Here is a 144,179-nt window from a genome sequence, read left to right on the forward strand (position 1 = left end):
AAGGATCTGGCATTGCTGTAAGCTGTTGTATAGATCACAGATGTGGCTTGGATCCCACAGTGTTGTTGCGGCTGTGGCACAGGCTGGCAGCTGTAGCTCTGATTCTACCCCTAGCCTGAGAGCTTCCATATGCCACAGGTATGGTCCTAAAAAGAAAAAGAAAGAAAAACTAAATGGAAAAAAAAAGAAGAAAGAAAAACTGTCTCACAAAAAGACACCATTCAGAAACTGAATAAAGAAGACATTACTGTTCACTAATGATTTACAGTTACCTGAAATAATACCTACTACACATAATAATAAAATCCACCTCAATGTTAGAAATTTTCTATTGCTTTCCATTCTTCCTAGAAGAAAAAAAGAAGGTGGTAAAGGAGGATAATTAAGTTAGTTCAGAATTAAAATCTCTTTTGGATCACAGCTGAGTTTATTACAGTAGACTAATGCTTCGATTGATAACAGTCTATGCACTGGATGAAGTTTAAAGAAAAAGTTAAATGAAATTATTTGAAGGCAAAGGAGAAGGACCAAAACCAGCCAATCCTTAGATAAGTGTATTGGATAAAATTTACGTTTATAACCCTTACACATCTTTTCATTTGATATTATTCCTCAATTCACACAGAGCTAGGTGGCTAGAGTTCACATAGAAAGACTTGAAGTACCAGAGGATAGAGTTTTTAGATGTAAAGGAGACTGAAACACAGTAAGGAAATCTCAGAAAGAGGGATACACACAATGGAGTACCCCAAAGTTGGCATAGATACTCTGACCAAAGTCTTGGGTGAAAACTTAACTGTGTGCATAGGAAGAACTTCAGTTTCCCTAGGAAGGACCAACATCTGACAGGTTATAAAAATTGAGTAATTTCTGTTGATGCCCCCTGCAGGAAAATGGATTTTAGAATATGGGTCTAGACCAGTTAACTCACTGCTCAAACAAAAATCAGAACTCTGCAGAGGAAAATAACAGAATCCAGAGTCTCTACAACATATCATCCATAATGTCACATATATATATTTAAAAGGTTACTAGAACTAAAAGACACTGATGAAGGAAATTGAACATGACACAAACAGATGGAAAGATATACCATGCTCTTGGTTTGGAAGAATCAATATTGTCTAAATGACTACACTACCCAAGGCAATCTACAGATTCAGTGCAATCCCTATTAAATTACCAATGTCATTTTTCACAGAATTAGAACAAATTTTTTATTTATGTATTTTTTTTAATTTTAAAATTTGTATGGATACACAAAAGACCCTGAATAGCCAAAGCAATCTTGAGAAAGAAAAACAGACTGGAGAAATCAGGCTCCTTGACTTCAGACTGTATACTACAAAGCTTCAGTCATCAAAACAGTGTGGTACTTGAGTTCCCATCATGCTTCAGTGGTAACGAACCTGATTAGCATCCATGGAGATGTGGGTTCGATCCCTGGCCTTGCTCCATGGGTTAAGGGTGTTGCTGTGAGCTGTGTTGTAGGTCACAGACATGGCTCAGATCCCACATTGCCATGGCTGTAGTATAAGCCATCAGCTACAGCTCCAATTAGACCCCTAGCCTGGGAACCTCCATATGTCAGGGGTGCAGCCCTCAAAGACAGCAAGACAAAACAAAACAGTATGGTACTGGCACAAAAACAGAAATATAGATCAGTGGAACAGGATAGGAAGCCCTGAAATAAGTCCATACACATATGGTCAACTAATCTATGAGGATGGAGGCAAGAATATAAAATGGAGAAAAGAAAGTCTCTTTAATAAGCTGGGAAAACTGGACATCTGCATATAAAAGAATGAAATTAGAACATTTACTTACACCATACACAAAAATAAACTGAAAATGGATTGAATACCTAAATGTAAGGCCAGGAACTATAAAGCTCTTAGAAGAAAACGTAGGCAGAACACTCTTTGACATAGATCATGGCAATATTTTTTGACTCACCTCCTAAAGTAATGAATATATAAACAAAAATAAACAAATGTGACTTAATTAAACTTACAAGCTTTTGCACAACAAAGGAAACCATAAACAAAACAAAAAGACATCTGACAGAATTGGAGAAAATTTTGCAAATGGAGCAATTGACAAGGGATTATTCTCCAAAATATACAAATAGCTCACACAGCTTTATGTCAAAGAATAAACAACCCAATTTAAAAATGATCAGATGATTTAAATGGACATTTCTCCAAAGAAGACAGACAGATGGCCAAAAAGTACATGAAAAGATACTCAGCATTACTAATTATTAGAGAAATGCTCATTGAAACCACAATGAGGTATCATTTCAGACCAGTCAAAATGGTCATCATCAAAAAGGCTACAAACACCAAATGCTAGAGAGGGTGTAGAGAAAAGAGAATCCTCCTATACTATTGGTAGGAACGTAAATTGGTGCAACTACTATGGAGAACAGTATGGTAATTCCTTGAAAAACTAAATATAGAACTCCCATATGATCCAGCAATCCCACTCCTGGGCAACTATTTGGAGAAAACCATAATTAGAAAAGATACATGCACCCCAGTGTTCATTACAACACCATTTACAGTAGCTAAGACATGGAAGCAACTCAAATGTCCACCAACAGAGGAATGGATATGGATTTCCTATTGTGGCTCAATAGATTAGGGACCTGACATTATCTCTGTGAGGATGTGGGTTCAATCCCTGGCCTTGCTTAGTGGGTTAAGGATCTGGCATTGCCACAAGCTGCAGCATAGGTTGCAGATGCAGCTTAGATCTGGCTTGCTGTGGCTGTGGTATAGCTGCCCCTACAATTTGACCCCTAGCCTGGGAGCTTCTATATGCTGCAGGTGTGGCTGTAAAAAGAAAAAATAAATAAATAAATAAAACAAAACAGAGGAATGGATAAAGTAAATGTGGGACATATATACAGTGGAATGTTACTCAGCCATAAAAAGAACAAAATAATGCCATTTGCAGCAACAAGGATGGACCTAGAAATTATCACACTATATGAAATAAGTCAGAGAAAGACAAATGTCATATGAGAACACTAATATGCGGAATCTAATCAAAATGATGCAAAGGAACTTATTCATAAATCAGAAACAGAATCAAAAGATTTCAAAATCAAACTTATGGTTACTAAAGTGGAATCATGAAGGGAGGAGACAACTTAGGAGTTTGGCATTAACATATACATACTACCACATATCAAATAGAAAAGTAACAAGGATTTACTGTATAACACAGGGAAATCCACTCAATACTGTGTAATAACCTATAGGGGAAAAGAATCTGAAAAGAAATTAAATATTTGTGTATATATAACTAATTCACTTTGCTGTACCCTTGAAACTAATACAACATTGTAAGTCAACTATATTCCAATAAATTTTTTTAAAAATCATCTTAAGGACTTCCCGTCATGGCTCACTGGTTAACGAATCCGACTAGAAACCATGAGGTTGCGGGTTCGATCCCTGGCCTTGCTCAGTGGGTTAGGGATCTGGCGTTGCCGTGAGCTGTGGTGTAGGTCGCAGATGTGGCTTGGATCCCTGCATTGCTGTGGCTGTGGCGTTTTAGGCCGGTGGCTACAGTTCCGATTGGACCCCTAGCCTGGGAACCATCATATGCCGTGGGAGCAGCCCAGAAATGGCGAAAAAAAAGACAAAAAATAAAATAAAAAAAAAGTCACCTTAATAAAAAAAGCCTTTTAAAAAAAAGGTTACTAGGAGTTCCCATCATGGCTCAGTGGTTAACGAATCCGACTAGGAACCATGAGGTTGCGAGTTCAATCCCTGGCCTTTCTCAATGGGTTAAGGATCCAGTGTTGCCATGAGCTGTGGTGTAGGTTGCAGACGTGGCTCAGATCCCGCGTTGCTGTGGCTCTGGCGGAGGCCAGCGGCTACAGCTCCGATTGGACCCCTAGCCTGGGAATCTCCATATGCCATGGGTGCGGCCTTAGAAAAGGCAAAAAGACAATAAATAAATAAATAAATAAAGGTTACTAGACATGCAAAGAAACAGGAATATGTGATCCACAGTGAAGACTAATGGACCCCAATATAACTCAGATGTAGGAGTGGTAAACAAGGACTTTAAAGCAGCTATTATAAAAAACATTTGAGAATTTAATGGAAAACATTCGTATGAATGAACAGATAGGAATTCCCAGCAAAGAAATGGAAGCAATTAAAAATGGCATACTGAAATTTGAGTACTATATTTGAAATGAAAATTTTAGTGGATTGGCTTGTAAACAGGTAGAATACTATAGAAGAAGATGTCAGTGAAGTGAAAGCTAGCTTAATGTTAATCATCCTTTGTGAAAAAGAGAGAAAATGAAAATCTATATACATTGAAATTTAATCAGGAGCTACTTTCACCACCCACACGGGAATTTCCACACTCTGTCATTGTGATAGTCTCTTCAAGTTTGAAGTCTTCTGGAGGATGGAGAAAGAGGGGCAGGTTTGAGGTGTGGGGAACCCAGGGATACAATGCTCTTTGGTTGGACAGATAAGGCAGTGAGGCATGAACAGGCATAATAATATTAAGAAACCTATTTTAAAGCCTCTTTCCTTTTAGGAGGTGTTTGAGATGGCTTACAATTAACAAAGTGTAGTTACAATAAACAGGGAAACAATACAAGAAGAACAAACCTAAAGGAAGAGAAAGAAAAACACTTATTCAGTCACCCAGGTAGGGTTTTTCACATGAATTTAGTCATCCAGCCACTCCATGAGAAAAAAGTTTTACCCGTATTTTTATTTACATTTGAAGTACTGGTAGGGAGGGACTTCTGTCATTTTGTTATTCGCTTTCTGTATACCTTATAACTCCCCCCCATTTTCCTGCATTACTGTCTTCTTTTGTATTTGGTTGACTTTTAAGTAGTGAATATTTGAATTCCTTTCTTATTTCCTTTTGTGTATATTCTATAGCTATTTTCTTTGGAGTTGTCATGGGGATTACATTTAACATCCTAAAATTATAAAACTTAAATTAGAATTTGTACCAGTTTAACTTCAATAAAACACCAAAACTCTGTTCCTTTACAGCTGTCTCCCCATCTCTTGTAGTTGTTGATATCACAAAATTGCATCTTTGTACATTGTGTGCCCCAAGACATAAACTAATAATTCTTTTAAATGCATTTGTCTCTAAAATTATGTAGCAAACAAAATTTGGAGTTACAAAGTTATAATGATACTGGCTTTTAGAATAGTAATTTTATTTATTTGTTTGTTTGTTTATTTATTAATTTGGTCTTTTTGTCTTTAGGGCTGCACTCATGGCATATGGAGGTTCTCAAGGCTAGGGATCCAATCGGAGCTGTAGCCACCAGCCTACACCAGAGGCACAGCAACACAGGATCCAAGCCGCATCTGTGACCTACACCACAGCTCATGGCAATGCTGGATCCTTAACCCACTGAGCGAGGCCAGGGATCAAACCTGCATCCTCATGGTTCCTAGTTGGATTTGTTTTTGCTGCACTATTATGGGAACTCCCATATTTAAATTTTTGATTTTTTTAAAAAATTATTTTTATTAAAGTATAGTTGATTTACAGTGCTGTGAAAATTTCTGCTGTACAGCAAAGTGATTCATATATATGAGACATTCATATATATATATATACACACATATATACATATACATTCATATATATACATTCTCATATATATATATATATACACATTCATTTTTCTTTAAAATATGGAACCCTTCATAAATTTGTATGTCATCCTTCACAGAGGCCATACTAATCTTTTAAATATTGTTCCCGTTTTAGTGTATGTGCTGCTGAAGTGAGCACTAAAAAATACATTAGTCTCTTTAACAGTGTAGAAAACAAAAAGTAGAGTTACAAACCATTATTACAATAGGAGCTTTTATAATCACTCATATATATACTTTTATTGAGATCTTCAAATAACCAGCTAATGTCTTTTCATTTCACCCTGAAAAACTCCCTTACAACTTCCAAAATTTCTAACAAGAAATATGCCAGTAATCTTATTGAGGATCTGGTGTATGTGATGAGTCACTTCTCTCTTGATGTTTTCAAGATTTTCCCTTTGTCCTTATACTTGTCTTCCAAAACTTCAATTATGATGTGTCTTGGTGTGGGTCTCTTTGAGTTCATTTTACCTGGAGTTCATTGAGCTTCTTGGATGTTTATAGTCATGTCTTTCATCAAACTTGAAGAGTTTTCAGGTGTTATTTCTTCAAATATTTTCTCTCTCCTCTCTTTCTGGGACTCCTCCAATGCATATATTACTCAGCCTGTTGGTGTCCCATAGGTCTCTAAGACTCTGTTCACTTTTCTTTAATTTTTTTTCTTTCTGGTCCTTGGACTTGATAATTGCCATTGTCTTATCTTCAAGTTCATGGGTTCTTTCTTCTACCTCCTCATATCTGCCTTTGAATCACTCTAGAAGAGTTTTCATTCCAGTTATTGTAATTTTAAGCTCATGAATTTCTTTTTGGTTTATTTTTAGGTATTCTCTCTCTTTGCTGACATTTCCATTTTGTTCATACATAATTTGTTTTTACTTTTCCCACATCTTCCTTTAGTTCTTTGAGCAACTTTGACAGTTATTTTTAGTCTTTTTCTTACATATCTTCCACCAGGTCTTTTTTAAGAGTAGTTGCCTTTATTTTTTCCTTTGAATAGGCCAACTTTTCTGTTTCTTTGTATGCCTTGTGATTTTATTGTTGTTGTTGAAAACTGGATATTTAATTTAACTTTTATTTGGCCAGTCCCATGGCATGCAGAAATTCCACAGCCAGGGACAGAACCTGTGCCACCACAGTGACCCAAGCCACTGCAGGGACAACACCAGATCTTTAACACATTAGGCCACCAGGGAACTCTAAAAACTGGATATTTTAATCTAATATTGTTGTAACTCTAGAAAGCAGATTACCCTCCCTCCCCTGTGGTTTATTGTCTTTTTTTGTTATTGTTGTTATTGTTTTCACTTATTATTTTTGCTTTTTTCATTGTTGTTGGCTGTCTCTGTGCCAAGAATCAATCTAACTTGTAAACTTAAGGTCTTTTGAAGTTGTTTCTGAGCCTTTCCCTGGGTATGCATGGTCACTTAGTAATTTTCCCCTTATATGTATTGTTTTTAAATGTCCTAGTCTTTATTTTATTTATTTATTTATTTTTGTCTTTTTGCCTTTTCTAGGGTTGCTCCCACAGCATATGTAGGTTCCCAGGCTAGGGGTCTAATTGGAGCTGTAGCTGCCGGCCTACACCACAGCCACAGCAATGTGGGATCCGAGCCGCATCTGCAACCTACACCACAGCTCATGGCAATGCCAGATCCTTTAATCCACTGAGAAAGGCCAGGGACCAAACCTGCAACCTCATGTTTCCTAGTCTGATTCGTTAACCACTGCGCCACTGCAGGAACTCCGATGTCCTAGTCTTTTATTTTATTTTATTTTTGTCTTTTTGCTATTTCTTTGGGCCGCTCCTGCAGCATATGGAGGTTCCCAGGCCAGGGGTCGAATCGAAGCTGTAGCCACTGGCCTACGCCAGAGCCACAGCAACGCAGGATCCGAGCCGCATCTGCAACCTATACCACAGCTCACGGCAACGCCGGATCGTTAACCCACTGAGCAAGGGCAGGGACTGAACCCGCAACCTCATGGTTCCTAGTCGGATTTGTTAACCACTGCTCCACGACGGGAACTCCCATGTCCTAGTCTTTAATATCTGGTCTCAAAAGGGGAAAAAGTAGAATGAAGGGAGTGATAATAGGTGTTAATCCTTTAAGTCCTATGGAAGTCACTTCAACTGGAGGAGGAGGGGCTTGCAATAATGGGGGAAGGTGCAACAGCAATGGATGGCTGCCTCTTTGTCTGCACCTCTGTGATAAGAAGCTGAAATGAGCAGTCAGAGTATAGATACACACTATTTGGAGGACAGGGTCATTTTTGCCCACCCTGGATTCCACAAACTATGTGTAAGTCATTCCCAGGACACATGCATAACTGTCTGCCAAATAACTGAAAGGGGGGGGAGGGGTGGCTGGTACTGTGTTAAGAGCTGAAGTGGATTGCAATTAACCTTAATTTACCATTCAAGCTTCCTCCTGGAAATTTCAAGCCTTCAGTAGACCCCAAAGTTCCAAAATATTTACATCAGATAATTCTGCCAGTGCAATTAATGTCTAGGTAAAAAGACAGATTCCTGGTACTTCCTACTCCCACCATATTACCAGAATCCTCTTCTCCTGGAAATCCCTTAAAAGTCCCAATACCCACTCATACCAATTGAATCAGAATCTCTGGGGGAAGTTCTCATTGTGGCTCAGTGGGTTAAGAACCCAACAGAGTATCTGAGGTTGTGGGTTTGGCCAGTGATGCTGTGGCTGTGGCATAGGCTCCAGCTGCCGCTCACACTCGACCCCTGGCCCAGGAACTTCCATGTGCTATAGGTGCAGCTGTAAAAAGAAAAATAAAGAATCTCTGGGGTTGAAACCAGGCATCAGTATTAGCTCTCCAGGTAATTTCAGGATGCAGCCAAGCTTGAGAACCAGTGCGTTATGTCTCCTACAACTAGAGAGAGGTATAACTCCTATATGATATTTGGATTTTGGAGGCAGTGCTCTACATATGAGGGTATCCAACTACCTCCCACTTATCTGATAAGCATAAAAGCAGTGAGATTCCAGTAGAACCCTGAACAAGAGGAAGCTCTCCAGCTGGTCCAAGTTGTGGGCAAGTTGCCCTGCCACTTGACTCTTCTGACCAATCATATCTTACATAGTTAAAAAGGTCTGAAGTAGACTGGGACGATGGATGAAGACTGTTGCTAGCTTTGGTAGAAAACAATAGCAGAGGCCAAGAGAATTCTGGAGTAAGGAAATGCCCATTGAGCAGGTGACTATAATTCCTTCCTTTTAAAGAGGAATTTCTGTAACTTTTCTCTTTTTTCCTTCTCACTCACTATTGACTCTTGTGTATATGGGTGTGAACTAAATTTATCATTTATTTCACAGATTGAAAAATAGTCAAATGGGCTTTCTAAGGAACCCAAGGAGAAATAGTTATTATCTGAAGATAGCAGACCCTGAGAAGCCTGACCCTCTGACATTATCTCTGGATTCTGGAATCTGGTATTAGCAGAGGGGGCTGAGCTAGAGAGTTGTGCATGATATTTTGCATCATGGTAGCATAGACTATTTTAGATATGTGGAAAAAATTGATTGACAGCCAGACAGCTATAAGTGAATGTAGTAAAGACTTAGAGGCAACTACCCAGCTCACAACAGTATGTCCTTCTCTGAGAACTCCCCATAGTCTAATCCTAATAAACTATCTTTTATTTTACCCCATGTCATAGCTGCTGGGAGGATGAGTGGATGCTGTGCCAATTGAATTTTCTTTTTTCAAGAATCTAGAGTTTTGAATCTGGAGATATTTGAAGCTGGGTCACATTTGCAGACCTTTAGGGAAAGTTTGCATTTTTTAGTCTTTGAAGCCCTTGAACTTCCCTTGCTCTTGCTTGTGGCCTGGTGGTAGTGATATGCTGATAAATCTTTATAAAACCACCTCTTTTTTTTTTTTGGTCTTTTTAGGGTCACACCTGCAGCATTTAGAATTTCCCAGGCTAGGGGTTGAATCAAAATTGTAGCCACTGGCCTATGCCACAGCCATGGCAATGCCAGATCCAAGCTGCTTCTGCAACCTACACTGCAGCTTGCAGCAATGAGGGATCCTTAACCCACTGAGTGAGGCCAGGGATTAAACTCACATCCTCATGAATACTAGTTGGGTTCTTCACAACGAACCACAACAAGAACTCCACAGCCACCTCCTTAAAAAGAAGGATAGAAGGGAAAGGGAAGGAAAGGGCGGCCTGATTTCTAGTGTTTTCAGATTCCCATGGTGTAAATACTCTTGCTGTGGTTGATATCAAGCTATTATAGAGAAGTCACTGAACAAAGAGTTGGCAAGCATTTTGTATAACAAGTTCTCACAAGCGGGTACGAAGCCAGCTTCAGAATACTCCTGGCTGACTGTCAACTCTCCCTTGTATTCAGTAGAACTCTCTCGTAGCCTCCCAGTAATCCCTCTTGTGGGTTTAGACAGCTCAAGAGGAATGTCTGTTCTAAGCAACCAAAATATCTTCAACCAAAATACCTAGCTATTATAACTATCTTTTATTCTGAATAGTTGCAATCAATTTACTAAAAATGTGTTCCAACTTTGGCTGGTTTTTCACACAGCCACATATATTAAATATTTACAGCTATATTCATTTACATGCAAGATTCCTATCTATTTCTACAAATGTGCAGTTTTTGCCAGGTCCAGGAAAGAGTGTTTTTAATCATAGCAGTCCCTTGAGATGTGTTAGCTTTGGAAATTCCTGCCCTCTAGTGTCCAGTGTGAGGAACTACTTTAGTCTTAGCTATGAATGTTACAAGAGGATTAAGAAGAGGTGAGTTCAAAGTCTTTGACACCCATCAGGGACAATTCTCTGGCTATAGACAGGTGGGTATTATGCAAAGGAATTTTGCACCAGGTTCTCAAACTCATCATGATTGACATTTTAAGCCAGACAATTCTTGGTTGTGAGGGCTGTCCTGTACGTTGTAGGATGTTTAACAGCATCCCTGGCCTCTATCCACTATATGTGAGTGGCAACCTCTCCACAAGTTGTGACAACCAACAATATCTTAAGGCACTGCCAAATGTCCCTGGGGACAGCACAGGGCATGGGCATGCAGTGGTGGTGATGGTGCAAAAATCATCCTGGGTGAGAACCACCTCTCTACTCTAATGGAATAAATTTGTCCCATGCATCACTGACCTTAAGTAGCACTGAACCCAGTAGGCTATAGTACCAGGTTAGAGCCTGATGTTCAGACTGAGACTCTTGAATTCCCACACTGTGTACTATAGGAGAAATAATTCCAGGTGCCAGAGAGAGAGGCATCCGCTTTGTAATAGGACAGAGTCCACAATCAAAACTTTTTTTTTTTTTCCAGATTTCCCGTTGTGGCTCAGTGGTAACGAATCTGACTAGCATCCATGAGGACACAGGTTTGATCCCTGGCCTCACTCAGTGGGTTAAGGATCCGGTGTTGCTGTGAGCTGTGGTATAGGTTGCAGATGCAGCTCAGATCTGGCGTTGCTGTGGCTGTGGTGTAGGCCGGCAGCTACAGCTCTGATTCGACCGCTAGCCTGGGAATTTCCATATGCCCTAAAAAGACCAAAAAAAAATTTTTTTTTCGTTAAAGAGAGCTCTTATGAGGCATTCCAGGAGTGGATGTGATGATTCATTCATTCATCCATCTTATAGATAATTTGTTAAGCAGCATCTCTGAGACAAGTGACATAATGGGTGCTAGAACTTATGCAAAGGCAGACTAGGTTCTGCCTTTAAGGAACTAACCATTTTAGAGGGTTCAATGGGGATGTTTTCAGTTATAAGAGAAACTCTGATTCCAAGTGACCTGATAATAGAACTTTATTGGCTCACACATTTGAAAAGCCCACAGGCAGTGCAGGCTTATTTTTGCAGCCATGGCTCAGGGTTGTCATAAGGACTGCAGTTCCTTCAGTGTCCCTGTTCCTCCCACCCTATTGTCAGTTTTGTCCTAAGGATGGCCTTCCCTGTGGTCACCAGAGGTATAAGCAACTTCTAATATTACATGCTTCTTTATTTCCAGCAAAAGACTTGAGATTCACTTTGTTTGGACTAGTTTAGGTCACCTGCCCACCCCCAAATCAATCATTGCCACCAGGGGCTGGGGAAGTGTTGACTGGCTTAGTCTGGGTCACTTGGTCCAACCATGGCACCAGTTTCAATAGGAATCACACTGACTCCATAAAGGAGACAAGGCATTGCTGGGAAGAGAGAAGGACAGCCACAGATGCTGGGCATTTTAAATGCATAGCCCTCAAACAGCCAAAGCCTTCTCCTGATTTTTGTTGCTTCTCATACAAGCTCTGCTATGAGATTTCATCCAGGCGCATGGCTTTGGCACCATTTATGTGGGTCTCCATGAAAGTCTTATCACAGTCCTCTGTGCTTTGCATCTGCTGCTCCACCCTCTGAAACCTCATGCCATCTCCACTCCTAACAGTGATCCCCTTCTCTTCTCTCAAAGCTCAATTCACCTCTGAAGACATCCTTCCCTCCTCTGTACACCCTTGGCCCTTGAACTTCCTTGGGCCTCGTATTGTTCAGGTTTCAATGGACTGCTTCTCTAGTGGGCTCTAGGATGAGTTTAGCCCCACCTTCTGCTTCTCAACAATTTTGGTCTACAAAGTTCTCTCTCTTTAATGCCTAATATAAGAATTGTGGGCTTTTGGTGGTGATGCCTTGCTGTCCTCAGATTTCAAAAGCAAGATGGTTAAGTGTGTGTGTGTGTGTGTGTGTGTGTGTGGTGCACGCACATATGTGAAAGATAGAGTAAGGGAATCAGACAGGAGCTGTGGGAAAAGCAAAGAATTTAGAATCAGACAGTCTTGGGTTTGAATCCTGCTCTGCACCTTTATAGATGTGAGGCTTTGACCAATGGATCCTCACTTAACTCTGCTTTCTGTCCTTAAAAAGTATGCATTGTATGTTAAATATTCACACTTTCACACTTGAGAGCATGCTACCATGCCTGTGTTATTCTTTACATAAGGTACATTTAATAAATACTTGTAACCGTAAGTGTTGCTGAAGCTATGGTTCCCTTATCAGTAAAACACATGATGACTTTGGCTGAGAGAGATAAAAAATGGGCAAAAGTCAGCTCTTCTAGCCTTAAAGACACTTCTCCTCCTCCAGCTCATGGGCCCCCCAGAGTATAAGGAGGAGGTGTGCCTTGTCCCTTCTACCCACCCCCTTGTCCGAATGCCCTCTGAGGCACTGCCTTGGCATAACAGCTTATGTGTGCCCATGTGGCTCAGAGCAGCCTTATGGGCACAATGTCAAATTGAGAATAATCAGTCATGTATTTATTTTTACAGGATCCATTTTAACTAATTTAATGCAGTTGGGGCAGATTTAGTGCATAAAAAGTGGGAGATGATGCAGGCTTAGGAACATGTCTAATTTTTAAAATATTCTTTTTTTTTTTGCCATTTCTAGGGCTGCTCCTGCAGCATATGGAGATTCCCAGGCTAGGGGTCTAATTGGAGCTGTAGCCACCGGCCTATGCCACAGCCACAGCAACGCGGGATCCGAGCCGCGTCTGCAACCTACATCACAGCTCATGGCAACGCCAGATCCTTAACCCACTGAGCAAGGCCAGGGATTGAACCCGCAACCTTATAGTTCCTAGTCGGATTCGTTAACCACTGTGCCACATGGGAACTCCTAAAATATTAATTCTTATGGCAAAAATTCCCCTTTATTAGATTCTTCTATGAAGCAGCATTCTCCTTGATAGGAAACCTGGCTGTCCGTATGTATGGTGTCAACACATTTATCCTCATCTGCTTCTCTGGTGTGAGCTTCCCTCAGATGCTTCCCAGGTGAGTGGCTTAACCTTTCTGGGCCTCACTTTGCTCATCTACAGAATGGGAATAATCCTCTACTATGAGGGAAGCATGCCCTGTTGTCTATCCCATGCACCACACATCAGCCTGCTCTGCTTCAAACTATTTATTACAAATACACCCGCCCTGTCTCGCTGGAAATCCAGCAAGTCTCTCCCAGGTTTCCCTTGGCCATATACATTCCCCAGAGTTCAGGACTAGTAACCAACAGATTTGGCTATGGCATTGTTTTCTCCCTCTGCCCTTGTGCCCCACCCTGACCTTCAAGCCTTATTCTACTAGTTCTTCCACTGGCAGTTAGTTACTTCAGTGCATCACTTTGGGAAGCTCTACATAAACATTTGTTGTGATAAAAGTGAGTGAATCTCAGAGTTCCTGTCCTGGTGCAAAGGGATTAGTGGAAACTCTGCAGTGCCAGGAAGCAGGTTTGATCTCCTGCCTGGTGTAAATTGGGTTAAAGGATGTGGCATTGCTGCAGCTGCAGTGGAAGTTTCAACTTCGACTTAGATCTGATCCATACTGCAGCTTGGATCTGATATCTGGCCTGGGAACTCCATATGCTGCGGGGCAGCTGGGAAAGGGGAAAAAAAGTTAGTGAATCTCAATCATGTTCTTTCTTTCTTTTCTTCTTCTTCTTCTTTTTTTTTTTTTTTTTTTTTTTTTTGGTCTTTTCATCTTTTCTAGGGCTGCACCCTTGGCATATGGAGGTTCCCAGGCTAGGGGTCGAATCGAAGCTGTAGCTGCAGGCCTACGCCAGAGCCACAGCAATGTGGGATCCGAGCCACGTCTGCGACCTACACCACAGCTCACGGCAACGCCAGATCGTTAACCCACTGAGCAAGGCCAAGGATTGAACCCGAAACCTCATGGTTCCTAGTCAGATTCGTTAACCACTGCGCCACGACGGGAAGTCCAATCATGTTCTTTCTATCTTTGTGCCAGCAGACACATTTTTAGGACATGAGAACTTTGATGGGGGGTGGGGGGTGGAGTCTAGGTATTTAAAAATTCTGTAAATGACAGTTCTGAACATCTTTGGGAGAAAAGCCACAATCCATGACCAGACCAGAATATACTGAGAAAATAATTTATTTAATTTTAAATCAGGAATTTTTATTTTTTAATATTGAACTATTAATAAGATCTTGAATTTGTCCATTTGAAATTTAAATTTAAATGATTTTTTTTTAAAAATCAAGATTCCTTCAAAAGGAAATATCAGTCCTTTTCTTTAATCTTTGAGAACGAATCATTTCTGTAGTTTGGAACTTGCACCATGAAGTCTCTGCACTCCAGAATGGATTCCATAAACTTGCGTTATAGAGAAACAAGAGTCCTAATTGACTTGTGATTTCCTTTTTCTTTTACAAGACTACTTCTCCAGGATTTTTGTTGAGTTATTTTGTTGGGTTATTTTGTTGAGTTATTTTGCTGGGTTGCAAAAATTTTTAGCAAGAATTGAAGAGTAGGAGGCCCAGGGAAACAGTAGAGAAAATGTAGGTTTCATTTTATCAAAGAAGCCCATCGTGCTGAACATCAAGTCAGTGCAATGGCTCTTCAAGTAAATCATTTGAAAATGGACACAAATGACCTAAACTGGAACACAAGCAAAAGTATATCACATACCTGCAGATGTAAATATTGCCTCCTAACTTCCTTTACACCAAACTGCTTAACTTTAAATTACATGTAAGATCTCATAGCTTTTCTTAGAGAAAGGGATTGAAAAGCTGTTTAGTCATGAGGACTGGGTCTCCCATTGCCATCCTCTCTACTTTGATATAAAATCAATTAACCACTTTATTAAACATGTCCGGCAGTTACACTTCAGTAGTGCAGCTGGGGCAGGGGAAATGAGAGGTTCCCTGATAAGCAGGCTTTTCCTCTAGTCCACTCCTTGACGGTGGCTCTCAAGTTGCCCATGATGGGCTGAGGGACTCTGAGAGTTAGAGCAGGTGGCAGCAGGGCTTGCTGATGCCTGATTGTCATGAAGCCAAGGTCTAGGAAGTCACTTCAACCCAATGTAGGCCTCTGTCCACTCTGACATCATCCACTTCCTCTGAGCAAGGATTTGTAGACACAAGTTCCAGAGTCTGGCAGACTGAATATGACTTGGCCAAAGCAAGAAGCATCTTCTAAGACAGTGCTGCTCTAGTTGTCATATGGTTGAGGAGGCTGGAGCCACTCTCATTGCCTCCCATTCAGTGCCTGGATCCAAGCTGTATGTACATGCCAACTCCATGCCCTGTGTCTCTTAGAAATGGCATTGCCCCACAGTGATCAGCCCCCTCTCTTTCCAATCTGTCTTCGCTATTTCATGGCAAACTTACTTAGAAGCTGTGTTTTTATTTCGTGCTGAGCTCCCATTGGTTCATTCGGATTCCCTGTAACTCCCAACATTCACCATTGGGAATCTTGACCAGTATCTGCGCAGAAGCCAAACAAAACCCTGATGCGAAAAGGACATGGACTTCAAATAACTTGAAGTCCTCTGCTGTTGAAATCATCTGAGGATTGCTAAGGTAGACTCTGATCTCCTGCTGCAAAGCAACTCTGTTGCTTTAGACTTAGCAGAGACAGGAAGACGCTGAAATCAAGAGGACGACCCCTCCCAATCTTATTTTGTTGCCAAACACTTCCCTTTGCATACTTTTCTCCAGTATGACATGTAGAGTGTCTCTGACTTTTTCTTTGCCTATGACAATTTTTTTTTTTGGTTCAGTTAATAGTATATACCCCCTCAACCCAGAACAGATAAGAAATCATTGGGAATTTACATCTGATTACCACAGAGTCATTCTCCCATTTGACAAGGCTCAAAGTTGCAAGGAAGAATAATATGTACTTACTGTGTTGGTATTTTGTTAGTATTTTTTTAAAAGTTAAAATTAAGTGCTACTTCTCTGAGGAAGTAGCCAGAGTAATACTCTTTCAAATTCAGAAAACTGCTGGCACAATTTAAAGTCAGATGTTATTTCTAACCAAATTATACTCTTTTTTCTGCCAAGCTATCTTGACAATCCTAATATCCACAGACATGCCTATATGATAATCCCAGCAGTATTCTGGGGATAAGATTTTAGTGGGTTTGTTGAGAAGGAAATACTTGTTTAGATGGCTTTCATCATGCCACTCGGCTTCTATGTCATTTTCCTTGTCCTGGAGGATTCCCTTGAAGCACTCCTGAGTGATGTTTAGAACCTGAGTGGGTGTTCCCCCAAAAATGGCTGCGTGGTAATAAAAATCCCCCTGGCCAAACGGAATGTAGGCTGCGGACTCCTTCCGCCTCTCGTAGGTGAACTCGTCAGGATGTGCCTTGTACCACCAGGCCTGTAGCTGAGCCACCGACTGGCCCAGGGTCTCCACCCCAAAGTTGTTTTGGAAGACCTGATCCACGTCCATGCAGAAGAGGAAGTCCACCTCGTGCTGGATGTGGGCCAGGATGTGCTCCCCGATGGTCTTCATGCGCATCATGCTGATGTCTTGCCACCTCTTCTCGGACTTGATCTCAAACACTTTAAAGGAACGCAGAGGACCCAGCTCTATCAAAGGCATCCTGGAGATATCATCCACCATGATGTAAAAGATGACTTTGTGGCCAACCATGAAGTATGTATTTGCAGATATTAAGAACTCCTCCAAGTAATGCTCAATGTATCTGAAATAAAGAAGAATGGGGTAAATGTAACCTCTGGGATTTCTAGAGGAGACAATATGCTATTATCATCTAGTCTGTATTTTGCAGTTTAGGAAAGGAATGATTTTTCCCCATCCTGGATGAGAGACGTCTGTTGCTGTAACATTCCCAGCTACTCTCCACCATTCAGTCATTCAGCTTTGGGGAGGTGGAGTGGCTTACCTGACTGGTGATTCTGGCAGGGTGGCTGGGCATGCTCAGCCCTGCTCCTTCCTCTCTCACTCTTGGAAGCCAACCAGGCAGAGAGAACATGTGTTTTCAGCTGCTCTGGGCCTTGCAGTGGTACCTTAGTGGCACAGGCCCTGCTCCCACATCCAGAGGCCTGCAGTTACTTGTGCTGTATGTGCCTGGATGCCTAAGTCTTTCTAATTCTGTGGTTCAAGATTTGGAAGCCCAGGGCCTGCAGTTATAAGCCACATACTCCAACACCAGCTTTAACTGTAATGAAGGTGATAACTCATTACCATCTGCCTTAATTAGTCTTTATCCCCTTGTCCTTATCAATCAGTTCAGATGCTAGTTCTTCCTTTTTTCCTGCATTATTCAGATATAACTGACATATATCATTGTGTAAGTTTAAGGTGTGCAAAGTGTTGATGTGATGCACTTATTTTTAATTTTTATTTTTTGTCTTTTTAGGGCCACATCCGCAGCATATGGAGGTTCCCAGACTAGGGGTCTAATTGCAGTTGCAGCTGCTGGCCCATGCCACAGCCACAGCAACACCAGATCTGAGCTTTGTCTATGACCTACACCGCAGCTGGTGGCAATGCTTGATCCTTTAACCCACTGAGCAAGGCCAGGGATCGAACCCAAATCCTCATGGTTACTAGTCAGATTCTTAACCCACTGAGTGACAACGGAAACTCCCTGGTACACTCATATATTAGAAATGATTACCACTGTGGCATTACTTGACACCTTCATCATATCACATAATTACCATTTTTTTTGTGGCAAGAAGACTTAGGACTTATTCTCTGACCAACCTTAAAGTATATATTACAGTATGATTAAAAACAATCACCATGCTGTACATTAGATCCCAGAGCTTATTCATCTTATAACTGCAAGTTTGTACCCTTTGATTACCATCAGGGGGCACTAGTTCTTAGCTCTTCCTCAAAAACCCCAGCCTATATTCCAATACTTTTACTGACCTACCAGATGCAAGCGTGATGTGCAAGGGTCATTAAGCCTAACCATCGCCACTCTCTTATCCTTCTCTGGGACCCAAACAATGGATTATGGAATATGGATATTCTTCCATCTTACTGATTTACCCTGTGAGTTTCCCGCTGGTCACCCCAAACACCAGCCCATTATCCAGACACCATCATTATAAAACCCATCCAAATATGAGAGCAAACGACCTCTGATTCAACCTTACTTTAACTGTCTCGTTTCATTTAAAAAAATAGATTTTAGTTTTTAGAACATGTTTAGGCTCACAGCAAAATTGAGCTGAAAGTGCAGAATTCCCCCCGCTCCCCCCACTCCCACTCCCAGCTTCTCCCACCATCAACATCCAGCACCAGGGTAGCACGTGTTGCAACTGATGAAACTACACTGACACATCATTATCACACCAAGCCCGTAGTTTACACTAAGGTTCACTCTTGGTGGCAGACTTTCTATGAATCTGAACAAATGTAAAATGACATTTATCTATCACTATGTATGGTACCATACAGAGTATTTTCACTGCCCTAAAAAATCCTGTGTTCTGTCTATTCATCCATTCTCCCACACCATCGCCTGGCATCTACTGATATTTTTACTGTCTCCATGGATCAGTACCTTTGACCTTTTCCAGAATGTCATATAGTTGGAACCATATAGTAGGTAGTCTTTGCAGATGGTTTCTTGGTAACGAACATTTGAGGTTCCTCCATGTCTTTTCATGGATTGATTTTTTTTTTTAAAGCACTGCTAATACTCCACTGTCTGAATGTGCTACAATTTATCAATTAATTTGCCTACTAAAGGACCTGTTACTTCCAAGTTTTGGGCAATTATGAATAAAAGTGCTATAAACGGAGTTCCTTTCGTGGCTCAGTGGTCAACAAACCCACCTAGTTGCAGGTTCAATCCCTGGCCTCGCTCAGGGGGTTAAGGATCCAGTGTGGCCATGAGCTGTGGTGTAGGTCGCAGATGTGGCTCAGATCTCGGGTTACTGTGGCTGTGGCATAGGCCGGCAGCTGTAGCTCTGATTCAACCCTTAGCCTGGGAACCTCCATATGCCGCAGGTGTGGCCCAAAAAAGACAAAAAAAGAAAAAACCAAAACCCACCCCCCCCCAAAAAAAATACCTGCTATAAACATCTGTATGCAAGTTTTTGTGTAGACATAAAGTTTCAGCTTTTGAGGGTAAATACTAAGGTGTGCCATCGCTGGATTGTATGGTAAGAGTATGTTTAGTTTTGTAAGAATCTGCCAAACTGTCTTACAAATTGGTTGTATCATTTCGCATTGCCAGCAGCAGTGAATAAGCTTTCCTATCGCTCTACATTTTCATCAGCAGCTGGTATTGTCAGTGTTTGGGATTTGGGTCATTCTAATAGATGTGTAGTGGTATTTTAGCTATTTACCTATTCATTCAAAAACCATCATGTTCAGGAAGAAAAGGAAAGGGGGGAGTTCCCATTGTGGCAGTGGCACAGTGGGTTAAAGATCCAGTGTTGCTGCAGCTATGGAGAAGGTCACAGCTGTGGCTCAGAACTTCCATACGCCACAGGTGCAGCTGAAAAAGAAAAAGAGAAAAAAAAAAACCCATCACATTCCTGTCTTCTGTAAGCCAAGATACAGGCTATTCTGTGAAGCCATGGGGATGATAGAGAAGGGAAGAAGTAGTTGGCTGGCTTAACACAACCCACGTCACCACCCAGACTCATGCCCAGTGACTGTGCACTGAATTTAATTTGTTGATCACATTATCAGCCAATGATGACATTTTGTAATAATGACTGGCACTTCCTTTTGTTTTTTGGTTGCTGCTTGGATTCCCTTTGATTACTACAAACATAAACTGTGCTTTCAATGCTGGTCTCTGGAAACCCCAGGTTTATAGTATTGATTCTTTAAACGGAGAGAATATCTCAGCAATACAAGGAGGGACTTCAACATGGCTCTGGGGCTAATGGCCAGGAAATTCTTCTGCACTCTGGAACTTTAAGAAAAAATCTATTGTGCCCTGAAGCTTGGGAGGTGATCCTAGGGGCGAGGGAGGAAACCTTTGTGAGGTTTAACATTGTTTAGAGATTAAAGAGCTGCAGTTGGTGCTGTGCATTGTCATTTGAAAATAAACCAAACATCACACCTCCTAAAAGTCCAAATCCACTCTTGGGAGGATTTATTGCTGCTGAGTACAAACAGTCCTCTCTCGCCTCAGAGCAGAGTGCGCGGGTTTCACCAGGACATGCCAAGTACAGTTTAGTTCTCTAAAGCCGCAACAAGATGGCTAGAGCCAATGTGGAGCCGTTCTTTTTGGAAACACCAAGGTTAAATCAATCTGCGGTATGGCTGGCTGGTCTCCTCTTATACCAAAGGATTAGGTGAGCTGGGAATCTTTCCCAACTCCTAACAGAACATATTCTTCTAGTCGAAAGGTCAAAACTCCAGAGTCACCCTTCTCTATTAGAGATGCCACCCAGGCCCCTGGGATCAGTACATTCAGGGACATTAGGACTTGATTAGTACAGTGACAGTGATACCTTCTGGGCTCTAGGTTGGAGAAGGTCTTAGGAGGATGCTTAAATCCTCACTCAGATCAACCTTGACCTTCACTTCTCTTTGTACAGGCAACAGGTCAACTAACTTTCTTTTCTTTTCTTTTCTTTCTTTCTTTCTTTCTTTCTTTCTTTCTTTCTTTCTTTCTTTCTTTCTTTCTTTCTTTCTTTCTTTCTCTCTCTCTCTCTCTCTCCCTCTCCCTCTCTCTCTCTCTCTCTCTCTCTCTCTCTTTCCTTCCTTCCTTTTCTTTCTTCCTTCCTTCCTTCCTTTCTTGCTTTTTTAGGGCTGCACCCTCCCAGGCTAGGGGTCCAATCGGAGCTGTGATGTTGGCCTGCGTCAGAGCCACAGCAATGCGAGATTCGAAATGCATCTGTGACCTACCCCACAGCCCACGGCAACACCAGATCCTTAACCCACTGATCAAGGCCAGGGATTGAACCTGTGTCCTCATGGATGCTAGTCAGATTCATTAACCAATGAGCTATGATGGGAACTCCCTTCCTTCCTTCCTTTTTTTCTTTTTCTTTCTTTCTCTTTCTGATTTTTTTTTAAGTTTTGTTGAAGTATAGTTGTCTTACAATGTTGTGATAATTTTTTCTGTATAACAAAGTGATTCAGTTTCTTTGTGGCTTTCAGAAAAGGTACAGATGGAAAGGCCCATGGATGTGGGGGAGGGAAGGGGCACGGAGGTGAACAGGAAAATTGAACTTTTGCTTTTGTTTTGGAAAAAAGGGGGGGGGATTCTCTAAAAAAGAAAACTGGGTTATATTTTAAATGAACATTACAGCTACTACTTTTAAGTAAGAATGATTACAGTTTGGGGAGAAAAGTTCCAAACAAGGAAACGGGGGCTGAAACAGGAACCTATCCAACCTCTGGAAGAGGAAGTTCTGAGCAGCCTAATCTCCCCGGGCCAAACCCTCCAGGAGGAATAGGCAGAAGGCACAGAGGAGTGGTCAGCCATGCGGAGGTGGAAAACCACTCCACTTAGGACACTTCTGTCTTTGGTCCTTGGTCTGGGGTCTCGAGAGCATAGGAGAAACGACACACACACAGGCCATCTAACAGCTGCCATTTTTGGAATTTCCACAGAGGGCCGTGGAGGTCAGGGCGGAGGTGGCTGTGGGTGTACTGTCGACTCTGGGTGCAGTGGGTATAGCAGATCTTCTTCCCTGCAACCCAAGCCCCTCACCCTGAGGTGGGAAAGAGTTGACCCTCTGACTAGTTTTATTCTTAGCCTTTGGGGACCTCAGCAGAAGGGAGTCTAAAATGGCCCTGTGACACCATTCTCCTCTCCACTAATTCAGACATGACATGAACAGCCTCTGTAAACCCAGGGGCCCCTCACCCATCCTCTGATAGTGGAAGGGGAAAAACTCAAGGCCAGTTTTATTAGCAACACCTACCTTCCGACAGCAAAAACCGTCAAGCCCACGGTAATTTTCTGTTTGGCATAATAATTATCTAAGACGGCTCTGTTGTAAGTGCCTTCCCATACCACTGGAGCCTTCCATCTGGTTATGGTCACGACCTCTGGGCGTTTCCTGGTGACAAAACATAGAGTCAGGATGGCTTTGCTAAGGTATGCAGTGACAGTCTGGGGGAACATGGGTCAGTCATGGCTTGTGGTGACTGGCCTTGAATCCTGACTGTATTTTAGCCCCAGTCAGCTGGTGGTGTGACATTGCAGCATCTTCTGGGGGAGGGACAGGAGGCTCTGGCCCAGGTGCCTCTGCGGGCTGCCCTGGTGGCCCCTTTGGGGATCGTACCTGTACAACGTGTATGTACCTTCCGTCCCCCTGTTCTGCTGTCCTCGTCCTCAATCTTCCTTCCAAACCCCTTCGCCTATCTCCCCAGGCCCTTCCTAAGCTGCCAGCGACATCTTTGGGTGTTGCTTATCCCAGTGGGTGCCACCTGACCCTGAGAAAGCCCTATGGCTTGACTAGCGGGATGAGAGAGTGACATTTGAGCTGAAAGAGGAAGAAGCTGTCTCAGTTTGCCTTCTGCCAGAAAGCAATTTCTGGGTAGGAACCTGGTTATCGGACAAAAAGGGCCCCAGACTAAGGGGACCTGGTGTTGTGGTTCATTTTACGAAGAAGGAGACAGTCACCCAGAAAAGAAGGGACCCGGCGGGCTAACTGTGGCCATGGGTGACACACAGGGCTCGGGCTCAGACCTCTCTCAGATCATGTCGCCTCTTGACTAGAAGCACAAAAGCGGGAGGGGAGGGGGCATGTTCTCTGCACCCAGAACACTTGAAAGGGACTTAGCAAAGCCAACACAAACACAGGAAGCCACGGAAGAGCAACGGACAAATTGTAAAGAGTAAATGCGGGAAGTCTGGGTAGCAGCTGGGGCCCCCCAGAGGCAGGAGGGAGCTGAGAAGACTTGGCTCAAACCCCATTTGCTCTGGAAGTGGCTGCACTTCCCCGTCGGAAACAGACTGAAACGTGGTCATTTAGATTCAACCCCCAACACAACATGAGAGGGCCTGGCCCCTGCTAGCTGTGTGCTTGTATTTCAGCCACTGCAGGGAGAAGGCCAGTGGTTGGGGCAACGTCTTGGGGGTCCCATCGGGCCCCTGCTGGCTGCCTGGGTATGGCCCTGGTGAGGCTGTCTAGGAGATGTTAGCCCAGCGAGAACATACCCCCACCCTCATACGCGGGTGGAGGAAGGGTTTTCACAAACCTGCCCCTCCCCCATGGGAGAAACCATGTTTCCCTGCGAGATTGGGCAAGGCTGGGTCACCCCCACTTCTTGCTCATGCCTTCTGTCCCTCGTCACCAAGTTCTGCACCCGTATTCTGGAGGCCTCTGCCCTCCCACCCCCACCCCATGCCCTGCTTCAAGCCTGCTTCCTTCCTCCCCTAAGAGTAATTCTGCAGAGATGGAGGGGACATGGCTAGGCTGCTCAAACCCCACACCCCAGCTCTGCCTTCACACCCCAGGTATGACCGCCCCTTGGGGACACCTGCTCTTGGTTTCCACCAATCATGAAAGAAGCTGTTTTGGACTCTGTACCAACTTGTGCCAGGTACTTTCACATACACTTTCTCTCATTTAGTCCTTGCAAAAGCTTGGCCATGTAGTATGCTCAATGTACAGATATGAAAATCAAGGCTCAGGAAGGCTTGTTAACTTGACCAAGGCCAAACAGCAGATGATGGTAACTAACACACACTGGCTCCTTCCTATGGGACCAGGCACAGTGCCAAGAGCTTCACCCTTTTGTGGGGGTGGGGTTGCTATATTTTGATTCCCATTTTATCTGTGAGGAAACTGTAGCACAGAGTGGTGAAATAACTTGCCTGAGGTCACACAGCTAGTAAGGAGCCAAGCTGGGATTTGAACCCAGATAGTCTGACTGTGGTCTGTGCTCTGAACCACTACCCTCTATGGCTTCTTGGCTATTTACTTGCTGTACCAATGAACTGGAGTTAAAACCCAGGTATGTCATCATTTCCACTCATTTGAGCTACTTCAGCATTTTTATCAGGGCAGAATAAAAAAAAATGATGAGCTTTTTTTTTGTTTGTTTTGTTTTGTTTTTAGAAACTTATGTGATGCTTTTCTCACATAAAAGCCCCAGCTTTGTTGAATGACTGGATTTCAAACCAAAAAAACCACACACACACACACACACACACACACACACACACGGCTTAGGCTTATCATTCTATAACCGTTTCCCATGCACTGTCACTTCATTCATTCCTGTCCTTAGTGTAGCCTGTCAAGGATTCTTAGCAGTTCAGACCCCAGCCTATCAGTTAAGCCATGCAGCTGTGTGTGAGCTGAACATCTGGCAAGCAGGCAATATTATCTTTAAGCAAAGAAAAGGAAGAGAAAGAGAAGGAGGAAGAGGAGGAAAGGAGGTATTCTTATTTACTAGTCACAAGCACTGGGGTTAAGTACCGGACTTTTATTCTCTCATTGAATCCTTACAACCACGTTCAAGAGTGGGTGCTATCATCACCTCCATTTCACAAATAAAGAAAGTCGGGGGTGAGAGAGAAGGAAACTATGTTTTTAGCCATTCAACCAATAGGAGGGGCCACACCAGGGCATCACCTCCTCGATGCACATCTGCCAAGTCCCTGCTCCATCTGCCGGGGCCCAGGGCTAAAGACGGAGATCAGACCCATCCTACCCCTTGAGAACTTCCCATCCCTGACAGGTGGTCAGCCTGCCGCACACTCCTCAGCCGCACAACCCCTCAGACTACACCTTCTAGAAAGACCGATTCAGAACACCAGTGTCCAGTTTGGTTACTTGGCTGGGAAGATTCCTTTTAAGCAGGGGGGAGAAAAAGTAGCAATATTAAAAATTAACGTCGAATTAAAAATTAAAATGCTCTATTTCCCAGCTGTTAATTATTAAATTCCACTGGCAATTCCAACATGTCAGCAACCCTGACTAGGAAGCCATATGACAGGCTGAAAACACTGGCCGTGGGCAGGAGGAGGAGGTGGGAGGATGATTGAGATCAGCTTCCTGGATGAACCTCTGCTCAAACCCCACCCCCACCCCGGCCCACAGAAAAAGAAGAAGTAACAGCAGGCAGGCCAAGTATGTGTAAGAGCAAAAGCTGCCCAACGTCATCAAGAGAGGGCTCGAAAAGGAGGGAAAAGTCCAGGAAACACTGGAAACTGCTCAGTTTTTTAAGCCGGGCACCCACTGCGTTACTTCGGCATGTGGGGTTCCACCAGTGCAAACCAAAGACTTCCACAAAATAAAAGGGTCTCCAAAATCCAAACGCACCACCTACCTAGGTAGTTGGTAGCTTTTCAATTTTATGTACTTATTTATGAGTACACTGTGGTCCTGAAGGGCTGGGCAGAGGAAGTGTTAAAATTCTATGAATCATACAGCAGGTGGAAAAAAATGAGGAATGCAACAATGTGTTACTTACTGGATTCCTTCCAGGCAGCAGGACGTACACAGTGATCCAGCAAAGAGCTAATGATGCCATGGACAAGGGTGATGGAGAGAGGGAGATGACGTGGGAAGAATGAACAGAACATGTAGATGAATTAGACTGTGGACTGGATGAAGGAAGGATGAACAGTGAATCATGGAGGTCTCCTGACTCTTGCTTGAGATGGGAAATGAGAAGAATGAGGGTGGGGTGGAATCAAAAACTCCCTCTGGGAGTTCCCGTCATGGCTCAGTGGGAACAAATCTGACTAGCATCCATGAGGATGCAGGTTCGACCCCTGGCCTTGCTCAGTGGGTTAAGGATCTGGCGTTACCGTGAGCTGTGGTGTAGGTCACAGACACGGCTTGGATCTGGTGTTGCTGTGGCTACAGTGCAGGCCGGCAGCTAGAGCTCCAATTCAACCCCTAGCCTGGGAAACTCCCTATGCCTCAGGTACGGCCTAAAAAGACAAAAAACAAAAAAACAAACAAAAAAACCCAAACTCCATCTGGGTCATGCGAGACCTGCAGTGATGTCAGGCAAGAGTTAGACACAACTGGGGCTCAGAGAAAACCTTTGGGCTAAAGATATAAATGCAGTAGTCATTGTCCCATGAATGGTATCTAATGCCACAGAAATGGATGAAGACAGTGTATAAAGAAAAGAGATGAGGATAATGGACTCAACCTCCAGAAACTCTAACACTTCCTGGCTGAGAAGAGGGAGGGGCCCCAATCAAGGAGACTGACAAGGGAGCTGGAGAAGTCGGAGGAAAACTAAGAGGATGTGGTGCTACAGAGGCTGAGAGATCTTGATGTAAAAATGTATACAGAATACACTTAATATGTTTCAGGTAGAATACAGAGGACACATTTCTATAAATATATCTATAATATATTTCTATAAATATATTAATTCAGTGGCTCATCTTTCCTGCATTTATGCAAGCAATTTACTTTGGTGCCCTGAGAAGGCTTAGATTTAGTGCTACTACATATCAATATTCTTTAAATATCTGCTCAGCATTCATTTGGAGGAGAAACTGAGCCATGCATGGGGGAAAGTGGAAAGAGTGACAGTGGGTGGCTGTGGTCTTTCACCTCTGACCCCAGTGATTCAGCCCTGGCTCCACCTCTCAAGTCCCACTCAGTAAAGCACAAGTACCACGGTCAGTGTGCCACTCTCTCTTGAAGGGAGCTTGGTGACTGTCTCTAGCTGATCTATCTGGCCCCTGGGGAGTCTCACACCTCCCCACATGCACACACATCTAAGGGGCTTATCAAAGCTCTGGTGGGAGTTCCCGTCATGGCACAGCAGACATGAATCCAACTAGTATCCATGAGGTCGCCAGTTCGATCCCTGGCCTCACTCAGTGGGTTGGGGATCCTGCGTTGCTGTGGCTGTGGTGTAGGCCAGCTGCTGCAGCTCCGATTAGACCCCTAGCCTGGGAACTTCCATATGCTGCAGGTGTGCCCCCTCAAAAGAAAAAAAAAAGGTATAGCGCTTCCACATTCTTCCACTTCCAGGAGTAGCTTAGCATTCCATAGATGGCTACCCTGTGCCCAGCTCCTCAAATAACACATGGGGAGGCCAAAATTCCCATTCTTTCACACTGACATGGACCTCCCATCCTAAAACAGTAAGAAACTTGCCAGAACATACTCAGTCCTTCCAGAGTCCAAGACCCCTCATGCTGGAATAGATGCTATTCTCCTCGGATCCTCCTCCTACCTCTACTGCTGCTCCCACTCCGTTTCAGACTTCTTTTCCTCCCTCCCCTGACCCTTTAAGTGCTGATGTCAGATAAGACTTGGCTCTACTCCTCGCCTGAACTCTGATGGCTCCTCTTCCAATGTCTCTACCACATATCTTCTGCCAGCTTAAAGGCCCTGCTGTACACTGACGATTATGTCCCCCCAAATTCGTGTGTTGAAACCCAACCTCAAGGGGTGGGGCATTGGGGTGATTAGATCCTGAGGGTGGAACCCTCAGGAATGGGATGGGTGCCCTTAGAAAAGAAGCCCTGGAGAGCTCCCTCTCCCCTTCCATGGCCTAAGAACACAATGAGAAGACGGGCATGTATAAACTAGAAAGTGGGTTCTCACCAGACACCACATCTGCTGGTGCCTTGATCTTGGACTTCCCAGCCTCCAGAACTGTACAAAATACATTTTTGTTGTTTATAAGCCACCCCGTCTATGGTATTCTGTTACAGTAGTCTGACGGTCTAAGATAGGCTCTCCATGAACTCTATCCAAATGCCCCACAGGTACCTGAATCCACCTACATCCTTAATCAAGCTCATCACCTCCCCTATTCCTAGACCTGTATCTCCTCCTCCAGTCCCTTTCCTGGTCAACGGCACCAGCATGCACCAGTCTCTCAGGCCTCCCAGTCATCCCGGACAGCCCCCACCTCCTCACTCCCTTCCACATCCTTCCAAGTCAGGTTAATCACACCGCCTTACCAATCTTGGCAAATGCTAGTTTCACATCTAGTGCCCCTATAGGACTGTAAACTTCTTGAATATAAGTGTATTGATTAATTTCTCCTGTCTGTCTCCTGTGCCTAACACAATGTCTAGTACTGTGACTCATAGTGAAATATATCCTACGTCACAAACACATGCACACACACATATGGAAGCAAAAATGCCACTAAACAATACTTATCCTTACTTCATGAGATGCCTTCTGATTTCCTATTTGGTTTCAATTTTTGACCCTTAAGCCAGTTTCTAAACACATTAATGGATCAAATGATAGTCTGACACACATGGGCTAGCATATCATAGGTGTTTTAATGAACATTGTTGTATGCTTGCTTAGAGTGTGTGCATGGCCTTGTAAGGTTTTTTAATCATCACTGCCATTTTATTTTATTTTTATTTTTTTAGGGCCACAGGTGCAGCCTATGGAAGTTCCCAGTCTAGGGGTTGAATCGGAGCTGTAATTGCCAGTCTACACCACAGCCACAGCAACACCAGATCTGAGCCTCGTCTTTGACCTACACCACAGCTTGCACCAATGCCAGATCCTTAACCCACTGAGTGGGGCTGGGGATAGAATGGATACTAGTTGGGTTTGTTTCCACTGAACCACAATGGGAACTCGCGTCATTGCCATTTTACAGAGGAGTTAACCGAACCTAAGAATTTTCTTTATCTGATTCTAGATTCTGTGGCTTTCCACAGCACCCCATGGGCTATAGGACCTCTCCTAGCCCCAGTATTTTTTTGCTTTTTAGGGCTGCACCCGCAGCATATGGAGGTTCCCAGGCTAGGGGTCAAACTGGAGCTACAGCTGCCGGCCTACCACAGCAACGCCAGATCCGAGCCACGTCTGCAACCTACACCACCGCTCATGGCAACGCGGGATCCTTAGCCCACTGAGTGAGGCCAGGGATCCAACGTGAAACCTCACGGTTCCTAGTTGGACTCATTTCCGCTGTGCCACCACGGGAACTGCTAGCCCCAGTATTTTGTGATTCATCTGTTGCCATTGGCTAATTGCTGTCAGAATCACTATGTTGTTGCGCAAACATTTGAGTCAAAACATCCAGACTCCCCACCTCCCGGGATGCCACGCCAGTCACTCACACACACACACACACACACACAATCCGGACCCTGTTTTAAGGGTCTAATAGATGCTAAAACTCTGTCTCCCCTGTCGGGAATGTTCTCATGGCCCTGTTGCCTACACAGCCCCTGCCACCTCCTGCTGAGCTGTGGATTTACTGAAATAGGGCAACGCTTCTTTTCTTACTCAGGATTAAACCAGTCCACTAGCGGAAGCTCTCCTCTGTTGTCTTCTTTTCTTTGTTCCTTTTCGTTGCCTATAGCGTCTTCTTCTTCGTGGTAACTGTGAGTCCTACGTACAAACGGAAAACAAGCTGAGGAAGGCAGGGAGGGTGACCCATGTGCCAGAATGAGAGTGAGGATCTTGTGAAAACAGATTCCAAGGCAGAGAACACGTGCGCCAAGCAAATGTCTACAGAAGGCTTGTGATACTAAACATTTATTCGTAAAGACGTCCGTCTGATGAAAAGGTTCAGTGCTCCCCTTTTTCATCATCCTTCCAGACCAGCACAGTTAGCAATGTAATGACCCAGCAATTCTCAGGTTCTGTCAGGAGCAGGGAAACCTGATAAAACAGTCCTTATCAGCGTATGTAAGCTCATGACAGCCTTTCCTGCAGCCTCAACTTCAGCCTGAGCCTCACTTACTCCCACATCAAATGGGAAAAAACAAAACCTTGAAAACCAAACTTAATGCCCATCCCCACCACGCAACAGAGTCCTTGCATGATTCCAATATGCCAGAAGGACGAGGCGACTGAGAAGGTCATGGCTGTGAAACCATTTTATTTGGACTCTACAGCCTTGAGCAGATACACAGATGGCCGTTTCCCAGTCTTACCCATTGTTAAACCAGCTCGGAAACCACCAGCCCCTCTGAGCACTGCTGCCAACTTCTGGGTTTCTAAGAAATGAAAAAGATGACAAACATTTTTTAGAAAATGAGGCAGTCCCAAACTGGGGCAGGGGGTGGGGGGTGTTCCAAACTCTTTTTATGGCAGATCACTTAAAATCATTTTTTAAAAAATCACTAATTCGTAAAATGAACAGAAATGAAGCTGCTCCAGCTGAATGACAGAGGATGGACCCGACACTCCCCAGATCTCCCCTCCCTTGGGTGGCCCCCGGCACTCAGCTGGTCCAGGGAGCCCTCGCAGGGAGAGAAGGGGAGAAGAAGAATGACAAGGGGGAGGGCACTAATCCATAAATCCAAGTCCTGGATCTGCCCCTTTCCAGTTGTGTAACCCTGATAGGACATTTTTCCTCTCTGAATCACCATTGCCTCCTCTGGAAAGTTAGAGAACAATGACAGCACCAAACCTACCATGAAGATGGATGGCTTCGAAGACTAAACAAAGTAGCCTACGTAAAAGAGCTTTATAAGCTGAAAATTACTGTAGTAAGTTGTAGTCTTAAAAAAGAAAAGCCCACATTTCCAAGAATGATCTCTTGCTAAATGAGGAGAACTGGAGTTGCTACAAAGGTCAGCAGTGACAGATTCAGGAAACCTGAGGGTTTCTAAACCCGAAGCTCAGCAAACTGTAATCAGAAGCCGTTTTTCTCCACACACATGCTCAGATGTCCACACTCACTGTGAGAGTCTCTCCAAGGCGTGGACCGTCTAGAGGAGGGACAAGAGGGGGAAAGCCAGGAGCTGCCATGCCCTTTGGTTGGACAAATGAGGTGGTGAGGCAGGAATAGGCATAGTAGTAAGAAACTTACTTTATTTTATTTATTATTTTTTTTTTTTTTGTTTTTTTAGGGCCGCACCCGTGGCATATGGAGGTTCCCAGGCTAGGGGTCTAATTGGAGCTGTAGCTGCCGGCCTATGCCACAGCCACAGCAACTTGGAATCTGAGCCGCCTCTGTGACCTACACCACAGGTCACAGCAGCACCAGATCCTTAACCCACTGAGCAAGGCCAGGGATCGAAGATGCATCCTCATGGATACTAGTCAGATTTGTTTGCACTGCACCACAACTGGAAGTCCAAGAAACTTAAAGTCCATCTACTTTCAGGAAGTGCTTGAAATGGCTTATGAAGAAAGTGTGGTTACGATAAATAGGAAAACAATACAAGAATCAAAACAAAACAAAACGAAACAGAGAAACATTTTAGTCACTCGGGTGTTTTCACATGACTTTGGTCATCCCAGCCACTCTGTGAGAACAAAATCTTTAACTTTATTTTTACTTCATAGCTAAGATATTGGCAAAATGAGTTTGAGCAAATTGCCAAGATCCCATGGCATCTAACAAAAGCCAGGATTTAACACCAGGGGATAAATCATATCAGATGAAGGCTACTATAAATCAGCTATACTTTAATAAGAAAAAATGTTTTAAAAAAAATGAAGGCCAAGGAAAATGCAAGCATTTAAGCACAATACTTTGCTCTAAGCTTCCTAGCAACCAAGTCGAAGATAGGAAAAAAAAAAAAGAAAAATGAAGGCTTAGAGTCCTTAATCACCAGTAATAGTAATAATAATAAATAATAATAATACACACACTAGTTTATCAGGACACCCAGCCTTTCTTCCTAATCCTTTGTCTTGGCAAAATTTCTGGCAAGGGTCTTTATACCACATGTAGTAGGTAGCATAATGGATAATATCTACTCTGATTCTTTTTTATGAGCAAGGCAGGAATGTTCTCCAAACAACATCACTTAAAGAGATAGATACTTGATGAGAAGCAAAGGAAAAACACAACTCATGCTCTAGAAAGGCAAGTCTAGGGGCTGGAGAAGTACAGCTCAGACCCCTGGAACCCCATCCCTCTCCTCCACCTAGGACCACAAGTGCGTCACCACCTGCCATGTTAAGAATGGACTGTAGGGCCACCAGGGTCACATGGAAGGTGACCTAGAGATATTTGGAATTCAAAGCACTTACTTTGACTGGTATATCCAGAACAAAGAACCTTCTGGGCTAAAAGCAAATGGAAATAAAAACATATCATGTTACTTGGAATGCAGAGAAAAGCTATTTTGCAATCATTATCATTGAAACCCTAGGCTGAGCTGAGAGCCTGGGTTGTGGCTACTCCCAGGTTTCCACCTTCGAGATCGAAAAAATGATATCACGGGACTCTCGTCATTTCAGAATTACTCAGATCAAACGGTGGGAGGGAGGTCTCTGGAAAATATCAAATCTTAGTTTAAAGAAAAAAAAAATAGATGGCAGCTCTTATTGTCCAAGGTGGCTTTGCTGAGGGAGAGAGGCTCCAGAGATGGGTCCCAGGAAGACCACAGCCCACCCATCCCTCACCCAGGATTTATCTTCCTCCAGAAAAACAGGTCTTGCCTCGCTGGCTCAGAGCTGTCTACAGAGTAGCCTCAAAGGGCACTTCTAGGAGTTCCTGCTGTGGCATAGTGGGTTAAGAATCTGACTGCAGGAGTTCCCATCATGGCTCAGTGGTTAACGAATCCAACTAAGAACCATGAGGTTGCGGGTTCAATCCCTGGCCTCGCTCAGCGGGTTAAGGATCCAGCGTTGCCGTGAGCTGTGGTGTAGGTCACAGACAAGGCTTGGATCCTGTGTTGCTGTGGCTGTGGTTTAGGCCGGCGTCTACAGCTCTGATTCGACACCTAGCCTGGGAACCTCCATATGCCGCACCTAGAAAAGGCAAAAAGACAAAAAAAAAAAAAAAAAAAAAAAAAAAAGAAAAGAAAGAAAGAAAGGCAGAAAAAGAATCTGACTGCCGTGGCTTGGGTCGCTGTAGATGCACAGGTATGATCCCTGGCCCAGCACAGTGGGTTAAAAGATGTGGTGTTGCCGCAACTGCAGCTCAGGTTGCACCTGTGGCTTGGATTCAATCCCTGACCCAGGAATTTCCTTCTTTCTTTCTTTCTTTCTTCCTTCCTTCGTGGAATTTCTATATGCCATGGGTGTGGCCATTAAAAAAAAAAAAAAAAAAGGTACTTCTTAAGCTAACAAAAGCAGTGAGACCATCCTACAAGACGGGATCAGTAAATATATGACGACTCTAGCAGACCGCCTCCATTCATTCAACAAATACCTGCTGAGCATGCGTTACATGTCAAGTGCCAGACATACAGTGTTGACTGAAACAGACACCATGTGTCTGTGGTGTAGAGAAGCTGGCAGGGAGGGTGGACCCTATTTTGATAAACACATCATTATAGGACTTCAAAACTCCAAGAAAGCATAGGAGCACTTAACAGGAAGACCTCGAAGGCTCCCCAGGGGAGGGGATGATGTTTTAGCTGAGTTCTGAAGGATACATAGGAGGCCCAGTGAAGAGGGATTAGCAAGAGTGTGCCTAACAGAGAGAAAAACATGCAAAGGCCCCAAGAAAGGAAGGTCGCATATTTATTTATTTATTCATTTATCTTTTGGGGTTGCACCTGCGGCATGTGGAAGTTCCCAGGCTAGGGGTTGAATTGGAGCTACAGCTGCTAGCCTACACCACAGCCACAGCAATGCCAGATCTGAGCTGTGTCTGTGACCTACACCACAACTCACGGCAATGCCGGATCCTTAACTCACTGAGTGAGTCCAGGGATGGAACCTGCATCCTCATGGATACTAGTCAGATTCGTTTCCACTGCGCCACATCGGAAACGCCTGCCCTCATCTCTTAAAACAGAAACAAAAAACCACTAACCACTAATATTTGTTTGAGATTCTGCCAAAGCCCCGATCTCCTCCCTCTGCCTTCTGCCCCAGCTGGGAGTCCACATCTCCTGGTAGGAATGAAATACATGCCTTCCTACCACCTATGGTTTCCCCTCTAAGCTCAGTACCCATGGACCCAGCTCTAAAGTCCCTTGTTTCTAAATCTGTCTATTGATCTGATAATATTCATAATAGCTAATAGTTGGCTGGGGACCTTTCTAAGCAACTGACATGTATTAGCTCATTAAATTCTAATAACAGTCAATGAAGGAGGTTCTATTCCTCCTCAGAGGGACAGAGGCAATAAATTATTTTGCCCAAGGTCATACTGCTAAGGGAAGAAACAGTATTTGAACCTGGGGAATCTGACTTCAGATCCTACAAGAGGGGGAAGGGAAAGGGGCAAGAGGAGGGGGAGGGCCCGTGCCACCCAGCACTCAGGAGCCCCACCCTCCTGCCGAGGCACTCAGGGCATCAATTTATAGATTTGGATTTGCCACCTCGTCCCATCTTTTTAGTAACCCCTCCCTCTTCCTCATCTCACCCTCCTTTCCCAGAAGCCTTCAACACCTCAGGTCACAGCAACAACCACCCTGAAGTGTACGGCATTTAACACATATTCATCCTTCAAGGCACAGCTCGGATGCCATCTCTTCTGAGCCTTCTTTGGTATGAACCTAGCACAATGCCTGGCATACAGTAGGTGCTCAATAAATATTTCTAAATGAGGGAGTTCCCGTCGTGGCGCAGTGCTTAACGAATCTGACTAGGAACCATGAGGTTGCAGGTTCGGTCCCTGCCCTTGCTCAGTGGGTTAACGATCTGGCGTTGCCGTGAGCTGTGGTGAAGGTTGCAGACGCGGCTCAGATCCTGCGTTGCTGTGGCTCTGGCATAGGCTGGTGGCTGCGGCTCCAATTAGACCCCTAGCCTGGGAACCTCCATATGCCTCGGGAGCAGCCCAAGAAGTAGCAAAAAGACCCCCCCCCAAAAAAATAAATGCAAAACATAGATCCATCTCCAAGCCAAACATAATCTTGCCCTCCCTGAACTCTCACGTTCCTTTGCTCTCTCTCTCTGACATCCTCCTTCTAGCCTGTGTTGTTGGGCTTTCATGGGTACCTCTGCCTGCTCCATCTACAGCATAACCCCTTGAGGGTAGGGATTCTCCTTGGCGCACACTGTACCCCTCGCAGCATTTGGCATGAACAACCAGCTCCAGAAGGAGCCCCAGATGATGAATCAGAAGATCTGAGTTCTAATTAGAAGTTAGACATAAGTTCACTGTTAAGGCATTTCACCTACTTGTCCATCGCCTGAACAATGGAAACCTTGACTAAAGGAAGGGTTACCCAGGTTACCCAAGTCAGACAGCCCTGGACCTAAATCTTCCTAAAAATGTGACCTTGAACGTTCACATTTAATATTGTGGAAACTCAGTATTCCTCATCTAGAAATGTGGACTAACACTGACCTTCCAGGGCTGTTTTAAAAACAGGAGGGAATGAACAGTGGAGTTCCTGGCACAAGCAAACACTCAATAACTAGTAGCCGCTAACATCAAAATCACCATCACCATCATTACTTTATTATAGCTCTTAAAGTTTCTTCCACCTCTAAAATTCTAAGCTTGTGGCTCAGTGGCTTAAGAACCCAACTAGCATCCATGAGAATGTGGGTTCAATTCCTGGCCTCACTCAGTGGATTAAGGATCCAGTGTTTGCCATGAGCTGTGGTGTAGGTCACAGACGGGGCTTGGATCTGGCGTGGCTATGGCTGTGGTGTAGGCAGCTCTGATTCCACCCCTAGCCCAGGCATTTCCATAGGCCACAGGTCTGGCCCTAAAAAGAAAAAATAAATAAATAAAATTCTAAGATTTTTTTTTTTTTTTTCATCTAGCCTTTAACCAAATGCTGTCCTGGATGACATTCTTAAACAGCTGTATGTGTTTGATGGAGTTATTTTGTAAATCTCTTTTTTTTTTTTTTCAAGGGCCTTACCTACAGCACATGGAAGTTCCCAGGCTAGGGGTCAAATCAGAGCTGAAGCTGCCAGCCTACACCACAGCCACAGCAACACCGGATACCTGACCCACTGAGCGAGGCCAGGGATCGAACCTGAATCCTCATGGATACTAGTTGGATTTGTTACCACTAAGCCACAACAGGAACTCCTGTAATCCTCTTTAGCTACAGTGCTACCCACCTGTCTAAGGTTAGTGCCCTCAGCTCACCTCAGACCAATTCACAAGGTGGCAAAGAATCTCCTGCCTTTTAAACCCCTTGCAGATGTTCAAATAGATTCCTCACATTGAAGAATGATGTGGCTGCAGTCTGGGTGCCAGACTACGGCCCTGAAGAGCAGCCAGAATCTGCTCCAGTTACTGTGAAGAGAGAGTGTGCCCAGCACTGCAAAACAACCCTCTTTATGGGAGGCCAGCACCAATATGCACTTCTGGGCCTTTGGCTTCTGTGTTTTAATTTTGTGAAGTACCCAAAATATGGAAGTATAACTCTGGCTGCAATTCAAAACAATCAAGAGTTCAGAGCTTGAAGGTTGCCTACACAAGCATCTCAACTCAGGTCAGGAACCCCATGGGGAACTTGCTCTTCTGTTAGATTCTTTCAGCCCCTAGAATTTTTTCTTTTTCTTTTTCTTTTTTCTTTGTAGGGCCAAACCTGTGGCATACGGAAATTCCCAGGCTAGGGGTAGAATCCGAGCTACAGCTGCCAGCTTACACCACAGCCATAGCAACTCCAGATCCTAGCCATGTCTGCAATCTACACCACAGCTCATGGCAACACTGGATCCTTAACCCACTGAGCGAGGCGCGGGATTGAACCCGAAACCTCCTAGTTCCTAGTTGGATTCATTTCCCCTGCACCACAACGGGAACTCCTAGAACTCTTCCTTCTATTTGCCAAAATCTCCTGTCCTATGCTGCCCTCCGGACAGATGGTGATAGTGGTGGTGGTGATGGCAGCCAGCGCTTACTAAGTACGTTGCCCTTAGTGCTTTATTCACAACTTATTTTATCCAACAACCCTATGAAGCAGGTACTACTATCATCCCCATTTTTAAAGATAGGGAAACTTGCCCAAAGTCACAGAGGAGGGAAGTGGTGGCACAGGACCAGCCCCAGGCAGCCTAGCTCCAGCCTCCACTGAGAATATCTCCTCAGTCCTCAAGTACCTAAGGGAGCCCCAGGGTCTCTGCATCCAATGCTGTCATCTTTTCTTCAGAGGAAGTACCACAGTTTCCTCAATTCGAAAGGCCTGGTTTGTAGACCATTTGTTCACTCTCTAGCTCGTCTTGTTTTTCTTAAAATGAGTTCTTCAGAATGAGAGGGAATAACTGTTCCAGAAGTGGTTAGATCTATGAAGCATCCAAAGGAATGATAGCTTCTTATTCTAGGGAATCCACCTCCTCCTTTTTTTTTTTTTTTTTTTTTTTGGCTGCACCTGCAGCATGCAGAAATTCCTGGGCCAGGGATCAAAGCCAAGCCATAGCAGTCACCTGAGCTGCTGTAGGGACAAGGCTGAATTCTTGACCCACTGAGCTAAGAGAGAACTCCCTAGAGAATCCTCCTTCTACTGATGGACCTGAAGATGCAGTTCCTTTCTAAGTGGCCAAAATGGTCCTGCTGGCTCATCAAGTCTTAGAATTTAAGAGACATTCTAACGTTAATCCAGGCCATCATCCTGAACTTGAGGGGCTACTAAAACACTACCCATCAAAATATCCATGGTGATGAGATAGCTCTCCAGGCCAAGTTGTTTTTTGGTTTTTTGTTTGTTTGTTGTCTTTTTTCCTTTTAGGGCCACACCTGTGGCATATGGAGGTTCCCAGACTAGGGGTCCAAGTGGAGCTGTAGCTGCCGGCCTACACCAAAGCCACAGCAACACCAGATCCAAGCTGCGTCTGCAATCTACACCACAGCTTACTTCAACACCCGATCCTTAAGCCACTGAGCAAGGCCAGGGATTGAACCCACAACCTCGGGGTTCCTAGTCAGATTCATTTTCCGCTGCACCACGACGGGAATGCCTTCAGGCCAAGTTGTAAGGTGGCCTTTTTGAAAGAAAGGCCAAGCGGTATCAATGCCTCTTAAGTCAAAGCCATCATGCATTTTTGTAGCTGCTTGCAGACATTTCTTTCTGTCAGAAGCGTCTCCAGCTGGAATCTCCAAGGCGTCGTAGTTTCCAAAAGCAAAGAAGCAGCTCAAATATTTGGGGTGAATCCACTGATGAATTTGAAAACTCAGAAATGTTTAATTCATTTTGCTTTCCAGAGTTAAAAAAAAAAAAGACAAAACACCCAAAAGTTTAGCCAGGCACAAATGAATCACCAGCGACTCAGTGTGTTTTGCAGCAAAAGTCAACAACTTGAGTTGTTCCTTTAAACTCTGCAAATATTTTAGGATTGCAAAAATCAGGGTGTATTTCTCATGGAATTCCTGTCTGAAAGTTCTCAAGGTAACTTCCATATCTGGTCATATAAATAATTTAATATTATATCTTGGTCTTAACATGACCTTATTATTTCTGGCTCTAGCCTACCCAGAACTGCAGAGGTATAAAAATCAGGACAATGGCAACATGGCAGGAAGGAAGATAATTAATTAGCTGGAAGGTACTTGAAGATCTAATGACTTTAAAGACGGTATTTAAGGGCTCAGGGATACAGGAAGGGTAGAATATTTTCTTTCTTTCTTTGCTTTTTAGGGCCGCAAGTGTGGGATATGGAAGTTCCCAGGCTAGGGGTCAAACTGGAGCTGAAGCCACCAGCCTACGCCACAGCCACAGCAATGCCAGATCCGAACTGCATCTGCAACCTACACCACAGGTCACGGCAATGCCGGATCCTTAAGCCAAAGAGCAAGGCCAGGGATCAAACCCACCTCCTCTTGGATCCTAATTGGGTTTGCTGCCCCTGAGCCACAACGGCAACTCTCTGGAATGCTTTCTTTACGGTGTCAGTGAATCCTACTTTTAATGCAAGCTGGTGACTTGGCTGATAACTAGGAGATTAGAGGAGACTTTCATCAACATCATTTCATCATGTTTCATAATTACCTGTTGATGTATTCCCAAAACACAACCATTACAGTTGAGACAAGCAGCATTGACAGAACCACTCTTCCTTTGACATTCATTATTTTCTCCTGGGAAAAGAAAAGGAGAAGGGAAAATTAGATTAAATACACCCAGAGTGGAATATGGTTTTTTAAGAAGTGCTTATACCAATATCTTTTCTAAAAGGAAAAGTTGATGAATAGTCAACGAGCGCTAAGGAGTGCGTTCTACCTTAATTTGCATAGGCCTACACTGGCAAATTAGCCAAGTCAATGAACTGACAGGGCCGTCTGGGTTGGGAAGGATACTAAGGCCATTTTGAGGCTCAAAGGGGAAGCATCCTGACTGATCCCAAGGTCCACCGAGATGTGGGAGAGTGACGGGTTTAGTTAATGGTCCCTAAGGGCTCCAGCCGCCCCCAACTCAGATGCCCCACCTCGCATCACAGACTAGAGGAAGCATCCGTTTCCTAGGTCTACTGTCCCTGATATACTGACTATGTACCTTATCCTCAAAGAAAAATATACCCTGGTCCTTTATTTAATTTCATTTAAATTTTAGGGCCACACTCACAGCATATAGAGATTCCCAGGCTAGGGGTCGAATCAGAGCTGTAGCCACTAGCCTATGCCACAGCCACAGCCACACTAAGTCCACGCCTTGTCTGCGAACTACACCACAACTCACGGACAGCAACGCCAGATCCTTAACCCACTGATTGAGGCCAGGGATCAAACCTTCGTCCTCATGGATGCTAGTCAGATTCATTTCAGCTGAGCCACAATGGGAACTCTCACCCTGGTCCTTTATAATCTAGGCTCTGCCACTTCCCACCCAGCTTTTCCCCAATGCACCCACACAAGTGGCAAACAGTCGGTACATTCGTATTTCTTGATCGCTGCATGAAATTGTAGTTGAAGAGGGAAGGGATGCTGGGTGGAATAACAGGTTGCGGAGTACTTTAATTTGGGTGGAGATAGAAAGATATTTATTGTAAATGGAAAGGACAAGAAAAGTGTGGCAGCTAGCCACATATCAGCAATACTCATAAACAAAGAATGTAACAAAAGATAAAGTAGGGCATTACATAATAACAAAGGGATCAATACCAGAGGAAGACATAACATTGGTTAACATATATGCACACGATATCAGAGCACCTACATCTAGAACGCAAATATTAACAGACATAAAAGGAAAACTTGACAATAACATAATACTAGTAGAGGACTGATTCCCAACATTTTGTGGGTTTTTTGTTTTTTTTTTTTTTTGGTCTTTTGTCTTTTTAGGGCCGCTCCCGCGGCATATGGAGGTTCCCAGGCTAGGGGTCGAATCGGAGCTGTAGCCACCGGCCTACACCAGAGCCACAGCAACGCGGGATCCAAGCCTCATTGGCTACCTACACCACAGCTCACGGCAACACCGGATCCTTAACCCACTGAGCAAGGGCAGGAATTGAACCTGCAACCTCATGGTTCCTAGTCGGATTCGTTTCCACTGTGCCGTGACGGGAACGCCAACATTTTGTGTTTTAGATGTCATAGTTTACATCTTCACAGCTATCCTTCAACTATATAATTTAGTCTTTTAACATCTGTACTAGTTTATTTAAGTGTTTGATGCAACACCTTCACTATATATTTGACTTTTCTAGTCTTATTATTTCCTTTCTGTATTTTCTCATATCTTGTTACAGTTTTTTCTTTTTCATTTAATGAAGACACAAACATTTCTTGCAAGTCAGTGTAGTAGTTGGAAACTCAGTTTTTCCTTCTGGGAAACTCTTTAGTCACCCTTCAATTTGGGGAGATGACTTTAGAGCTTCCCAAGGGATGAAGATAGGATGGGAAAGGATGACAAGGGCCGTGAGAAGGGATGAGAATATTTTGGAAACAGCATCTATACCAGGCAGACAAGAGAAAGAGCTGCTCGTGTTTGAAAAAAACAAAAGCAAAAAACCTGGACAAGAAAAAAATAGTGACTGACACTGTCCCCCTTGAGTGGCTGGTGCTAGGCAGTCAGAAGGGGGGCAGAGGCAGTCAGAACCTGGAAAGGTATGGAAAGTAGGGTGGGGAATCCCAAAAAGCATCTAAAGCTGGAGAATCCCCTGATCCAACTTCACCTAGAGAGACCCATCTGGGTGCTGAGTGTGGAGAATGGAGAAAAGGACAAGGGCAGACCGTTCTCATGACCATAAAGAGGAGGTGGCCTGGCTCAAAGGGTGGCTTGATTCAAAATATACTTTGGGAGTTCCCGTCGTGGCGCAGTGGTTAACGAATCCGACTAGGAACCATGAGGTTGCGGGTTCGGTCCCTGCCCTTGCTCAGTGGGTTAAGGATCCAGCGTTGCCGTGAGCTGTGGTGTAGGTTGCAGACGCGGCTCGGATCCCGCGTTGCTGTGGCTCTGGCGTAGGCCGGTGGCTACAGCTCCGATTCAACTCCTAGCCTGGGAACCTCCATATGCCGCGGGAGCGGCCCAAGTAATAGCAACAACAACAACAACAACAACAACAACAAAAAAAAGACAAAAGACAAAAAGACAAAGAAAAATAAAATATATACTTTGACAAATACCATATGATATCACTTATAACTGGAATCTAATATCCAGCACAAATGACCATCTCCACAGAAAAGAAAATCATGGACTTGGAGAATAGACTTGTGGCTGCCCGACAGGAGAGGGAGGGAGTGGGAGGGATCGGGAGCTTGGGGTTATCAGATACAACTTAGATTTACAAGGAGATCCTGCTGAGTAGCATTGAGAACTATGTCTAGATACTCATATTGCAACGGAACAAAGGGTGGGGGGAAAATATACATGTAAGAATAACTTGATCCCCATGCTGTACAGCGGGAAAAAATTAAAAAAAAATATATATATATATACTTTGGAGAGAGAATTGATAGGACGTGGTTGGTAATTTTGTTATCAGAGATGAGACAAGGAAGACCCAAGATTTCTGCTTAAGCAGGGGGGTTGTAGTATTTTCTCAGATGGGCTGGAGGAGGAACAGGCTTGGAGGATAATAATCATGAATTCCCTTTTGGACGTGTGAATGTCGGGGAGTGTGCGAATACCTAAAAGGGGACAGGGAGACAAGTGGACATTCAAGTCTAAAGTTCATCAGAGAGATGTAGGCAGACCATGCAATCGGAGAAGTTGTTCATGGACCAAGGAACGTATCGGATCTGACGTGAAGGGAACGAATTTGATTACCCAGGAGAGAATGCAGAGAGAGAAAGAGGAAGAGGAGGATGCTGGGCTGAAGCTTTAGAGGTAGGATAGAGGAGGGCCCAGAAGGAGAGGACCAGAAGGTAGCAGAGACAGAAGAGTGGACACCTGGGAGCCAATGTCACTGCCTTTGTGAAGCCACTTCCCACCCCCACCCTGACCACGGCTGAAGCCCTTTTCTCTCCTCCGGCCCCCATCCCTCTATTCCTTTGCTGTACACATCGCCCTGGGAGTCGGCTCACCGGATAAGACCTGCATTTTGCTCTGCCTCCTCTACCTGCTTGTTTGAGCTTCCTGAGGGCAGGAGGGATGACTTCTTCGTCACCCCTGAATTCCCAGTGCCCCACAGAGAGCAGAGAAGGCCGTCAATAAATAATGAGTGGTTTGAGCTTCCTGAGGGCAGGAGGGATGACTTCTTGATCACCCCTGAATTCCCAGTGCCCCACAGAGAGCAGAGAAGGCCGTCAATAAATAATGTGTGGGAGTTCCCGTTGTGGCTCTGTGGTTAACGAATCTGACTAGGAAACATGAGGTTGTGGGTTCCATCCCTGGCCTTGCTCAGTGGCTTAAGGATCCGGCGTTGCCGTGAGCTGTGGTGTAGGTTGCAGACGCGGCTCAGATCCCGTGTGGCTCTGGCTCTGGCGTAGGCCTGCAGCTACGGCTCCAATTAGACCCTTAGCCTGGGAACCTCCATATGCCGCAGGACTGGCCCAAGAAATGGCAAAAAGACAAAAAAAAAAAAAAAAAAAAAAAAAATGACGTGTGAATGAAATGAGAATGGCACTGAGATGTGTCCTTTCAGGGGACGGGTTATTCTCCAAATATTTGCAGAGAGGGTTCTGAGGTGACTCCAGGCTTAGATCTCAGGTGCTCCATCACCTCTGTTGTGAAATCCAGTTAAAGAAGAGAAAGTATGGGATTATCAGCCATGTCACTCTATTCCTTCTTGCTTGGAAAGTGAGCTCTGTTTGGAAACCTCTGATTCAATCGCCACCTTTCGGATACAATCATGATAGGTGGTGTTCCAGAGACGGTGAGAAGATGGGGAGATGGAGCTTCTTTCCTGTGAGCACCTCAGGTCCTGGCACAAACAGCCCGGGGCCCAGGGCAAAGTTACGAAATGCACGGGGCTACATGCAGCTCGGCCCAGATGCTGGAAAAAGCCACTTGACTCCTACACCAACAGCATTAGCACTGAGTGCGAGGAAAGGCCTGGGTTTGGGAGCAGACAGATCGGGGTGGAGACTGTGGCCACTGTGGCCATGCCTCTCTGCCGTTGTCTTCACTCCCAGAGAAGTGTGGGTGGTGAGAGAGCTTGGGAAGGAGGTGGGGTCTGGAGACACCCACAGACTGGGTAACCCTGAACATGGAGCAGTTTCTCAGACCCTCATCCAACTCCAAGCTCTGAAAACCAAAAGCCTGTTTATAATTCAGTTGGCATCCAGGCCCTGACACGAGGCTATTTATAATCTTTATCACTTAGTGAGACTGTTTAAACATTTCTTTGCATAAATATTGATGTACATTGTTATGTGCTGTTGCTGCACTGGAGGCGTTACATAATATAGGATAAATATTCTGCATTTGAAAAATTCTAAATTCCAACATATCTGGCCTTAGGCATTCAGGAAAGGGATGGTGGACCTCTAATTGATCACATTAGATGGGTCTCCTCATCTTTAAAATGGGAATTAAAATGGTGATGACTGCAAGAGATGGTGTCCATAAAATATTTAGCATCATGCCCAGCATCATATAAAAGCTCAAAAACTGCTAGTTTGTATTACTGGTATCCATAAAACAGGCTGTTGGGAGGATCCAGTGAAGACAGCACAGCGCCTGGTACTTAGCAAGAGCTCAAAACGTATCGGAGGGAAAGGAATAAGCATTTTGGAATAAGAATGTGTTAAACAATAAAGTACAAATTGATGCAAATTAGGGCCTCTAAAGGTTTATCCATCTGTTCTATGCTGCAGACTGACTAAAAGCTCCTGGGAAATGCCACGCAACTTTGATTTTCTTTGATCAAGCCCAGGTCATCCAAAGCCTTGTCATCCCCACCTGCTGAGGATCAAACCCTGTGTAAGAAATGCGAAAGAGAGAAACACAAACTCCTGGCAGAGAACGGATCAGGGAGAAGCTGGTATAAAATCAGACACACCTCCTAATCCTTTCTCCAAAGGCAAGTGTTTTTCTGTTTGTTTTGGTTTCAGGGTTTGTTTGGGTTTTTTTGTTTTTTGGTTTCTTTTGGTCTTTTTAAGGCCACACTGGGAGTTCCCCTCCTAGCTCAGAGGTTAACAAACCTGACTTGTATCTGTGACCATTCAGGTTCGATCCCTGGACCCGCTCAATGGGTTAAGGATCCAGTGTTGCCATGGCTGTGGTGTAGGTCGCAGATGCGGCTTGGATCCAGCATTGCTGTTGCTGTGGCGTAGGCTGGTAACTACAGCTCTGATTCAACCCCTAGCCTGGGAACCTCCATATGCCAAGCATGTGGCACTTAAAAGATTAAAAAAAAAAAAAATTAAGGCCACACCCAAGGCATATGGAAGTTCCCAGGTTAGAGGTCAAACTGGAGCTATAGCTTCTGGCCTATGCCACAGCCACAGCAACGCCAGATTCAAGCTGAGTCTGTGACCTCCACCACAACTCATCACAACATCAGATCCTTAATCCGCTGAGTAGGGCCAGGGATTGAACCCTTGTCCTCACGGATACTAGTAGGGCTCATTACCACTGAGCCACAATGGGAACTCCTTTGTTTCATTTGTTTTTGATTTTTTTTTTTTTTTTTTTTGGTCTTTTCTAGGGCCGCATCCACGGCTTATGGAGGTTCCCAGGCAACGCCGCATCCTTAACTCACTGAACGAGGCCAGGGATCAAACCCGCCACATCACGGTTCCTAGTCGGATTCGTTAACCACTGAGCCATGACAGGAACTCCTGTTTTTTTAATTTCAGAAATTAGCATCAGAGACAACTCTTGAAGCCCCCCCCCCCTTTTCTTTTCCTCTGGACCGTAAACATGGCTTGAATCTGCTTACTTTTCGCTGTGGCCAGGCATCACTCTTAGAGACTTACAGTTGGAAGCCACCCAAATGAGCCAATATTGCCTCCTTTTGAAAAGCACTGGGAAGGGGTATATGCAAGCTTTCTGGAATCTGGAACCCTAGTGTCTCAGGAAGGAAGGGTTGGCAGAGTGGCCAAAAGGTCTTTTAAAACAATTTTATTTTTCTCTCTGGATTAAAATGAGGCATTTGGCAGCCCATGTGGTCTAAAAGCCCTTCACGGATGTGTTTGTCACAGAATTTTCAAAACTCTCTAATTCTCAAGATTGGTGGTTGACTATCTTACCCACCAAATAGGAAAAGTGGGGGTTGCTTCTACATTTCTCATGGAAGAGGGAGAGCACAGGATTAGAGCCTAGAGAGCACTAGCACCCTGTCTTATAAGGGAGAGTGTAACCACCTCAGCACCACCTGGGCCCCAGCCCTCAGAGGATCAGGTGAACCCAGCGGGCCCAGTTCCACCTGAGCCCTCCCACCATCCCACAGGCCCTCCTGCCAAGGCGTTTGCCATTTCTCTCTGCTCCTGGGCCACTCCCACAACTCAGCCCCTGCAGCGGTTTCCAAAAGAAACCACTTGCACCCCCACTCCCGGGCCTCGTGCAGACTGTGCTAAAACCCAGTGCATTTCCCAAGGCAGGGCCACGCTGGAAAGCCTGTCATTTCTCCACCTTCCTCCTCCTCCTCCTCCTCCTCTTCGGCTTCTCCATCCCTGGGGTATCAGACTCTTCCCCAAGGCCCATAAATTAATCCTTCCTGACCCACCCCTAACTTGTCCCACACAGAACGGTACACACACCCCCTCCACTTCAGAGAAGCTCATGGTTTCACCGCAACTGGTCCAAGTCAAGGTTTTCCTTCCAGACAGAGTTCCACTCTGAAAGGAATTCTAGTGGCCCTGTTTTTCTCCACCTCGTGTCAGGGGGAAAGGTGAGCACCTCAGCTGAATCACAGAGCTCTCAGAAGCCCTGGAAAAGCCATTATCTTGAGAGAGCAGCGAGCAAGCAGTGACAGAGGAAACCAAAGCTTCCAGCAGACTAAAGAATCTTCCTCTCTGCCTGTGACTCTTGCCCTGCCCCTGGAACCCATCCTGCCCTGCTAGCTCCACAGGACCCTGGCAAGGGTCAAGAAAGTCAGGTAGTGATAAGTGCAGCAAATGAAACACAGTGCGGGGGAGGGAGCCAAGGTGGGGAAGCCGCAGGAACTGACTGGGTGTTACTCACCCTGGACAAAAACCTCCTATTTTTAGGCCTAACATTTAGATCCAGCATTCCAGGCAGAAATTAGGCCGGTGCTGGGACTGGAATCTGCAGCCCTACATGCACTTGCCCTGGGCAAGTCCTCTGGCTCTGAGCCTCTACTTACACAGACCAAACGGAGCTTCAAACACCCTCCTCCAGGGCTCTTGAAAGGACAAAAGGAGACCCCGTCTATGAAGCATGTTGTGCCTGATGCTCAGTAAATGCTCCACAAATGCAGCCAGAACAAGGGCGATGCTTTTTACGGGGAGAGATTCAGAAATGTGTGGCTCTGACGGCCGAGCTGTGGCTCTGTCTGAGAGGAGTCTGGGCCCTCCAGGGCAGCACCACACAGAAGGGTCCAGGGCGAGCCCCCCACGCTGTTGTGACTGTTGTTGGGGCCAGCTCAGGGTCCCCAAGCGCATCTCGTTTGCCTCTATCGCCTGGCGCGCATGTTGGGCAGGGAAGGAAAGTCAGGCTCCAGGGTCACCCCAGCACCCACACAGAGCGGGTTTGTGAACCACACGCAGCTTTCTCTGGCCTCAGTCTCCCCGTCCTTTGAAACATGTCCTGTGGGCTTAACTTCCCTGAATGAGCCAAGACCTGTATGAGAAGGCAGCCACAGAGCTGGAAGGCTCCTTTTATGAGGACAGGTTCACTGGAGCTCAACTTGCTGCAGTGGCCACAGATTCCTAGAAGTGGTGATCAAAAGATAGGATTGCCAGAGTTTCCGTCATGACGCAACGGAAATGAATCTGACTAGGAACCATGAGGTTGCGGGTTCGATCCCTGGCCTCGCTCAGTGGGTTAAGGATCCGGCATTGCCATGAGCTGTGGTGTAGGTCACAGACGCGGCTTGGATCCTGTGTTGCTGTGGCTGTGGTGTAGGCTGGCAGCTGTAGCTCCGATTTGACCCCTAGCCAGGAAACTTCTATATGCAGCGGGTACGGCCCTAAAAAGCAAAAAATAAAAAAATAAAAATAAAAAAAGAGATAGGATTGCCCACAAAATGTGTTGAGCCCTCAGGCCACTTCACCCAGAAGCCTCCGGGTCAGGCCCCCAGGCAGGCCTGGGGTGTGGAGTGGGCAAGGCCCAAATGCTTCCTCCAGGTGAGGTGCTGCCCCTGCCTGGGGGAATCGTTCCAGCCTGGGTGCCTGTCCTGGGGCTGCAGGTGGAGCCCAGGTACTGACCCTGCTCCCCGCACCTACCTGGGTCCTAGGAGCAACCTGCCCCATCCAGGTAGACCTTGCTGAGCTCCTTGGAGCCTCTCACTTTGATCCCAAGGAGAAGGAGCTGAACATGATGCTACTTGGCTCCCTGCTCACAGGTCACGATCCAGACCTCACAATCACCTGGTGGTGCACCCCCCACTCCAGCCAGGATCAAAGAGCTGAATTCTCCAGGACTCTGGCTGGACCCACCTGAGCAAGAAACTGCCAAAAGATGGGGCGTTTGAAGGACCTGGAGCACCTACACACCCCAAGCTTTCCTCATGGTTTCAGTTACAAGATCTGTGTTTGGAGACCTCCCCTTGGGGGCAGGGACCATGGAAAAGTTCCAGCTGCAAGCAGACCAGCTGGGAGTGGAAATCATCTCCTCGGGCTGCACCATCACGGCCCTGGAGGTCAAAGACAGGCAAGGCAGAGCCTCAGATGTGGTGCTTGGCTTTGCTGAATTGGAAGGGTACCTCCAAAAGCATCCCTACTTTGGAGCAGTGGTTGGCAGGGTGGCAAAGCAAATTGCCAAAGGAACATCACGTTGGATGGGAAGGAGTATAAGCTGGCCAACAGCCTGCACAGAGGAGTCAGAGGATTTGATAAGGTCCTCTGGACCCCTTGGGTGCTCTCAAATGGCATCAAGTTCTCGAGGGTCAGTCCAGATGGTGAGTTAAAAGTCTGGGTGACATACACGCTAGATGGCAGGGAGCTCATGGTCAACTCTCAAGCACAGGCCAGTCGGACCGCCCCAGTCAATCTGACCAGCCATTCTTATTTCAACCTCGTGGGCCAGGGTTCCCCGAATATATATGACCATGAAGTCACTATAGAAGCTGATGCTTTTTTGCCTGCAGATGAAAACCTAATCCCTACAGGAGAAGTTGCTCCAATGCAAGGAGCTGCATTTGATCTGAGGAAACCAGCAGAGCTTGGAAAACACCTGCAGGAGTTCCACATCAATGGCTTTGACCACACGTTCCGTCTGAAGGGATCTAAAGAAAAGCAATTTCGTGTACGGGTCCATCATGCTGGAAGCGGGAGGGTACTGGAAGTGTATACCACCCAGCCTGGGATCCAGTTTTACACGGGCAACTTCCTGGGTGGCACGCTGAAAGGCCAGACTGGAGCAGTCTGTCCCAAGCACTCTGGTTTCTGCCTCGAGACCCAGAACTGGCCCGATACAGTCAATCAGCCCCACTTCCCGTCTGTGAGTTCAAACACACCCCTTGGTTCTAGTTTTCTGTGGCCTAAGGAAATGTAAAGATATGACCTGTTCCAGGGTCAGGCTGGAAGCCCCTTCAGGAACCTGTCTCCTACGCAGAGATAAGATGAAGATTTAGAGGTTTTAAAAGTGATCCTGTGTATTACTCAGCCATTAAAAGGAAAGAAAGAACGGCATTTTTAGCAACAGGGATGGACCTAGAAATTATCATGCTAAGTGAAGTCAGTCAGACAATGAGACACCAACATCAAATGCTATCACTTACATGTGGAATCTGAAAAAAGGACACAATGAACTTCTTTGCAGAACAGATACTGACTCAGAGACTTTGAAAAACGTATGCTTTCCAAATGAGACAGGTTGAGGGGTGGGGGGATGCACTGGGGTTTTGGGATGATCATGCTATAAAATTGCATTGGGATGACTGTTGTACATCTATAAATGTAGTAAAACTCATTAAGTAATAAAGAAAAGAATGTAAAAAAATTAAGAAACAGAAAAAAAAGTGATCCTGTGAATTAAAATTACACAAATGGTAGTTGTCATGATAATCTGAATATTGATTTCTTTCACAATGACTGGCTCCAGGCCAAGTCTAATGGTCAGCTCTATTCTCTGTGTAGTGAAAAAGACCCAACCATCAATGTCATCTTCTAAGCCCTGACCCTAATCCAGAAGTGGTACCCAGATCCTTGTGTTGGCTCTGTCTCTCCACTCTGCTTCTTTTCACTCCTTCTTTCTTTGATCCTACTCATTCCTTTTTCCCTTCCTCTTCTACCTCATACCACCTTGATCTGTGCAGCACTTTGGAGTTTTCAGAGGTCACTGAGCTCATTCAACCTGGTGGTAGAGGGACCTCTCTGCCTCAGTAAAAGAATAGATGATGAAGTGAGCCACCTGAGAATTAGGGGAGGTAAATGACCCACCTAAAGGCGCACAGCCAGGAAAAATTTAGCCTGGATTCAAGATCAGGTCATGCAAATTCAAGTCCTTCTTTGCCTCCACTTCAGTCTTCCAGAGCATTCCTGGAGTCATTAATGGGAAAAGGGGGGGTCTGACCCTTACTCTGTTAAAGCCAGACCTTCTTTCCAGATATCACTTTTATAAGAAGCCCTAGTCAGAGTTTAAATGTATCTCTGAGCCTTATAAATAGTGTGACTTAAAATACAAGATCTAAATATCCAGAAAAAAAAAATCTGTGAATTTGATTCTCCGCCTTTGGGGTTACTAAGAAAGCCCAGCCTAGCCAAGACATGGGAAGGAAGCCGCTGGAGACAAGAGCTGTGTGAGTTCGAGGAGAGGGCCTTGCTGGGACTGCACGCTGCACCGAGAGCAGACTGTATTTGGTATACGAGGCGGAGTTCCCTCCTCTCCTAAACAATTGAATCACGAGTGATGGGTTTGTGTTGATGGTTTTTAAAGAAATGTTATCTTATACTCCTCTACACTAATAATCAGTTGAAATAAAACCAAAATGTGCACCCTCAGAAAAAAAAAAAAAGAATAAAAAGAAACTGCCAAAAGACTGACAGCACTAATAACAAGTTATGAAGCTGAAAGAAGCTTCTCAAAACTCCCAGGAATAAAAAGCAACCACTGATTAACCATGCTAGAGGCAGAACTGATTTGTCTTCCTTTTTGTCTCTCTTAAAAATGATACTACAGGAGTTCCCGTCATGGCACAGCGGAAACAAATCCAACTAGGAACCATGAGGTTGCGAGTTCAATCCCTAGCCTCGCTCAGTGGGTTAAGGAGCCAGGGTTGCTGTGATCTATGGTAGGTCACAGACACAGCTCAGATCTGGCGTTGCTATGGCTGTGGCGTAGGCTGGCAGCTACAGGTCTGATTAGACCCCTAGCCTGGGAACCTCCATATGCCATGGGTGTGGTCCTAAAAAGACAAAAAGAAATAAAAATGATACTACAAAAATCATCAGATAAAGAGATAGTTCAAAGTATGCAGCCAAAATATGAGAGGTACATCAGACAGCTGAGTAATACTAATTATTTTTATATTATTTTCACGTGTTATGGTTGTTTTTCTGAATTTGGTCCTATTTAGAGTATTGGTCAGTCTGTGTTAGCTGTTGGGATGGCACCTCATATTCTAAATGCAGTCAGCCTTCTGTATCCATGGGTCTTACATCCACAAATTCAACTAACCACGGATGGAAAATACTCCAAAACATCACATTCCAGAAAGTTCCAAAAAGCAAAACTTAAATTTGCTGCATACAGGCAACTATTTGCGTGGCATTTACATTGTATTAGGAATTATAAGTAATTGCAAGGTGATTTAAAGTATATGGGAGGGGAGTTCCTCCGTGGGCTAGCTGGTTAAGGATCCAGTGTTGTCACTGCTGTGGCAAGGGTTCGATCCCTGGCCCATCAACTTCTGTATGCCATGGGCACCGCCAAAAAATAAATAAATAAAATATATGGGAGGCTGTGGGTTATGTGCAAATACGATGCCCTTTTGTGTAAAGGACTTGAGCGTCCTGGGATCTGGTATCCGTGGGGTCCTGGAACCAATCCCCTGTGGATACCCAAAGACGACTGCATTCAATCCCCAGCCAAATCATGTGTCTGCAAATTTGTGTTCCCTTTTCTTAAAGCAGGCCCTCGATATTGAATAAGCTTCCTGCAGCACTTGGATGCCCCCCAGCTGAACCAGACCAGGCCTCAGGCTAAACGCTTTACCAGAGGTTTCTCAGATAAGTCTCACAACGTCCTGTGAAGTCATTCTAGTGTTATCTCCACTTTACAGACATGCAAATGGAAGCTCAGAAAGGTGAAGTGACTTGCCCAGTGTGTCACACAGCATAAAGTGATGGAGCTGATATTCAGGTCCAGAGAGCTGGCCTCAGGGCCCACCCTTTTAACTATTCTCAGTAAACATGAAGACTCACCCATGGACTAATCACCCAGGGATCTTTGGCACATCCTCTCATTTTGCCTTTCACGATGATCACTTAGCAATTGACCCAAAGCTAGCCAATCATGGGCTAGACTCAGCAGGGGCCAGCTTCTCCTCGGCCCAGCTGGCGAGCATTGGCTCAACTCCTCTGCCATTTCCAGGAGCCTCCTGCGTGCCTGGTGTGAGCCTTCCCCATGCACGCCATCCTATTCACCCCTCATCATGGTCAGTGCGGGGGCTTTTTAGCTGAGGAGACCGAGCTTTAGCAAAAGCTGAGATCGCTGGGCTCCCCCACAAGGGGGGCGCTGAGTTTGAAAAGCAGACCCTCTGCCTCCCAGGCCCAGCTCTTGGCCGGGGGATGGTGCTGGGGGGAAGGAGGGAGAGTCCTGCTTTATCTAAAACCTCTTTAAATTGGCTTGCATTACAGGGAAATGCTCCCTGTTGGAAGAAACATGGTATAATTTGGGGGGCAGGGGTGGGGGGGAGTAGTGCACGGAAGGCTGTTTCCAGTTATGTTTTTCATTATAAGGGTCAAAGCAAACACAGACGCAGGAAGCTAAGAGACAAGCCTCAGACTAAACATACGACCAGCTGTCGCTCCAGCCATCACAGACCTGTTCTCGGAGGGACATCTTGTAGGCCCCTTTCTTGAATCCCCTTCAAAAATCTGAAGCCTGGATCCAGCCAGCTTCTCCTTGCTGCCTGGCTCAGAAATCATGGTGCAAGAGTTTTTCCAAGAGAAATAGGGCGAGGTACATGAAGGATCGGTGCTGCCCTGAGAGGGCACTATGTCCGCCCCCAGCACAGGTCCCGGGCCTGAGACTCGTCCTCCTGGCCCCACAATGGCACTGTGTGGCCCACACAGAGAACCCCAGGCTGTAGCCACACCCCGTGAGGTCCTGCCGGGCAGCCAACGAAAGCAGAACCAACAGTGACTGAGCCAGCATCCTGCCAGCTCCCACTCCTAGATCCGATGCCGGGGACTGGAGGACTTTGTCTTCTTTCAGAACAACTGGGGGGAGCAGCAAGAAGTCAGGGGGAGAGGGGGGCTCCTCTCTCCACGCTGCAGCCAGCTCATGATACCCACCCCCCCGGTGACCCCAGCAAAGCGGAGGTAAATCATTTCAACGTTTCACGTACCTCATCCTCTGCTTCTCTCCCCCCAGAGTAAAAGGCGAAACAAGTTCTAGTGAGCTCTGCTCTGCAGAAGGAGGCAGGGCTGGGAGGAAGGGAAGGTGCTGCGTTCCAACTCCTGTCAAAAGAATAAACAGCGGTTTCACGAAGAGGAGCGCAGACGGATCCCACAGCAGCCAGGGGCCTTGTTCCTCCTTGCTCGCCCTGGGAAGTGGGCTGTTTATCAGGCCTGTTGACTCAGAGCTGCATGCCAAGGCAGAGACGTCTCTCTCCGGCCCAGGATCGGCCCGGCCTCCTTCACTAAGCGAAACTACAGGTCCAAACTAGGCCTGGTGGTGGAGGAGGGACAGCCACCACCCTTGGGAGAGACACACAGGCCGCCCACATCACCCACTCCTCGGCGAAAATGAGAACCATTCTGAACCCAAACCACCCCAAATGACAACTAGCAGGGACAGCCAATGGAGAATTTAAAAAGAAGGGGGCAGAAAATGGAGAGGGGTGGCTAAAGGAGAGCATCCTCAAAACTCCCGTTGAAATGCTACCTTCCGAGCCTCTTGTTCGCATCCTTTAGGCTTCAGAAGTTGTTCTGTTTGAACACTATTTTTATAGAATGTTCTGAGATCTCCTGCATGGCAAGCCAAGCTATAAGAACTTCAAAAGGTCACTGAGGCCCAACCCAACTCTTTGGCTGAATAATGCTTAACCCTCCCCACACCCACCTCCTGCTCCCAAAATAGAATTTCCTAGCTGGAAGAGACCTCACAGCAGTGGATTTGTAAATGTCGCAACAGCTAAAGCTTTAAAAAAAAAAAAAAAAAAAATGAAGTCATTCTCAGAACCCCACTATGTAAAACAGAGGACACAGGGGGCTTTGGCTGAAGGAGGGAAATGAAGTAAGTAGGGGCTCAGAGCCCCCCCACCCATTCTTCCCAAGTGGCCCCAGACACTTCCTGGGAGTAGAGCCTAGAAACCCCAGACTAAGGAGAAGGGGCCGAAACCTGACAGAAAGGAGCCAAGAACTGCCCCCTCAGCTTCCAGCGGATGGATGCCTAATTTAGCTTCTCACTCCTGTTCTGGGGAAGAAATTCACCGCCCCCTCCTCTGGGGCATGAGCTAGTTGACCACAGTCTTCAAGATCTGCTTAATAAACTACTGAAATCCTCCCTGCTGGCATCTACTAAAGCTGAACCAACCACACCTCATGTTCCAGTCATTCCGCCCCAGATTAATACCTGAAAGCAAGTGCATTTAAGTTCAAACAGAGACGTGACCTGGGACCAAAAGCTGGAAAAACCCCAAGGCCCATCATCAGCCAGATCAGGTGTGGTCCAGGTGAGGGTCACACACATCCGTGAGAAGGAACCAGCCACAGCTGCTGACATCAACAGGGTAAATCTCACACATGGTACTGAGTCAAAGCAGCCCTGGATGCTTGCATTTATTTAACGTTCAAAAATAGACAAAACCGGGAGTTCCCGTCGTGGCGCAGTGGTTAACGAATCCGACTAAGAACCATGAGGTTGCGGGTTCGGTCCCTGGCCTTGCTCAGTGGGTTAAGGGATCTGGCGTTGCCGTGAGCTGTGGTGTAGGTTGCAGACTCGGCTCGGATCCCACGTTGCTGTGGCTCTGGCGTAGGCTGGTGGCTACAGCTCCGATTCGACCCCTAGCCTGGGAACCTCCATATGCCGCAAGAGCGGCCCAAGAAATGGCAAAAAAGACAAAAAAAAAAAAAAAAAATAGACAAAACCAGGGAGTTCCCATGGTGGCTCAGCAGAAACAAATCTGACCAGTATCTACGAGAATGCAAGTTCGATCCCTGGCCTCACTCAGTGGGTTAAGGATCCAGTATTGCCACCAGCTGTGGTGTAGGTTGCAGATGCGGCTCGGATCCCATGTTGCTGTGGCTGTGGTGTAGGCCAACAGCCACAGCTCCAATTGGACCCCTAGCCTGGGAACTTCCATATGCCCCAAGTGTAGCCCTAAAAAGACAAAAAAAAAAAAAAAAAAGACAAAACCAATCTGTGGTGCCAGAAGTCAGAGTGGGAGTGGTAGAGACTGGGAAGGGGAGGCTCAGAGAGCTGCTGGGGGAGGGGGGGGGCTTGTCATGTTGTTTCTCGAGCCAGGTAGTGGTTATGCAGGTGTGTCCACCTTGGGAAAATGCCTCACAAACATTCCCTTTCAGTGTGTGTGTTAAAAACAAAGATGCACAGAAATCTTCCTGCTGGAAGCTGCCTTCTCTTGGGAATTCTGACTTCCCCTGAGTCTACAGGGTCTCAGGGCCACAGGGTCATGGATAGACCCCGTTTTTTCCTTCTCTTGGGTTCAACGCCCCAATACCAAGCACCACAGAGCACCTAAGTACGGACTCAGGGAAGATCTTTCACATTAAATGATGCAGGCAGCTGGACTGTGGTCAACTGGGAGGGAAAGTTCACAGCATTTGGAGGCTCAGGAACTGGGCTAAGATAAACTGGTCCTTTCAAGAAGCAAGCACCCAGGAGTTCCCATCGTGGCTCAGTGGTTAACAAATCTGACTAGGAACCATGAGGTTGCGGGTCCAATCCCTGGCCTCGCTCAGTGGGTTAAGGATCCAGTGTTGCCGTGAACTGCGGTGTAGGTTGCAGACGCGGCTCAGATCCCACGTTGCTGTGGCTCTGGCGTAGGCTGGCAGCTACAGCTCCAACTTGACCCCTAGCCTGCTGGGAACCTCCATATGCTGCAGGAGCGGCCCTAGAAAAGGCAAAAAGACAAAAAAACAAAACAACAACAACAAAAAAAAGCAAGCACCCATCATGGTTGCCACCTTCCAGTTTACAAAGCAGCCTCTCTCCTTTAACTCAGCAAATCCTCAGGCTCACCCGCCCCGGGTCAGGGAAGGGAGGGAGGCACTGGGAGCCTCTGTGACTTGCTCAAAGTTGCCGGCTGGTGGGTCTGATGCTGCCCTTCCTCCTGAGCTGCCTCTGGGGAACACCCTACAGGTTCGTGGAATTAGAGGCTCCAGGCTCATGAATCAGAGCACGACAGAGTATGCAAACTTGGAAGGCAGAAAATTCAACTTCCAGAGGATCCGACATGACCTTCCTCCTTCTCCGACATACCCTGATGCCCAGACTCTCAAAACAAGGAAGCATGTACTTCCGGTCATTCCTTCATGGAGAGGCAGGGAACTGTAGCAAGTGAGCCTCAGGTCTGCTGATCAAAGGAGGCCAGTGGCCATCCAGGTAGGAGTTTGGCACGTTTCCCAGCCCAGCCAGGCCGACTAATCTCATCACTCAATGTTCCCCAAGGCCCCTTCCAGCCCTAACAGTCCATAGGCCTGTCAGATGACAGCCAGCATTCAGAGCCTGTCCATCTGCCATGTCCCCTGCAGAGGAGTGCAGGGCCTTGGAGCTGCGGCTCAGCAGCTGCAGCCCAGGTGTGAAGGGTCCCGGCTTCATGCCCCAGACCCCTTCCACTGAGAAACACAAAGGTCCGGATTCCCACCCTGTGGGAGAGGGAGAATTAAGTGTTCTTGGCAAAAAGTGCTACAGATACAAAGATTGCAGCTGTCACTTTTAATCCTAAATACGTTTAGGGCAGGTATAAGACATTCTTGCTGTCACTTGTGAGTGATGGAGCAGTTTAGTTGGTTTCCTCTTCCGTGTGGTGAGGATAATTATAATCCCCACCGCTCGGGGTGGGTGAGGGGCCTAGAGCACCGTGGTTATGAATGTGGACTCTGGGCCCAGGCTGCCGGAGTTCGAGTCCCAGGCCTGCCCATGTGCGATCCTGGGCAATGTGCTTAACCTCTCTGTGTCTCTGTTTCTATGGCTGCACAATGGGAACAACAGCAGCTGGATGGTAGCTGGCACATGGTAAGTGTCTAGAGATACGTATTACCCGATATTGCAAGAATTAAGGAGACACGCCCGGAAAAGTGCTTGAGGTGCTCAATCATTGTCCGTCTCTGCTGTTCTATTAATCCGAGGCTGCAGCTCCTTGGAGTTTACATTTGTGTATCAAATAGTCATTTTGACCACGTAACCCTGCAGGTGGGGAAAGGTACGGAGGGAAGGGTTCCTGGCACGACGTTTCCGTTACTGTTAAGTACTGCCCCCCACACACGCCTGTGAGTATCAGAGCTGAAACGATCTTGGCAAAAGCCCACATAATAAATAACGGCAGTCAAGAGAGGTTGCATCTATAAGTCTATTTCCTTGAGAAGAGCTGGAAAAATGAAATCATGATGACTCTTCCAGGCCAGTACATTGCTAATCATCTTGAGATCTGCCTCTGCCCCAGGTAACTCCAGGACAGACTCCACCAAAGCCATGCTGAAGCACTCCTGCCTCTGCAAGCATCCATCCTGAGCCTCAGCCCTCCTCCTGCACACCAGGAAGTCCCTCTCTGGGGCTCATGTCAGTCCTTCAAGCTCTATAGGTCAGACTCTTCCTAGAGAAGAAAGAAGCTGGCTTTGTTGACAGCTGGGGAGATGTGAGGCGCTCCCACGGAAGGGCGAGGCCCGGGTACTGATGACACCCTGGGCTTGAGCACCAGCACAGGTGGCTGGAGGATTTCCCCACCCAAGGAAACCGCTCTATTCCTACCCTCTCTTGGTCCTTCTCACCCCTTCCTCAGGCCAAGGACCCCAGATGGAGGTGAGAAAGAAGCACCTGCTCCTTATTCACAATTGGGCAGTAGGTGCCAGGGGGTACCCTTGCCCCCGACCCCCCACAGAAGTTCTCACTCTTTCCTCAGTAGAGAGAACCTCAAAGTCAGGTAAGTCAGCTCCCTGCCTCAAAGCAGGACTGCTTTTTGAACACGTGATAAGCTCATCTTCCGTCAAGGTCACACCCACGCCCCGTTTAGAGCCCACTGCCATCCACAAAAGCCACATAACATAGAGGCTAAGTAGGAGAAATATTACAAGCCCAAGTTATAAGAAAGGGAACTGAAGATCAGGGAAGAAACTTACAGAGTCGTATGGTCTGAGTCAGCAGCCCTGGAATGGAAGACAAGTTTGGGGTCTTTCTGTGAGTCTGTCCCACCTCAGCCTCGTACACCCCTGGTGGTGGTGAAGCCAGACCAAGCTGGGGATGCTAACGGAAGCAGAACAAGAAGAGGGTCATGAACCAGATTCCACTAGAACCCAAGTTCTTTGGGGGGTGGGAGGAGCACTTGTCTTCTGTCTTGGTCACTTCTGGGCTTTCCTGGTACCTGGAACAGTATTTGACATCTATCAGACGTTCAGTAGATATTTGCTGAATTAATGCTGAGTGAAAGCCTACAGGAGCCAGGCAGGCAGCAGAAGTATGTGAATTTGACCAGGTAAGGATGGACTGTGATAAACTAGCCAAATCAGATCAAAATCAGATTTTAAAAAGAAAACAGGTTTCCCATTGTGGCTTAGCAGAAACGAATCTGACTAGTATCCATGAGGTCTTGGGTTCGATCCCTGGCCTCGCTCAGTGGGTTAAGGATCCAGTATTGCCACCAGCTGTGGTGTAGGTCACAGACACGTCTTGGATCTGGTGTTGCTGTGGCTGTGGCTGTGGTGTAGGCCGCAGCTACAGCTCCAATTCAACCCCTAGCCTGGGAACCTCCATATGCCATGGGTACGGTCCTTAAAAGACATAAATAAATAAATGAAAAAAGAAGTACCCTTCTTTGATTACAGAATGTGATATACTGGCCATAGATGACTCCTCTTTTAAGGGAAATTGTTTTGTGCCAGAAGCGAAAAGTATTGTTTGAACCCTTGCTCCCCAACCTAGGGGATGTAGGCGTGTCTGTCCCTTCTCTGTGCGTCTGTTTTCTCATCTGTGAAGTGCAAGGTCCCTCCCATTTCCACTCCATCCTGCCTGGGCCTGAGTCTGAGGGTAGAGTTGTGAACTGGGCTCCTATAGCAGTCTGACTGGGGGACTCAGAAGGCTTCATGGAGGAGGGGATGTGACCAGACCTTTCCAGATGGGCTTCCCCTGCCTCCCAGGGATCTGGCATATCAGCCTGCACAGCCACTCACCCTTCTCTTCCTTCTCACTGAAGACAGGCTGAAAAACTAACCTGCCGGGGGAGGCAGGCAGCCCCACACTTCAGAATTTATAAATCCTCCTCTGCTCAGGCTCAGGCCCAGTCCATCCTGGGAGGTGCTGGAGGTCATTTTATGAACCAACCACCTTCGGCTTTCGGGGCGTAGGGATGGGGCAGGATGCCACAGAATCACCAGCCCACTCACGAGCCCCCCTGAACCCTTCCCAGGGTGACAGAAAAGAGGAAATGGAGCACAATTCCGGCCCCAAGACAAAGAAACTCGGCCAAGCAAAGAGAAGGGAAACAGCTTCCTGAGTCAGGGGACTTGGAATCTGCTAGGGCCACAGGAACCTTCCCCCCATCATGGTGAGGCTGAGGTGTGGACTCAAGCAACTGAGAAGATAAGGACAGGTGGGTCCGCCCCCACCCAGCTCAGCCCAGAAGCATTTCTTTCCAAAGCGCCCGTGGAAAGGAGTGGTTTGCAGTGAAGAACATTTTTCAAAAAAATCGAAGTCTAATACTAATAATATAACCAGATAAAAGAAAGGCCAAGAAAGTGCCATATAAATCCAAAGACACGGTTCCACAGGCCACGTGGCCACAGGCACATTTTTCCCCTCCTGGGCCTCACGCCCCGTGTGGGCACTGACGGAGTCGAAGTGGAACATTCCCAGGACCCACCTGGGCTCGGTGGCTGTGAAGAGCCTGTTGTTACTTGCTCTGCAAACCTGGCTGATGAACATGCAGCCTTCAGAGCGCAAGGTCACCTCCTCCAAGATCTGCCTCCTGGCACAAGTGGATTCTCACAGCCCTGGTGTGGCCTGCTGGTTTCACGGCACCTAGAGCGCAGGTTCTTGGACATATGTCCATCTCACTCTCTGCACGCACATTCTCAAGGGCAGCAGGGAAGTCTGCTTTAGGTCAAGGTCCCTGGTGGTCCTCACCACAGGGTCTGGTAGAGAGGAGGTCTTGAGGATCAGTAGGCTGGTGACAGATGGACAGATGGACTTGCTGGGGCTACTGTAATAAAGCACCACAAAGTGGGTGGCTTAACACAGCAGAAGTTTATCCTCTTATACTTCTGGAGGCCAGAAGTCCAAAGTCAAGGTGTTAGCAGAGCTGGTTCCTTCTGAAGGTCATGAAAAGGAATTCTACAGGCTTCTCTCCTGGCTTCTGGTGGTTGCCAGCCACCCTTGGCATTCCTTGGGGCAGCATAACCCAACACCGTCTGCATCATCACACAGTGTTCTCCGTGTGTGTCAGCCTCCAAATTTCCCTCTCTTTAGAAGGACAACAGTCACTGGATTGGAGCCCACCCGAATCCAGCATGACCTCATCTTAATTTGAGTCATCTGACAAGAATCTATTTCCAAAAAAACTCATATTCATAAGCACTGGGGATTCGGACGTGAACCCATTTTTTTTTTTGGAAGACACAATTCTACCCACTAGAGACCGTTTCCCAAATGCCTATTGGCTGGGAGCGTGTAAACACTAGCAGAACCACCTGTGAGGGTGGAAACGCTGCATATAATTACGGAGTTGAAAGCGAAAGTTTGGAGGCAGGCGGGGAGGTAGGGGTGGTCTTGAGAAAGAGGAAAACATCTTAGAGCATCTCTACTTGGCCAGGATTATAGGAAGAAGAGAAATGCCTCCCCGGGACAGGCATCTGTGGGATGTCCCGCCGAAATGCTGCCGGTCTGTCAATACTCAGCTCTGGGCATCACAGAGCCATGAATGGGTAAGCTTCCTCCCAAGAGGAGCAGGATGTGAAAGAAGAGGGGGCCCTGGGGCAGCTGGAACCAAGAACCTATGGAAGCACAGAGCTGGGCACCAGATTGCAGTGGGTCAAGGAATGAAGGTCAGGTGAGAAAGTGACGTGCAAGGACCTCTCGCCAGCAGCTTGCCTTGGGAAGGGCTGGAGGGAGGGTGCCAGCTAGAGACACATGGAGCAAAAAGGAAATACCCTTGAGTACACTGCTGATAATGAAAAGCCCTTAATGAGACAGAGCCGAGGAGAGGAGGGTTTGAAGATTCAGAGGAGGGAGAGGATGGGGGCTGAAGAGCATCTCTTGGCGGGGAGATGGGGGTGCCACCAAGACAGGCTGAAAGTGCTCCCCCTTTTTGAAAGGAGCAGGAGACAGAATGGGTGGGTTGGCAAGTCTGGGGATAAAGCGGGTAGGTGACAGGCTCCAATCCAGAGCAGCTGAAGCGAGGAGGGAGAAGGGGGCCAGGAGGCAGAGAAGCTGGAGAGCTGTGCAGAATCTCATCACCAGGAACCTTGAACTTGCACCTGAAAAATGGGCATTTCATCCTGAAAGTACTAGAGAATCCTTGAATGCCACTAGGCAAAGAAAGTTACACGATTTGCTTTTTAGAAGACTTCCTTGGCTGAAGGATGAGGGAGCCCAGCCAGGAGGCTGCTGGCCAATGTCAGAGGAAAGAGTAGAGACCTAACCCCACAGGTAGAGCTGGAAGACAAGAAAGAAGTGGCATCTTGAGACATAGGGTTACATCTATCTTACTTTCTTTCTTTCTTTTTTTTTTTTTTTTTTGCTTTTTAGGGCCACACCCACAGCACATGCAAGTTCCCAGGCTAGGGGTTGAATCGAAACTGTAGCTGCCAGCCCACGCCACAGCCACAACAATGCCAAAGCCGCATCTTCGACCTACACTACAGCTCACGGCAACGCCAGATACTTAACCCACCGAGCAAGGCTGGGGATCGAACCCGCAACCTCAAGGTTACTAGTCGGATTCCTGAGCCACAATAGGAACTACCGGGTCACGTCTTTGAAAATCTGCTTCAGTGTTACTTTAGAGAAACTGTCCTGGATTTAAAATTACTTTCCTTTTGTAGTTATCTATCTTTCAATTTTATTTCTTCTTCTACCAGAGTGTCAACTCTGTGGGCAGATATTTTTGTGCGTTTGGTACCTGTGTGGAAACATCTGTCTATTACAGCCCCTGGTGCTCCGTACAGCTTTGTAGGCTAAAATGCATGCCTGGTACAGTGCTTGGCACCTGTGTGTTCAATAAACATGAACTATGGTGATAACAACAGCAAGAATAACAGTGAGCAATGGGATGAAGGGAGTGAGGCAGAAATGAGACTAGTTTGGTGGGACTCAAAGTGTGGACTGAGCAACCGGTAGCATCAGCATCACCTGGGAGCTTGTTAAGAAATGCAGAGCAGCAGGCCCACAGCCCAGGAACCTGTGTCTGCATGAGGTCTGCAGGTGGTCTGGGAATGGGGCTGGTTCCCAGGTTTCTGGTTGAAGGAGGAGAGTGGGTGGCATCGCTGCTGACTGACATGGAGCGGCGGGGCTGAGAGGAGGGGGAGTCAGTGAGTTCTGCTCAAGAGGTGCTGAGTTTGAAGAACCTGCAGAAGTCAATTCAGCAATGTTGTCCCAGAGAGAGAGCCCGGGGAGAGCCCAGTTTCGGAGCTGCCAGCCCAGCGTGCAGGCAGGAGTCGGCAGGTCTTCTGTGTGCCAAGGGAAAGGAGCACGGAGAGCAGAATGGGGCCTCCTTAATGGGCACCGCCTTGAAATCTGAGGGGCAGGGCCGAGAGGCAGGAGGAGAAACAAGAACAAAAGTTGTTGCTGGGAGAAACCCCATCTGAATTCTCAGCTCAGCTCCACCCGTGACCGCCTCTGGCCCTGCTTCCCCTGGAAGAGGGAAGGCCACGGACAATTGCTCGGGCAAGGTTGCTGCTGTTTGAGAATCCCAAGGAGCGGGACTGTCAGGCAAACAGAGGGGTGGCAACAGAGAGGGGTCCCGTTTCCAGCTGTACCTCCAACTCCGGCAACTCCCTGCGTGCCTGGTTGATTCCCGCCCCCTTCGGATGACAAGGTGGGGCCGGGGTCTCTGACCATGTTGCCTGCCAGCTCTCTGGGCTCACCCCTCATGTCCGGCCACAGACTCTAGGGGAAGACCCCAGCAGAGCATAATGGCAGCTGCCTTCAGAGCACGTGAGGAGGCTCCAGAGGCCAGACCAAGAGGTGAGGGAAGGGCACGCAGGGTAGGAAGCCAGGATTCCCGAGCCAACAGGTGTGCTCTACCTGGCTCCCATCAGTACAGCTGAGAGTCAAGGTCTAAAGAAGCCTCTCTGTCCCTCAGCCAAAAAGGGAGGCCCAGGAACCAGCAAGGGCCACTCTCTGCATTTATCAGGTCCTAGTCTGGCGAGAGGGACACGTGCTGTCTGCAGACCGCAGCTACTGCAGTTGTGTTCAGTGGGCTGGGGCTGGCAGAGTGGGGCTGCACAGGTGTCCCCCGGAGGAAGTCCCAGCTCCTCCCTGCCCCATCACCTGTTGTATTTTGCTTTACCACCCTCCCATTTTTGCCATTTGTGCTTGGCCTTGTCACAGCAACCCCTCCTGGTGCAGGTAGTTTCCCAGGGCCTCTAAAATCAAGGTGCTTCCCCTAGAACAGTTCTGATTTATACTTGTTATGGCTCAATGTTTTAGTACCTCCTTTCACTTTCAAAGGTGTGCAGGTGTGGAGGACAAATCATGTTGCCTGTCACCCTACATAAAAACGGTTCAATAAAATAGAGTTCGATGAAGTCCCCTTCAAGACGCCTCTCGGCTTGGACCCTCCAGGAGTCAGGGCTTGTGTTTACCAACAGCCGGTGCCGTGACCTCCCCCTCTCCAGCATCCTTCCTGCTACTGCCTGTGGTACAAGAGGTGGTAAAAGCCTTTCTGCCACCCCTCCCCTAACCTGTCCCCTTCAGTGCCTGTTGCTGGGATCATCTCAGCTCCCCCTGCCTCCCTGTGTAGGCTGGGAGGAATTAAAAGTCTAAGAATTTACTGGAAAATCCTAAGGTTGTTTTGTCTTGGGCTTTTTTCCCCCCTCACTAGATTTTTTTCTTGTAACAAGTTGACGAGCATAAAAGACCTTCCAAGAATTAATCTCTAATCATGAGAGATTTCCTTCCTAGTGGAAAGCTAAAAATAACAAAGACAACAACAACAACACCCCAAAACCTCTTAACTGAGCCCACAATGGAGATGGCTTTTCCTCTGCCTGTTCTTTGTCTTTTGCCATTTTTTTTTTTTTTTTTAAGGGCCGCATCAGCGGCATGTGGAGGTTCCCAGGCTAGGGGTCTAATTGGAGCGACAGCTGCCGGTCTACACCACAGAACAGCAACGCCAGATCCGAGCCACGTCTGCGACCTATACCACAGCTCACGGCAATGCCAGATCCTTAACCCCCTGAGCCAGGCCAGGGCTCGAACCCGCAACCTCATGGTTCCTAGTCGGATTTGTTCTGCTGCGCCACGATGGGAACTCCTTTGCCCGTTCTTGGAAAGAGCCAGGCCCCAGTTCAAATGCCAGTGGCGCCCCACCCCCACCCCCCACTTTCTTGCTGCGAAGCCCTGGCTCAGTCACTTCACATTCCGAGCCTCAGTTTACTCATCTGTTAAAGAGGGATGATAATTCCTTACTCCTTGAATTGTTGACAAGATGAACAGTCTGTAAAGCTCCTGGTAGGTACTTGGGAAAAAAGCAACTTGTATTATTATCGCTGGTCCCTAAGAGACAAGCACTGTCCCCACCTCATCACAGTGACAGGAGGCAGTATGCCCAGAGATTAGAGCTTGCACTTGAGCAAGACAGGCCTGGGAACTGACTAAATGCGTGACCTTGGGCAAGTCACTGGACCTTCTAGGACTTGCTTTTTCTCCTCTGTAAAATGAGAATAACAGTGACTCACCATCGGTGAGATGACGCACATCAAGCTTGGCATGACCCCTGATGTTGCAGCAAGTGCCCAATAGATGGTAGTTTCTCAATTCCCAATAGTGATTATTGCAGAACTCTCCACCTCACAGGCTCTGGCACCACCTGCTCTGTATCTCCAGGGTCCACTATGTTCCCCTGTCCCCAAAACAACAGCCCTTCCTGTGCAGGGGGCATTTACAAATCCACCTTTCCCCTTCCGCTGGAGTCTGAGCTGCAGCCCGTGAGTCAGGCTGGGTCTCCACGTGTGGAGGAGGAGGAGGAGGAGGAGTCTGGTAACTCCCCAAGGGGGGCTCAGCTGGGACTGGAAGCTGGGTTTGGGTGCAGCCAAGAATTTCTTCAGCCCTTCCTGTCCCACAGGGAGCCTGATTCAGAGTTGAAGGGAATTACGTGTTTGTTTATTTATTCATTAAATAAATATTTAACACCAGGGAGTTCCCATCCTGGCTCAGCGGTTAGCAAACCCAACTAGCATCCATGAAGACATGGATTCCATCCTTGGCCTCGCTCAGTGGTTTAAGGATCTGGCGTTCCTGTGAGCTGTGGTGTAGGTTGCAGATGCGGCTCAGATCCCGAGTTGCTGTAGCTGTGGTATAGGCCAGTGGCTACAGCTCCAATAAGACCCCTAGCCTGGGAACCTCCATATGCTGCAGGTGTGGCCTTAAAAAGACAAAAGAAGACCCCCCCCCCAAAACTTAACACCAATGTTGATACCTACCATGTGCCAGGCACCATTCAGGCTGCTAGGTCAATAAGGATTAGCCTATTCTGTGCCTTTCTCACAGAGCTAGTGGGAAGTGGAGCCCTTCCTGGTGGGAAGCTGAGCCCGGACAGCAACACTTCTACATCCTGGAGCCAAGGTGAGTGTCCTGTGACAGCAATGAGTCAGCCCCTCTCTGGGCTCCATGGACTTCTGGAAGACTCGGAGAGCAAGCTCACCTGCCTCCTTGCCCGTGTGGCTACAGGAACATGTTTACCACCCAGGGTCACTCTCTCTCAAGCATGGCCCCAATCTTCTGAGCTGCCTCACTTTCCAGATGAGAAAACTGAGGCACCAAGGCAGGGAAGTAACTTATCCAGGGCCACTTGGTGATGAGGTGAAGAGGCCAGGGCTAGTACCCGGTATCTGGCATCTCTCTAGGCTGAGACGCCTATTAGCCACAGCACCAGAAATCAAGAGCTTAGAGACGGGGCGAAGGGCTGCAGTCAATGGTCTTCTTCTAGAGTTTTCTTATTAATGCCCAGGAAAACCTCTGATGGGACATGGAAATGCCACTGGGAAAAGGGGAGCATCGTGTGTTTATTGGAGACAAGTGAGGCACCCAATTCAAAAAGAAGATCCCTCTCAAACATAAAATAGTTCAGCAATGGAGTAAAAAACACCTAAATATGTGTTCCACTTACAAAGCATCCTATGGGCTGTGATGAAGAATGTGGTTTGGAAACTCCGATTCCACCCCATTGCCTCTGCCTTCACCTCCCACCCCAGTGTTTAGCACCAGGAGCTCCCAGCACATATCACCTACCCTTTTCCTGGCTGCTGTCTTCTTCAATGAGCTTCTGCTTTTGATTCCCCTAGAGAGGCTGGCAGTTTCGGGCACCTTTTTGTTCCTCTGCTTAGCAGTTGGGGCGGAGAAGAAGTGGCTTTGGGGTTTTTCTTCTCTGGGTGTGGTTTCCTAGCCCTCACAAAGGAAAGCCTACAGCCTGCTCTGTCTGCACCACCAGCCTGGTTGCCTCAGCTGGCAGAGCTGATTAGCATGCGAGGTGCAGAAGGGAACAGCCTGCCTGGGGTACTCAGGATACTGTTCTACTAAATGTTTCCTGCTCTCCACCTTCATAGTAGGATTTCATTTCCTGGTCCCCTTGCAGTTGAGTAGGGCCATGTGACTAGTCTGACCAATAAGATGTGAGTTGGCCCAAGTATTTAATTGCTGGTCAAAGACCCTCCAGGGCTCTCTTTCTCTGTGCCATGAAGTATATTCAAGGACGTAACTGCTCCATCAGCCTGGCTCCTTGAATGAGGAGCACAGCCCCTAGCTGACCCACGGGGCTCATGTTAATTAGAGTAAGACATAAACCGTTATGGGTTTGGCCCCAAAGATTTAGGGGCTGTTTGTTACTGTAGCATAACCTACACCATCCTGACTGATACACTGCCCATCTCACACAGAGTGAGATATTCCCTAGTTAAGTCTACCATCTTCCCAATGTTGCTCTTTCAGCCAGAAGCCATTTCACTTCCTCTGAGCTCCCCTTGGCCTCCTGTCACACTTCTGTTCTGCACTCTGACTTCTACTTTTAGTCCCTTATATATAATTACATACAGCCAATTTCACATTGTGAGCTCCTGAAGAGCAGGAATCTGTACCTTATATTATGATGATGATAATAATAATAATAATAAACAGAGGCAGCAAATGCTACTATTTATTGAATGCTGGGCTGGGTTCTAAGCACTTGACATTCATTCAGTTCTCACTAAGCTCTGAGAGGTCAGTACTGGAACTACCCCCACTTTACAGATGAGGAAGCATCTCAGTTTGGTTCAGCTGAAATTGAACCCCTAATAATATATATATATATATATATATATATGTATATATATATACGCATTTTTTTTTTGGTCTTTTCCTAGGGCCACACCCGCAGCATATGGAGGTCCCCAGGCTAGGGATCTAATCAGAACTATAGCTGCTGGCCTACACCACAGCCACAGCAACACCAGATCTGCAACCTACACCACAGCTCACGGCAACTCCAGATCCTTAAACCACTGAATGAAACCAGGGATCAAACCGGCAACTTCATGGTTCCTGGTTGGATTTGTTAACCACTGAGCCACGACGGGAACTCTTAATATTTTTTTAATAAATATAGTTCAACTTAAGTCATTCCCTCTATAATCCTAGTCACTTATTTTTCACATTTAAAACATTCCCAGAAGGGGTCTATAGGCTCCCCCAGATGCCAAAAGAGTCCATGGCACAATAAAGGTTAAGGTCCCCTGCAGAAGCAGATACCAGGGTTACAGTGACAGGGTTCTGTCCCCTGTTCTCCTGGAACCCAGAGTTTCTGGCTGGTGGAGGGTAAGGGACCCTACACCAAATTCATGCCACAGTGGGGAGTGAACAGGAGCTACTTTATTGTATTCACATAGCATAAACATAAATATCGTAGGTTTGGCATATGGAACTCCCTGTCATGAATATTTTGATTTCAGCAGTGTCAGCCCAAGTATAACATTCATCACAGTAAAGAAGTCACTTGTTTCCCCAGTAAAAAAACAAAACAAGGGCGTTCCCTTCGTGGCTCAGCGGTTAACAAACCTGACTAGGATCCGTGAGGATGCAGGTTCGATCCCTAGCCCCACTCAGTGGGTTAAGGAACTGGCGTGTAGGCCGGCAGCTGTAGCTCCGATTCAACCCCTAGCCTGGGAACGTCCATAAGTCGCAAGAGTGGCCCTAAAAGCAAAAAACAAAACAAAACAAAACAATTCCTAACATCCAGTGTGCTAATTAGAAAAGCATCAGCTCTTGATCACAAATTGGGATAACAGGACAGCAGCCATCTCTGGTCAGTCCCACTCCCAGACGATGCATCCTTGAGGGCAGATGGGCCGACCACCCACGATGAGACTTGCTTTCTTAGCTTCTGAGCACTGGCTTGGTCCAAGTAGCACTCACATAATCTCCCATATTGTATATGCTGAAGTTTTATACTTTACTGAACCAGAATTTACTTTAAATTCCAGGCATCCAAACATATACACTGAATCCAGGTGAATCCAAGCAGAACTCTCTGGATTTCAGAAATCCTGGGTGATTACAAGACTCAGGGATAAGGTAGCAGAGCCAATGCTCTGTGCCTCCTTGCCAGCTGGCCAGTAGTGAGGGCTGAGCCCCAGGACAACCGGGTGGCAGTCTGGCACTGCCCTGGTGGGCTGGATGACCTTCCGCAAATTACAGGCTCAGTTTTCGTATCCTCCAAATATGGAGCCATACTAGATCCAAGTCCAGGCAAGAAACAATCACAAGGCACCCGCGCTACGCCTAGTACTGTGGGGAAAACAGAAATTACACAAACTCCATAAGGAGCTTACATTCTAGTTGGGGAGCCAGGCCTGGAAACAATTTAACTATTGTGCACGACGGAAAGAAGTAAGTATGAAGGTGGTGGAAGCCCCCTCTTGTGCTCTGGGACCACAGAGGAAGCACGAAGCCAGGCTGCATAGGCCTGCGCAGCTCGGTTTCAAAGAGGAAGGGGCTATGCTTGAACTGGGCTTCAGAGGGTGAGTAGGAGTCTGATGGGTGAGGAAGGGCATACAGGTGGAAGGGCAAGGATCTGCAAACTCGGGGTCTGGAATGGGAAGCCCCACCCCCAGCCCAGATCCCAGCCCAGGGGTTCCAGTCCTGCTCTCTCCACACATCCGCTGCTTTGGAATCTGGAAGAGTCCTGGAAACCTGTATTTTGAACAAGCTCCCACAGTCATTCTCACAAGCAGGCAGTGAGTGTTATAGATTGAGAAAAATGAATGAACAAATGAATGAATGAATACAAAAATGAACCTGAGAAGTTCCTGTTGTGGCTCAGCAGAAACGAATCCGACTAGCATCCACAAGGACGCAGGTTCAATCCCTGGACTTGCTCAGTGGGTTAAGGATCTGGCATTGCTGTGAGCTGTGGTATAGGCTGCAGGCTCAGCTTGGATCCCACGTTGCTGTGGCTGTGGTGGAGGCTTTCAGCTGTATCTCTGACTCAACCCCTAGCCTGGGAACTTCCATATGCTGAGGGTGCAGCCCTAAAAAGACAAAAAAAAAAAAAAAAAAAAAAAAAGAACTTGACTTCCGGTAAGTCCCTTTCTCTCTTAGGATGTCCACACTACATTAAGGAGCTAAGGAGCTTCAGTTGTGGCTCAGCAGTATCCATGAGGATGCAGGTTCAATTCTGGGCCTCGCCCAATGGGTTAAAGGATCCAGTGTTGCTGTGAGCTGCAGTGTAGGTCACAGACAAGGCTCAGATCCTGCGCTGCTGTGGCTGCAGCTCCGATTTGACTCCTAGCCTGGGAACTTCCATAGGCCACACCTGCGGCCCTTAAAAAAGACAAAAATGAAAAAATAAAAAGCAAAATAAAAGTGCTGAATTGGCCTGGTGGCTTTCAAACTGTGTTCCAGAAAAACCCCAGAATCTCCCTGAAGTCCCTCAGGGACACAGAGGAACTGGGGAGGCTGAGAGAGCCGGACTCTGGGCCCCATCCACCCTTCTCAGATCACCTCTCCTTTTATCTCTTTGCTCTTTTTTTTGCAATAAAGGGTTTTGGCTACAAAGAACTCTTAAAGCCACTGAACTGAATAATCCTAGAATTCCCAAGGAGTCAGAGTTCCCATTGTGGCTCAGTGGTTAACAAATCTGACTAGCATCCGTGAGGACACGGGTTTGATCCCTGGCCTCACTCAGTAGGTTAAGGATCTGGCGTTGCCGTGAGCTGTGGTGTAGGTCGCAGACGCGGCTCCGATGCTGTGGCTGTGGCCAGCAGCTACAGCTCCTATTCAACCCCTAGCCTGGGAACCTCCATATACCACCAGTGCGGCCCTAGAAGACAAAAAAAAAAGAATCCCCAAGGAGAAATTTAAAAATTTCTTGAGGGCAGCAGCTTACCTTTGGCAAGTATGAAGAGAGCATAAGGGTCTTTTTCAGAAGCAAGTTATTTAATCATCACATTTTAAAAACCTTTTGCTGTGGCCCAGAAATTAGTGAGTGAAGGAAAAAAGCAATGTGGTATAATAATGCAAGGGAATATTATGCAACCTTTAAAGAACACTTTTGAGGAATGGTTAATACAATGGAAAATAAAGTAAGGAAGTCAGATACAAAATTTCATACAGACTGTGATTTACGGTATGGATTTTTTTTTTTTTTTTTTTTTTGGCTACACACATGAAAGTTCCCAGGCCAGGAATTGAACCTGCCACAGCAGTGACCTGAGCCACAGCACTGACAACTCTGGATCCTTAACCCCCTGCACCAGCGCTATGGATCTTATACATCAAAATTATTGGACATGGATGTTAGTAGGCCGGTAGCTGCAGCTCCGATTTGGACCCCTAGCCTGGGAACCTCCATATGCCTCGGATGCAGCCCTAAAAAACAAAACAAAACAAAACAAAAAAAAGAAGAATGCAATTCTGACATGTTTCAGCACAGATAAAGGTTGAAAACATTACGCTAAGTGAAATAAGCCAGACACAAAAGGACAAATAGTGTGTGATTTTACTGAGATCAAGCACCCAGAGTTGTCACATTCACCGAGACAGAAAGTAGAAGAGCGGTTACGGGGGTGGGGGGGATGGGGGTGGGCAGTGGGAAATTACTGCTTAAGCAGCACAGCGCTTCTGTCTGGGATGATGGAAAAATTCAGATGGTTGACACTGGGGATGGCTGCCCAACGTGTGAATGTGCTTAGTGGTACCGAACTATGCCCTCAAAAAGCATTAGAATGGTTTATGCTATGTATCTTTTACCACAATAAAAGGGGAAAAAAAAGCCAGAACTAGGTGCATAGGTTATAGTGGTGAATACTATGCGACAAGCTTGTGGCAGCGTGGTCACTTTATTCTTTGCATTTCTCTGCATTTTTCAAACGTTCTATGATGAGCATACATTTCTTTTTAAAACCAGACAGAAGAGCGAGTTAATTAAACAAATCTCGTGGTTCTCTGACACTTTTGCCCAAATGCGTTACTGTCTTTTGCGTAAATGTAAGGCGTGTTCCCTGTCCTTCGTTAATAAAAGGAGCCGAGCCCAAGGATGCCAACGAAAGGATACACCGAGGTGCTCAAGTCAACGACAGGCACAGCGGCCCTCCTTTCTAAGACTCGTTGCTCTCGTCTATATTTAATAAGTTCCAAATAAAAACAGAACCCAAACAAATCCTCTAATGAACTTCCTAAGAAGCTGTCTGGCTTGGAAAAGCTCAAAGGCGAACTGAAGAGAAAGGGGGAACAGCTGCTGTGTTTTTAGGGCATTAACTCACTGCAGCTGGGACAGTGCCTTTGTCAGTAGATTTCTATCCCTTCTTGCTTCTGGGAAATGTTCTTGGGCAGAATGAATTCAGAAACCAGGAGAGGCTCCCCAGTGGTATTCCCTGCCAATCCATCTGCTCCAGTACCCTCTCCCCATCCCAGAAACACACTGAACAAAGATTTAAAGACTCTTGGTGTGAAGGGCAGCCACGTGTCTGCCTGCCAGGGTGCCCTCCACCCCAGGCCGCCTGGGTCCACTTGCCCGGCTCCTGGGCCCTCTGCTCAGGGCTGGCACAAGGGCAGAAGGTAGCTGCCACGATAAGCAGACCTGGGCTACCCCTGGAGTGGCCCCTCCCTGGCTACGTGACCTCTGCCTTTTTCAAATGTTCTATAATGAGCATACGTTTCTTTTTAAAACCAGACAGAAGAGCGAGTTAATTAAACAAATCTCGTGGTTCTCTGACACTTTTCCCAAATGTGACCTCAGGCAGTGTCCTTCTGAAATTCAGTGTCCATATGTAACCACTGGGCAGAAGGGCACCCACCTTGCAGGGCTGCTGGGAGGGGTAAAGGGTGCTGCCTGTGTGAAGTGTCTACTGAGATGCTGGACGCATAGCAGGTGCTCCCATACGTCCTTCTTTACTCTCTAGATGTTCACTGTTCCAAGATTCCTATGTGTCTTGGTCGGGCCTTGGTACCCTACGTGGTTAATGCTGACTGGATCGCAGGATTACAGTCAAATAGTGGGGTGGAGAGAGGCTCCTGCAGACCTGGAGCCCAGGGCTGGCCCTGGCAGAGGCCCTGGGAAGGGAGCGGGTGGTCCTGCTGCCCTGGCTCTGCCTTCTGAATTGGCCGGCCCTTTCACAGGAGGTCTGTGTGGGATCTGCAAAGCAGGGAGGTTGGCTCCATCTTCCAGGCTCAAAGAGGCTCTTAGTCAAGGTCCTACAGTTCGGCGGGGTTTTCTAAAATTCCCTCGGTGTGAAATTCCCTGTAATTCCGGCTCTGCCATTAATTCATTTATTTAATTAGTTGTTTGTCTTGTGCCTCTTTCCTTTAAAAAAGCTTTAAAGATGGGAGGGGGTGGCAAGGAGAAGAAAGATTCTTAGGGGCACTAAACTAGGTTAGTTTCCAATCTCTGGGCTTCAGCTTGCCCACCTATAAAATGAGGCATTTCCTGCCTCAGGACCTTTGCACGTGCTCTTCCCTCTGCCTGGAACCCCTTTTCCCACCCCCCTCACTCCCATTCACCCCCCACCCCAGGTCCTTTAGGTCTCAGCTATTGTGTCACTTCCTAAGGCAAGAATCTTACTTTCCTTGTAGATTCCTGACCTTTTCTTTGAGGGCAGCGACCACTCTTTGGACACATAGACATGATTATCTGATTAAGATCTGCCTCCCCACTGGACAGAAAATTAAAGAGCATTGGGCTGAGAGGTGGCATTCAGTGGTACTTGTTGCATGTTGATTCAAAAAAAAAAACAAGTTCTCCTTAGGGCTCTGCCAGCAGCCATCTCTAGGATCTTAAGGAAGGACCCCCCCCCATCCATACCCACCTTCACCCTGGCCCCAGGTTCTCACCTATGTGACTGAGGGAGGTGGACTGGGGCACCTCTTAGATCTCTGCCAGCTCACACATCCTATGATTGCATCATCTCAAAAAGAAAAAGAAAAACCAACAATATCTAAACCAAACTAAACCCTAAAACCAAAACCAAAAGCAGGGTGCCTTCTAGGAATCTAGGCCAGGTTCTTATGTTTGGGGGGGCCTTGGGGTCCCTATCTACAAAATGAGGCACGGAGTTTCCACCATGGCACAGTGAAATGAATTTGACTAGTAACCACGAGGACGCAAGTTCAATCCATGGCCTCGCTCAGTGGGTTAAGGATCTGGGGTTGCTGTAAGCTGTGGTGTAGGTCGAAGACGAGGCTCGGGTCTGGCGTTGCTGTGGCTGTGGTGTAGGCCAGTGCCTAGAGCTCCAATTGGACCCCTAGCCTGGGAATTTCCACATGCCACGGGTGTGGCACTAAAAAGACCAAAAAAAAAAAAAGGGAAAAGAAAAAATTTGGCACAACCTTCCAGCTCGTTCCATGTCCAACATCTGTAATTCCTGAAAGGAAGGCCCCATCCTCCCCTTGCCCTCCACCACGTCCTCTACCTCAGGCCAGGCTCACAAACAGGAAATATGACATTCGAGAGCAGCAGAAGCACTGCTTGCTTCTCGACAGCATAGGGGCCGATGGAGAACAAAGAGTTTCTGAGCTTTTCCAGCAACAACCAGGGCTCCATGCCCAAGACCTTCCCCAAGCAGTGCAGGCAGAGGACACTGCTGGGATGGGCTGGCCTCCCATGCCATCCCCGCCCCGGTGTGTTCCCAGGGGCCCCCGGCAGCGCAGAATCAGCAGATAAGCTGTCTGGCCGTAATTACACGCTGATGCTTGACCAAAGGTGGTAAAACCCTAAACAGGCGGAAGGCAGGGTGCAGGATTCCTGGACTCCAGTGCAGGAGTGGAGTGACCCTAGAGAGGCCCTACCCCTCTCTGGGCCTGAGTTTCCCCATCTATTTTTGTGTTGTGTGTGTGTGTGTGTGTGTGTGTGTGTGTGTGTGTGTATGTCCCCATCTATTTGAATGAGAGGGCTAGATTGGGACCTAATGGCAGCTCTTTGCTTGCTCTGATGTCTTCGTTTTTTCTTTTTTCTTTCTTTTTTTTTTTTTTTTTTATGGCCACACCCACGGCATATGGAAGTTCCCAGGCTAGGGGTTGAATTGGAGCTACAGCTGCCGGCCTACACCACAGCCACAGCAACACCAGACCCCAGCTGCCAGATCCCTGACCACAGCGGATCCTTAACCTTACACCACAGCGGATTCTTAACCCACTGAGTGAGGCCAGGGATCAAACCCGCACCCTCATGGATCCTAGTCGGGTTTGTTACAGCTGAGCCTCGACGGGAACTCCTGATGTCTTCTTTCTGAAGGCAGTGTGTGGCCTTGATGAAAGGCCCCATCATCTTGCCTGTGTCTGCGTCCCAAATTTCTCCCTCACCACGTGACCCTGAGAAACTGCTAAATCTTTCTGTGTTTCGTTTGCTCATTTGTAAAACTGGGGTTGCTGGGTGATGAAAAGGCAGAGCTCCTGTAAAGCTCCTAGGACAGCTTCTGGAGTTAGCGCCCAGGAAGCGTGAGCTCTTGCTGTTTTATGATTTCTCTGGTTTCAGAATCGCTCCCCTTGCCCTGTTTGCCATCTGAAGAAGGGGCAAGCATGGCCCAGAGAGCCATACTGGCCCTGCAGTCCACGTCTAGCCCTCTCCCTCCAAGAAAGCACATGTGAATCTTGGTCAGCCAAGCACAGTGGGAAGAGGGAACTATGGGAGAAAAGGCAGAAAATCCTACGATGCTGCCCCACAGCAGATGGGCTCGGGTGTCAGCTGCTCCCAGGGGTTGCTGGGCACTAGAGAAGGCCTCCAGCTGCACCCAGAGTCAGTAGCGGAGGGAGGGTCCTGGGCTCATCTCCAGCTTGATCCCCGAATGGGGAGGAGAATGACCCCGTGGGAAGGAGGGTGATGAGATGCAGAAGATGCAGCCGGGTTTATCTCTGTTCCTACTTTGCCGGGACCATTCAGGGAAGAGGAGGCCACATTCAGTCATCTCAGCCCCAAGGGGAACAGGGAACAGAGAGGGGTGAGGATGACAGCACTGGTGGTCTCTCCCCTGGGGACATGGAGGTGTGGCCTCCTTCTGCCACAGGGAGGTCCCAAACCTGCCTGTCCTCAGTGTTCTCACCTGCCAAGGGAGGAGATGCAAATGCCTGTTTCCACCAGGCGCTCTAGGGTCTCAAATTGTGGCTGCGGACGGATGCATCGAGGAGGCACAGAAATTGAGAGTGTTTTACTAAAGGACCAGTCCACAGGGGATTAGAAATAAAGGAAGAAAGGCCTGATCTTCTACCACACTGTCCTAAGACATAAAGCATGATGCGGGAGACAGGTAGGACCCCTGTTCCGCCTCCTGGGGCTACCCTGCTTGGCTCCAGTGAGCTCTGTGATCCAGGTGGAATTGTGGGCTCCCATCTGGCTGGGACGACTCACCCAGACAGCCTGCCCTCCTGATCCGAGAGCATTTCACTCGGCAGCAAATTCAACACACCTCAAAATATCAGCTGCCCCTGATCAGGCAGGGCCTGGCTCCCTCTCGGCCGAGCCCCACAGGGCTGGGCTGGGATCAGTCATGGCAGCTCAAGGGAAGTCACGCTGCACCCAGAGGTAAAAGCTGTCCTGGCAGAGAAAGAGAAAACTGATGGTCCTAAGAACAAGCACACTGGCTTTCACCCTTGAGGACGCTCAGTTGAGAATCTCGGTTTGGGAGTTCCCATCGTGGTTGCAGATGGCTCTGGTGTAGGCCAGTGGCTACAGCTCCAATTAGACCCCTAGCCAGGGAACCTCCATATGCCGTGAGTGCGGCCCTAAAAAGACAACAAAAAGAATCTCTGTTTGGCCGCCCTGTGTGTCAGGTATAGAGACATTTTACAGATGAAGAGAGCCCAGGGGATCTTTGCTAAACTTTTTTTTTTTTTTTTTTTTTTGCTTTTTAGGGCCACACTCGTGGCATATGGAGGTTCCCAGGCTAGGAGTCGAATCAGAGTTTTAGCTGCTGCCCTACGCCACAGCCACAGCAATGCTAAATCCGAGCCACATCTGAGACCTACACCACAGCTCACGCCAAAGCTGGATCCTTAACCCACTGGACGATGCCAGGGATCAAACCTACAACCTCAGGGTTCCTAGTGAGATTCATCTCCACTGAGCCACGATGGGAACTCCCAAACTCTTTTCTTTTACAGATAAAGAGGCTCAAGGAAAGGAGCACCTTGTAGCAGAAGCAGGATTTGAACCCTCCAAGCTCCTAGCCCCATCTGCATTCAGCCTGTCAATCCACGGTTAGGAGGGCCAACTGCACACATGCGCAGTGTGGGATGTGGTGAGGAACCACACAGGAAAAGCCCTCAGTTCTCACAGAGCTCACATTCTAAACAAACAACAAAATCAGTCATTATAATTAACAAATCATTAAAGACATAATTTCAGGTAGGGGAGAGGGTTATAAAGCAAATTTAAAACCTGGCGTGTTTGAGAGTGTTTTGGGGTGGGGGCAGCTGCTGTTTGGGAATGGCCTCTTTGCACTGGATCCTCTCAGGTCCTCCCAAGCCAGTAGAATGCTGGAGCTGGCTCCTGCTGGCTTGCAAGGGCCACGTCTCATCAGAATTTGGCGAGCAAGTTGTTCACCACAGCCATTATTAAAAATTAAATTACATAAACTTAGAACTAAATGAATTATAGTACGACGGAAGGTAATCATCAAAAGTCATCATTCCCTCGGGTTCCCAGGTGGCCTAGCAGTTAAGGGTTTGGTTTGTCCCTGCTGTGGCTCCGGTTCGATCCCAGACCTGGGAACTTTCCAAGGCCACAGGCACGTGACCAAAAAGAAAAAGAAAAAAAAACTTCATTAATTTCCTCTTTGTATGACCACATACTATACTCTTGAAGTTGTTTATATCTATTGAATCTAGACGTAATAGATACTCCCAGTTCCTCCAGTAGTAGCTAGAAACTGGTCATGGTAGAAATATGTCTACTATGGAAACTGGCAAATACCCTCTACGAGGGCTTTCACTTTTCAAAGAGCTGGTGGTGAAATATTTACCAGCACAGCCTTCAGCTCTAATCCAGGCCTTCTATGCCTGTGGGAGTCTGGGTTCTTCCAAGGAGAGGGTGTGGTGGTATAGTCTAACTCTCCTGGGGCTGGGGGCGAGGGGAGGTGGTGGGCAGTGCCTCCAGCCCTGTCCTCTTCTTCTTCTGTGTGTGTGTGTGTGTGTGTGTGTGTGTGTGTGCGCGCGCTTTTCAGGGCTACTCCCTGGAAAGTTCTCAGGCTACATGTTAAATCGTAGCTGCAGCTGCCGGCCTATACCACAGCTCATGACAACACTGGATCCTTAACCCACTGAGTGAGGCCAGGGGTCAACCTGAGTCCTCATGGATACTAGTCGGGTTCCTTACTGCTAAGCCATAATGGGAACTCGGGCAGTCAGATTCTTAACCCACTGCGCCACAGCAGGGACCTTCTTCAAAAGTGTTTTTCAACAGGGATCTGTAAGAGGGTGATTCATTCCTTCCTTTGTTATTTATTTTTGATAAATGAAATCCTAGCATAAGCATACCAATATAAATTTAAAGGAACCCTGCCGAGAATCTCTTTGTATAAATGCCTACAGTCACTTCTGAGTTCCCCTAGATTTTCATAGGTGGAGGGACTTCCTTAGAGAATATAACTGTTCTCATTAACAGCAGACTGAAGTTACTATTACCTCTACTAATAACAATGACAACTGTAGCTGTCTTTTACTGGCACCACCTCAGGCACTAGGCACATATATTATCTCTAAAGTCTACATCAACCCATTTTACACATAAGAACGTTGAGGTTCAAGGGTTCAATAACTTGACCTGAGGCCAGCCTGCTGCTCTGAAAGTTTCACAGAAGGCTTTTTCCTTCCGTAGCGACAGCCCTGAGACTCTCCTTAGACCTGCAGGATTCTGTGGTCCTACAGGACCCCCCATCTCTGGTGGTTTGGGAGAATTTCGTCACGTCTCAGCTTAGTGTAAGGAACTCCCTTCCATCAGCAGAACAGAATGAGCCAGACGCTCCCCCTGGACTTTCTTTTTTTTTTTTTTTTTTTTTTTTTTTTGTCTTTTTGCTACGTCTTTGGGTCGCTCCCGAGGCATATGGAGGTTCCCAGGCTAGGGGTCCAATTGGAGCTGTAGCCACTGGCCTACGCCAGAGCCAGAGCAACGCAGGATCCGAGCCACGTCTGCGACCTACACCACAGCTCACGGCAATGCCAGATCCTTAACCCACTGAGCAAAGCCAGGGATTGAACCCGCAACCTCATGGTTCCTAGTTGGATTCGTTATCCGCTGAGCCACGATGGGAACTCCTCCCCCTGGACTTTCACCTGCAATGCAGGAAAGTGACCCAGGCCTGGTCACTTAGCAGCTTCCCACCCAAAAGAAGTAGCACTCAGGTTCTGATACCAGTGAAATGTTAACAGCGGCTCCAGTGCCAGCAAGAGCTAGAATTAACTCCTGTTGGGAGACCCTAACTGTGTTAGGTCTGTTGCCTGACCTCTCCTGGTTCTGAGCAGCTTGGTTTTCAAGCTGCCCCAGGAATACCATGAGCAACAACCAAAAAATCCTTCCAAGGCACATACCTCTTCTGCCTCGGTGAGCTAGAATCTCCATCGGTTGCTTGTAACCACAATTTCTGACCCGTACCTCATCTCAAGCGCTTCTCAATATATCAGCCGCAAACATTCGCTGAGCCTTTCATGCCAGAGAAGGAGCTCCTAAGCACTCAATTAGTTTGCACAGAGGAATAGTAATCGTGCCTTTCTGTGCACAGCTCTGGCTAACCTATGAAAACGGAGTTTGCCACACAAAATAGCAATCTGCAAACAACCACAGCTCAACCGAGAGCAAATCCAGGCCCAGTCCCTGCTCCCCGGGAGCCATATTCCCCCTAAAGAAAACCCCTTCCTTGATTTTGTCAACGGTCTTGTCTTTCCCCACAGATGCCAGGCAAGTTCCTCTTGGGGACAGCTGGCCGGCCACTTGAGGACTTGCGATTTCCCTGACGTAGGAGAAAGGACAGCTGGGTTTCTGCACACAGATGCTGCCAAGCCCAACGTCACCCTTCTGGGCAGCTGACCCATTGCCCCGGGCTTGCTCCCTCCCCTGTGCCCCTCCAGACACCAGGGCCATCTGGATTCTGGAACAGCCATGGGGAAGATCAGGATGACTGGTTCTCAGGACCCCTTTCCTTTGCCTGAAACGCTCTTCCTTTTTCACCCTCTACATCCTGCGGGCCTCAGTTTAAAGATCACTTCCTCAGGGAAGCCCTCCCTGACCACTTCTCCAGACAAGTTCAGGGCCCCAGGACCCTGCCCTGTTTATCTCCTCCATGCTCTGTCTGTGCAGTTCATTGTTTACTGACTCTCTCCCCAGCTGAATTCTAGCCTCTGCACGGAAGGGATTGCACCTCTGTTCACCGAATCTCAGGTTATCTAGCACAGCATGTAGTTCCATAAATCCTGAACGCTTTAAAGATGAGTGAAGGACATTCTGGCGGCTCAGTGAGCGTGAATGAGTATCTGATTTAAAGCATGCATCTCAGCAACAGGTGCATCTTTTAGGACCACCGTTTTCTGGTGCCCAAACTCACAAGGGCAGGGTGAAAATTTAGCCATCCCTCTAGGCACAGCAGCTACTTCTCCCCGGGTCGTTTTTAGTTTGAAGGTTTGTTTCCTGTGGGTTGGGACTGGCCCGATTTTTGTTTAACAGCAGCTATTGCTCAGAGAGGAGGTTTGCTAGATGCCAGCCTTATACCACCTGGTTGATGGGGAAACTGAGGCCCCTACCGCTGGCTGCACCAGCACCGGCGGGCGAGACCAGCTCTCTTTCAGCCCAGAGCTCATTTCAGGGTCCTTCGCCCCACATGGGGCCAAGTCCAGGGCATGCGAAGCAAGGCTCGGGAAGATAAGGCACCCAGACGGGGATGGAGTTTGAAACTTTTATTAAGAACGAATCAATGATAGGAAATGATTCTTCTTGTTGCTCTTTAGTGGTTTACTTTTATTGCAGACGCGTCGGATGCTTTTGTTTGGTACAGCTGATTCATGCTAATATACGGAAAAAACAACAACAACAACAAAAAAAGCTACAGTGTTAGGATCGATCACTGACTGTGTATAAGTACACCGGATCAGTGCTGTTTATACTGCAGCTCAGTAGATCAGTGGGAATTCCCTTCATGGCTCAGTGGTTAACGAACCCGACTAGGATCCATAAGGACAAGGGTTTGATCCCTGGCCTCGCTCAGTGGGTTAAGGATCCAGCATTGCCGTGTAGGTCACAGATGCGGCTCCCATCTGTGTTGCTGTGGTGTTGCTGTGGCTGAGATGTAGTCTGACAGCTACAGCTCCGATTCGACCCCTACCCGGGGAACTTCCACATGCCATGGGTGCAGCCCTAAAAAGCAGAAGAAAAAAAGAAGAAGAAATCAAGAGACCTGGCCTCTCTCTCTGCCCAGCCTCTTCCAGCTGCTACCTTCCACTCTCTCCGGCTAGTTTCAGGCTGAGCAAGGCCAGGCAGGAGCCCTCTCGGGGGCTGGGCATGGATCTGGGCCCCAGCAGCGCCCCCAACCTTCAGACTCACCTTCACTCTCCTTGCCCAGGGCCCACCAGGGTCTCCAAGCCAAACTATGTTTGAAGTCAAGATCAGGCTTTCATGCTTTGGTTCTGCCACTTCACTCTTGAGAGATGGTGGCCAAACAATTAAAACGCTGAGCCTCAATTTCCCTGCCTGTAAAGTGAGGAGGCGGGGGGATAATTCCTGCTTTGCTGACTTCATAGGGCTTTTGTGAGGCTCAGGCGAGGTAGATATATGTGCTCACTCGTCTAACTGTCCACTAGCTTAGAGAACTTAACAACAACTCTAGGAGTTCTGGCAGTGGGTTGAGAATCCGACTGCAGCTGCTCAGGTCACTACAGTGGCACGAGTTCGATCCCTGGCCCTGTGCAGTGGGCTAAAGATCTAGATAGAGTTGTGGCAGTGATGGCATAGGTTGCAGCTGTGGCTTGGATTCAATCCCTGGCCCGAGAACTTCCATATGACGTGGTGCAGCCGTAAGGAAAAAAAAAAAAAAAAAAAAGATACTGTTTTTCTGGTCCCATTAGGGTCTTGCGATCAACGTGTAGCCAGCCCATGTCCTCCAGGGCCCAATCCTCTACCCAACCTCTCAGCCAGGCTCTCCTCTTGACCACATCCTTCTAGAAATCTTTTCTGCCTCTGCCTTCCCGGATGTGCTCCCTCTGGGCTCTCCTCCATCTCAGGTCACTCATTCTCCCAGTTAGGACCTGGCCCACCTGGCAGCTCCGTGCTTTTTCCTGCCATTCACGTCAGCCAACCACACAGGGCCTGGGACAGGAACTGCAGGGAACACATACCAACACTCAGATCCCTGGATAAGGCTTGCGTGCGCATTCCCTGGGGCACAAAACATGCGCACAAAGCATTGTGTCCCCACCCCACTGCCCTCACCGCCCCTCCTTTGCTGGGGCATAGGGCAGAACCCACAGCAGACAGAAATTCCCAGGCTAGGGGTCTAATTGGAGCTACAACTGCCGGCCTACATCACAGCCACAGCAACGCCAGATCCAAGCCACATCCGTGAACTACAGCACAGCTCACAGCAACGCTGGATCCTTAACCCACTGCGCGAGGCCAGGGATTGAACCAGCAACCTCATGGATACTAGTCAGATTCATTTCCACTGTACCCCGACAGGAACTCCACCACTCCTCCTTTAAGAGACTCTATTTGGCAATAAAGCCAGAGCCAAGGCTCTGGCAAGAGTTGCAGCCAGGTCTGATCATAGGCAGCCGAGGTCTGTGGCCCTCCAAGCCGGGCTGGGACAAGCCAAGCAGATCAGCTCCTCGGCTGGAGATTTCAATGACATATTTTTAGGTCAGCCTCTCTTTAGAATTGCAAGGACTTTTATAAATAATTCTGGGTTAAGTATATTCCACATGATGACCCTTCTGCCTTCAGTCCACAGTCCAAATCTACATCACTCTCTGGTGTCCCAGACTGACCCACCTGGCTTCCCTCTCTCAAGACTAAGGCTGAAGCTTTTATCAGCAGACCTTGCAGCCCAGGGCAGGGGGTTGGGCAGGGGGGAAACGACTTTGCCCCAGTTGCCCTTGGGAGGCCACTTACCCACAAGTGTGGGTTAGGTAAAGGGCACTGCGGTCACATGCCCAGTGTGCCATCTGGCTTCAGCAGCCACCGTCAAAGAGGGAAGAAAAAGTGACATGCAACAGAATGTAACCGGGGCATGGTCTGCAGGATGCCCAGGGACCTGGGGGGCAGAGGGGTGCCAAATTCATGGGGGGCTTCTCAGAGAGGGTGGTGATTAAAATGGGCCTTGAAGGATGTGTAGGAGTCTGTGCGAGGGTTTGGGGAGGAGGTGGGAGGGTGTCCTGGGCATGGGGAAAAGTCCAGAGCCATCGAACCAGGAGAGGGTTTCAGGAATTGCAGCAGTTCCCTCAGGCTGGAGCAGAAGTTCCAAAGGATGGAGTGGTGAGGGTGGTGAGGGCTTCAGAGGGCTGTCTGTATGGGACCTTGGAGGTCACCCAAAGGAATGTGTGCTTTATCCTGAGAGCAGAGGGAGCCTTGGAAAAGATGGAAAACTCCAATCAATTAGGTGTTTGGAAATGAGACTTAGGCTGCAGGGAGAGGGTGTATAGGAGCAGAGAACAGGGAGCATGCAGCAGCAGGGGCTGGGCTGAAGAGGGCTGCCCACCAGCACAGCAGGGGCAGGGGGGCTGGAAGGAAAAGGTCTCTTTTTTTTTAGGGCCACACCTGCGGCATATGGAGGTTCCCAGGCTAGGGGTCGACTTGGAGCTGTAGCCACTAGTCTACACCACAGCCATAGCAATGCCAGATCCTTAACCCCCTGAGCAAGGCCAGGGATCGAACTCATGTCCTCATGGATGTTAGTTGGGTTCGTTAACTGCTGAGCCATGACAGGAACTCCTAAAGGGACACTTTGGAGAGCTGGTAAAGGGGTGGGATTGACTGAACTAGATTAGACTGGAGGGGAATGTTTGTTATGCAGCATAACTGCAGCCAAAGCTAACAGAGGGGCCACATGAGCAAATATATAGAGACCAGAAAGGCCACTGCCATGCTTGAAGAAGCGGAATGATGGTGCTGATGGTACCAAAGAGCAGGCTGTGTGATGGGCATTAGTTTGGAGAGAGAAAGATAGGTGGGGACCTGCACGAGGGAGTTTCTAACAAATATATGAAGTTGATTGGATTGTTGTTCCCAAGTATCTATTCTGGGCCAATAGGCAGAGCTTATCGCAGTCCCATTGACTTTAGACTCAGTCACATGACCAGCTTTGACCAATGGAATATGGATAGAAGTGACCATGTGCCAATTCAGAGATTTAATTTTTTTTTTTTTTTTTTTTTGTCTTTTGTCTTTTGTTGTTGTTGTTGTTGCTATTTCTTGGGCCGCTCCCCCGGCATATGGAGGTTCCCAGGCTAGGGGTTGAATTGAAGCTGTAGCCACCGGCCTACGCCAGAGCCACAGCAACGCGGGATCCGAGCCGCGTCTGCAACCTACATACACCACAGCTCACGGCAACGCCGGATCGTTAACCCACTGAGCAAGGGCAGGGACCGAACCCGCAACCTCATGGTTCTTAGTCGGATTCGTTAACCACTGCGCCACGACGGGAACTCCTAATTTTTTTTATTTTTATTTTTTTGTCTTTTTGTCTTTTTAGGGTCTCACCCACGGCATATGGAGGTTCCCAGGCTAGGGGTCCAATCAGAACTGCAGCCGCCAGCCTATACTAGAGGCACAGTGGATCCAAGCTGCATCTGTGACACTGGATCGTCAACCCACTGAGCAAGGCCAGGGATCGAACCTGCAAACTCATAGTTCCTGATCAGACTCGTTTCCACTGTGCCACAACAGGAACTCCCTCAGAGATTTTATGTTATTTATTTATTTATTTATTTGGTCATGTAGCAGTTTGATGTGGGATCTCAGTTGCCAGAACAGGGATTGAACCTGGGCTGCATCAGTGAAAGCACCCCAAGTCCCAACCACCAGACTACCAGGGAACTCTCAGAAACTTTAAGAAGCATTGAATTATCTCTTTCTTCCTCCAGCTCTCAGCATCAAAATGACACATTCTAGGTAGAAGGAGCAGCTTCAGCCTGGGTCCTGGGAGGAGAAGATACATGCTGCAGATATTCTATCCTGCTGCCACCTGGAGCAGATCTACAAAACCATGCAGTTGCAACTGCCTTCTGGCTGACAAGCAGTGTGAGCAATAAATAAACCTTTGTGGTCATAAACTAAGATGGGGGGATGTTTGTTATGCAGCATAAGCTAACTGATACACACTATATATGTGAGATGATAAGGATGCAGATGGTGAAGAACATCACATGTCACGATTAGTTGTTGTACACATGGTGAGTCAACAAAGAATTTTGTAATTGATGAACCTTCTCCACCTTTCCTTTAAAGCCAACCCTCTCCACTCCCTTCTGCTCCTCCTAGCCCCTTGCTCTATCAGCCACCCCTTCCCTCGCATGGACTGAATCCTTCCCCTGAAACTATATCTCACTTGTCTCTTCCATCCTAAAATCCTTTTCTTTACTCTGTCTTCCTCCAACTCTAGCTCAGTCTCTTCCTCGACCATCTCAAACAAACTTCTTCTTCTTCTTTTTTTTTTTTTTTTTTTTTTTGTCTTTTTAGGGCCACACTTATGGCATATAGAGGTTCCCAGTGTGTGACCTACACCACAGCTCATGGCAACGCCGGATGCTTAAGCCACTGAGCAAGGCCAGGGATCCAACCCATGTCCTCATGGATGCTAGTTGGGTTTGTTAACCACTGAGCCACAATGGGAACTTCTTCAAACAAACTTCTTAAACGAGTTGATTCTCCTCATTATCTCCACTTCTTTCTCCCTCACCTCCAAGCAATCTAGTTTACCTTCCCTCCACTCCACCAAAACCACTCCCAGTATATTTCAGCAATGTAATAGTCCAGTGCAATCCAGTCCTTATCTTCCTAGACTGTTCCACATCATTTAGCTTGGAACTAAATTCATTTCTCCCTGCCCAACCTCAAATATTCTTCTTTCCATGGAGTTCCTGTCATGGCTTGGTGGTAACAAACACGACTAGTATTCTTAAGGACTCCGGTTCCATCCCTGGCCTGGATCAGTGGTAAGGATCCGGCATTGCTGTGAGCTGTGGTGTAGGTTACAGACTCGGCTCAGATCCCTCGTTGCTGTGGCTCTGGTGTAGGCTGGCAGCTGCAGCTCCAGTAAGACCCCCAGCCTGGGAACGTCCATATGCCACAGTTGCGGCCCTAAAAAGAAAAAGAAAAAAAAAATTCCTCTTTCCATATTCTCTCAGCTAGTGGCACCATCATTCATCCAGTGACTCATGACAGAAAGCCAGCATGACACAGTGAATTCTCCTCTGTAGTTGTCCAGTCTGCGGTGCCTTTGAGACATCCAAGAGGAGATGTCCCAAGGGCAGCAGCTAAACATGTGAATTGGGGGCTGACAACAGAGATCTGAAGTGGAGATACCGATGACTGTTAGAGGCAGCATTTAAAGCCATGTGCATGCGTCAACTTGTCTATTTATAAAGTACAAGGACCTGGTGATACATAGAGCGCTCTCCTGAGCCTATACATTCCCCCTCCTAAGACCACAATTCCAGGTACCACTTAGTTCCTTCCTTCCCAAGTCACGGCTCACAGGGGCCTCCATATCACCACCTTATTTCATATTCTCCCCCCCAACATGTTGCCTTCTCCAACAACTCTTAAAATTCATAAAAACAGAAGATATAAATACCACTACCCAGGCACTAAAATGCCTAAAAACCAAAACAAAACGCACCAATGTGCTATCACTCACATGTGGAATCTTTTTTTTTTTTTTTTGCTTTATTTAGGGCTGCACCCAGGCGGCATATGGAGGAGGTTCCCAGGTTAGGGGTCTAATCAGAGCTGCAGCTGCTGGCCTACACCACGGCCACAGCATCATCAGATCTGAGCCGCATCTGTGACCTACCCCACAGCTCATGGCAACGCCAGATCCTTAACCCACTGAGCGAGGCCAGGGATCGAACCCGCATCCTCATGGATCCTAGTCGGATTCCTTTCCACTGCGCCATGACGGGAACCCCCGCATGTGGAATCTTAAAAAAAAGGACACAATGAACTTCTTTACAGAACAGAAACTGACTCACAGACTTTGAAAAACTTACAGTTTCCAAGGGAGACAGGTTGGGGGTGGTGGGGTGGGTGAGGGTTTGGGATAGAGATACTATAAAATTGGGTTGTGATGATTATTGTACAAATATAAATGTAATAAAATTCATTGAGTTAAAAAAAAAATGAACAGGAGTTCCCTTCATGGCTCAGTGATTAACAAACACGACTAGGATCTATGAGGATGCAGGTTCAATCCCTGGCCTCGCTCAGTGTGTTAAGGATCTGGCGCTGTGGTGTAGGTCGCACACAGAACTCGGATCCTGCGTGGCTGTGGCTGTGGCGCAGGCTGGCAGCTGTAGCTCCAACTGGACCCCTAGCCTGGGAACCTCTACATGCCGTGGGTGAGGCAAAAAATAAAAAAAAAAAAAAGAATTAATTATAAAATAAATAATTAAATAAATAAACAAATGTAGATGTTAAACACTTATCATGGAACACTCCTGGAAATAAAAGAAGATTAGAACTAAAAAAAAAAAAATGGACAATACACAAACACTGTCGAGGATGTGGAATAATCGTGTTTTATACATTGCTGGGGAATCTAAAACAGTACACCCTATGACCCAACAATTTCAATCCTAGGTGATAACAAAGGTCCACAAATGACTTCTACAAGAAATAATAGCCCAACTTAGAAATAACCCAAAGGTTCATCGAGACGAGAATAAATATGCAAATGATGGTATAGCCTTAGAATAGAATACTACTCAGCACTAAAAAGAAAGACACAGGTGAATTTCACAACATACACAACAACACAGGTAAGCTTCACAAACTATATATATATTACATGGAGGGAAATAAGCCAGATACACAAGAGAAATACAGTGTGATTCCATTTATGTGAAGTCCAAGAGCAGGCAAAATTAATCAATGTTGAAGAAAGTGAGAAAATGGTTGCTTGGAAGAGGCGAAGGAAAATTGATAGGAAATGGGAACTTTCCTAGGATGACGCAAAGATTTCATATCTTATTTCGGGTGGCCACTTCAAAGGTGCAAACAACAGCTAAAACTTGTGGAACCCAACCCTCACCACCTGCGTATTTTATTGTTTGGAAATTATACTTCAGTTAAAACATTAGGAAAAGAAAATAATTTTGTGAAGTATCAATAAAATAACGAAAATGAAGAGACTCTAAAGGGCAAAAACACATTCAGTTCAAATATAAATTATATTTGTGCTATGTATGCATCTATACGAATGTCCAGCCCCCCTTAATGTAGCCCCCTTTCAGCCATTCTCCGCTCACCCTTGCCCCCATCCTGATGGCCTCTGTCCATAGCCATTTTCTAGCTGTCATCAGAAATGATGCAGTGAAAGAGCAAAAGCCTTAGAGCCAGATAGAGCTGCATTTAAATTCCAGCTGCTGAGCACCCATAATCGAGTTACTCGGCCTCTCTGAACGTTCATTTCCTCAACTACAAAATGGGTTGATGAGACACAATCAACCCTGTTGGGCTGGACTAAGAGAGAGGCAGTGTGCTGATTAGTTTCTGGGAAACCTAATTCTTTTGACCTCAGCCTGTGAAACCAACTTGGTTGTGCAAGGCCCACTGCCGGCCTGGAAAAGCCCAGAGGATGAGACTCACGGGCTACTTCTCCCTGAAGGATAGGGAGGTGGTCCTGGGAACCCAGAGTCTTTGTGGGCTGGTGCTAAGAGTCGAGTCGCTAACTCAGAGCCATCAGGGCCAGGAAAACCTATGACCTATGACAAAGGAGACAAGTTTCCTGCCAAGGGTTGGCCACCTCAGGATCTTGCCCAAATCACTTTGCACACCCCTAGATTCCATTTATCCACCAAAAATGGCCAGAGCAGCCTGGATCTGAAGAATTTGATACTAAAAACAGCTTCTGGAATTCCCATAGTGGCTCAGCGAAACGAATCCGACTAGGAACCATGAGGTTGGGGGTTCGACCCCTGACCTCGCTCAGTGGGCTAAGGATCCAGTGTGGCTGTGAGCTGTGGTGTAGGTCGCAGATGCAGTTTGGATCTGGCGTTGCTGTGGCTGTGGTGTAGGCCAGAGGCTACAGCTCCGATTAGACCCCTAGCCTGGGAACCTCCATATGCCTCGGGTGTGGCCCTAAAAAGTCAAGAGTTAAAAAAAAAAAAAAAGAGTTAAAAACAGCTACTATGTCTTGGGAGCATTGCGATGCAGGTTTGTTCTCAGCCAGGCACAGGGTTAAGGGTCTGGCATTGCCACAGCTGCGGCTTCGGTGGCAACTACAGCTCGGATCTGATCCCTGGCCTGCTCCATGTGCTGCGGAGTGGTCAAAAAAAAAAAAAAAAAAAAAAAAAAACCCAAACAAATAGCCTCTGGTGTTTCCCAATCTATAGAAGAGATCAAGGCAGGACCAAACTGGTTCTGTCCGAAAGAAGGAAGGAAGAGTCAGAGTCGGAGCCCTGCCGGCTAGCTCCCCTCCTCCACCTTGGCGTTTCCTGAGCCAGGATCCTAGGTCTCCCAGGGGCAAAGTTTGAAATCTCCCTGACCAGGTAAACCCTAGGGCCTCTTTTAGCTCAGTCTTATCCAGTCGTGGTGCATCTGTCAAGTGTAATAATAAAGAGGATCTGCACCTGCCCCCCCACCCCATCTGGTAGGGGAGGCAAGGTGCACCCAGAAATAACTCCGAGCAAGGTACAAAGTGCTTAGTGTAGCCAAAGAAGCACATAAGTCCAATAAAGCATCCACATTCCCCCCCCACCACACACACACACACAACCTCTTCGCACTTGGCATTTCCTTACTTCCAGCAGTCTCTCTATTTCAGGTTTGTGGAAACGGGTTCTCCCTGGAAAAGGGTTTCCCAGCTAGGAGGCGGCCCGGCCCCGACTCCCCCTCTCCCCCACCACCCCCGGTCCCCGCACGTCCAGCGCTCCGAGACCCACCCATTTCCAAGCACAAGAACAAGGCGACAAGGCCCGCTCAGGGGCCAAGAGGAGGGCAAACGACGACAAGCAAAGCCACAAAAGCAACCGTCCGGGTCTCTTGTCTTTCCTGGGGGGAGGAGCGGCGCCCGCAGACGGTCTCCGCGCCTCCCTCCCTCCCGGGCCAGCGGGAAGATAGGGGAATCTCAAGTCGCTCTGCTTTCTCTCTTCGCGCACTGACATTTTCCCCCACTTTACTGTTTCTTGGACGCCTTTCAAGAGTTTGTGCAACCAGTCTGTTTAGCTGCTTTTCTGCCATTTTCAAACGCGGGGTGGTGTCCCTTTCGAGTGGGAACGTGGTGGCTTAAAGTCTGGAAGGGACCCCTTCGCCTCCTGTCACCCCGCTGCAGCGGGCCTCTTCGCCGCCAAAGTTTCGGCGTTCCAAAGTTTCCCCCGGCCGGGTTTCGGGCTCGGTCCTCCGCTCTCTGAGCTCCCCGACTTCTCCCTCTCTGTGCGCTCAGGGGTTTCTGTGCCCCTCACTTCACTCTCAGGTTCCCTCTTGCGGAGGCATCCTCTTCCCACCTAGTCCCGGGCGAGGGAGGCCTCCGCCTCCCCTGCCCCACATTGGGAGACAGACCCCTCCCTCCTTTCGAGACTTCCCGGGCAGTCCTCCTCCTCTGCGCGCCCCGAGCCTCCCCTCTCCCGCCTCCATCCGGCGGACCCCGTGGAAGCCCGCAGCCCCTCAGGCCCGACAAGATGGGGACAGAGACGGGGTCAGAGTTGAGCACAGAGGTAACGACGAGAACAAAAGCGGGGACACGGCAGGGCAGCAACAGGGCAGGGCCGGCGCGGTGGCCTGTCCTCTCCCCGCGCTGCCTCCACGGCGCCCGCAGCCCCGGGCCGGGCGGGACTCGCGGCCTCCAGGGGCTCGGGCAGCGCCCAGCGGGACCCACCTGATCGGCAGAAGCTGGGTGCGCTCGGGGATGGCCCACACCTCGGCTCCCGGCCCCCCGGCGGCGTCCTCGGCTGAGGGAACAGTGGCGCGCGGCGTGCTCCTGAGCTCGGCAGGGCGTGCCGGGGCGGGGTGTGCCGCCTGCGCTCCGGCCCGCCGGCCGCTGTGTGCTCCTCCGGGGTGGCGGGCAGGGGCGCGAGGAAGCCGGCGGGCACTGGGCGGCGGGCGGCGAGCTCCCCGCTCCACCCGGCCCGCGGCTGTTTGTGCAGAGCGGGTCCCGCCCCAGACACGGCCGCTAGGAGGCCGAGGGCGCGAGTGCGCGAGTGCCGGTGCGCGTGTGTGTCTGGTGGCCGGGAGGCGCAGGGGGTGTTTGTTTCATTTTCACTCAGGCAGAAAAAAGCCTGAAACCAGCAAAAAAAGAAAAGAAATTCCCTGGTGAGGGTGGCTGGGCCTCTTTGCCTTCTCCGGCCTGCACGTGGTGGGGGTGGAGGGACCCGGAGGGTGGGGTGGGGTCTATCACCCAGTACTGCAGGGAGGGGCCCCGGAGCCCTGGCGCCCTGCCTAACACGGGGAGGGGTGGCGGGGCGCGAAGAGCCTGGGAGGTCCGATCCACCATTTGTTTCCTGGGGAAGGAAGAGCACAGATGCAGTAGCTACAGCCCGACGCGCTGGAGCCGCTCTCTCCCGAAACCCCCAAGTCCTGAGCTTCGGATATGAGGGGCTGGGTACTGGGCACCTGGCGCGGGCTCTGTTCTCTGCTGGAATATTAGTAGAGGGAGAGAACGTAAACGAAAATTATATTTCAGAGTTTGTGCTTTAGTTATTTTAGGAGGAACATAAACAAAAATTATATTTCAGAGTTGGTGCTTTAGTGCCCAGTGTGACAACAGTTCACTTCTGATGAGCTGGTGTAGGCACATCCGGCTGCCCTCACTCAGCCTTTACAAGACTCCTTGGGCTCCCGGACCATCTATTTTACTGCTGCAAAATTCAGAACTTGCTTTTGCCAGGATCATTCGCCACGGGACTTCAGAGACTAAGAAATTAGTTTCTTAAATATTTTAAGGCATTGGAATTGTGACATGAAAATGGCACAGAAGCTGAGTGTGATGTATAATTTTAACTGTTTCATCCTGATTGAAAAGAACAGAGATCTGATTGAATACTTGACGGTTGCAGAGAGGCTGCAGGGAGCCAGGTGACATCTTGGAGCTTGGGATAATGAACTTTCCTGATGGGTTCAGTGGACTAAAGGGTGGGAGAGTTGAATCATCAGCCCCACAGGGTAGCTCAGGAATGAGGAGCTCCATGACAATCCGAACAATGGATCCTTTGCAAAAGCGTAAACTGCGCCATTATTGTCATCGGTGAACTCACTTGCACTAGGTCTTTAATGATGCAGTAAATAAATACACAAGGAGTGATGTTATGCAAAGTATTTCCCAGTTGTCATTATTGCACTTGAGGATGCAGTGTTTAAATTGCTCAGCCCATCAAATTGGATAATAAATGTGTTTTTTGGGGTTTTTTTTTAGTGAAAATTATGACGGTAATTCTGACCATGGCTGAAGTGATAGCTCATCAGGATCAAAATCAAAAGATGATGACACAGGGAATGCAACATGTAAAAACATCACTCTGCTACCATTAGACTCAATGCAAGAGGTTTGATTTCAGCACCATGTCATCAGTTGCATTAATTTAATGTTGCTAATTTGGATTTTATTGGTTTTGTGGCTGTAATTGCACCTACTTAAAAGATTTGTTTTGGTATTATGGTTGGTGTGCAGAGCTAGGAGCATGAGGACTTCATTCTTAGTTCTAGGTTTATACCTATTTCAGTAACAATAAGATAAAAATAATTCAAATTAACACGGCGGGTCTGGAAGTTTTGTTTTCTTTTGAGAACTATGTAGCTCCCCAAATCTAACTAGCAATTCTACTGACTGGAAAACACCTTCAAGATTATATTCCTTAGCTTCAGGGTCAGGAGTTCTAGGTTTAAGGCCTTATGAGTCATTCTTCCTGAGACTCATTTGTGTCATATGCTGAGTAGAAATAAGGTGACTAGTTCATAGGAGAGGTGGAGTCAAGACGGGATTACTGCTGGGGAAAGAGTGTTGGAGCCTCCAGGAGCATCACAGAGTGCAGGACTGAAGATTCACTGAGCAGAAGGGCAGGGCAGGTAAACAAGTAGCTCTGATCCCTTGCCAGGCTTTGCTCCACTTGCCTCACGGCCTAGCTGAGCTCACTTCATCTTATACACATTCTGATCACATCCCGGTTTCTAGGAAGAAAGCCAAGGCACAGGCAAGTTAAGTACCTCTGGTCACCATCCCTCTAACTATGGCCAAGGTGCTCCAGGTCCCGAAGACCTTCCTACCTAAACTTCCTTCATTCTTTTAACAGATATTTACTGGGACCCTACTATCTGTCAGCCCCTGTTCTTCAAACTGAGGAAGGACATCAAGGCAAACAAGCAAGATAGCATCACAGGAGTTCCCATTGTGGCTCAGTGGTTATTGAACCTGACTAGCATCCACGAGGACGCAGGCTCGATCCCTGGCCTTGCTCAGTGGGTTAAGGATCCAGTGTTGCTGTGAGCTGTGGTGTGGGTCACAGATGCGGCTCAGATCCTGCATTGCTGCACCTGTGGCCTAGGCTGGCAGCGACAGTTCCAATTGGACCCCTAGCCTGGGAACTTCCATGTGCCACAGGTGCAGCCCTAAAAAGACAAAAGGACCAAAAAAAAAAAAAAAAAAAAAAAAAAGATAGCGTCCCAGCCCTGGAGGAGTCTGCAGCCCAGACATTAAACCAAGACCCACGCAATGAGTGATTTCAGGACCATTGTGATCAGGGCTCTAAGGAAGAAATACGGGTGCAGGAGACCCTGAAACCAGGAGGAGGAGGAGTTCACTAGGTGAAGGCTTGGGGAAGAGTGACCCAAGCAGAACCATGTGCAGAAGTCTTTAGGTGGAGGAAAGAGACCCCCGAGTGAGCACTGGAAAGCATCAGCATCACGAAGGCAGCAATTCTCCATGCATCAACCTATAAACTCAAGACAAATGCCAACAGAGTTTTGGGGGAGCTTGGCCAGCTATTCTTAAAATTTGGACAGCAGCGGGAAGGGGCCAGATATAACCAAGACAGTCTTGACAAAGCAGGGAGGGGAGAGTTGGGCTCTTGTTCCACCAGATACCAAGACAGACCATGAAACGCAGTGAACTCAGTATAGCATTAGCACCAGGATGGTTTATTGGACCAATGGAACAGAATAAGCAACCTAGAAAGAGACCCACGCATGTGTGGAAACTCTGTGTTGACCACAAGTGGAGCTGCGGATCAACGGGGGAAAGAACAGACTTCAGAAAGTATTGCTGGAGGAGTTCCCTGGTAGCCTAGCAGATAAGGATTCGGCTTTGTCACTGCTGTGACTTGTTTTGATCCCTGGCCCAGAAACTTCCACATGCCTTGGGTTCGGCACCTCCCAAAATGTATTGCTGGACCCAAAAGAATTGGAAACAGGTGTGCAAGCAAAAACTTGTACAGGAATGGAAGTTTCCATCCTGGCACAGGGGAAACGAATCCGACTAGGAACCATGAGGTTGCAGGTTCGATCCCTGGCCTTGCTCAGTGGGTTAAGGATCTGGCATTCTCGTGAGCTATAGGTCGAAGACATGGCTCAGATCCTGCATTGCTGTGGCTGTGGTGTAGGCCGGCAGCGATAGCTCTGATTCGACCCCTAGCCTGGGAACCTCCATATGCCATGGGTGTGGCCCTGAAAAGCAATGATTTCATAGTATCACTATTGGCAATAGCAGAAGTGTGGAAACAACCCAAATGTCCTTCAAGAAATGACTCGATACACAAAATGTGGTACATTTTTACAATGGTATATTATTCAACATATAAAGAAATGAAATACTGATTCATGCTACCACATGGATGAACGTTGAAAACATTATGCTAAGTGAAAGACGCCAGACCCAAAAGGCCCTATATTGTATGACTCAGTTTATAGGAAACATCCAAAATAGGCAAACTCCAGAGACAGAAAGCAGATAAGTTGTTACCAGGGGCTGGAGGAAGGAAAATGGGAGGGGCTTGCTGAATGGGGACGTGGTTTCCTTTTGGGGTGATGAAGAATGTTCTGGAACTAGATGGTGCTGAGGATTCCACAACACTGAATTCACTAAATGCCACCTAACTGTGCATTTAAACTTAGCTTAACCATTTTAAATGTCAACTTTATGTTACATGAATTTTATCACAATTTTTTTATTTTTTATTTTTTGGGGCCACACCTGCAGCGTATGAAGTTCCCAAGATAGGGGTGGAATCGGAGCTGCAACTGCTAGCCTATGCCACAGCCACAGCAACACCAGCCAGATTCGAGTAGCATCTGCGACCTACACTGTAGTTTGTGGCAACGCCTGATCCTTTACTCACTGATCGAGGCCAGGGATGGAACCCTCATCCTCATGGATACTAGTTGGGTTCTTAACCCACTAAGCTACAACGGGAACTCCTATCACAATTTTTAAAAGTCTTTCTGAGCAACTGGCTAGCTCTACAAAAAGTAAAATAAAATTAGATTACACACACATCACATTACATCACATCACATCACAGATGGGTAAATGACCTAAAGGAAAAAATAAACTTTAAAACTTTCCCAGGGAGTTCTCTTATAGCATAGTAGGTTAGGGATTCAGTGTTGTCACTGCAGTGTATCCCTGCTTGTTGTGTAGTTTCCATCCCTGGCCTGGGAACTTCTGCATGCTGCAGGTGTGGGGGAAAAACAAAACAAAACAAAAACTGTCCATCTAAAATTTAAAAAAATAAAAAACCTTTCCTAGGAAATTATCATTGTTACCTCAAAATAGGTAAGAATTTATTTAGGAGTTCCCATTGTGGCTCAGTGGTAACAAACCCGACTGTATTCATGAGGACACGGTTCGATCCCTGGTCTCTCTCAGTGGGTTAAGGATCCAGCATTGCTGTGGCTGTGGTGTAGGCCAGCAGCTGTAGATCTGATTAGATCCCTAGCCTGGGAACGTCCATATGCCTCAGGTATGGCCCAAAAGAGACCAAAAAAAGAAAGAATTTATTTAAACACATGCATGCAGAGCACTGAATTTAAAGAAAAACATGGATAAATTTGACTATATTAAATTAGAAAACAGGAGTTCCCACTCTAGTGCAGTGGATTAAGAATCTGACTTCAGGGGCTCAGGTCACTGCAAAGGCAAGGATTCAATCCCTGGTAAAGTGGGTTAAAGGATCCCACGTTGCTGCAGCTGTGGCATAGGTTGCAGCTGAAGCTCAGATTCCATCCCTGGCCTGGGAACTTCCGTATGCCTTGGGTGTGGCCATAAAAATTTTTTTGTTAAATAAATAATAAATAAATAAATAAATAAATAATTAAATACAAAACAGACAGGAAAGATACCACAACCAATTAATGGGCAAACCAGGGGCTTTGAAGGGGAGACTGGGACTCAGCCGCCTTTTGTCCTTCCCATAGAAGGGAGCCAGGCGGGGTGGGGTGGGGTGGGGCGGCGCAGGGGGAGGGATTGTTCACCCCTGCTATCTCGTCACTGAAAAATGACGTCATAAGGAAGGGAAGGGGACAGGAGGGAGGAAAGAAGGAGGAAGAGGGAAGGAAGGAACGAAGGGAGGCAGGAGGGGAAGAAGGAAGGAAAGAGGGAAGGAAGGAACGGAGGGAGGGAGGGAGGAAGTTAAGGGAACCAGAATAGCCATCCCCAAAAATGTCACTTCGGCATAAAGATTACTTGGAGCGGAAGGCAACTGAGAAGCAGCAGATGCAAGAAGCACTCTCTGCCACCACCTCCCCTCCCCCCACCTTTCTGCCTCAAAGCAGGGCATAAATTTCCCTTTGTAGCGGTGACATAAATTCTCGTGAAGGTACACTCCCTGCTCATACCAGGAGGAAGGCAGCCCTTATCAGCAGAGACAGAGGTGAGTCTGCGTGAACACACGTGGCTAAAACAACCCTTAGCTCCCCGGATATTGACCTGCCCACAGTTCATCGCCCCTAGTAGCCCCAATGCCTTTTCTTTTGTCTGGTCACTTTATTTATTGCCCTTTGTTAAAATGGTGGATAAACCCCCAAGTCTGACCGCTTCTTTGGGTTTTCGCTTTTTTTCTGTGAAGCCCCCACACATAAAAGTACTGGCATCAGTAAAGGAACATAGGTCTTTTCTCCTGGTAATCTGGCTGTCTGTCTGTTTAATTTACAGGCTGCATCAGCAGAGCATAAAAGGGTAAAGGAAAAGTGTTTTCTTCCTCTACAGAGGGAAGGAAGAGTTCCTATCATGGCTCAGTGGGTTAAGAACCCAACTAATATCCATGAGGTCACCGGTTCAATCCCTGGCCTTGCTCAGTGGGTTAAGGACCCAGCATTACCATGAGCTGTGGTGTAGGTCGCAGATGCAGCTTGGATCTGGTGTAGTTGTGGCTGTGGGGTAGGCTGGCAGCTGCAGCTCCAATTTGACCCCTAGCCTGGGAACATCCATTTGCTGTGGGTGCACCCTAAACAGACCAAAAAAAAAAAAAAAAAAAAAAAGGAAGAAAGAAAAGAAAGGCTTTCTGACGTGGGACTGGCATCAGATAATTGCTTTCCTTCCAGTATGACAATAAATCAAACGGGAGGAATTGACAAGCTCAGGAGGCCAGAGGCTGGCTTGGCTCCTTAGCAGCCCATCAGCTTCTCCATCCTTTATTGAACCAAGGAAATACTTTTTAAAAAATCATCATCTCCAGGCAAGGAAATATCCTTTTTACTTGGTTTTGTACTTGGAAGCTTTATTTTCTAATGATATTAAATCCCACCTCTGACATCTACACATATCTAATTTCAAAAGGTGGAAACAGAAAGCCAACTCTTCTAAAGCTGTTGGGTTCATTTTTGAAAACCGTCAGTGCTCCCAGGGCCAAAGAATCCTATCAGCCAAAAGAAAATTTTACCTTTGCAAGCAAAACTTATAAAGCTACATTCCACCGGTTTTTAAAATGTGGACGTTCCCATTGTGGCGCAGTGGAAACAAAGCCAACTAGTAACCAGAGAATGTGGGTTGGGTCCCTGGCTTCGCTCAGTGTTAAGGATCCAGCATTGCCATGAGCTGTGGTGTAGGTCCCAGACTCGGCTCCAATCTGGCGTTGCTGTGGCTGTGGCCACAGCTGCAGCTCTGATTCAACCCCTAGCCTGGGAACCTCCATGTGCTGTGTTCGGCCGTAAAAACAAAACAAAACTGTTCCTCTCCACCTTCAAAAAAGATCAAAGAAATAATCTGCTTGAGTGAAGGAGCAGGTGGGAGGGACATTTTTACTGTAAAGGCTTTTATACTTCTGGATTTTTGTTGATGATGTTTATCATGTTAACATGATAAAAGAGGTGTTATCTCTTTTTTAAATTAAGCACATAAATAAAATAAAAACACAACTTAAAAAAAAAAAAGCTAATGGCCTGGATCTTCTCAAGAGTTTGAGTGTTATCGTCTGAGCTTTAGGGATAAAATTTGTAGTAGAACAAACCTGGAATCAGCCCAGGTTCTGGCTTTGGTCCTGTAATTCCACAAGCCTGGTGACCTTGAGGGGAAAAAAAAAATCTCTTAACCCCTCTGAGCCCCAGTTATCTATAAAATGGGAATAATTATCTCTGCCTCCCAGGGATGTGTCAAGATAAAAAATGAGACAATGCCTGTTCTCTCAGAAAGGATTCTAAATAAGGCACCAAATAAATGTGAGGTCCTGGGAGTTCCTATTGCTGCACAGCAGAAATGAATCCGACTAGTGTCCATGAGGACATGGGTTCGATCCCTGGCCTCGCTCAGTGGGTTAAGGATCTGGCATTGCCATGAGCTGTGGTACAGGTGGCAGATTCAGGTCAGCTCTGGTGTTGCTGTGGCTGTGTCTGTGGGGTAGGCCAGCAGCTGTAGCTCTGATGTGACCCCTAGCCTGGGAACTTCATATGCCATCAATTATCAATTATATAAAGTTATTCTTTGAATTCTTGACTCACTAAGCCCAGCAGGAATGAGGTTCCCCCCTTCCCCTAGTCATGGTCTTCCCTCTGTTAACCCTTCTGATAGGGATGGAGTAGGTACAGCGGGTTGTTGAAGTCTCAATAAAGGATCATAGGGAAATCTAGGCAATGTTGGGAGATCCCTGTAAGTTAATAATTGCTCAAGAAAGCCATCAGAATAAGGCAGGCTTACTTACTAGTGGAGGTGCAAGATTTGTCTCTGGTCCTTGGGGTGAGGCCGGCATTCAGATCGGGACCAAGGGCAGGAGTTTAAGGACTGCCCTTCTGCTGATTTGAATGCACACCTTACCGTATACCAAGGAGGAGCTGCTACTCCCGAAAGGAAGAGGTGGTCTTTTCTGACACCTACTCCCGTTGGATGATAAAAATGTAGCGGAGTTCCCGTCGTGGCGCAGTGGTTAACAAATCCGACTAGGAACCATGAGGTTTCGGGTTCGATCCCTGCCCTTGCTCAGTGGGTTAAAGATCCGGCGTTCCCATGAGCTGTGGTGTAGGTCGCAGACGCGGCTCGGATCACGCGTTGCTGTGGCTCTGGCATAGGCCAGTGGCTACAGCTCCTATTAGACCCCTAGCCTGGGAACCTCCATATGCCGAGAGAGCGGCCCAAGAAATGGCAAAAAGACAAAAGAAAAAAAAAAAGATAAAAATGTAGCCCAGTGGATCCTTGGGGCAGAGCTTCCGTGCCTGCCCAGTTGCATCTCTCACAAGTGTCTATCTTTTTTTTTTTTTTTTTTTTTTTTTTGTCTTTTCTAGTGCTGCACCTGCAGCATATGGAGGTCCCCAGGCGAGGGGTCTAATTGGAGCTATAGCTGCCGGCCTACACCACAGCCACAGCAACTCGGGATCTGAGCTGGGTCTGCAACCTACACCACAGCCCTCAGCAATGCTGGATCCTTAACTCACTGAGGGAGGCCAGGATTGAACCCGAAACCTCATGGTTCCTAGTCGGATTTGTTAACCACTGAGCCACGATGGGAACTCCTGTCCTATCTTAATAAACCTATTTCTTGCCTGTCACTTTGTCTCTCAGTGAATTTCTTCTGCGCAGAGACTTGAAGAACCTGAACCTCAGTGAATCCAGACACAGGGTGAGTGATTCTAATTTAAAACGTGTGTTCAAGTCCCAGTCTGGGTTCTGGCTGGGTTCGAGTCCCAGCACGTGGGTTCAAGTCCCAATCTGGGTTCAGGCGGTTAGTGCTATCAGTTTCACTTCCTCACCCTCAGACCTCAGCTGGGGCACAGCCTGGCTGCCTAACCCTTCACCTCCTCCCACTCTTCCCTGGCCCCCTCTGCTCCAGCCGCACTCTCCTCCGTGCTGTCCTTCATTCAGACAGGTCGAGTACAATTCAGACCTGGGCCTTTGCACCTGCTGTTCCCTCTGCCTGGAATGCTCCTCCTACCTAGTCACTTTATTACTTTTTTTTCCTTTTTCTTTTTAGGGCCAAAGGTGCGGCATATGGAAGTTCCCAGGCTAGGGGTCAAATCAGAGCTGTGGCCGCTGACCTATGCCACAGCCACAGCCACAGCCACACCAGATCTGAGCCACATGTGTGACCTACACAGCAACATTGGATCCCTAACCCACTGAGCGAGGCCAGGGGATACTAGTCAGGTTCATTTCTGCTGAGCCCCTACAGGAACTCCACTGCTTATTATAAGCATGTACTTCTTAGTTACCTTTTTTTATTAAAGACAAAACAAAAAAAAAACACCCTTTTTTATAACTAAGAAAGTCTATTAAAATCTGTCTCGGAGTTCCCGTCGTGGCGCAGTGGTTAACGAATCCGACTAGGAACCATGAGGTTGGGTTCGTCCTGCCTTGCTCAGTGGGTTAACGATCCGCGTTGCCGTGAGCTGTGGTGTAGGTTGCAGATGCGGCTCGGATCCAGCGTTGCTGTGGCTCTGGCGTAGGCGGTGGCTACAGCTCCGACTCAACCCTAGCCTGGAACCTCCATATGCGCGGAGCGGCCCAAGAAATAGCAAACAGACAAAAAAAAAAAAAAATCTGTCTCCATTGGTCCTGATTTTTGAGCTATGATCCATCAAAGAAGAATGTGCTGGGAGCATGGTTCATTTTTTCTGCCTTGCAACCCTATCAGGAGGTCCCTGCCCTGAGGTCTTTGGAGCCTGGGTCCCTACGTCCCCATCAGGAAGCCTCCTATTTCCCTCAGTGCTTCACCTTTTCTCTTACCATCCTTATGCCCCCAAGGCTCACAAGCCTGTGGCCCTGGGCCACCTGATTTCTAGAGCAGAAGTCACAGTCAGAAGGAGGACCCTGAGTTGCCAGTGACTGCCCTGGGAAAGAGAGGAAGACCTGAATTCTAACAAATCTGGGCGCTGTATTGGCTTGCCCATTACCAGTTGGGGTCTTTCGCCAAGAGGCAGCCCTTTTCAGAACCTCAGTCTCTTTATTGTGTCATGAGAAATCCTCCCTGCCTCCCGGGATCCAATGAGACAAGGTGTGGGAGGCGCCTGGCAGTAGAGGGTGGCTGGACGGTCAGGACACCGAGGAATGAACCGCGAATGGTGCAACACTGGGAATCGAAGAGGCAGTTAGGAACCAAAGGGGATAGATGGGCATTCTTGGGTCATCTCAGATCATAGCTGAAGGCAAAACCAAGGTAGCTAAACATCCAGCCCTGTGTCCCTTTTGTCACAGAAGGTGGGGGAATGACCTACATTTTGAATGCTTACTATGACAGCTGGTTTCCCAAGCTGTACACAGCTCATGGGGGCGGGGGGTCCTGGTCCAAATTGAACTGCTGCCTTGACCATGAATCATTTCTAGAAGATGTCAATGCTTTTGTCCCTCCTGGAGTTGCCTATAAGTATGACCTTTTTCTCTCTGGAAAGTGGGACTGTCCCTCTTGAAGAGTCCTGACTTGGTTGAGGGTCAGCACTGGGACTCTCCCTGAAGGAGACTCTGCTGCCATCTTGCTGTGTGACCTGAGGAGGTCCCTCCCTGTGGGCTCCAGATGCCCCCTCTGTACAGTGGCCCAGTGGAGTGTGAGGGTCTCCCCAGGCCCTCTCTGCTCTGCTGTCCTGCCTATGGCATATTTAGGAGTCAAGGCAATGTCTTCTCTGAGTTTGCTAGGCATTATGACTAGTGTTGTGATCTTGAGTAAGTGATGTTGCCTCTCTGTGCCTCAGTTGCCTCATCTGCAAAGTGAGATTAATAATTGACTCAAGAATTTAGAACAGAGCCTGGCACAAAGTAGACGCTATATGTGAGTTGATACCCTCATCACTACCACTAATGCCATTATCAGCATCACCACCACCGCCATCATCGCTGCCACATCACCCCCACCCCCACCGTCATCTGCGTCATCATCATCATCACCATCACCACCATTGCCATCATCATTATCCTCATTATACAAAAGGAAAAGGACTGGCTAAGTGTCCACCAACAGATGAATGGATAAAGAAGATGTGATACATACAATGGAATATTACTTAGCCACAAAAAAGAATGAGATAAGGCTATTTGTAGCAGCATGGATGGATTAGAGGTTATCATACTAAGCGAAGTACGTCAGACAGAAAGACAATTCTTATGTGATATCGTTTATATATGTGGAATCTAAAAAATTATACAGAGTTCCCTTCTTGACTCAGTGGAAATGAAGGAAGCAAGGAAGGAAGGAAAGTAAGAGAGAGAAAGAAGAAAGAAAACGGGGGGGAACGATGCAAGGAAAGAAAGAAATCCAGGTCCACAGATTTTCAGGTTGGATTTCTTATAACTATCAGCCTTGGAGCCACCCATCCCCAGAGAAAAATAGGAGACCCACTCTGGGAGGAGAGAGAAGGTGCGGAGGGGGGAAGGGGAAGGGAGAGCAGGAAAGGGAGAGAGGATTTGGGAGGGGGAGGCAGGAAGGGGCCACCACGACAAAACCGCTCAAGAAACAATACCCTTTGTCATTTTTCACTCACTGAGAAATCAAACTATGTGTGGTCAATTATATCTCAATAAAGCTGGAAAAAAACCTGAGTGTGCGCCTGGAAAGCAGTTGGGTATATTTGTTGTCTACGTGTGTGTTTAAGTGTGGACATATGTGTCTGTCTTGTGACTGTGTGTATGCTTGAGTGTGCATCTGTGTGTGCGTTGATATGTTCAGCTGTGTTTCCGTGTGTCTGCATATCTGCACGCCTAGAGCGCGCTGGGCACAGAGGAACCGTTCCATGCATATCTGGTCATTGGACGAATACACAAGAGCGTACACGTGTGTATCCTTGAGTGACTCTGACAGTCATGCGAGTCTGTGTCTGCGTGTGCATTCCCGTATGTTCTTCCAAAGGGGCCTGTGGTGGGGGTGAGGCGGGGATGCAGACTGATATCTGGACATGTGTTGTAAACGTGTCTGCACACATGAGTGTGTGGGTGCCTTTGAAGTGTGGGTGTGTGTTTCGGTGTGTGGGGTTGCACAGCTGAGTGTGAGGGCGTGGGTGCTTGTGTGCAGTGGTGAGCTTGCCTGCAAGGGTGGTGCCTGTGCCCGCCTCTTGGTGTTGGGCTGTGCATGCCTGTGTGCTCGGAGGGGGTATGTGCCCGGGCACCTGCGTGTGCAGTGAGCCTGGTAGCCCTCAGCTCGATTTCCCTCCCCTCAGTCAGGAAACGCCTATGGTTTTTACACCCATCTGTCTGTTCCTCTTTCACTTTAGTGGGGGCTCCCAGCAGCCTCTGAGTCACTCTCACCCACCTCGCTGTTTCTGCTTCCTTTGTGGGGACCAGAAGGTGTGCCTATGCAAGAGCTCCATGGAGGCTAGTGGGCACCCTGTCGCTGAGGGCCTGGAGGAAACACCACGGCTCTGTCCCCAAGGAGGGGGCTCCTGTTCCCACAGCCCGTGGTACTCCCGGATCCCACCCCCACCCCACCCCTGCTTCCTGGCCAGACCCTTCCCCAGCCAGGTGAGCCTCAGCACCTGGCGCAGGAGTGCACAGGGCAAGAGCTTTGGAGGCAGACAACCTGGGTTCATGTTCTGCTCCCAACCTTGAGGGGCTGGTCCTGGAGGCTTTGGACAAGTCGCTGAAACACTCCAAGTTCGCACTTCCTCAATGGCAAATGGGGTGTCTGATATCGAGGTTGACCCCTTCTGGTTCCAGTGACCATGACTATGTACCTCAGAGACTGCCAGAGCCCTCCCAGATCTCCTGTCTCCAGCCTCTGTGAACACTGGCTTCTAAAGTCTCCGCTGCCCCTTTCTTGTGCTGGGCCAAATGGAAATTGTTTACCTGGGACAGTCACGTCCCCCTCAGAGAACCCAGCCAATGATTCCTGATTCCCTTGGGGTGCAGAAAGTTAGCCCTCTTGTCTCAAGATGGAAGAAACTCCACGATACCATTCACACTCTCGAGGTCCCCGAGGCAACAGGTTGAGATAACCAGTAACCAAGACCATACCCTTGCATCATTTTCTTTCTCTGTCCTACCTGTGCCCTTCGACTCCCCTTTCCTGAAAATATATTCCTAATTATCGCTTTCCCAAGAAGCCCCTCCTAGGCTCTGTTTCTGGGGAAGCTAGCTGAAGATAATATGGAAACATTTTTACGTGCAACAATCCCAGGGGTCAGGGTGTGATTATTATCACACCCATTTTTTCAGATGAGAAAATGAAAGTTAGTGGAGGCAAAAAAGAAAGAATGAAAGTAAAAGTGCTTAGAGTATGTTGAGCTAGCTGTCAACGTGTGCCTCCCAGACAAATAGCCAGCAGGCCACTCCATGGAGGTTTCCCCAGCACTCAAACTTCTTGGGATCGAAGGGGACCTGAAAGTGCCTCTGGGACATGCATTTCATGCTTGACTCCCCTCTACACAGATGTTCCTTCCAGACAAACATCCGGTTGTATTTGAATGCTCCCAAGGATGCAGGGCTCACTCTCTCCAAAGAAGCATTGTTTCCTTTCGTCTCCTTTCCTTCATTCAGCAAATACTCTTTTTACTTTTTAGGGCCACACCTGTGGCATATGGAAGTTCCCAGGCTAGGGATTGAACTGGAGCTGCAGCTGCCAGCCTATGCCACAGCAATGCCAGATCTGAGCTGAATCTGTGAACTACACTGCAGCTGGCAGCAACATCGGATCCTTAGCTCACTGACCATGGATTGAACCTGAATCCTCCTGGATACTAGTTGGGTCCTTAACCCACTGAGCCACAATGAGAACTCCTCAGCAAATAGTCTTTTTCTTTTTTTGGTCTTTGTGTCTTTTAGGGCCACACCGCGGCATATGGAGGTTCCCAGGCTAGGGGTCCATTTGCAGCTGTAGCCGCCAGCCTACCCCAGAACCACAGCAACACAGGATCTGAGCTGCATCTGCAACCTACATACCTCACAGCTCACAGCAATGCCAGATCCTTAACCCACTGAGCAAGGCCAGGGATTGAACCTGCATCCTCATGGATACTAGATGGGTTTGTTAACCACTGAGCCACTACAGGAACTCCTCAACCTCCAATTCTCCTCCTGACAAAATGACCTGGTTTCCACCTGGTTGCAACATCCTCCGTCCTACCAGGACTCCCCTGTGGCTCCAGCAGTCCCCCTGCAGACTCTCCTTATCCCCCCGCAGCGACTCAGAACACAGACATCTTGGAATCTCAAAGAGACACACCCAGAAATGTCTGTTAGCACCAAAGCTGCATCAAAAACCCGGGTCTCTTCAATAGCCTGAAGGCAACTAGCATGACTCAGGGCCTGGGAACAGAAAAGCAAGTTTCCAAGAATCCAAGGAATCCACCTGAGAAGCCTCAGGCTCTCCTCTTGGGCACCCTGCCTGCCTCCCCACATCCCACTTCCCACTAAAAAACAGAGACACAGGAGTTCCTGTTGGGGCACAGTGGAAATGAATCCGACTAGGAACCATGAGGTTGCGGGTTCAACCTCTGGCCTCGCTCAGTGGGTTAAGGATCTGGCCTTGCCATGGGCTGTGGTATAGGTCACAGACACGGTTTGGATCCTGCGTTGCTGTGGCTGTGGTGCAGGCTGGCAGCTGCAGCTCTGATTAGACCCCTGCCCTGGGACCCTGCATATGCCACTGGTGTGGCCCTAAAAAGAAAAAGAAAAAGAAAAAAAAAAAAAAAAGGAAAGAAACAGGTGTTCCTGCTGTGGCACAATGGGATCAACTCTCTGGAACGCTGGGTCACGAGTTCAATCCCTGGCCCCAAACAGTGGGTTAAAGGATCCAGCATTGCTGCAACTGGGACATGGGTCATGACTGTGGCTCAAGTCTAATCCCAGGCCTCCATATGCTACAAGATGGCCCCCAAAAAAGCACACAGACACACACATCAGGCCTGGGTTTTAATTTACCCACCCTGGCCCTGTTCTGGATAGGATAGGAGGACACAGCAGCTGGAGGCAAACCAGGAAAACCCCTCACCAAATCCACCAGCTCTGCTTCTCCTAGTCCCCACCTCTTGCCTTCCCACTGCCTGGGTGTAAAATGCAGACTTCTAGCCTATGATCCCGCCATGTCTGTGGTGGGGCCCGGGAGTCTGCATTGCAACAAAGTGGGGAAGCAGAATACTGCCCCACTGTGCCATGAGGGGAACTCCATCCAAGATAAGAATCTTTAAAAGTGGAAGATGGGGAGTTCCTGTCAAGGCTCAGTAGTTAACAAATCTGACTAGGAACAATGAGGTTGTGGGTTCGATCCCTGGCCTTGCTCACTGGGTTAAGGATCCAGCATTGCTGTGAGGTGTGGTGTAGGTCGCAGATGCGGCTAGGATCTTGCGTTGCTGTGGCTCTGGTGTAAGCTGGCGGCTGCAGCTCTGATTCGACCCCTAGCCTGGGAACCTCCATATGCTGCGGGAGTGGCCCAAGAAATGGTAAAAAGACAAAAAAAAAAAAAAAAAAAAAAAAAGGTGCAAGATGGAGGCAGAAGAGGGGTCTGGGAAGGAAGTAGAGATTTCAGGGATTCAAACCCTCCATCACATTTTTAGCTTGTTTTGTTTTGTTTTGGAGGTACCATTAGTCTCACCTGGGAGTGAAAGCATTTACCAGCTCTTTCCTGCTCTTCATCAGCAATGCTAGATCCTTAACCCACTGATAGGGGCCAGGGATCAAACCTGTGTCCTCATGGATCCTCGTGGGGTTTGTTATTGCGGAGCCACAGTGGGAACTCCAGTGTCTGTTTTGAAGAGACTCTGCTCTAGGGGCCCCGAATGGACACAGTCCTGTCCTGGGGGAACTGTGTTCTATGCGGGCACCATCCACACACGTCTGTGCTGTATGCACTGATCACAGCCCTGCCCTGAAGATTCCGGAGATACGGAGCTGAAGAAGCGAGGACCCAGCTTTTGAAGAGCGTCTGAGCAGGAAGAGAAACAAAGGGGTGAACACGTTGGGAATCAAAACCCAGCGAGGCCCAGAACACTGAGGTCCTGATGGTGGAACTACCAGGCGGCGGTGCTGAGTGCGTGAGGGACCTCCCCAGGTTCGTCATCAACCATATGACCTGCTGGGGACAGGACTGTCCCCTGGGCAGCGGGACTTCCCCTCCCCGGGCTTGGATTCCCCACGTGGATGGTGGCTCCTCCCTCTGTCGGTCCTCTCCCTTCTGCCGAGTGACGCAGATGTCACCATCCCGAGTTACTTACCCATGACTGTCACTAAGCACCTATAATGTGCTGGCCCCCAGCCAGCACTGTCACACGCATGCTTTCCACCATCTTCCAACACATCCTAAACGGTCAAGTGGAATAGGCAGGACTCAGAGGACAAATATTGCATGATTCTACCTACATAAGACACCTAGGGGAGGCAAGTTCATAGGGACAGAAGCTAGAATGGTAGTTACCGGGGATGACAGGAAGCGGGAATGGGAATTATCATTTAATGGGCACGGAGTTTGGGAGGACGACAAATTTCTGGAGACAGAAGATGGAGACCTTTGTACAACAATGTGAACGTGCTAATGTCAATGAATTGCACACTTAAAAATGGTTAAAATGGTCAAGTATGTGTTACACATCTTTTACGACGACAAAAAGTTTAAATACCCTAAAGCAGAGACGATTCACCCCCATTTTTCAGATGGGGAAGCTGAGACGCAAAGAGATTGATTGACTTGTCCGTCATCCCACAGCCAGCGAAGAGCAAGAGGTGGGATTTGAACCCAGGTCTGACTCTAAATCGAGGGTCCTTTCCTCCTAATAGTTTCTCTCCATTCTTTCCAAAGGTCCTGTCCGAGCATCTGCTTTAAGGGAGACCTGCATGAGGAGCGGGGAAGAGGGTGGGAGTGAAATGTGGCGGGGGTGGTCTCTGAGGAGCCTTTCCGAGGAAATGAGAAACAGGCACAAAAAGAGGAGACTGGGCTCTTCCAGTCCCTACATCTTGGGGTTTGGGGCTTCCCTTGACAAGCCTTGCATCCCATGGCAACAGCAGAAGCTGTCGTGGACTCTCCTGTGCTCTCTATGCATGTGGCAATGAGAGCTGGCAACCTTCTGAGCGATCCTGCCACCCAGACGGAGGGAGCTGGCAGCCAGGCAAAGGGCCACTCAGCATTAACATAGCAAACCTGCAGAGGTTTTCAGAATCAGTGCCCTCTGCGACCCCAACTCTGGACTGTCACCTTCCATCCAAGTGAGATGCCTCAGAGTCAGAGGATGACCCAGAGAGAGTCCCAGAGAGACCTTGTGGGATGGACCAGTTCTGCGCTTGCTTCAGAAGAGCCCAGAAAATAGAGGGCCAGAGAGCTGGAGAATGGATCTAACGACAGCAACCAAAGCAGAAGACAGAGGGGCCCAGGGGCCATCAGAGTCAGGAAGGGGAGAACTATCAGGGTGGTTCTCTAATGCTACTTAGAAATCATCACGGAGCTTCCGCTGTGACCCAATGGGATCGGCGGTGTCTTGGGAGGCACTGGGATGCAGGTTGGACACCCGGGCCGGCACAGTGGTTAAGGATCCGCCGTTGCTGCATCTGTGGCACAGGTTGCAACTGGGGCTCAGATCTGATCCTTCACCCAGGAACTCCACATGCCACTTGGGGGCCAAAACAGAAAAAAGGAAAGAAAGAAAGAATTCATCCCAAAATTGATGGCTTAAAACAACAAACATTAATTATTTCACAGTTTCTGGGGTCGGAAAGCCAGGAACAGCTTAACCAGCTGCCTCTGACTCAGCTCTGTCCCGAGGCTGGAACCAAGGTGTTGGCGGGGCTACAGTCACGACCCAAGGCTCACCTGGGGAAGACTCCATTTCTAAGCTCCCCCAAGTGCTCGGTGGCTGGATTCAGTTTCTCATGAGCCGTTGGACTGAGGGGCTTAGTGCCCTTCTGCCTGTTGACTGGCAGCCCCCCTCAGCTTTCTGCCTCACGGGCCTCTGCCCAGAGCAGCTCACACCGAGGTTCCCTCAGTGTAAGAAGCGAGATGGAGCGAGGGAAGCCACAGGTGTTCTATGATCAAATCTCAGTCGGGACGTCCATCACCGTTTCCACATACTGTCCCCCAGAAGTGAGCTCCCAGCCCCACCCCACCCCCCATCAGAGGAGCGGATTACACAAGAAAGTGGAGACTAGAGGTGGCAATCCTTGGGTTGTCATCTTAGAGGCTGCTCATCACGGCCTTCTATGTAATCGTTGCTGCTGAAATCTTTCTTCGGGGTGGAGCTGACTCAGGGTGTAAAGAGGGCAGGGTGCTCAGCTCCGTGGGGGCTGGGAAGCCCCCAAGTGGGAGAGGAGTCAGGCTTGGGGGGAGGGTGGTTCCTCCCCCGAGATGCTTCCCGGCCTTGTTAGCCGCCACTGAGTCTCCAGGCATCTCGCACCTTCATGGCATAGAGAGGGCAGCTGACCTGTCCAAGCTTGTTGGTGGCAGAGCTAGGGCGAGTCCAGAGCTCAGGGCTCTTGACCCATGTCTGGCTGGGCCCACAGAACAGCTCACGCCTAAGCTTTCTATGCTTTGGAGGGGAGATAACGCAGGCACATCCCAGCCCCTTGAAGCTTCTGATATGGGAACATTGGTCTGAGAGGTCTCTCAGTCCAACCTCCTGCCTTCACATTGTTGGGACGGGCTGGCAGACAAAGGGACAGCCTTAGACATGAAGACAGGCTTAGGTATGGAGTTCCCACTGTGGCTTAGTGGGTTAAGAACTCAGCTAGTGTCTATGAGGATTTGGGTTCCATGCCTGATCTCCATCAGTGGGTTATGGATCTGGCATTACCACAAGCTGCAGTGTAGGTCACAGATGCAGTTTGGATCTGGCATGGCTGTGGCTGTGGCTGCTGCAGCTTCGATTCAACCCTGGGAACTTCCATATGCCACAGGTGTGGCCCTAAACAACAACAACAACAAAGACAGAAGTAGAAGAAAGCAAGGCAGGCTTAGGCAGGCCCACCCCAGGAACTGTGAAGCTGGGGCTAGGGTACCAGTGAAGGTCCCCAGCCCTTACCCCTCTGCGTCTCTCTACCCACGACTCCATCTGCACCACGACAGGGGACTTCCCTACCTGCAGGTGCATCCTCCGTTCATCTAAGACGTGTCCACGCTTGCTCTGGGCACAGCCACCACGAGCCTGTGCACGCCGGCGGGTGGCCTGGTGTGGTCTGCCCTCAGGAGGCAGGCCCAGGACCACTGGGCAGAGAATTCCAGGCTTCCAGGTACTTAAGGTTCCCAGAAGAGGACGATGCAAACTCTGAAAGGGGGTGTCTCCTTGGTCCCCCCAGGGAGGGCACAGCCAGAGGAGGACCAGAGCACAAAAGGGACTCTGCCCCAGGTCTCAGGGCAGGAGAAGGGGGCTCTTACCACCCCGAAGGTCATTTATAGCAATCCTTCCCTCTGCCCCCTTCCACAGCACTCTCTTCCATTCCACCACCAGGGTTTCCAAATTCCAAATTGCGTCTGCCTTTGCACCTTGCGCAGCATCCCCCACCAGCCCTGTGGCCCCCTTCTTGCAAGCTCCACCAGCCAGAACTATTGTTCCTCAACTTCCGGGCTTTGCACAAGTGAGCAAGAGGGCATCCACGTACCCACGTGACACTGGATTGAAGAAAAAGACAGTGGAAGTTCACGTACCCACGTGACACTGGATTGAAGAAAAAGACAGTGGAAGTTCTAGAGCAAATCAGACATTCCAACTTCATCTCTGTATCACTGTCAATGTAGATGGCCAAATGGGAAGAATTCTGTGTATAAAACAATTCTTTTTTTTTTTTTTTGGTCTTTTTGCCATTTCTTGGGCCGCTCCCGCGGTATATGGAGGTTCCCAGGCTAGGGGTCCAATCGGAGCTGTAGCCGCCAGCCTACACCAGAGCCACAGCAACGCGGGATCCCAGCCGCGTCTGCAACCTACATCACAGCTCACTGCAACGCCGGATCCTTAACCCACTGAGCAAGGCAAGGGACCGAACCCACAACCTCATGGTTCCTAGTCAGTTCGTTAAACACTGTGCCACGATGGGAACTCCTATAAAACAATTCTTTAAAACTGTTACTACCAGGAGTTCCCTTTGTGGCTCAGTGGATCCATAAGGAATCAGGTTTGATCCCTGGTCTTGCTCAGTGGGCTAAGGATCTGGTGTTGCTGTGAGCTGTGGTGCAGGTTGCAGACTTGTCTCAGATCCCAAGTTGCTATGGCTGTGGCGTAGGTTGGCAGCTGTAGCTCCGAATCAACTCCTAGCCTGGGAACCTCCATATGCTGCAGGTGTGGCCCTAAAAAGACAAAAACAAAAGACAAAAAACAAAAAACAAAACCCAAAACTGTTACTACCAGAGTTCCTGTTGTAGCTCAGCAGTAAAAAACATGGCTAGTATCCGTGAGGATGGGGGTTCCATCTCTGGCCTTGCTCAGTGGATTAAGGATCTGTCATTGGAATGAGCTGTGGTGTAGGTCGTAGACGAGGCTCAGATCTAGCATTGCTGTGGCTGTGGCGTGGGCTGACAGCTGCAGCTCTGATTGGACCCCTAGCCTGGGAACCTCCATATGCTGCAGGTGCAGCCCTAAAAAGCCAAAAAAAAAAAAAAAGAAGAGAAGAAAGAAAGAAAATCTTTTACTACCGAAAAACCTACTAAACATGAAAGTACAAAGTATACACATCACACACACTTTTTATAATTCTGCATATATCCTTTGTTTTTTTCAATTTTGTATTGCAAATGTTATACAGATGAAAAATAGATGTCACACTATGAATTCATGAAGACAAAAGACAAAAAAAATGGTTTCACTTAATTTTGAAAATTTTAAACATAGGGTCTCATGTTGTATGTCTTCTGTGATTCTTCTTTCCCCTTTGCTATTATATTTCTTTTTTTATTTCCTGCCTTTTAGGGGCACACCTGTGGCACATGGAAGTTTCCAGATTAGGGGTCAAATAGGAGCTGCAGCTCCGAATCAACCCCACAGCAACACTGGATCCGAGCCATGTCTGTGACTTACATCACAGCTTGTGGGAACGCCAGATCCCTGAGCCACTGAGCAAGGCCAGGGATCAAACCCACATCCTCATGGATACTAGTCAGATTCATTTCCGCCGCGCCTCAGTGGGAACTCTTTTGACGTTGTATTTCTAAGGCTTATCTGTGCTGCTGTTTCCAGTTGTAATTCCTTCATATTCACTGCTTTATAATAGTCCATTGTGGGAACTGGGACATATATTATGCTTCCTTCTATCGTTTTTGTTTTTGTTTTTCCCTTAGTGTGATTGATAAAGCCTCTCTTGGAAATGGCTATGTGTATGTTCTTACAATTTTTGAAACTTCTGTTTGTTTAGAGTTCCCTGGTGGCTCAGTGGGTTAAGGACCTGGCCTTGCCGCTGCTGAGGCTTGGGTTACTGCTCTGGTGCAGGTTCCCTCCCTGAAAAATAAATATCTGTTTGTTTAGTATAATCCCTGAAGTTTTTGGTTTTCTTTTGTTTTTTGTTTTTTTGGGGCTTTTTTTGCTTTTGCTTTTTAGGTCCACACTTGTGGCATATGAAAATTCCCAGGTTAGGGGTTGAATCGGAGCTACATCTGCCTGCTTACACCACAGCCACAGCACCTTGGGATCCAAGCTGCATCTGCAACCTATGCCACAGCTCTCAGCAACACCAGATCCTTAGCCCACTGAGAGAGGCCAGGGATTGAACCTGCATCCTCATGAATACCTGTTGGGTTCATTATCACTGAGCCACAATGGGAACTCCTGCTTTTCTTTGTTTTTTTTTTTTTTTTGTTGTTGTTTTTTGTTTTTGTTCCTTCTGATAAAGAAGAATCAGCATTTTCAACTCATTCCAAGAAGCAACTGTTATAACTCAGTGCTGGAAGGGGAAGTACAGATGAAATGTGGTTTAAGAAAGTCATACTCTAGCTGAGGAAATACACACTTTTGCCAGCTTTTCTCCTGTGGTTCTGACCACTCTCTGCCTTAAAGTTCCTTCTTCATGCAAGAAACTTATCTCATATGTGCCTATGAGCCTTGGGGGTGGTAGGGGGGTAGGTTAGTGGGGGAGGACAACCCACGACTGACCCTCTCAGTATCTCTCCCAGGACCCAGCCCTGGGACTGGCTTACAATAAACACATAATCAAAAGAATCAAGAATGTCAGAGTGGGGGGGGTTCCCATGGTGGCTCAGTGGTAATGCACCCGACTAGTGTCCATGAGGACATGAGTTCGATCCCTGGCCTCACTCAGTGGGTTAAGGATCCAGTGTTGCCAAGATCTGTGGTGTAGGTTGCAGACAAGGCTCAGATCCTGAGTTGCTGTGGCTGTGGCGTAGGCCAGTGGCTACAGCTCCGATTCAAACCCTAGCCTGGGAACTTCCATATGCTGCAGGTGCAGCCCTAAAAAGAAAGAGAGGAAAAAAAAAAAAAAAAAGAATGTTAGGGAAAAAAACATCTGGGATCTGGCCACGTCACTTCCCTGCTCATAAATTTTCAATGGCTCCTCGTTAATGGCAGGATAAATTGTAGACATTTATGACTTTTCAGGTTCCAGGTTCCCAGCCCACCTCTCTTTCCTCATTTCCCATCCCCCCCAACCATTTTTCTGGCTCTCCAGTCCTGTCCCCCCCACCCCACACCCAGTCCGCAGGACTCTGTATCAGTCAGAGTTGATTTGGAGAAGCAGAATCATTAGGCGTGAGAGAGAACTCCCTATAGGTTTGGTTGTGGTTTTTTTTTTTGGTTTTCTTTTGTTTTGTCTTTTTGCCTTTTTAGGGCCGCTCCCACGGCACATGGAGGTTCCCAGGCTAGGGGCCGAATTGGAGCTGTAGACACTGGCCTATGCCACAGCCACAGCAACATGGGATCCGAGCCACGTCTGCAACCCACACCACAACTCAAGGCAACGCCGGATCCTTAACCCACTGAGTAAGGCCAGGGATCGAACCCACAACCTCATGGTTCCTAGTCAGATTCGTTAACCACTGAGCCACAACGGGAACTCCAAGAACTCCCTATAGGGAGCTGACTTTGTGTGATTATAGGAGCATAAATTGTTTATGCAGAGCTGTGGCCACTGCATCTAGTGCTGTGTCAGAGGCCAGCAGGGCAGGCAATAGAGAAGGAAAATGGTCAGGAGCTGGAGAGAACAAGGGCAAGCTGGGCCCCACACGAACACACTGGAACCCCTGCTGTCTCTCCCTGTGTCCGATCCTCTAGATTCTGTCATATGGTTGGCCTGCAGAAATGCAGGCTTTGTTGAAGAAACTGGCCCAAGAGATGAATAAAGGGAGAAACCAAAGGAGAAGATCCAGTGGGAGATGTATCGGGTGCAGGTATGGCTGCTATATCATGAGAGAGAGAGACGGCAAGGGAGCCAGTAGATCCATGCCAGCATGCGTGAGCTGCAGCTCTGATCATCGGAGCATAAACTCGGCTGCATTCACTTCTGCTTTCAAACCTCATGTAGATTTCTCTTACGGCCAACACCAACCCTGAGGAAATTCCAGAAAACGTAGTTCCTAGCTCAGCTAAATTTGACCAGACACACACTTGCCCGGTCTGTCTCCTTTGTCTAGAATGTTCTTCCCTGTTTTCCTCCTGAATAACTCCTACTCATCCATCAAGGCCCCACCCAAATGGCTCTCCATCCCTGTCTCCATTATATCTGGGCAGACTTCATCAGCCCCTCCCCATGACCTGGGGACACTCAGAACTGACCTCCATTAACCATCTATCATCTAGCCCATGTTCACTTGTGAGGCTGGATCTCTCTCATCGCTGTGCCCGAGGGACTAGATTCTACTAGATGACATCATTCTAGCTGATCTTCACATCGAGCCTTAAAAGCAAATGTTTTCTTGTCTCCATTTTACAGCCAAGGAAATTAAGACTCTAGGAGCCTCGATCACTTGTCCAGTGATACACAGTCCATGGGGGCAGAGGCAGGACTCAATCCTGGTCCATCTGACTCCAAAGATGAATCCTTTTTTCATTTTTGTCTTATTTATTTATTTATTTATGCTTTTTAGGGCCACACCTGCAGCATATGGAATCTCCCAGGCTGGGGGTCGAATCAGAGCGGCAACTGCTAGCCTATGGCCTAGGCCACAGCCACAGCAACTGAGCCGCGTCCACAGTCTACACCACAGCTCATGGCAAGGTGGGATCCCTAACCCACTGAGTGATGCCAGGGATCGAACCCGAATCCTCATGGATGCTAGTCAGATTCGTTTCCTTTGTGCCACAATGGGAACTCCTCTTTTTTAATTTTTTAATCTTTCTTTCATTTTCTTGTTTTTTAACTTTAAAACAATTAAAGTATAGTTGATTTACGATGTTGTGCCAATTTCTGTTGCACAGCAAAGTGACCCAGGGGTGGCAGAGAATACAGTCTCCTTTCCTACAAAGTCCATCTGACCCTGCAACCTGGGGTCCACACTGAGAGTCACGGAGCCTGCAAAGGTGAGGGAGTCTATGGGCTAAAGAAGCCTAGAGGACTATTGCGTCCATAGAGGTAGAATCCATGTCTGCTAAATATCAGCTCTGGGAAGAATGACTCCATCTAATCCCAAGGGTTCAACTCTGGGAAGTGAGGTGTCCAAGGCCACAGAGCAAACAGGAGCAGAGCTGGAGCTAAGATCCGGGTTTCCAGGCTTCTGCCCCCAGGGCGGGGAGACAGTCTGGGCAGAGAATGGCCTGGCCCTGCCACTTCTTTCTCTGTCTCTGATGCTCATCTCTTTTGTTTTATTTTCGTTTTTTTTTTTTTTTTTTTTTTTTTTTTTTTTGCTTGTTTTTTGTCTTTTTAGGGCCACACCACAGCATGTGGAATTTGCCAGGTTAGGGGTCAAATCGGAGCTACAGCTGCCGGCCTAAGTCACAGCCACAGCAACACCAGATCCGAGCCACGTCTGCGACCTATGCTGCAGCTCACAGAACGCCAGATCCTTAACCTACTGGGCAAGGCCAGGGATCAAACCCACGTCCTCAAGGCTACTAGTTGAGTTCATTAATCGCTCAGCCCCCACAGGAACTCCTGATGCTCATCTTCTTTATCTGTGAATGGGGAGAACTGCCGGGTCAAATAAGAAATGTGAGGCCCTGGGACCATGCAGAGCATGGAATTGTCGGGGCTCTTCTTTAGCCACAGCTGCAGTCCTAGAGTCAAGTCTATTGGCCAAGAGGAGAGTCTGTTACTTAGCAATGCTTTCATTAAGCAAGTCCTTTCCTTCTCTTGGTGTCAGACATCAAGTGAGGAAACAAAGCCATCTCCTAGGCTTACGGTGACTGTGAACTAAAAATTCTATCTTAACAGCCCTTATCTTGAGAACTGGGAACTGTCTTTTGGGAAAACACCTTGATAAACTTCTTGAAGAGACTCACCAGGAAGCTGGATGTGATCAGCCACAGGAGAAGCCTTTGTCTGGGGCTGGGACTTCTGGAAATAAAGGGTGGGGTGGGGGAGGGGAGAGGAAGGGGCTGGCAGGAGACCCAGCAAGATGGGGGGGCCAGCCAGAGTTCCAGGCAAGCAGGGGTGACCCAGGGAACGTCTTAGAATGATAATGCTTTGCCACTCTTCCCAGGAAATTGTAACACCGCCCCCACTCAAATCATCAGTAACATCTGCCAGTCCCAGGAGAGCTTGATACAAATAGTGTGAGTGTGAGTGTGCACGTGTGCGTGCGTGCACACACATTAACTCACAGAGAGCTAAATTTCCTGCTAGAGGCAGGGCAATATGAAACAGATACGACATGTAAGGAAGAAAAAACTAAGGATTTGAGAAAGCTTTGGTTTGGCAGAGACACCTGGCGTGTAGACATCCGCTCTCTCCCCGCTTTCCTGGGCTCGAATCTCGCTACATTCCGCAGCCTCCTTGAGGTTAGGTGGGGCCAAATGATAGGGCTGGAGCCAGTGGAATGTGACTGAGTGCCACTTCCAGGCCTGGCCCAGAACACTCTCACCCTGGCCCCTTTCTTTGTCTGAGATGACCCCTGTGTTGACAGCGGCAGATCCACCACCAGCCTGGGCCCCATGCCCACCCCACCAACCTGGAACCAACCTTCAAGATCTTATCACGAGAGAAAAATAAATTGTTATGTTAGGTCATGAGATTCTGCGTCTCACTGTTAAAGAGGTTTAGCCCACCCAAAACCAGAGACTTGAGGCTTTAGACTTCCAGGGACACAGACACCGGAGTGGCGAGTCAGGGTGGAAGGTAGTGGACGCGTTTCAGCTGATCTGCAGGATGGGCAGCGCCCTCTGGAATGTGGGCGGCAGGTGTCAGGCGTTTGGTCTGCACTCGGCAAGGGACAGCCCTTCCCCTCCGATGATGAGGTCCGTTAGGGGAAAGCTCTGTCTGTCGTTCAAGTGGATTGAGAAACCCCGCCTCTCGGGGGTGGGTGTGGCCTGCTGTCAGGAATGTGAAGAGGGGGTCCGCAGGGAGAGGTTCCCCGGGGTTTTGTTTTCTCCGGGCTGGGTAGAGAAGTCTTCCCTGAGCTGAGTTGCTGTGTGTTGTGGGAGTGTTTGGCTCAGGAAGGAGTGAGCGGAGGCCCCACCCTCAGGAAGGGCTGAGCACCCTCCCTGCCAAGGAATGAATAAGCTTGGGGCATTTCTAAGTTCTTGGCTCTCCTGATAAGTCTCCTGAAGCCCCCGAGTCAGATAAAAGGGACAGAATATGCCCTTAATAATTTTTTTTCTTTTTTATTTTTTTGCTTTTTAGGGCTACACCTGCAGCATATGGAGGTTTCCAGGCTAGGGGTCTGATCAGAGCTACAGCTGCCAGCCTACACCACAGCCACAGGAACACCGGGGCCTCTGCGACAGACAACGCAGCTCACGGAAAGGCCAGATCTTTTACCCACTGAGCAAGAGGCCAGGGATTGAACCCACGACCTCATGGTTCCTAATCAGACTTGTTCCTGCTGCATCACAACGGGAACTCTGTATGCCCTTAATCTTTCTAGGGGGTGAAAAGGAAGGCAGCTGGCCTCTGGGTGGGCTCCTGGGGCTGGGGGGAGGCCGTGGGGGCAGGGCACCAAGAGGCACAGAAGCCTTGGCCCCTGCCCACCTCCCACAGCTGCCCTAGAGACCTTTGAGGTGTGGGCCTTGTGAGCCAGTGGCTGAGCTCACCACAGTGGGGGTGACACCAAAGTGGCAGAGCACCCCCACTTTGGAAGGGCTGTGGTGGCCCGAAGCAGAACCCTGTCAACACAGGGTTGACAGACAGACATGAGACTAGTGCCACGCAGCCATGCGCTGGTGGCAGTGACAAGACATCCAGCAGTTTCTCCAGAGCTTGCCCAGCAATCCAAGAGTATGCTACAGGACTTCCTGTCAAGGGCAGGGGAGAGGGTGCAGCTGGTTTTAACTGAATGGGAAGAAGGAAGATGGGATAGGATTTGCTGCCAGAGATGGTGGGAGAGTCCATATTTGTCACCAGAACTTAGAATAGAGACTGCTGGTCCCTGGTGATACCTGGGGCCTCAGGGGCAGGCTGCATTCACAGGCCCAGCCAAGCATCCTTCTCTGGACTTCCCACGTCTGAAACTGCACAACTCAGGTTGGGCCTTGAACCCAGGTGCTGGGACTCAGACCCAGCCAAACCCCAGTTGGCTCTTAAAATTCACTGTCTTTTCCTTGAAATCACATACTGGCCCCAGGCCTTAGGGAAGTTCAGGTTCTTTATGTCTCAGTGCAGATGGACTTTAATGAGAGACAACGTGACAGGTAGAAGTAGGTTTATTGATAGAGATGGACAGAGTGTGGGCCATCTCAGTAGGCGAGTGGCCCCAAAGCATGGGGTGGTGAGTTTTTGTGGCCTGGGTCCTTTCACAGGCTGATGAGTGGCAGGATTATTCCAACTATTTTGGGGAAGGGGCTGGCAGGGGACTTCCAGGAATAGGCCATGGCCCACTTTGGGCCTTTGTGGTTGGCCTTGGAACAGTCATGGTGTCTGTGGGTGTGTCATTTAGCTGCTAACTTATCACAATGGGTTTATAATAAGGCTCAAGTTCCCCTGGAAGTCAAATCTGCCACCACCTTGGACCTCAGTGGTTCTAATCAGTTTATGTCCTATGCTCAAGGGCTCTGTCATTCTTTTCAAGGTTGTGCGCTGCCCCTTCCCTCCTGTTTTACTTCTGCTCCAAGTATGGCGCTCCTTCCGCATCCCCTGGGATCAGTAAACCCAGAGACCTGACTCCCCAGGCAAGCAGGAGGCCTTGGGACAGGGCTCAGCCCCAACCCAAGTGACCTAAGGCTTTGGAGCAACGACCCCAGAGGGAGCAGGGATGGTAAGGCAGAGCTAGAGTGGAAGGAAATGAGCTGCCTGCCTTCTGGGAAGGCTCACAATGACTTATCAGGGAAGACTTTGGCGGGGGCGGAAGGGGGAGTTTGTGAACAGCATTGCGAAGACAACCAGAGGTTCGAATGTCCCTGAAATCTATTCATCCTGCAGATAGCCCATTTCACTCCCATTGGAGATGCAGCACAGCAAGAAAAGACGTTAGAGGAGCCAGTCAGGGTTCTGTACAGAGAAACTTTTCGAACAGAAAGCCGTCACCTCCTGGGTTCATGGTTCCTTGCCTTCCAGAAGCCACAGCCAGCTGTCGACTAAAAAAAAGAAAAATACCACCTGAAAGTTGAGAGATTTATTTGGGGTAAAATTAGGACGTAAGCCCGGGAGACAGCAACTCAGGGAGCCCTGAGAAAGTGCTCCGAGGAAGCGAGGGAGGAAGCTAGGATATTTGAGGTTTTGCAACAATGGGAAGGTAGTAGGAACCAAAGATTCACAGAGAACCAGATATACAGAAAATGTACAGAAACCCATTTCTGCGGGAAGACATGGGCTTACTGGAATCATTGCTTTGATTTGCTTTCCTGAGTTCCGTCAGGGATCATTGGCTCACCCTTGGGAAGAGGCTGTTCTGATAGGTGATTCTGACAGCTTTCATTTTGCCCACTAACTCTAGCCAAGAGCTATCTGAAATACTGCCCCAAAGACGAGAGGGGGGATATCAAGATATAAGTCGTAAAGCTGAAGGGGGAGGTGAATGCAGCCATGCACACATTTAAAGAAGTTTGGTGCTGGTCTTGTGAAGGTTGCTATTCGTCACAGACATTAGTCATCATTGATGGAGTTTAGTGTTTTTCTAGATATGAGGAGATGCAAGAATTGGGCTCATAAAATCTTCTTCTGGGAGTTCCCGTCGTGGCGCAGTGGAAATGAATCCAACTAGGAACCATGAGGTTGCGGGTTCGATCCCCGGCCTTGCTCAGTGCGTTAAGGATCCGGTGTTGCCGTGAGCTGTGGGGTAGGTCACAGACGCGGCTTGGATCTGACATGGCTGTGGCTGTGGTGTAGGCCAGCAGCTGTCACTCTGATTAGACCCCTAGCCTGGGAACCTCCATATGCCATGGGCGTGGCTCTAAAAAGACAAAAAGACCAAAAAAAAAAAAAAAAAAAAAAAAACTTGTCCTGAAAATATCTAACTATCTGCAGCCCTGTTCTCTGTTTTCCCAGAGCACAGAGTGCCTCCTTCCTGGTCTCCCCCCAAAGCTCCACTCAGGGGGGACTGTGGGTTGGCAGCTGCAGGGGTTCACGTTTTACTCCATGGAGAGGCTGATGGCAAGTGCCACACTTCAGTTCACACAGCGTTCTCAGTGCCCTTGGTTTCCAGGCCCTATAGGTTGTCTGTTGCTGGAAAAAAATGGACTCTGGAGTCAGGCCAGCCAGGGTTTGAGTCCCTGCTCCAGCGCTTGCTAGCCTTGCCGGGCAAATCCCTTCTTGTCTCTGAGCCTCAGTTTCCCCATCTCGTAAAAGAGAGCTTATGATACTTTCCAGCTAGGGTTGTTGTGGGAAATCGATAGAAATAGAAGGCAGGGAGTTCCCATGGTGGCTCAGAGGGTTAAGAACCCATCTAATATCCATGAGGATGAGCAGTCAATTCCTGGCCTCACTCAGTGGGTTAAGTATCCCGTGTTGCTTCGAGCTGTGGTGTAGGTCACAGACACAGCTTGGATCTGGCATTGATGTGGCTGTGGCGCAGGCTGGCACCTGCAGCTTCAATTTGATCCCTAGCCTGGGACTTCCATATGCTGCTGGTACAGCCCTAAAAATAAAGTAATAAAATAAAATTAAAAAGTGGCTGAGCCTGGCCTGAAGTCCAGGCTGTGTGACCTCAGAGTCCAGGCTGTGGGTCCCTCCCTGCACTTTTTTTTTTTTTTTTTTTTAAGGGCTGCACCTTCTATGTTTTCAAGAATGTTTGTAAGAGTTCCCATCGTGGCTTAGCAGAAACAAATCTGACTAGTATCCATGAGGATGCAGTTTCGATCCCTAGCTTCACTCAGTGTATTAAGGATCTGGTGTTGCTGTGAGCTGTGCTGTAGGTTACAGATGTGGCTCGGATCTGGCATTGCTGTGACTGTGGTGTAGGCTGGCACCTGTAGGTCCGATTCAATCCCTACCCTTGCAACTTCTATATAACTCGGGTGCGGCCCTAAAAAGAAAACGAAAAGTTGGTACAGCCAACAGCCTTGGAAGATGGAGAGACTCTCTTTCTCTCTGAATCAAAGGGCAGGTATGTTTACTGCCCACTATAAAAGTTTTGATTCTCTAAGTTCAGGGCTCCTCTCTTGTATTACAACCCACTGTCTGTGAGGCATCCAGCTGGACTCATCTGCATCAACCCTGTGCAGACTTACCTATTATAATAAAGGAGGGAGTTCCCGCTCTGGTGCAGTGGATTAAGGATCTGGCATTGCTGCAGCTGTGGTGTAGGTTGCAGCTCCTGCTCAGATTTGATCCCTGGCCTAGGGAATTTCCATATGCCATGAGTATAGCCAAAAAAAAGGGGGGGGGAACAATACACCCATTTAAATTTGAGTTTCAAATAAACGATGACTACTTATTTTAGCATAGGTATGCCCTGTGCAATATTTGAGACATGCTGAAGAAAGGTATTTATTGTTTACCTGAAATTCAAATTTAACCATGTGCCCTCTCTCTTTATTTTTTAAATCAAGTAGCCCTGAGAGTTCCCTGGTGGCTCAGGAGATTAAGGATCTGGCATTGTCACTGCTGTGGCTCAGGTTACTGCTGTGGTGCGAGTTTGATCCCTGGTCCCAGAACTTCTGCATGCCATGGGCATGGCCAAAAAGAATAAAAAATAAAAAATAGCTTAGGCAGTCCTACCTACCCTCAGGGGACTTGGGGGAAAGAGGAACTGGGGCCAGTATGCTGAGGCTTGTGCCACTTGCCATGCCACCAGGAATGAAGTCCTTTGTCTCTGTTTTCTGCTGGCACCTAAGTTAGCTCACGGTAAGGCAAAATCTCACACTTTTCCCAGTCCTTGTGGGTATAAGCTTGAAATCTGGGCTAGATTGGCAGCCCCAAGCATCTGTGGGATGAATGGTTGTCAATCCACAGGCATTGCTGCCAAGTACACAGAATTCCTCAGGGATTTAGAATGGGTTCCTGGTGGTGTAGCAACTTTACACTTCACCAATGCATTTGTTGTTACCATGGTTACTATAAGTACACAAGACTGCACAGCTTCCAAAGAGCATTTACATTCATTATCTTATTCAATTTCTCACTAACTCGCTGACATGATTATTCTTACCTTAAGAGTTAGAAGACTGAAGTTCAGGGTCAAGAAGTACATTGCACAAGGACACACAGCCAGTAAGTGGCATAGCTGGGATCACTCAACCAAAGAGGTCTTACCACCCCAGCAACCACAAGTCTGTCCTCTATGTCTGTGAGTCTGTTTCTGTTCCATAGGTAAGTTCATTTGTATTGTATTTTAGATTTCACATATAAGCGATATATGGTATTTTCCTTTCTCTTTCTGACTTATCTTCACTTAGTATAATAATCTTTAGGTCCATACATGGAGTTGCAAATAGCATTATTTCATTCTTCTTTATGGCTGAGTAATATTCTACCGTATATATGTACCATTCTTCTTTATCCATTCATCTGTCAACGGATATTAAGGTTGTTTCCATGTCTTGGCTATTGTGAATAGTACTGCTATGAACATACGGGTACATGTATCTTTTCGAATTAGAGTTTTGTCTGGATTAGTACAAGTTTTGTGATTTGGGCATAATTAACCCTAAGGGGGGGGGTGCTGTAACACCCAGGTTTACATAGCTGGTGAGGGGCAGAGTCAAAACGAGAACCCAGTTCTGTTTAATGCCAAAGCTGGAGCAAAAAAAGGTAGGAGGTCATAGGCGATGGGGTGGGGTGAGAGGGTGGGGCAGAGCCCAGCTCAGAACAGAATTCCAGGGAGTCCTAGCCCTCATAGTGGTTTCCTGATAGTCCCATTCAGTCTGGGAGCTGCAGCCCTGGGTGGGAAGCTGAGGCTTCTCAGCCACACACACTGGACCAGCTCGACAAGCACACATCCTAGAGTTCAACAGATACCACAGTTGATTCTGGGGCCTGTGAACTGGTGGGCTGGGCGCCTTCTCAGCAGTTTCAGGGATCGAACACAGTTATTCAAGCTGGGAGGGGCAGGAGGGGGGAAATGATGTTTTCGGTACGTCCTTGAGGAAAGTTGATTTTTTGGGAAATACATTCTTGCCCCAGAGTTTCACATTGTGTTTCCTGAAACATTAGTTTTCAAAAAGGGGAAAAGGAGGGAGTTCCGTTGTGGCTCAGCTTATTCATGAGGATGCGGGGTTGAGCCCTGGCCTTGCTCAGTGGGTTAAGGTTCTGGCATTGCCAAAGACTGTGGTGTAGGTCACAGATGCAGCTCGGATCTGGTGTAGCTGTGGCTGTGGTGTAGGCTGGCAGCTGCAGCTCCGATTCGATCCCTAGCCTGGGAACTTCCAGGTGTGGCCCTAAAAAGGGTGGGGAGGGCAGATTCTACAGTGAAATAAGTTTGAGAAATGCCACAGCCCATGTCTTCCTTCTTCCTCTTGGATTTAAAGATTCTTTAGTGTATGAAAGTCTCTGATAAGTCCTGTCGCAAAGCAATCTGTTTCATTTTACTTAACCTGGAATTTTCTGAATATACCTGATCAGGGCATTTCTCTCTCACTTTTTGGGGGGGGAGGCAGGGAAACACTCGAGTCATGTGGAACTTTCAGGGCCAGGGATCAAACTCAAGCCACAGCAGTGACAACACAGAATCCTTAAACACTAGGCCACCAGGGAACTCCTAAAATAATTTTTTTGGTACTTTTTTTTGGGGGGGGGATTTTTAGGGCTGCACTCATGGCATATGGAGGTTCCCAGGCTAGGGGTGTAATCGGAGCTACAGCTGCCGGCCTATACCACAGCCACAGCAAAGCAGGATCTGAGCCGCATCTTCAACCTACACCAGAGCTCACAGCAACACTGGCTCCTTAACCCACTGAGTGAGGCCAGGGATTGAACATGCAACCTCATGGTTCCTAGTCAGATTCCTTTCCGCTGCGCCACGATAGGAACTCTGGTACTAATTTTCATTAAGACCTTTTCAAAAATGCTGGAACTGCAAGAATTTGGAGGCACAGTGTTTCTTAAAATTCTCCCTTTTCCTCATTTTCAGCAGAACTAACCTTAATTTTTGACCTGGGAACTGGAAGGAGACAGCATCAAGGCCACTGCACTGCAAGGTTTTAGGGTTGCCACTAGGTTGGAGGCCAGTGGAGGAGCATTCTTAGTGTTTCATGTACTTTCTATGTAAACAGCACCTCCTGGAGTTGTGCAAGGTTGCAGCCCTGGGCAGAATTTATCATCAAAAAGAGCTGTTCTGAGAGAGCCTCCTTGTCTCAGGGGGCTTTGTATATTTTTTGTCCTGCCTGGCAGGGGACATTTTCTAATAGCAGGCACAAGAGAAACCATATTTAGCACTTGCCTCATGAGTCAAAGGAAGTGCAGCCAAGGCCAAACGCCCTCACCCCAGATAAAAGAGGAAGGAGCACGATCTTGGCTCTCAAACCAACAATCGGAAGCAACATTAACAGCGTCTGACACACAGCAGGCCAGGCAAGTCCTGCTGCTCTGACCTTCTCCCCTGACAGCTCTTCCAGGACCTGAAGTCCTGAATGTCAGAGTCATCCTTTATCCCATGCGTGGTTTCCAGGCTGTGAGCCTCTTTGCCCCCAAGAAAGGGGTCACGTTGTTTCTGAAACCCCAAGCGTGATGTTAGTTAAGATGTGGCCCAAAGAATTAATACATGGAATGTTGCAAGAAAAAAGGAGTTGCGTGCTTTCGGAAGCACCCTCGTAACCAGGCAACTCGGCAGCCTCTGAAAAGTCACAGAGGCCAGTACAGAGCTGAGGAACTATGAGGGAGAAAGGCTTTGACGTATCTGTGTGTAGAATCACTATTTATACTCCCCAGGCACGGGAGATTTGGTCAACAATGTGTTAAGGACCAGGCTTACAGGGATGTGCCATGGGGACAGGGAGAAAGTTCTGCCAAGTGTGTGACCACATGGACTCAGATACAAGACAGATAAGAGTTCAGGTCTTGCTCCCCAATTTAGAATGATGCAGCCTTGGGCAAGTGACTGAACCTCCCTGGCTTTGAATTCCTCGTCTGTAAAATAGGAATCATCATAAGAATTGCTACTGCAGGTGGGTTTCATGAGGGTTGAAGGAGATGGTACTCAAGACAAGTGTCCATTAATAGTTTAGCCTTCAAGCCTGGTTGTTGCTGTTTTTTTTTTTTTAATTATGTTTATGGAGATGGAATGGAGGGGTTAGGTAACAGGAAGTGGGAAGTGTCGTGAAAAGTACAGAGGGAAGAGGCCAAACACAGACACATCATGTAGATATTTCTTTTGGGTTGGGTTCCAGACCACTGGAGTAAAACCAGTATCACAGTAAAGCCAAAGTAGCAATAAAGTCACATGAATTTTTGGTTTCCCAGTGCATATAAAAGTTAGGTTACCTTACAGTATAGTGAGCAATAGCATTACGTCTTTGAAAAAAAAAAAAAGTAGGAGTTCCTGTTGTGGCTCAGTGGTTAATGAATCCAACTAGGAACCGTGAGGTTGCGGGTTCGATCCCTGCCCTTGCTCAGTGGGTTAAGGATCTGGCATTGCTGTGAGCTGTGGTGTAGGTTGCAGATGCGGCTCGGATCCCATGTTGCTATGGCTCTGGCGTAGGCCGGCGTCTACAGCTCCGATTAGACCCCTAGCCTGGGAACCTCCATATGCTGTGGGAGGGGCCCTAGAAAAGGCAAAAAGACAAAAAAAAAAGAAATGTAGGAGTTCCTTGTGGCACAGTAGGCAGCCTTGTCACTGCAGTGACTCAGGGTGCTGCTGTGGTGTAGGTTTGATCCCTGGCTCAGGAACTTCCATATACCATAGACAGAGCCTCAAACAAAAAACAAACAAACAACAACAAAAACAACAATGTATACTTTAATTTAAAAATGCTTTATTGGCGTCCCCATCGTGGCTCAGTGGTTAAGGAATCCGACTAGGAACCACGGGGTTGCGGGTTCCATCCCTGGCCTCACTCAATGGGTTAAGGATCCGGCGTTGCCGTGAGCTTTGGTGTGGGTCACAGATGCAGCTCGGATCCCGAGTTGCTGTGGCTGTGGCATAGGCCAGCGGCTACAGCTCTGATTAAACACTTAGCCTGGGAGACTCCATATGCCGAGGGTGTGGCCCCAAAAAGAGGACAAAAAGTTCTTTATTGCTGAAAAAAAAAATTCTAACCATCATCTGAGCCTTCAGCAAGTCGTGGCAGTAACATCAAAGATCACTGGAATTCCCATTGTGGCTCAGTGGGTTAAGAACCTGACATAGTCCTTGTGAAGATGCAGGTTCAATCCCTGGCCTAGCTCAGTGGGTTAAAGATCTGATATTGCCACAAGCTGCAGCGTAATTCGAAGATGAGGCTCAGATCCTGGGTTACCGTGGCTTCGGTGTAGGCCTGCAGTTGTTCAAACCCTAGCCTGGGAATTTCCATATGCCACAGGAGCGGCCATAAAAAAAAAAAGGTCACTGATCACAGGTCACCATAACAAATCTAAAAATCATGAAAAAGTTTGAAATTTTGGGCAAATAACCGAAACTCGACACAGAGACATGAAGTGAGCCAAGGCTGTTGGAAAAATGACACCATAGACTTGCTCAATGCAGGGTTGTCACAAACCTTCAATCTACAAAAAAATGCAAAATCTGCAAAGCCCCATAAAGTGAGATGTGCCTGTTCATTCTGCTGCCTTATATATGGTGGTGATCCTGTGCTATAACGCCGGAGCTGGAAGAGCCTTTTCTTGCCTATAACATTGGAGCAACTCAAGTCCAGAGACGGGAAGAGACTTTCTCCAAATCACACAGTGAGTTAGTTGGTCTCAAGGTGAGAATTCGTTCATTCCTCTGCTATTCACGGAGCACCTGCTCCACTAGGGGAAGCAATTTACATAATTCAAGAAGCATGCAGCACACACCAGAAATCTCAGGCTTGGAATTTACCCAATAGAAACTTTTGCAAAAATGTCTTCAAGGCGTTCCCGTCATGGTGCAGCAGAAACGAATCCGACCAGTATCCATGAGGATGCGAGTTTGATACCAGCCTCGGTCAGTGGGTCAGGGATCTGGCGTTGCCATGAACTGTGGGGTAGGTCACAGGCACGGCTTGGATCCTGCGTGGCTGTGGCATAGTCTGGCAGCGGTTGCTCCAGTTCGACTCCTAGCCTGGGAACTTCCCTATGCCGTGGGTAAGACCCTAAAAAAAAGAAAAAAAAAAAAAAGTTTTCAAGATAAGTATTTTTTTAAAGGGACATGAGAAAACGCACATGTATCTCCTCCTTTGAGCAAAAGAAATATGGTAAGGCTAAACCAGAAGTTAATAGGATTGGTTATCTATAGGGTGTAAGTGTCATCAAAGTAGCAAGAAGGGAAAATGGAAACAAGGAGGTGGCATTTCTCTGACGTTTTGTTCAGTCCCGACTCATAGGACCATGACAGTATTTCACACATCCCAAAGCTAACTAAATAGAAGCAATAGATTGTGTAACTTTGGACACTCAAAGTTATACAAACAGTAGCAGATGAACCCAACGGTATGAACAAATAATGTCATCACACTAAAGGCAATAAGGAAGGGAAAAAAACTCAGTGAAGCAACGTAAGGAAAGAATTATTTGGACTGGAGATACACAAAAAGGCTATGCAGACGAAGACAGAAAGAACTATTGTATTCAACTAGAAATGGTATTCTAGTTGGTGAATCGGTTTTTCACAGGAGTAGGAGTTAGCAATTCTGAATCTGCTTAATGCATATACAAGGACTGAGCAATTAGGTATATGTGTGGGGCCAGATTTCACACCATTGGAGAAAGGAGTTGGAAATAAGTAAAGGGGGAACGTTAGATGAGTTCTGTGGAGTTGGAGGTATCGTTATGGGAGTTCCTGCCATGGCGCAGCAGAAACGAATGTGACTAGGAACCATGAGGATGAGGGTTCAATCCCTGGCCTCGCTCAGTGGGTTAAGGATCTGGCATTGCCTTGAGCTGTGGTGTAGTTCGCAGATGTGTCTCGGATCCGGCATTGCTGTGGTGTAGGCCGGCAGCTGTAGCTCTGATTGGACCCCTAGCCTGGGAATCTCCATATGCCTTGGGTGTGGCCCTAAAAAAGCAAAATACATACATACGTAAATACAAATTTTTTTTTTGGTCTTTTTGCCATTTCTAGGGCCGCTCCCACGGCATACGGAGGTTCCCAGGCTAGGGGTCTAATCAGAGCTGTAGCCATTGTCCTACACCTCAGCTCACAGCTATGCCGGATCCTTAACCCATTGAGCTAGGCCAGGAATCAAACCCACAACCTCATGGTTCCTAGTCAGATTCGTAACCACTGAGCCATGATGGGAACTCCAACATAAATACAATTTTTAAAAAAGAGGTATCTTTATGAACTCTTGGCTATCTATCATCTATCTATCTATCTATCTATCAGGATACAGAAATAAACAGAGATATGTGCCCCGTGTATGCATGTATGTAAACATATTTCCTGGCTCTGTCTCCTGAGAGGGACTAAAACGATGATATTCTTAGTCCATTTGGAATGCTGTAACAAAATATTGTAGGCAAAAAATGGAGAACATTTTGCAATATCTGTTGCTTATAAACAACAGAAATTTATTTCTCACAGTTCTTAGATCTGGGAAGTCCAAGATCAAGGCACCAGCAGATCTGATGTCTGGTGAGGACCCACTTCATGATTCCTAGGTGGGGCCTTCTCACTGGGTCCTCACATGGTAGAAGAGAGCAGGACGAGATTCGGAAACAAATATGACTGGTATCCCTGAGGACTCGGGTTTGATCCCTGGCCTCGCTTCAGTGGGTTAAGGATCTGCTGTTGCTGTGACTGTGGTGCAGGCTGGCAACTGCAGCTCTGATTCAACCTTTAGGCTGGGAACCTTCACATGCTGCAGGTGTGGCCCTTAAAAAAGACACATGGGAGTTCCCGTCGTGGCACAGTGAAAACAAATCCAACCAGGAACTATGAGGTTACGGGTTCGATCCCTGGCCTCGCTCAGTGAGTTAAGGATCTGGCATTTCAGTGAGCTGTGGTATAAGGTGCGGCTCGGATCCCTAGTTGCTCTGGCTGTGGTGTAGGCCAGTGGCTACAGCTCCGATTAGACCCCTAGTCTGAGAACCTCCATATGCTGCGGGTGTGGCCCTGAAGACACACACAAAAAAAAAAAAAAAAAAAAAAAAGACATGTGGATCTCAGCATATGAATTTTGGGGTGACACAAACATTCAGACCATAGCAACCTGTAATAACAATGAGGATGCTTGGTACCCAGATTTTAGTTTCTAAGTACTATTCCCCCCTCCCGCCAAGAAATCAAGTCTCCTTGGAGAAAGGGTTGATTCCAGGGTGGGGACAGGGAAAATACAAGATAAGCCTGCAATATTTTGTTGTGCCAGAAAGCAAAGGACTCCAAGTTTGAGACAGTTCGGGCAACAAAATAAATAATGATGCTAGTAGATTATAACTCATAGAATAAAGAAAATGTTCATAAGTTCATGGTGTTAATGATTGAATAAATAGATGAAGGAGAGAGGACAGCTTTTTCTTTTCTTTTTGCCTGTGCCCATGGTGTCATGTGGAAGTTCCTGGGCCAGAGATGAAACCACGAGCCACAGCATCAACCTGCTGCACTGCAAGTGAACTCCTCTTTATTATTATTATCTTTTAGCATCTTTTAAAAAAATGGTTACTCTCACTTTCAGCAGTTTTTATTACTATTATTTTTTTTTTTTTTTTAGGGCCCAGCCATGACATATGGAGGCTCCCAGACTAGGGGCTGAATCAGAGCTCCAGCTGCCGGCCTATGCCAGAGCCATAGCAACGCCAGATCGGAGCCCTGTCTTCGACCTACACCACAGCTCACGGCAACACCAGACTCTTAACCCACCAAGGGATCGAACCCACAACCTCATGGTTCCTAGTCGGGTTCGTTTCTGCTGCACCACTATGGGAATTCCAGCATCTTTTTTTTTTTTTTTTTTTTAGGCGAGAAATGATTTATTAAGATGAGACACTTGTGAGAGATGCAAGTGGGAAGACAAGGAGGCTCTGCATTTTTTTTTTTTTTTTTTTTGCCTTTTAGGGCTGCACATGTGGCATATGACTGTTCCCAGGCTAGAGGGTGAATTGGAGCTGCAGCTGCCAGCCTGCACCATAGCTTACAGCAATACTGGATCCTTAACCCACTAAGCAAGGCCAAGGATTGATTTGGGGGCATTTATTTGCATGATGGTCTCTGAGCTTCCTGGATCTGTGCTTTGGGTGCTGTCATGAATTTTGAAATATTCTCAGCCAGTATTACTTCCAAAATTTCTTCTCCTCCTTTCTCTCTTCTTCTGGTATTCCCATTACTCATGTGTTACATCTTTTGTGATTGTCTCACAGTTTTTGGATATTCTGGTCCCCCCTTTTTTTTTTCCATTTTTTCCCCCTTTTTTGGTTGCCCTGAAGCCTAAGGAGTTCCCGGATTAGGATTCACATCCAAGCCACAGCTGCAATCTAAGCTGAAGCTGTGGTGGAGTTCCCATTGTGGTTCAGTGGTTGACGAACTCGACTAGCATCCGTGAGGACACGGGTTTGATCCTTGACCTCCCTCAGTGGGTTAAGGATCTGGTGTTGCCGTGAGCTGTGGTGTAGGTTGCAGACGCAGCTCAGATCCTGTGTTGCTGTGGCTCTGGCGTAGGCTGGTGGCCACAGCTCCAATTCAACCCCTAGCCTAGGAAACCTCCATATGCCACCAGTCCGGCCCGAAAAGACAAAAAAATAAAAAAAATAAGCCAAAGCTGTGGCAATGCCAGATCCTTAATCTAATGTGCCAGGCCGAGGATCGAACCCTCATCCCGGTGCTCCCAAGACGCTGCTGATCCTGTTGGACCAATACAAATATAAGCAGGAAATCCTTCTTATATTTTTATTGAGGTGTAATTGACATATAACACTATAAATTTATGTATAACAATGATTTGGTTTATATACATCATGAAATAATAGACCACAATAGGCCTAGTGAACATCCGTTATCACATATGAATGCAAGATCAAAGAAATAGAAAAAAAATGTTTTCCCTCGTGATGGGAACTCTGAGGGTTTTGTGTTTTTTTGGTCTTTTTAGGGCTGTACTAGTAGCATATGGAGGTTTCTGGGCTAGGGGTCAAATTGGAGCTGTAGCCACCAGCTTATGCCACAGCCACAGCAATGCCAGATCCGAGCTGCGTCTGCAACCTACACCACAGCTCATGGCAATGCTGGATCCTTAACCCACTGATCGAGGGCAGGGATCAAACCTGCAACGTCATGGATACTAGTCAGATTCATTTCTGCTGCGCCACAATGGGAACTCCTCAGTTGTCTGTTTTGTTTTCCCAGCGGGCCCAAATACCTGGGCTGTGACCTTCTTAGCTCCTCCCCCACCCCCCTACGTGACACAAGAAGGCTGGAAGAGACTGGAGCTGTCTGACCACCCTTTACCCAGATCAGATCCGCCTCTGGGAAAGCAGTTTTCCCTAGGGGCAGACATTTGTTACAAAGATCTGAGTGTTTCTGAAAATGGTGATTCTTCCTCTGCCCCCTCCAGAAGCACGAGGGGACTTCTCTCCAGTCTTCGCTGTGAGAAGCTGGGAGGCTCCTGGAGATAAAACCTACAAACATTTTATCAAAGAGTTTTTTTGTTTTGCTTCATTTTGTTTATGGCCAACCCCAGGATGGAACTGCTGCCTCTGCAGCAACCAAAGCTGCTGCCGTCAGATTCTTAACCCATGGGGCCACCCGGGGAACTCTGAACTAGGAGTTTATAACTGTCTGTCTCATCCACACTGAGCCTCCAGCCATCCATCAGTGATCATCAGAAGTCCTCCTGCCCATTTATGGCTCCAGAGGCTCCCGGGAGGCTGATCCAGTTGTGAGTCCCTGTTTTCCGTCTCTCCAGTTTCAAGGGTGGAGTTTGCCCTGTGAACTCAATTCTGAGATAGATAAAATCTGCAGTTTGTTCAGGTTGGCTTTCCTGTGAGGATAGAGGCCTTCTGAAATCTTCACTTGTTGGAATTGGAACTGAAAGTGTGTGTGTATAATTTTTAAAAGTCTATATAAATTTTTTTTTCTTTTTTTCTTTTTAAGGCCACACTGGCGACATATGGAGGTTCCCAGGTGACAGGTCAAATTGGAGCTGCAGCCTATACCACAGCCACAGCAACGCAGGATCCGAGCCTCGTCTGTGACCTACACCACAGCTCATGGCAAGACTGGACACTTAAACCACTGAGTGAGGCCAGGGATTGAACGTGCATCCTCATGGATACTAGTCAGGTTCCTTACTCTGAGCCACACCAGGAACTCCTCTCCTACTTTTCCTGAATAAAGCCACTTGAGACCCGTTAGTGATGCCCAGTTAGTGATGCTGGGGAAGAAAGTTGCTGGGAGAGCTCTGGGCCCTGGGCCTTGCTACCACCAGCCTTGAGCAAGGCCAGCAAAAGTCAGAGCAGTGTCCTGAGCAGCATCCTGTTTGCTGCCGCCTGTCCTTGCGTGTATTCTTTGTGCTTCTTTGATAGCACATCCTGTGAGATAAACATTATTATCTCCACTTTAAAATGAGGTGGAAGAGTGGAGGGGGTATTCCTTTGCTCCGTCTCTAGGCAGCTGGAAAGGTGTGGGGCTGGGATTCAAACCTGTGTCCTGCTCTTAAAGTTATTTAAGGAGTTCCCATCATGGCGCAGTGGTTAACGAATCCGACTAGGAACCATGAGGTTGCAGGTTCTGACCCTGCCCTTGCTCAGTGGGTTAAGGATCCGGCGTTGCCATGAGCTGTGGTGTAGGTTGCAGACGCGGCTCAGATCCCGTGTTGCTGTGGCTCTGGCGTAGGCCGGTGGTTATGGCTCCGATTCGACTCCTAGCCTGGGAACCTCCATATGCCGCAGGAGCGGTCCAAGAAATAGCTAAAAAGACCAAAAAAAAAGAGTTATTTAAGTCTGCGCTCTCTTCCGGTTCCCCCATCAGGTCCTGGGCACAGCCAGTGCGAGACAGCCATGCTGCCAGCATCTGCCCCCAGACGTACAGGCAAATGCTGTGGGGGATGTCGTGGCAGGCCTGTTGGAAATTTGGCTTGGAGCCGCCATTGTCTCAGCATTTTGTCATCTGGCCCTGGGCAGGGGGCTCGGGGTGGAGGCCACTTTTCATGGGAACTCAGGCAAGGAAGGAGTGTGAACCATTTGACTGGGACCCAGGCCAAGAGAACGAGAAGAAAGCTGGGGTCCTGGCCAAGGCTCCAGGCCCACGGGAGCCTCCAGCTGGATGGGGCCTTGCGGGCCGGGCCATGTGTGGGCCGGGGAAAGTCGTCGAGTTGCTGGCAACTCTTTGTCTGCAGGGGAGAGAGACAAAGAGCAAACAGTCAGGACAAACCAATGGACTTAGTGCTGCCGTCCCGGGAAACGGGGGCCTCTGATTACCCAGGAAGGGGCCAGATCCATTATGAGGAGCAGTGAGGCTTCTTGCAGGAGGGGACCATAGGGTTGAGCAGAGTTTGGTCAGGGCAAGAAGGGGACCTGGACTTTGTGTCAGGTGGAGCAGCAGGTAAGTAGAGCCTGTGGATAAGGAAACATCTGACCCATTGGAGCAGTTCAGCTCCAAAGAATTCACCGTGTCCTAAATATCAGATGTGAAACACAGCATAGCAAGAAATGAGGCTGGGGTATGGAAGGGGTCCAGATGCCAGATATTGCATGGAACACACCTTAAAAAACAAACAAACAAACAAAACAAAAACCTCCCATTTGTGGCTCAGCAGATTAAGAACCCAACTGGTATCCATGAGGATGTGGGTTTGATCCCTGGCCTTGCTCAGCGGTTTAAGGATGCGGCAGTGTTGCCATGAGCTGTGGTGTAGGTCGCAGACGCAGCTTGGATCTGGCATGGCTGTGGCATAGGCCAGTGGCTGTGGCTCTGATTTGACCCCTAGCCTGGGAACTTCCATATACCATGGGGGTGGGCCTAAAAAGAAAAAAAAAAAAAAGATTGTTTCCCTGAAATTCAAATTTAACTGGATATCCTGTATTTTATTCGCTAAATCCGGCAATTCCAGCCTGAGGACAATTTGGACTTAATCCCTAAGTAGTGGGAAGCCATCAGAGGCTTTTCAGGAGGCGGGTGTGACCTGAAGTGTGGCACTTGCCATCAGACTGTACATGGAGTAAAACATGAGCCCCTGCAGCTGCCGACCCACAGCCCCCCCTGAGTGGAGCTTTGGGGGGAGACCAGGAGAGAGGCACTCTGTGCTCTGGGAAAATGGAAAACAGGCCTGCAGGTAGTCAGATATTTTCAGGAGAAGATTTTATGAGCCCAGTTCTTGCATCTCCTCATATCTAGAAAGACACTAAACTCTGTCAATGACGACTAATATCTGTGACACGTCAACCTTCACGAGAGCAGCATCGAACTCTTGTAAAATGTGTGCCTGACTGCGTCCCCCGGCTCATTTCAGCTTTATCACTTATATCTTGTTCCCCCTTTCCTCTTTAGGGCAGTATTTCAGAGCTATTTGGGCTATAGTTATTGGATAAAACAAAAGACGTCCTGGTTGGCGTGCCCTTCGTGGCTCAGCGGTTAACGAAACAGACTAGCAACCATGAGGTTGCCGGTGCGATCCCTGGCCTCACTCAATGGGTTAAGGATCTGGCGTTGCCATGAGCTGTGGTGGAGGTCACAGACACAGCTCAGATCCTGTGTGGCTGTGGCTGTGACGTGGGCCAGCAACCACAACTCCAATTAGACCCCTAGCTTGGGAACCTCCATGTCCCCAAGTGAGGCCCTAAAAAGACCAAAAAAAAAAAAAAAAAAAAGCATGTCTTGGTCCTCTGTGACAACCACCACTCCCAAGGGTGGGCCAGTGAGCCCAAAGGAACTCAGGGAAGAAACAAAGAAGCCAGGACTACAGCTGAGGTGCGTATCAAAGGAGTGACTCCAATAAGCCAGACCGTTACATCTGGCAAACATAAGCCAGCCCGTGATAGCAAAGAGGCTGGGAGAGGGAGCGCTAGCAGAGAGAAAGATTTCAATAAATCTTCATCTTCGGAAGATGGGATGCTAACGGATTTCCCACTGCAACCTGAAGTGCCTGCAGAGGAGAGGTGTAGGAGCCAGTTTATCCTGAAGCATCACATCCCAGAGGCCCAGGTGGTAGAGGCATCAGGTCCCATAGAAACTGGTTTTCTGTAAATCTGGTTATCTGTAAATCTTTTGTTCCCACTACCTTCCCTTTGTTGCAAAACTTATATATCCTGACCCCCCGCCGCCCCATCCCTTGCCTGCTCTGAGCAGTTTCTCAGGGCTCCCTGAGATGCCATCTCCAGGGCTTAAGTGCTAATTTCACCCCAAATAAAACTTTCAATTTGCAGGTTGTATTTTTTTTAGTTGACAGGGGTGACACAGTGAAATTTGGATTTTAACAGGAGCTGGGCAGCACTGTGGAATGCAGGGCACAAGGAGACCAGCCAAAAGAGGCTTTAGGGCTGAAGAGAGGGTGGACAGACAGGGATTTATTAAAGAAGTAAAGTCAGTGGGTCTTGGTGCACAACTGAGTATGGACATTGACAAAACAAGATGCTGAAGACTGTCACCCGAGTTTTCCGGGCAGCTAAACACATGATGGTGGCCTTTTCTACGAAAAGAGGCAGGTTTGGGAGGAGAGAGAAGCCAAGTCCAGCTTTCAAAGTGAGGCCATCCAAGAAGAGGGGTCCAGGCTGGAGAGGGGATCTGGAGTCCAGGGCTGGAGATGAGCGTTTGGAAGAAATCAGCTTTTGGAGCAAAACCATTGAAACCACAGAAATGGAAGCAACACTCAGGGAAACCACATAAGCGGAGAAGGGAAGGAGGCTGAGATATCTTAACAGTTTAGAGGAAGAAAAGCTGGCAAATTAGATGCAGAGGCTGAGGCAGAGGTTTGGAGACACGCAGCAAGGGTCTTCATGGTGCTTTCTGCCCTCTGGGAGCTAAGGCAGGAGAACAAGTTTGAAAGAAACAAATGCTCCCAAAACATCAAGTCACAGCGGTCCCATGGATTTGGTCCTGGACACCCAGTGAGGGGTGTTTCAATGGAGGAGGGGTGGGCAGAAGCCAGGCGGGAAGGGATGAGGAGAGAGTGGGAGGGAGACCTTTGATTGACAGCCCCCCAGACGTGGTGGCCTCGCCCAGGCATCCATCTCTGGTTCCGCCTCAAACCACCAAACTCGCAATTAAGGGAAAAGGCAAGCATAAGCCAGCCCGTGATAGCAAAGAGGCTGGGAGAGGGAGCGCTAGCAGAGAGAAAGATTTCAATAAATCTTCATCTTCGGAAGATGGGATGCTAACGGATTTCCCGGCTGCAACCTGAAGTGCCTGCGGAGAAGAGGTGGAAGAGCCAGTTTATCCTGAAGCATCACATCCCAGAGGCTCAGGTAGTAGAGGCACCAGGTCTGGGGGGAGGCCTGGCCACAGAACAGCTGTTCCTCAGGTGTTGTAGGTATGGATACCCACAGGCGTAAGAGTGTTAGTTTCTTCTTGGAGGAATTGAACCGCAAAGGCTTGTAAATATCAGGCACAGCAGAGAGCAAGACCCAAACAAGGATTAAGGGATCCACATCCTGAATGATGGGATTTCTAGCCCTCTCCCCCACCCTGCTCTCATAGTGCCAACAGCTGGAAGTACTCCCCCATGCCCCACCCCAAGCAAGAAAGTGGAGGAATTTTATCCTGAGCTATGAAGTCCCAAAGGATGGACCTCCACTGATGACACTTGGAGCCAGGACACCAGCAGGAGGAGGCTGACGCAAGAGTCCAGCTGACAAGGATGGAACCTTGACCAGTGTACCCTCAGCAGGAAGAGGAGGGCTGGATTCTGGAGGTATTTAGGAGGCAAATTTTGTGCAGGGAGAAGCTGGTGACCTGGCTTCTAGCGAGATGGACTTGTGGGGATGGAGGGGCCATTTCCCAACACAGGAAGCATCTTCAGTTGGCAGGATCCTCAGGGGACAGCCCAAGGAAGGGTCCTTCAGTGACAGGGGGCGTGTCCAAGTTCTGAGGTAGAGATGAGACCAGAGGATGAAGCTAAGCTGCCATAAGGGACCCCAGGAAGAACTAAAACTTAATTGAGAAGCCCAACTCTTTGAGGCTGGTGGCAAAAAGTATCTTTCATTCTTGGAGAGTAGGAAGTTGGAATTAGGAGCTGGTGTGGCAGGGGGGGCGGGGTGGGCGGCACCAGAAGCCAAGAACCATGAAGCCCCCTCCCCTGGGGTCAGCCCAGAGGCAGAGGACTGCCTGGAATCCAGCAGCCTCTTCTACTGAAAATGACACAAAGCCCACATTGCCTTAAACCAAAACATGGTTCACATCATGGATAGATCTGGATTCAGACCTAAATGAATTCAGGACTCGAACAGTGTGGCTGGCTCCTGCCTGCCTCACCTGGGTTAGCTCTTTTCTCCAGCGTGACCCCCAGCAGCTGCCATCATCTCAGCACCAAGTCTGGTGGAAGGGATAGTGCCCTTCCTCCATGTCTGACCCCAAAACCCTGGGATGGAGACCTCTTGGTCCAGATGAGCCTGACGCAGGTCTCAGGGCTACCGCAGAACTGCTTATCATGGCGAGAATCATGGAAAGCACCACTGGACTTAGCCTAGGTCGTGTGTTCCACCCCTGAGATGGGAGATGGAGTTTGCTACTATGAAACCCGTGGGCTGGGGCCCAAGGTCCCCCAAAGCCAAACCAAGATATTGTGCTCCAAGAAAAGAGAAGAATGAAGCACAGCAAACAATAACTGATGTCTAGAATCCCCTGGATCCTGGGGACCCCTGATTTTAGACACTCAGTACATGTTGGTGGGATAGATGGATGGATGGGTGGACAGATGGATGGGTGAATAAGACATTATTCCACCTTGAGGGGAGAATAAATTATTTCCTCCTCTGTTTCTCCTTCTTTATTTACCTTTACTGCTAGTCTTGCACAAAATCATAACCTTGTCTTGTTCACTGCAATACCCCCAGCACCCAGCACAGGACCTGGCAGAGCTCAGAGAAGATTTGAATGAATGAATGAGCTCATCTACAGGCAGGGCTTGGCATTTGGCCACTTGTCCTCTGAGCCTGTTTCTCCATCTGCTGCCAGTGGGTGCTGCTCTGCCCATGACAAAGCAGCCATGTCAGGCAGCCAGGACAGTAGCTTCCTGAACACAAGCACTGAGTGTGGACATCACCAGTTCCCAGCATAATCAACCTCTCACACCGATCTCCAACTTCACAGGATTCTCCCGGCCCTGGCGTGGAAACGGTTAATTGGGCAGAAAACTTCAGCTGCACCCCTCCCCCCCACCCCAGCTTGCCAGATCCAGAATCTAATTTTGCAAAGGCTGGAGGACTAATCTATTTAGCAGAAGTCACGGGGAAGGGAAGTGGGGAGTTAGCGATGGCCCCCAGGAGATCAAGGTTTGGAATATATTCAAACCCTGGCTGGAAAACTACTGGGAGATGAATCTTGGCCCTACATACAGAAGGGTGTTGCCATAGCCAGGGCTGAACAGAGAAAGTGGTGGGACTCAGAGGTGGTAAGTCTCCCATCACTGGGAGAATTCAAGCAGACCTAAGGTGCCTACTTAGAGGGGATATTGTAAAGGGATTAAATGAGTGCTTCCTTCTAACCCTGGAGTCTTAGGATTCCACTTCACCCTATAGCAACAGGGCACCACCTGGGTGCTGGCCACTGTCTAAGGGGCGATAAACTTCCTGACTCCCTTAATCCTCCCAACAACCCAGGGAAGAGGTTATCCATAAGCCCATTTTGCAAAAAAGGAAACCAAGGCTCAGTGGGATTGAGTTGCTTGTCCCAGGTAACATCAAAAAAGGTAGCCCTAGTGATAGACCCCACTTGCTGGAACCGGGCACCTGGCTGGGCATCTTACATGCATGAATTCATTGACTCCTCAATTATTCTACAAGGTAGATATTACTCTCCCCATTTTACAGATGAGGAAACTGAGGCTCGGAGAGATTAAGTAATTTGCTCAAGGTTAGAACGTCAGTAAGCAGCATCCAGATGGCAATTCTGGTCTGAGATCTGCCTGACATCAAAATCCAGGCTCTTGGAGTTGCTGTCGTGGCTCAGTGGAAATGAATCTGACTAATATCCATGAGGACGCAGGTTCCATCCCTGGCCTCGCTCAGTGGGTTGAGAATGTGGCATTGCCGTGAGCTATAGTATATGTTGCGGATGCAGCTCGTATCTGGCATTGCTGTGGCTGTGGCGTAGGCCGGCAGCTACAGCTCCTATTCGACTCCATATGCCACGGGTGCAGCCCTAAAAAAAAATAACAAAAAAATCCTGGCTCTTCATCAGAGCAGCAGCTGCCAACACATGTTTTCAGGTTCTGTCTGCTGTTCTTTCCACTGAGGATCATGGCTGGGGACAGTGCAGGCTCCTGGCCAAGTGGCCTTGCCACCCGCTTCCTCTTTTGGAAGAAGAACCAGAGGACACGGGGAAGTGGGACCAGCTGCAGCTGTTCTACCTCTTTCCACCCCTGGAATCGCATCACGCAGAGAAGAGCTAGAGCAGAAGGATTGGCCCTGTCCAGCAGAGGTCTCTCCTGCAGAGAGGCTCACAGTGACGGGGGCAATGCTGTGGTGGCAGCAAGCTCCTGGGTGGGCCTCAGACCCATGAAGGAACAAAACCACTTATCCCTCCAGGACAATATGCTGTAGGAGGGTCCCAGCACTTCCTGAGCACCTACTCTGTGCCAAGCACTGAGCACATTCCACTTAGTCTCCTCTTTACTCCTGACATTGACCTAGAATGCCTACCTGCCATTTATTGGCCCAGCCTGCCAGTTAATGCAGCGAATGCTGATGTTTCTGAGTTGCCTTTTGCCCCCTACAGTCCCCAAGTCCTCCACCTGCAGCCACTGTCCACACAGCACCTGAGATTGCCCTGCCCCAACCCTGGTATGATGTTTCGGAGCACCTTAGTGCCGCCTGCTGGCTGGTGCTGGAAGAACAAGGGGACAGGTTCAGGAGTCCAGCAACCTGGTTGTAGCTGGGCTGGCTGATTGATTCACACACGGCCTTGCTGCAGAAATGATTTTGGGCAGCTTCCAAGGGTGTGTCATCTACAACCAGAGCAGAAAATAAAAGTGTGGGGAAAGAAGAAAGAAACACAAAGGAGGCAGCAACGAAGTTAAAATATAGACCATAAGGATTTACTGTTGTGGCAGTAAGACCACAGACTCAGGAAATTTTGAAGATGGCTTTTGTCACCTACTCAAGATACAAAGCAATGAGGGAGCCTCCTCCAGCCAAGAATGAGTGATCAATCACTTTAATTTCTCATCCCATCAGCTTGACAGTTTCTTCTTTCTTTTTTCTTTTTTCTTTTTATTTTCTTAGGGCCACACCTGCAGCATACGGAAGTTAGGCGTCAAATCGGAGCTGCAGCTACTGGCCTGCACCACAGCCACAGCAACATGGGATCTGAGCCACATCTTCAACTTACACCACAGCTCACGGCAACGTCGGACCTTAACCCACTGATCAAGGCCAGGGATTGAATCCGAATCTTCATGGATACTAGTTGGGCTCATTACTGCTGAGCCAAACAAGATCTTCCCCTACAGGTTCTTTATACACGGATAAAAGGCATGATTTCATGCACAGAACACATATACCAGACACACATGTACCGTCACTGCATCTCATTGGGATGCACAGGGGAGGGAGACCCTTATAATACAGATTTGAGAAGTAATTCAAGGTACATATTTTACAAAGTTTTTACTAAAGTATAATTGATTTACAATGTCGTGTTAATTTCTGCTCTACAGCAAAGCGACCCCAGACATACATATATATACATTCTTTTTTCTCATATTATTTCCCATCCTGTTCTATCCCAAGATTGGCTATAGTTCTCTGTGCTGTACCGTAGGACCTCAATGCTTATCCGTTCTAAATGTAATAGTTTGCATCTAAGGGGCACATTTTGAAAACAAGGAGAGTCACCATAAACAAAATCATTTATTCACATGAAAAAAGATTCAGCTATACATTCTGAAAAGACAGTACGCTTTCAAAAAAACCCCAGGGGAGTTCCTGTCGTGGCGCAGCAGAAGCGAATCCGACTAGGAACCATGAAGTTGTGGGTTCCATCCCTGGCCTTTCTCAGTGGGTTAAGGATCCAGCATTGCCGTGAGCTGTGGTGTAGGTCTCAGACGTGGCTTGGATCCCCTGTTGCTGTGGATGTGGTGTAGGCAGGCAGCTGTAGCTCCGATTAGACCCCTAGCCTGGGAACTTCCATATGCTGCAGTGTAGCAAATAAAATAAAATAAATAAAATACCCCTCCAAAACCCCAGAAAACTTCTCTCTTCCCATGGGCCCTAACCATAGATCCAACCAACTTCAAGTCTCATTGGGCCAGCATCGATCACATGACCACCTTTAAGCCAATCATGACAGCCAAGAAGAAGATTTACACTGATTGGCTATATCTGGGTCTCACACCCACTTCTAGTCAATCCAATCACTCAGACTGAAATTTTAGGAGTTATTTAAAGAAAATGTGGGGGTGGGGATGGGGTGCCTAATGGCTAGAAAAAGAATGCTGGGCAAAGACAGATATGTTCCATCCAGGATCCCCAATATCAGTGGCCTTCCAGGAGCTAGAGCCAGGGAGCTCATGGGGGCTAGGGTGGACCCTGCAGGGCTGTGGGTCCCCCATCCTCCTGGCACCTTCTGTCTCCCATCTGTGGTGACCCCTTCATTGATGATCTGGAGATGCAGGCCAACCCAGGGCAGGCCACAGGGGCTCACTGAGTCAGTCAGTCTGGGTTTAATCAGTCCTGATTCTGCGCTTATTAGCTAAAGGACGTGGGACACGTTACTGCATCTGTCTGAATCTCAACGTCCTCCCACTGGATCCTGGGCCACTGGCAGGGCCAGCGTCCTGAATGGTGTTACCAGGACTTCCTGAACTAATGAACTAAGAATACTTTGCACAAGCTGCTGTGGAAAACAGGCTGGCAATCCCTCAAAAGAGTAAATATAGAATCACCCTCTGACCCAGAAATTCCACTCCTAAGGATGTATCCAGAACAATTGAAAGCAAAGACAGATGTTTGTACACCAGCCTTCACAGCATTAGTCACGATAGTCAAAAGGCAAAAACAACCCAAGTATCCACCGGCTGTTGAATGGATGGACAAAATGTGGTATATCCATAGGATGGAATATTATTCAGCCCTAATTAAAAAGGCATGGAATGGATGAACCTTGGAAACACTATGCTGAGTGAAACAAGCCAGACACAGAAGGACGAATATTGTATGACTCCACTCATGTGAGGCGCCTGGAATAGGCAAATAAGACAGGAAGCCGACTGAAGGTTATGGGGATGGGAGGAAGAGGAAATGAGTTATTGTTGAGTGGATACAGAGTTTCTTCTTGGAAGGATGAAAAAGTTCTGGAGGCTGATAGTGGTTATGGTTGCACAACTCCCTGAAAGTACTTAGTGCCTCTGCATTATACATTTAAAAATGGTTAAAATGACACCACTTGACATTTTGTTATTAATTACTTAGACAAGCTCCATTGCTTTCCAGAATCAAATATATATAATATCATAGGTTTGTGTGTATATAGATAAATGATTCTTTTCATATTCATTATTTTTTATTTTTATTTTTTGTCTTTTTGCCTTTTCTAGGGCCACTCCCACGGCATATGGAGGTTTCCAGGCCAGGGGTCCAATCGGAGCTGTAGTCACTGGCCTACACCACAGCCACAGCAACAAGGGATCCGAGCCGCGTCAGCAACCCACACCACAGCTCACGGCTATACCGGATCCTTAACCCACTGAGCAAGGCCAGGGATCGAACCCGCAACCTCATGGGTCCTAGTCGGATTCATTAACCACTGAGCCACGACGGGAACTCCTCATATTCATTCTTCTAATCATGTAGCTTACCATGTCACTAGGAATAAGAGCAAAAAGTCCTTCACAGACTTTAGCTGGCTAATTAAATCTAGATAATACCTAATATGATACCTTAATGTATGTATTTAATAAATATCTATGGAAACAAACTTGTGGTTGCCAAGGGGAAGGGGAAGGGAGAGGGATGGACTGGGAGTTTGCAGTTAGTTGATGCAAACTATTGCATTTGGAGTGGATAAGCAATGAGATCCTGCTGTGCAGCACTGGGAACTATATCTGGTCACTTATGATGGAGCATGATAATGTGAGAAAAAAGAATGTATAGATGTATGTGTGACTAGGTCACCTTGCTGTACAGTGGAAAATTGAAAGAACACTGCAAACCAGCTATAATGGAAAAAAAATGAAAATAATTTAAAAATTGTTAAAAATGACAAATTTAAATTACATTTTATGTATGTATGTATGTATGTATTTATTTATTTATTTTTGTCTTTTTTTTTTAGGGCCAGACCCTCGGCATATGGGGTTTCCCAGGCTAGGGGTCGAACTAGACCTGCAGCTGCTGGCCTGCACCACAGCCACAGCAACTTGGGATCTGAGCCGCATCTGTGATCTTTATCACAGTTCA

General features: G+C 47.7%; 1 protein-coding gene and 1 pseudogene across 10 annotated transcripts; one reads left to right on the forward strand and one right to left on the reverse strand.

Moving 5' to 3' along the window:
- On the reverse strand, positions 14,579-91,243 carry GGTA1P (glycoprotein, alpha-galactosyltransferase 1 pseudogene). Of its 10 annotated transcripts, none has more exon segments than NM_213810.3 (8): positions 14,579-17,166; positions 22,340-22,477; positions 29,618-29,722; positions 30,271-30,333; positions 32,324-32,359; positions 39,142-39,230; positions 53,177-53,288; positions 90,693-91,243. In NM_213810.3, coding segments are annotated over 6 exon segments (1,116 nt in total). In that variant the 5' UTR covers positions 39,222-39,230; positions 53,177-53,288; positions 90,693-91,243; the 3' UTR covers positions 14,579-16,472.
- LOC100154345 lies at positions 47,563-49,606 on the forward strand (annotated as a pseudogene).

This window comes from Sus scrofa, chromosome 1 (assembly GCF_000003025.6).
Source record: "Sus scrofa isolate TJ Tabasco breed Duroc chromosome 1, Sscrofa11.1, whole genome shotgun sequence".
NCBI lineage: Eukaryota > Metazoa > Chordata > Mammalia > Artiodactyla > Suidae > Sus > Sus scrofa.

Excerpts from the sequence above, each read along its gene's own strand:
- GGTA1P (XM_005660399.3), bottom strand. The coding sequence starts at position 39,221 with ATGAATGTCAAAGGAAGAGTGGTTCTGTCAATGCTGCTTGTCTCAACT. Across the intron at positions 30,334-32,323 it reads TTCTGGATATACCAGTCAAA|AAACCCAGAAGTTGGCAGCA; the intron begins GTAAGTGCTTTG and ends TTCATTTCTTAG. Across the intron at positions 17,167-22,339 it reads ACGGTTTTTGCTGTCGGAAG|ATACATTGAGCATTACTTGG; the intron begins GTAGGTGTTGCT and ends TCTTTATTTCAG.